Raw genomic sequence first — 114,000 nt, 5'->3', positions numbered from 1 at the left:
AATGAGGGTTTGATGCTACAAAGGATGGGTTTGAACCATAGTAGTGAGAGTTTGGGACCCAAAATTGAGGCTTGGGTTTAAAAAAATAGGCATTTGGATGGTAAAACTGAGGGTTTGTGACCTCAAAATGAGGGTTTGAGCATTAAAAGAGGGGTTAGGCTCAGAAAAATGATGCTTTGAGAACAAAAACTGAGACTTCAAGATTTAAAGGAGGGCTTTGGACAATAAAACAAGGCATTGGGATCTAAAACTGAGGCTTTGACATTAAGAGAGGGGTTTGGACCAGAAAAATGAGGCTTTGCGACCTGCAAATGAACCTTTGATCCTAAAAACGTTGGGTTTGGGACCTAAAATTGAGGCTTTGAGCATTAAAAGAGGGGTTTGGACCTTGAAAGTGAGGGCTTGGCACTAAAAATGAGGCACTGAGCATTAAAAGAGGGGTTTAGACCCTACAAGCGAAGGTTTGGGACCTAAAAATGAGGCTATGAGGCTAAAGGAAAGGTTTGGACCCTAAAAGTGAGGCTTTGAGCATTATGAGGGGTTTGGACCCTGAAAGAGAGGCTTTGGGACCTAAAAATTAGGCACGGAGCGTTAAAAGAGGGGTTTGGACCCTGAAAGTGAGGCTTTGAGCTGTGAAACAGTGGTTTGGACCCTGAAAGTGATGGCTTGGATGATAAAAATGAGGCTTTGAGCTCTAAAATGGGTTTGGACCCTAACAGTGAGGTTTGCGGTCCTAACTATAAGGCTTTGATGATAAAAGAGGGCCTTGGGTGCTTTAAAGTGAGTCTTTGGTGAAAATAAGGGTTTGCCCCCAAAAAGGAGGGAACTGGACTATAAAAGTGAGGATTTGGGTCGTTAAAAATGAGGCTTTGAACACTAAAAGAGGGATTTGTATCTTAAAAGTGGAGCTTTGGGATTTAAAACTGAGACTCTGAGTCTTAGAAGAGGCATTTAGACCCTAAAAGTAAGGGTTTGGAACACAAGAATGTGGCTTTGTGCGATAAAAGAGGGGTTTGGACCCTAAAAGTGAGGGTTTGGGAGCCAAAAATGAGGCTTTGAGCATTAAAAGAGGGGTTTGGACCCTGAAAGTGAGGGTTTGGGACCTAGATATGAGGCTTTGCAAGTGAAAAGAGGGCTTTGGACCTTAAAAATGAGGATTTGGTATCTATGAGTGAGGGTTGGGATGCTAAAAGTGAAACTCTGGAACCTAGAAATGAGGCTTTGAGCCTTAAAAGAGGGGAGTGGATGGTAAAAGTGACACTTTGGGACTTAAAAATGAGGTTTTGCGTGATAAAAGAGGGGTTTGAACCCTAAAAGCGAGGGTTTGGGACCTAAAAACGAGGCTATGAGGCTAAAGGAAAGGTTTGGACCCTAAAAGCCCTCTTTTAAGGCTCAAAGCCTCATTTTCAGCACCCAAAGACTCACTTTAAAACATCCAAACCCCTCTTTTAACATCAAAGACTTATAGTTAGGACCGCAAACCTCACTTTTAGGGTCCAAACCCCTCTTTCAAGGCTCAAAGCCTCACTTTTACTTCCCAAACCCTCACTTTCAGCATCCAAACCCTCACTTTTAGGTACCAAAACCTCAACTTTAATGTCCAAATCCCTGTTTTCACATGCAAAGCCTCACTTTTAGATCCCAAACCCTCACTTTTAGGGTCCAAACCCCTCCTTTTTAGGGACATACCCTCATTTTCAGGTGCCCAAAACTCACTTAAAAGCACTCCAACCCCTCTTTTAACATCAATGCCTTATAGTTAGGACCGCAAACCTCAACTTTCATCATCCCAACCCTGGTTTAAAGCTCAACCCTCAATTTTAACAGCCAAACCCTCACTTTAAGGATCCAAACCCCTCTTTTAATGCTCAAAGCCTTGTAGTTAGGACCGCAAACCACAATGCTAGGGTCCAAACCCCTCTTTTATGCTCAAAGCCTCATTTTTAACAGCCAAAACCTCACTTTCTTTGCCCAAACTCCTCTTTTACTGCTCAATGCCTCATTTATACCTCCCAAAGACGCACTTTAAAGCACCCAAAGCCTCTTTTAACCTCAAAGCCTTTTAGAGTAAGACTGCAAATCTCACTTTTAGGGTCCAAACCGGTTTTAACGCTCAAAGCCTCATTTTTAACAGCAAACCCTCACTTTTAGGACCTAAAGCCCTCTTTTAACTCCAAAAGCCTCGGTTTTAATACCCAAAGCCGCACTTGGATGGTCCAAACCTCTCTTTTAACACTCAGTGCCTCATTTTTAGGCCCCAAACCCTCACTCTTAGCACTGAATCTGGACTTTTAATTGTCAAACTCTCGTTGTAGTACAAATCATGACTTTTAGAGTCCAGCCCCTCGTTTTTAAGCCTCAAAGCCTCATTTTTATCATCCAAACCTTCACTTTCAGGGTCCAAACCCCTCTTTTAATGCTCAGTGCCTCATTTTTAGTTCAGAAACCCCTGATTTTAGCATCCAGGCCTTCACTTTCAGGTACCAAACCGTCATTATTAATGGCCAAAGCCCTCTTTCAAGGCTCAAAGCCTCATTTCTAGATCCCAAACCCTCACTTTTAGGCTCCAAACCTGTCTTTTAGGCTCAAAGCCTCAATTTTGGGTCCCAATTGCTCACTTTTAGGGTCCAAACCCCTCCTTTTTAGGGACATACCCTCATTTTCAGGTCCCCAAAACTCACTTTTACCACCCAAACCACTCTTTTAACATCAAAGCCTTATAGTTAGGACTGCAAACCTCACTTTTTAGGGTCCAAACGTGGGCTTTACGCTCAAAGCCTCATTTTTAGCAGCCAAACCCTCACTTTTAGAACCCAAAGATCTCTTTTAACTCTCTAAGCTTCATTTTCAAGTTACAAACCTTCACTTTCAAGTTCAAACCCCTCCTTTAAGGCGCAAAAGCCTCCTTTTTAAATTCCAAACCCTCACATTTATTGCCAAATCCCTCTTTTCAGGCTCAAAGCCTCATTTTCAGCACCCAAAGACTCACTTTTAGGGTCCAAATCCCTCCTTTTCAGGGACAAAACCTGATTTTTAAACTCCAAACCCTTACCTCTATTGCCCAAACCCCTCTTTTAATGCTCAGTGCCTCATTTTTAGGTCACAAACATTCACTTTTAGCATCGAAACTGGACTTTTTATGGTCAAACCATCATTGTTTTGTTCCAAATAGTGAGTTTTAGAGTCCAAACCCCTCTATTAAGCTTCAAAACCTCATTTTTAAGTTCCAAACCTTCACTTTCAGCGTCCAAACCCTTCTTTTAATGCTCAGTGCCTCATTTTTAGGTCACAAACCCCTGCTTTTAGCATCCAGGCCTTCACTTTCAGGTATCAAACCATCATTATTAATGCCCAAAGCCCTCTTTTAAGGCTCAAAGCCTCATTTTCAGCACCCAAAGACTCACTTTAAAACATCCAAACCCCTCTTTTAACATCAAAGACTTATAGTTAGGACCGCAAACCTCACTTTTAGGGTCCAAACCCCTCTTTCAAGGCTCAAAGCCTCACTTTTACTTCCCAAACCCTCACTTTCAGCATCCAAACCCTCACTTTTAGGTACCAAAACCTCAATTTAAATGTCCAAATCCCTGTTTTCACATGCAAAGCCTCACTTTTAGATCCCAAACTCTCACTTTTAGGGTCCAAACCCCTCCTTTTTAGGGACATACCCTCATTTTCAGGTCCCAGAGACTTACTTTAAAGCACCCAAATCCCTCTTTTAATGCTCAAAGCCTTATAGTTAGGACCACAAACCTCACTGCTAGGGTCCAAACCTCTCTCTTAAAGCTCAAAGCCTCATTTTTAACAGCCAAACCCTCACTTTTAGGACCTAAAGCCCTCTTTTAACACTCAAAGCCTCTGTTTTAACACCCAAAGCCGCACTTTCAGGGTCCAAACCCCTCTTTTAATGCTCAGTGCCTCATTTTTAGTTCAGAAACCCCTGATTTTAGCATTCAGGCCTTCACTTTCAGGTACCAAACCATTATTATTAATGTCAAAGCCCTCTTTCAAGGCTCAAAGCCTCATTTTTAGGTCCCAAACCCTCACTCTCAGGGTCCAAACCCCTCTAATAAGGATTAAAGTGTCGTTTTTAGTTCCCAAACCCTCACTTTTAGCATCCAAAACCCTCCTTTTTAGGGACATACCCTCATTTTCACGTCCCAAAGACTTACTTTAAAGCACCCAATCTCTCACTTTTAACCTCAAACCCTTATAGATAGGAATGCAAACCTCACTTTTAGGGTCCAAAACCCTATTTGAAGCTTCAAAGTCTCATTTTTAAGTTCCAAACCTTCACTTTCAGCGTCCAAACCCCTCTTTTAATGCTCAGTGCTTCATTTTTAGGTCCAAAACCCCTGCTTTTAGCATCCAGGCCTTCACTTTCAGGTACCAAACCATCATTATTAATGCCCAAAGCCCTCTTTTAAGGCTCAAAGCCTCATTGTCAGCACCCAAAGACTCACTTTTAGCATCTAAACCCCTCCTTTTTAGGGACATACCCTCATTTTCACGTCCCAAAGACTTACTTTAAAGCACCCAAACCCCTCTTTTAATGCTCAAAGCCTTATAGTTAGGACCGCAAACCTCACTTTTTAGGGTCCAAACCCCAGTTTTATGTTCAAAGCCTCATTTTTAACAGCCAAAACCTCACTTTTTTTGCCCAAACCCCTCTTTTACTGCTCAATGCCTCATTTATACCTCCCAAAGACGCACTTTAAAGCACCCAAAGCCTCTTTTAACCTCAAAGCCTTTTAGAGTAAGACTGCAAATCTCACTTTTAGGGTCCAAACAGGTTTTAACGCTCAAAGCCTCATTTTTAACAGCAAACCCTCATTTTTAGGACCTAAAGCCCTCTTTTAACTCTCAAAGTCTCATTTTCAAACACCCAAAGCTGCACTTGGATGGTCCAAACCCCTCTTTTAATGCTCAGTGCCTCCTTTTTAGGTCCCAAACCCTCACTTATAGGGTGCAAATCCCTCTATTAAGGATTAAAGTGTCGTTTTTGGAGTCCCAAACCCCCACGTTTATGGCCTATGGCCATCTTCTGATATTCAAAGGATTAGGTTTAAGTCCCAAAGCATCACTTTCAGGGCAGTTACCGCCTCGTCGCTGCGGCCGCTCCCTGGCAGGCAGGCAGGCAGGCATGCGCAGGCACCACGGCGTTCCCTGGGGGCTCCGGAGACACGCGCTGCACGGCGTCGATCGGAGGTGCGGGGTCGATGGCGCTCACGCCGCGGGGGCTGGTGTTGTTCCTCCTCCTCCGCTGCCTCTGCTTCCTCCTCCTGGGACAGGCCTTCCTCCTGCGCGGGTGCGGGGAGGGGCTCCGTGGCGTGCGCGCAGAGGCGGGCAGCCCTCGGCCTCGCTGCTCCGGCTCCTCTCCCTTCCCGGCACGCCGGGCACGCGAGGGCCTGAGAGCCCGGCGCAGTGTGGGCCAGCTGCAGGGGCCCTGCTTTTATAGGTCCCGAGCAACAGCGAGGTGGCTCTTGATAGCAGGAGGCCATTGTGGTGTCGATTGTGCCTGTGGGCGACGCGTGTGGCCAAATATGGGGGGTTTGGGGGCGGGGGGGCTGTGGCCTCAGAGATGGCCAGATGTGGGAGAAGGAGGAGGGCGGTGGGGGCTGAGGGCCCCTTTCCTGGGGCTCGCTCCCACCTGCCGCGTTGCTGGCCCGGGAGAAAGGCTGCCCCTGGGCCGCAGGGACCGCCCTGCACCTCCCGCCATGAGCCCTGGGCTCCAGCCCCCTCCTCGCACTGTGCCTGGGGTGCCCTTGATGAGACGGTGGCACCCACGTTCCAGGCAGGCGAGCCCCACAGGCCTGAGGTGCTGCTGGAAGGCAGCAGGAGCCGGCTGGGACCCCTCACTGAGTGAGGTGTTCGAGTTCTCAGGTGTTGCTTTCTGCTCCCAACTATGATTCTTTCTTAACTACAAATATCTCCTGCGCTGTTCTGTATCATCCAAGAATAATAAACAGAAATATACACGTGTGAGGTAACAATAGCCTCTTCTCTGGCCTAAGCATTATGTACTACCTTGTTAAAATTCTCAGGTGTTAGTTGCCACTTCTAACTGTGATCCTTTCTTAACCACTACTGGTATCCAAAAAAGGCAGGCTCCTTCGCCCAGTGTGCAAAACGCCAAACTACACATAGTGCGGAGGTATTTTATTTAATTATTTTTGCACAAAGGTGGGTGAAGCAAACAAACAAACCCGCTTTTCAGGATAACACTACTAACTGCTGCCCTATTCCATTTCACCCAAGAAGAAGACACACATTTGAGGTAACATTACTATGGTACATTCACGTATGAGAAGAAGAAGAAGAAAAAAAAACCCCAAACCTCTGTCAGAGGGGTCATAAGAACAGTCGCTCTCACAAAGGCTGTTCAAGACCGAGTCAACAAGCTCAGCCAAGACCTGCTGAGCAGATGCCCAAGCTGCCCTCTTCTCAGAGGTCTCCTCCTGTGCCCGCAGTGGTTGTGTCCGCTGGCGCTCGCAAGGTTCCTGCCAAGACAACGCTGCCTGTAAAACCTTCAGGCTTTAGCTGTTGCTCCTCTGATCTGGAAGACTGACTCAGCAAACAACACTACCATCCACGACATCAGTATAGGCAGCGCCTGGTCCCTCCAGCCTCTCTTTCTGCAAAAAACAGTCAGAGGAGAAAGTGCTGGAAAGCAGGCTCACATTCAACCTGTGCAGCAGCAAACCCCCCACATGGGCTAGAGGGGAACTTCCTCAACATACCCGTTTTCTTTTGGCTGAGTCTGAAAAGCAAGTCTCTTGTGACTGGCCAGACTAAGCCTCTCTTGCTGCCTTAGCACACCCCGATCTCCAAACACACGGCTTTATTGGGATTGCAAAGGAAGACGACAATTAGCCTTGGGGCAAGTGGAAGCGGGTCTAGGATTTTCTGCAGTTTCCAGCATTCATATTTTCTACCCTGCTTGTTATAACAAAGAAGATATCCTGTTATATCCCTATAAGGTAAGATTGAAAAAACCAAATGTATAAGGTTGAGTAACAACAAATACTAAAAGCTTGCCTTTTCTGCTTACTGCCGGTTGGGAGCTACGGATATCACCCACTGCCTACTTGGAAATCAAGGCTGCACGTGTGCTACCGCTTAGGTTATAAGGTAGGAGGATGCTTGTTTGTATTTCAGAGCCTTGCAAGTATTGGTCTGGGGCACTATCACCATGAACATGGCTAAGCTAACTGCTTGACTTACAACTCTACAAGGCACAGGCAAAAATTGCTCTCAGGCTTGTCCTCTTGATCAGACATCTAACGAGGCAAAGTCACCGAGCTTGACTGCTTCCAAGAGATCAGTCGCCTTCCTTGGTTTTGCCTCAGAAACTGGCTGCAGCTGTGGGTTGTTTTGCTACAGAGTTTGCGAGCCCAGCTTTGCCTCATCCCCCTCCTTCTTTGGCTTGCCTGGCTGTGGCTCCTCCTCGTTCTGCCAGGCTGGAGAGCAAAGAGGGTGGTAACATCCGAAATGCGGGCACTTGTTCTGACTTGTACCTGTCTCCTACGGGAGAGCTGAGGCACCTTGCTCAGAAAAGAAGGGCTAGGGAGAACACAAGGCAATCTGTGTTAGTCAGGTGGTAAGAGACCAAAATTTCAACAGCAAAACACCTCCTTCTGGGTGAAATGCTATTGCCGGTGGTAAAAAGCCTCAGGGATTTTTTGAAGTAAAACCAAAACGAAAACCAACAGAAAACAACTGGGTGATTTTTCCCCCCAGCTGGGCTTTTTTACCCCAGTCTGGCCACCCTGCTAGGTGATGCTCATCACCAGTATTAGGGTGCAGAATTGGGCCCAGGACAGGGCCTGGGGCACCTGCCCAGAATGACTATTTTTGCTCCCTCCCCAGTTCCCATCACTTTTTTTTTTTACTTTCTCTTTCTTTTTCTGTCTGACTGTCCGCCTCTGTTTTCTAACTCCTCCCTGTCTGTCCTATAGCCTGTTGCTATGGTCTCCTTTCCCTTCTCCTTTCCCTACACCTCTCTCCCACTCCCTGGCCACCTCCTTTCTCTGTCGCCATGTCCTGCCGGCCGTTTCCCCTCTGTGCTGCAGCCTGTGCCCTCTCTCCCGCCTGTATTCCCCACTCAGCTGGCCCTGCTGCTCTCGGGGCCTCCGTCCTGCTCCTGTCTGCTTTTCTTCTTCCTGCGTCTCCACCCTGGAGGCCGCGGCTGCTGTGCCCTTCTGCGCCTCCTTGTCCTGACCCACAGCCCTCTCTGCCTCAGTCTCTCGGGGTCGTTTCCCGCCCTCCCCTCGCCCTGTGTCCCGCTCTGCGCCCCGGCCTCCCCCTTTCTCTCTCCCCGCTGCCTTTTCCCTCCGCCCCTCTCCCCTCTGTCCCCCTGCCCCGCTCCCTCTGCCACGTCTCTGTCCCTGCGCTCTCCTGGTGCCTTTACCGTCTCTCTGACCCCCTGTCCCGCTCCCTCGCCCGGAGCCCCGCTGCCCCCTTGCCCTCCATCTGTTTCTCGCTCCGTCCCTCTGTCCCTCTGCCGGCTCCTTACCAGGATTTTTCCTTCCTCCACTCCCTGCCCAGCTGCGCCCTGTTCTCCTGCTCCCTCTGTGTGTCTGCCTGCTGCTGTCTCCCCCCTGCCCCCTCCCCGCCCAGCGGGTGTCCCGGAGCAGGGCCTGGGCAGCCCCGGGGAGGCGGCCGTGGGGCCTGCGGGGGGGCGGCGGGCTCGGGCTGGGGGGGCGGTGCCCGCGCAGGGTCGGGCGGCGGGAAGGCGCGCCCCGGGGCATGCTGGGAGCTGGAGCCCTGGGGCAGGGGCTGCCGGGCGGCCATGTTGCCCCGGCCCCAGCCCGTGGCCCGAGGCCTGTCCCGCAGCCCCAGGCCGCCCCCGGGCCTGTCCTGGCAGCAGCCAGCTGGGCCTGGGCCCCGCTCCGGCCTCCCTGAGCTGTGCCTCGGGGCGGCCTCCTGGGGTGCGAGCTGTGAGGCACCAATGGGCTCTCGGAGTTATACCTAAGCACGAAGGAAAGTGTGTATCTAATATAACATGCATGTTGTACTGTATCTCTCCCAGGCACTTAATCTGATGCCAAAGAGAAACTACATCTGGCAGGCAAGACAACTATCAGGCCATAACGGGGAAGTTTGGCTGTCAAAGCTTTGCACGTTTTCAAAATTGAGCTCATCTACATTTTAAAGGCAACAGCTTTGGGGACACTTCTAAAAATTTACATATACTCTTTTGAACCAATCATACCACACTTTACTGTATTTACGTATTTTGCTGGCTTCAGGAGTAGATTTCGTGGATAATGCAGCCAAAAAGTAGAAAGAGTTCTCTTTCTAGCTACTATGTTACAGGATCAACACTGAAGAGACCCTGTAGGTACACTTCATTCGAAGTCCTGCTGACAGAGCTCAAAAGAAAAACAAGAATATAAACCTGAAGATCAGAACAGAGTCAAGCTCTGTGACCGCCTTTTAAGAAAGGGAGGCAGACAGAAGCTTATGCAAGTGTGCAGTTTGGTTAAATAGAGCTATTCAAAGCCCCGTCTTCTCTCCCCACGTGCCATTGAGTTGGTGTTTAAATGAAGAACATGCTATTTGTAAAAGCTGCTTCCTCTTCAGGAAATGAATTTATACAGGCTTTTTGCAGACGAGTCTAGCTGGAACACACGACGCTGCGGTATGAAATTGTATGACTTGTTTTCAAAAAGAATGGACAAAGGCCGTGCCCAAGAAGACCCAGCAAAAGAGTCTTTTTGTTTGTTTAAGTCACCTCTGAATTTTCATGGTAAATATCACCCCTGCCAACTTCACCGATACTCGTTCAGAGAAAACGACTGTTTCCATCCTTTCACGTACGTGCACGTCTTACCTCATACATGACTTGTCCTGATGCCAAGTGTCTTCTCTCAGCGAATGCTCACTGCAACAGATGTAAACTCACAGCATCGCCTTCACTGGAAAAGGTATAAATTATGAGATTTGGTTACAAAGCTGCTTGATAGTCCTCGTTATCCCTTCCTTAGATCTAGGCTGAAGTTGCCTTAAGAGCATTGTCTCACTGAAGGGAAGAACATAAAAGGACAAGCTGAATAGAAATCACTCAAAGGTGGAGCCAGAATTAGCCCATCAGAAACAAGAAAGTAAATACAGGACTGTAAGTCTTAAACACCCAGCATTGTTTCCAATTAGATCAAGAAAAAAGAAAACAAGGAATAAAAAAAGCCCTGTACAAAAATGCGTTACTGCCTTGCGTTTACTACATTTTCTACAGTTTTTTAACTGAGTTCACTTCATCTGCAATGGTGCATTCTGTTATTACAGCTTAGCAATTGCCATTCCCTACTCTGAGAACATTAGCTCTAACAAACATAGCAAATCAGTTATGTACAAGAAACTTTATCCTATTTAAGGGCCTTAAGTAAGAGAGACAAATCTCAGCCTCGCCCTCCCACTGCTCACAGCCCGTCAGCACTGGGATACAGCCCGCGCCTTCTTTGCCAAACGGGTATTAGGGCAAATCATGGCTCTACCTCAGACGAGGCAGCGGCCGAGTTGCAGGGGAGACACACACCATTGCCACGGGAAAGGAGTATTTCTAGAAAGCGTGGAAGGGAGATAATAGCTTAGTACAGTTTGCACCAGCCCTCATTTAGAATCAAAATAGCAAGCAGGGAAAGCAAAAAAGTTTTGAATGCACACCAGCGCCTTCATGAATGAGAACACAAATTGACAAAGGCAGCCGGAAACAACAGCAAAAAGCACAGCAGCTTGTTCGGCAAAAAGCTGACTCCTGCCGAGGAGAAGCGCACGCTGCTCTGTAACACGCAAAGCCGCCTGCCAGCAGCTTTGTTACAAGGCCTTGATGAAGACAGACCTTTCAGCACCTGCAGCCCCTCCCAGCACAGCGCTGACTGCCAGAGCAGAGACACGAGCACGCCAAGACTCCTGCACTAAGCTCTGCAAGAACAGGACGCAGGCTGGCCTTTAGCCTCCTTGCAAAATGCAACACGATGACAACAGGGAGCTTTACATCAACAGCGAAGTGTTACACGACAACAAAACAGAGACGTGACCATCACAACGTATCCTTTCCTTTATACGTTGTTTTTTCTTCTCCCAGAGGTGCGGGAAAATAAAAAAAACCCTAAGCCCCAAGGCTTCCTCCTCTCCCAGATCGAGGGCTTGCTGTGACTGCGCTGCCTGGCAAGCTGCTGCAGAATTTACCTTTCCTCTTGGCTACAAGAATTCTAATCTTAGCAGCGCCCACAGTAATCTAGACAACTGTATTTTCTTTCACGTTTCCTGGAAACCAAATTACATTTCCAACCTTCTCTGCTACTCAAAGCACTACCAAAAGCCTTTTGATTATGCGAATTCTTGCTGCTCCAAGTCTCGATGACTCTTAGGAGGAAGGTGATGAGGACCTCCCTCCTTAGGTTACGAGGACTCTTCATAACCTTTACCACACTACAACCAAATTTCCCCACCAAAGGTTCTTCATGTTCTTCACGTTCAAAAGTGAACCACTTCTTTGTGGTGTAGAAAAACTCCCTGAGGCAACGGAGAGTTACAACTACATTCGATTGCAAATCACTTTGGTAGACACAGATTCAAGGTGTGACGTGATCCTTCTGAACCTTTACTTTCCCTGTTCCCAGCTTACTTAGATTTAAGAAATAAGACTTACAAAACGATGTCATTTTTTCACAAACATAAGTAACTCACAGGCTATACGCTTACGTCAGCACACAGCTTGCCTTTCCACCTCAAACTCTGAGATTTATCAGGTTGATCGGCAAACTAACACAGTGGAGCACCAACCCAACTCGTCTCTTTAGGCATCACCACCACACAAACGCTCGCTGCCAGTAATCCCACTGCAGCACTACAGACAAGCAAATCCCCACCTGGATTCTAGCAAGTCAAACCAAATCACGTTCTGGAAAGCTGAGTAATAAGGAAGTATTTATTTGTTGCATATTCTAAGGTGATAAAAATAGAGTGAATCTTGACGTTCCATTAAGTTAAGGTGACTCTTGTCTACGCTCAGATAAGGAGCCGACAGGACAGGACTTCGTTTGAGTTTTGGGTTAGAGACGACAGGCAAAATTAGTGACATTGCACGGTGTATCCCATCTGCACAGGCACCATATTCAATTAGCAGAGATTGAAGGACTTCAGGCTGAAAGTCAATCTGTTAACCACCTCCCAGACCACTCAGTGAAGGCTGTTTTTTCCTACCCAAAGTCCAGAGAAAAGTGTGTTCTGCTCTAAAGTCACCGGCTTGCTAGTCCGAGACCGACGCCAGACTCTGCCTCCTCCCAGCGCTGCTCCACGCCAGCACAGCTCCGTCCTGCCGGCACTGGTGGCGGTTGGCTCCAACGGTCCGACCCCAACGGAAACTGGGCGGGGAGTCTCTCCAGTATGGCTCTGTGAGTCTTGCACTGGGGAGCCCAGAGCTGGACACAGCACAGGGGAAGGGTCACCTCCCTCCATCTCCTGCTGATGCCTTGCCTACTGCAGCCCAGGACTCAGTTAGCCGCCTGTGCCCCAGGAGCACTTTGCCGGCTCCAAACTGGTCAGCTGGGGGTCCACCATGTCCCCAGGAGTCTGCACAGCTGCTTTCCAGCTGGGTGTCCCCCAGCGTGTACTGGTGCAAGGGCTTGTTCCTTCCCAGGTGCGGGACTTTGCCCTTCCCCGGGGTGAGCTGCATGAGGGTCCTGTCAGCCCCTTTCTCCAGCCTCTCAGGGCCCCTCTGGTCGGCAGCACGACCCGCCGGCGCATGGGCCTCTCCTCCCACTTCTGTGCCACCTGCAAGCTGTCCGAGGGTACACTCTGCCCCATCAGCCAGATCACTGCATGTGAGCAGGGCTCACATAGTGCAGCGCAGGGCTTGCAGACGTGCACTTCGATATGGCATAACTTCTCACAGCAGGTTCAGAAATTTATTCAGTCTATTTTTTTGTTCTATATACAGCGCTTCCCCTTTTGCTTCCTGCAGGCTACTAAAAGCTGTTCAAACTGTCTCATTTTTCATTTGAACGTCACATCTCTTCACAGCGCTGGTGTTATGTGTCACACCGGGTCAGGTTGTACTCTCACATAGATGGTTAGACAGGGGGTAGCCTAGATTTAAAACCACCCTCCTGGGCACTGTCTCGCACACACTGGGGACCCCGGCAGGCTCTCCGGGGTGCCGCCTTTCCCGCAGTGCCGACTCTTGTGGCCGCTGCCTGTCCTTCCCTGCAGTGCTGCCTGCACCCACCTGCTGCGGCTGTCCTTGGGAAGGGCGCTGGAGCTGAGAGAGGCCTTGGGAGAGGCGGAGGGGGAAGCTCTTCTCCAGAGACTTGCCAGCAACTCTGCAGAGCGTCCCTTTTCCAGCCCATGAGACGCTCTGTGTGACAAGGGAAGGTGCCCGTTGGTCCAAGGGATGAGGCCCTGCAGGGCTCCCATCAGGCCCCTTTGACGTGCCCATCCTCCAGCCCCCCCTCCAGGGGCTGGGGGCTCTCATCTACGTCCGCAGGCAATGTCTCAGCTGCCCAGGGATATTGAAAACAGGGAAAGACATCGGCTGTTTATGTGAATAGCATGTCCCTTCTCCCCAGGGAAGGCGGTCTGCACCTGGAGATTGTGTGTAAATATTCACGATGCTGTTAATGCTCTTTTAAATATACTCTTTTAATGCTCTTTTGAAACAGCAGTGTTGTGTTGCGCACCAGGTTTTCGAAAGCATGCCAGATTTCCCTATTTACAGTCGATGGGCATTCTCCTCAAGAGCACCAGCTCGGCTTTTGGCAGCCTGACCTCACGGTGCTCTTCAGTTTGCCAGCCAGGAACAAGTCAACCCGCTACTGAACGAGCAACGTTTTCAAGGAGTGCCATATTTCAAAGTCCTACATTCTACCTAGAAAGGCCCAAGGTTTGCACCCATGACTGGGTGAGGAGCTTGACAGCCAGCCACGGATATTGCAGGTACTTGATTTCCACGCTGTTATTGGAGGAATCTATGAACACGCTGCGCTTATGAATCTAGGGAGTGAAGGTGTGTTTATGTTTCACCAGTAAACATCCAGCCCTGCTCATCTGGAAAGGCAGAAAAGGACCGGGCTGTGTTCGTGTTTATCTAAGCAGTGGTTGCGTATACATGGGTGCTGGCAAAGGCATTGCTCCGACTGTGCCCATCTCTTTTGCCGGTCACATTAATTGTGTAAGTCTGCGCGTGTGTTGGTGTGTCTGGCCCTTTGGAAAGCAGCGCAAGTCTCTCGGACACACACACAGCAACAGCAGCGGCCACATCCATCAGGCTGGGATAGGACGAGCCTCCTGGGTGCGATAGTCCACCTGATTGGGCTCTAGCGGACCTGGAAGGAGAAATCCCTTGTGTTCACAAGTCTGCTGCATCTGGCTGCTCCATCACAGAGTGGGGAAGGAAACGCAAAGAAACTCTGCAGCAGAGATCACAGGGGTGGACAGAGGGGCAGCGCTGGCCAGGCTGTGAAAGTCCCCCTCCCGAGGTGACAAGTGGGGTGGGGTGTTCCAGGGGAGCAGTGCTTAGGGGCGGGGTGGCACCCCATGGGCGTGGCTGGGTGGGTGGGGAGGGCGCACTGTGAGGTCACAGACCCCGCTGTGCCGTGCCATGATATATTGTGCTGTGCCGCGGGTACAGCTTGGCCAGTGCCAGCAGCAGCAGCAGTAGCAGCAGCAGCAGCGGTAGCAGCAGCAGCCGCAGCAGCAGCAGCACGGTGCAGGCACGGGGGACCATGGCCCCCACGTGCCTCCTTATTATCCTCCTATTGGTGGCCCTGCAAGCCGGGGACACCCAGGCTGCTCCATGGCAAGCATGGGGATTAGGTAGGTGGGCAGACGAGGGCTGGCATGCAGCCCTGGGCAGCGTGGAGCAGCGCCCAGCGCACATTGGGGTGGTAGCGGGGCCGGGACCATGGTGGGGCAAGGCTGGGAGAGCAGCAGGGCTGGGCTGAGCCAGGGGAGCCATGGCCGGCTCCAGGGGCAAGTGGGAGGCAGTTGTGCTGCGGGGAGGCGCCGGGGGCCGCGGCCACTGCAGGGGGATTTTCCAGGTGAATGGTGGGGCCGGGAGCAGTGCCGTGGGGTGAGAAAGCATCCCTAGAGCTGGCCCTGTGCCACCCAGTCCCGCTGCAGCCTTCCCGCAGCCTGCACGTCGGCGCCAGCGCTGCACAGCAGAGCAAGGCAGTAGCCTTCGGGAGCGCTTCTATGCCGGGCTGGTGACAGCTGTGCCCGGGGCCGTGGCTCTGCCGCTCCCCAGCTGGGTCCAGCTTTCAGCCTCGGGGATGTCTGTCCTGGGGAGACGTCCGCTCAGGAAGACGGGAGCATTCCTGCTCTAGCCCTGCAGTGCTCTCCTTGGCAAACCCAGGTCCCCGACACACAGCCCCAGCCCTCAGCCCGGGGGAACAGATGGGGCAGCGATGGGGCACTCCCACTGCCCAGCAGGCCCTTCTCCACGAGATGTGCAAATGACCATTTTTTCCCTCCAGTGCTTCCATGTGGGCCTTTTTTGTGCACAGTAGAGATCTCCCAGTACGAAATCCCCAAGGGGCCGTATGTCCATCCGGTGCTTGAGGCGTGTGTCACACGGCCTGGAAACAGTATTTTGAGAGCTTCCAGGTGCCAGCCAACAGGCCACTCAGGCCCCTCTGCGGCTTTGGAAATCTCCACCCGTGTCATTACCTGACCCCCCTCCAGTCACTGCAGGTCACTGGGAAAGAAGTCGATCACAACAGCTAATGGAAATGTGCTTGATTACAGCCGTGCCTCCAGGCCATGGTCTCCAGGCGCCTCAGGCAGATGTTCTCTGGGAGCCTCAGGATGATCCCACAGGTATGTCACTTCAAGGAATGTGCATTTAGGGTTGAAGATGCTGTTCATGTGAAATTTTACTCAACAATTTCTTGGCCAATGCTCAGACACGCAGAAGAGCAGAGAGGGCACGGCTCGGGCTCGGTGATGTGCCCTGGGATACTCTGCCCTGCGAAGGTGTCTTTGACAGCCCCTCCGAGCCTCTGCTGCTCCCAGTGGCTGCTGCAAAGCCCGTGGGCTCTCTGGGCTTGAGTTCAGAGCTGGTGTGAGCTACAAGGAATCCTTTCTCCCGAAAGCTCCATGCATGGTGTGCATGAGGATGTGCAGGCACTTTGGGGTCACTGAGACCGGCAGACCCTGCCGGGGCTGCAGGAATGCCTGGCAAGGATGGGAGCCTGCTCCAGCCAGCTCCGTTGTCCTCCTTGATGTCTGAGGTCTCTCGGTGACACCTCACGGTCAGGGGCAGGTGAGAGCTGCACACCCAGCTTGAGGCCCGACAGCTAACTTGAAGGCAGCTAAAATGAGGGGCTGTGACTTCAGCCTTGGGTGGTTTAGCTGTCTGTTTCCAGCTGTGTTTTAGAAAACTTGGCTCTGGTTTTCCTCTTGTTTTGGGGGACTGTGGGCTCTTTGCTGCCACTTGTGAAAGTGCCCAGAACATGGTTGCAAGAGCTTGGGGTTCAGCCCGCCGTCTGTGTCTGTTGCCCTTACCGTGTGATGGAGTTGGCATGATGGGACGTGCTTCTCCAAAGGGCTCTTTCCCCAGCGGAACTGGGTGCAGCATCTTCCTGCCCTCTCTGAACAAAGTCATTTACCATCATCTTGAAGTCTGCCGAAAATGAACTAAGTGCAAACAAGAAGATGCCATGCAATCTCCTAGGCTCTCAGTAGGTCAGCTTTTGCTGTCTACTGGTAAACTGGAAAGTGCCTAGTGCTTAAATTTTTCTCTGCGAATGACACATAGTTCAGACTAGAGACGAGGTGCACCCCCAAATGCCCAGGCTTTGTTTCTAAGTGTTATTAACGTATTTTGCCTCCTGAAAACACCACGCTCCTGATGAGGAACGGCTGCTTCTCATTAAAGTGACCCTCTTTCTAAAGAGATGGACCGTGAGACTGTGGGGAAGGAGGCGCTTCAGGAAAGAGGCAGTCACGCGGTGCCAGTCTCTGGTGAAAAAACAGCAGCAATTCAATCAACAGGCATGCCAAGTACTTGCTGCCCCCCAGTCATCCAGGGTCACATATCAAAAGCGCTGGGCGTCTGCAGGCTCCTCCCCTGGTGCCGCTACTGCACATTGGGTCGGCAGCCAAACCCTTAGTACAGAGCTAGTGTTCTCAAAGAAGCCAGGAGCGGCTCTCTGAGGATGACGGTCGTCTCGGGGCTGCGGTGGTTATTGCCATCAGCGGGCCAGAGAGATGCTGGTAACCCTCTGCGGATGTGGTGGAATGCTCACCTCCCACCGCAGCCCATTCACAGGATTTTCAGACCTCTGCCATTTTGGGAGCAAGGCCACCTGAGCCACGTTCAGTAGATGATGGGAAAGACGACTCTTAATCAAATGTCCCTCCCTGAGTACCCCGAGCTTGCTGTGAGTCCCCAGAGGCCCTGGGCACAACAGAGGGGGATCCCTCCTGTGAACTGGGGTCCAAAGGGATTCGCTGCTGGGGCAGAGGGATCCTGCACCATCCTTCTGCATCCTGTGGGCCTGAGCCATGCTGAGGCTTTACCTTTCTCTCCTTCTTGGCAGTGCTGTCCAACCCCGGGGAAGCCCACCGCACCAGGACGTATGAATTTTTTCAGAAGAGTGCAGGTACTGAGCAGTCTTGCAGGGGCCATAGGTGGGAGACAACTCCTGAGAACTGGAGGCGTGCAAGCGTGCCCACGCTGGAGAAAAGGCAAAGGGGGAGAACAAGGGTCAGGTGTCTCCTGAGAGGGCCTGACTCCATGCCCTCGGGGTGTGGGCACTGGGCTGGGGAGGGAGAGCTGGGGGTGGCGCTCCCCGATGCAGGGATGGGTTTTGTCCGTGCTGCTCAAAGGGGCGGTTGGTCAAAGAGCTGCGCTCCCCCATGTGCTCTCCATTGGCCTCATGAGTTCTGTTCCGTGGGACAGCTTGTCCCAACGGGTCAGAGAGAGTCTCCGTGCAGCGGCACCAGCAAGCCTCGGAGAGCGAGGGTGGGCGAGCGCCAAAGAAATTGTGTGCAAATGGGAAGGGTAGCCAAGAAGGGGGAGCAAACCCATGGCACGGGGAAAACTGGGTTATGGCCATCCCGGAGTGTAGGCAGAGGTGAGAGGAGAAAGAGATGCTCCAGAGTGCATTGATTTGCAAGGGCTTTGGGACTTTCCTTGGTTTCTACTGAAACCAAGGAAACGTTGCAGCCCCAGGATGTTCACTGGTTCAGAGAAGCTAACAAAGTGAGGACAAACATCTCCTGGCAACGTCAGGCCTCCTGTGAGATTACCAGTAGCACGCAGGACACAGTAACGTGCAGAACTGTTCCTCCAGGTGTGGATGGCAAGAGAAGCTCAAGCGACACGGATCCTAAGGATTTCCAGAAGTTCTGCATAGAAGGTGCCGTGGCGGTCTTGGGGTCCATACTGCTTGGGATGTTTTTTTGTTGTCTGATCCACCTGTGGAGGAAGAGAAGACGGTGAGTCGTTGGGAGGTCTTTTGCCAAACTTCTGCATGAGATGGCTGCTATTTGCTGAGACTCATTTAGAGGCAGGGTATTCTGGAGAGCTGAGTTTTAACTGGCCTCTCAATTCGTGGGCATTCTTTTCTGTAACCCCTTCTTACTGAGACAAATGTGGGTTAAAAGGGACCCTGCTTGGACAAGAGCAGAGCCAGTGACCGACATAGGCAGAGGAAGGTCAGGAAGTAACAACAAGGCATGACGTTGCCGTAGAAAGAGAGAATTGCAATAGTGACATCTCCCCGCCAGTGAGCCTAGCGGCAGAAATCACCCTGCTAGGTGATGCTGTAAATCCCAGAGCTTGCCCTTGGCCAAGGTGTCCCAGCAGCTCAGGCTGCGGTGACAAACCTTCCCAGCTCTCAGCTTCTGGGAGCAGAGCCCCACCCGAGGGGTGCGGGGCGCCCCATTTTCTGCACAGAGCTCTCCGTGCCCACAGCTCCCACATGCAGCCGGGTTCCCAGACCCCGTGGGGCGCGCAGCTCTGCCCCACACCCTCCGGGCACCGCAGGCGTGGCAGGGCCTCAGCAGCCTCCTCTCTCCGCAGGCGCCTCGCCGCAGCTTCGAGAGCCCGGCCCGACACCAGCAGCTGCCCCTCACGCCCGGACAGCTGGACTGACCCCCCCAGCCCCTCCGAGAGCTGGACCCGATACCAGCAGCCATCACGTGTGCCTGGGAAAGCGGCCCGCCAGCCATGGGGCACCAGGGGGGAACCAGCCCCCACTGGCCCGGACAGCCGCCCGGCCTGCCTGCCTCCGCCCCCGCCGCCTCCGCCCCTGCCCGCGTGGCTGTCCAACTCGGCCAGCAAGGTGTTGCAGGAACGGCCCAGCACCCTCCAGGCCTCGCAGAAACGGAAACCACCCCGTCGCCCCCCAAGGCCATTGCTCCAGCCCTCCTGCCAGGGCCTGAGGCAGGCCCGCCAGGGTATGGATTTGGGGGGAGAGGATGAATTGGAGCGACAAATGGGCAACGACGACAAATCTGAGTTCCTTCGATGATGAGGTCACGCACCTAGCTGAACAAGGGAAGTCGGCCAATGTGATCTTTTTGGATTTCAGTAAAGCTTTCGCTACTGTCTCTCACAGTCTTCTCCTGGACAAACTGTCCAGCACAGAGCTGGATAAACACGTCATGCAGTGGGTGAGCAATGGGCTGATGGGTCGGGCTCAAAGGGTCATAGTCAATGGCTTACATCGGGCTGGCGGCCAGTCACTAGTGGGGTTGCACAGGGCTCCATCTTGGCTCTGGTACTCTTTAATCTCTTGGTAAATGCCTTGGGTGCAGGGCTTGAAGGAATACTAACTAAACTTGCTGACGACACAAAACTGGGAGGAGCTGTTGGCACTCGAGGGCAGAGAGGCCCTGTAGAGAGACCATAGAATCACAGAATCATTAGGGTTGGAAAAGACCTCTAAGATCACCAAGTCCAACCGTCAACCCGAGACTACCATATCTCCTAACACTACCATGTCTCCTGGACCGGCTGGAGAGCTGGGCAATCACTGACTGTATAAAGTTTAATGAGGGCAAGTGCCTGATTTTGCCCCTGGGGCATGGCAACCTGGGATATACAGACAGCCTGGGGAACGAGGGGCTGGGGAGCAGCTCTGCAGAGGGACCTGGGGGTTCTGGTCGACGGCAAGTTGAACACGAGCCAGCAGCGTGCCCTGGCAGCCCAGAGGCCCAGCCGTGCCCTGGGGGGCATCGAGCCCTGCATGGCAGCCAGTCGAGGGAGGGGATTGTCCCGCTCTGCTCCACGCTGGGGCGGCCTCACCTTAAGTGCTGTGGGCAGTTTTGGGTGCCACAGTACATTACAGATACAAAGCTACTAGAGAATGCCCAGAGGAAGGCCACAAGTTGGTGAAGGGTTTAGAGGAGAAACCACACAAGGAGCAGCTAAAGTCACTTGGTTTCTTCAACCTGGAGAAAAGGAGACGGTCACAATCCACTGTTGGGTTGAATAATTTGGCAGAGGTTAAACCCCCTTGCTTTCCAAGTGACCTCAGCTAATTCTGGGTGGCTGGGGGCGGCTGGGCTTAACTTCTGGTTAACTCAAACGGGTCCATACAGCTCCCAGCATGGCCTGGGGCCCCACACACACCCACAGCCACTAGAAGTGGTGCCCTGGCCTGCTGTGGGGCATGGCACTACAGCTCCCAGCATGGCCTGGGGCCCCACACACCCCCACAGCCACTAGAAGTGGTGCCCTGGCCTGCTGTGGGGCATGGCACTACAGCTCCCAGCATGGCCTGGGGCCCCACACACACCCACAGCCGCTGGGGTGGTGCCCTGGCCTGCTGTGGGGCATGGCACTACAGCTCCCAGCATGGCCTGGGGCCCCACACACACCCACAGCCACTAGAAGTGGTGCCCTGGCCTGCTGTGGGGCACGGCACTACAGCTCCCAGCATGGCCTGGGGCCCCACACACACCCACAGCCACTAGAAGTGGTGCCCTGGCCTGCTGTGGGGCACGGCACTACAGCTCCCAGCATGGCCTGGGGCCCCACACACACCCACAGCCACTAGAAGTGGTGCCCTGGCCTGCTGTGGGGCATGGCACTACAGCTCCCAGCATGGCCTGGGGCCCCACACACCCCCACAGCCACTAGAAGTGGTGCCCTGGCCTGCTGTGGGGCATGGCACTACAGCTCCCAGCATGGCCTGGGGCCCCACACACACCCACAGCCGCTGGGGTGGTGCCCTGGCCTGCTGTGGGGCATGGCACTACAGCTCCCAGCATGGCCTGGGGCCCCACACACACCCACAGCCACTAGAAGTGGTGCCCTGGCCTGCTGTGGGGCATGGCAGTACAGCTCCCAGCATGGCCTGGGGCCCCACACACACCCACAGCCGCTGGGGTGGTGCCCTGGCCTGCTGTGGGGCATGGCACTACAGCTCCCAGCATGGCCTGGGGCCCCACACACACCCACAGCCGCTGGGGTGGTGCCCTGGCCTGCTGTGGGGCATGGCACTACAGCTCCCAGCACGGCCTGGGGCCCCACACACACCCACAGCCACTAGAAGTGGTGCCCTGGCCTGCTGTGGGGCATGGCACTACAGCTCCCAGCATGGCCTGGGGCCCCACACACACCCACAGCCACTAGAAGTGGTGCCCTGGCCTGCTGTGGGGCATGGCACTACAGCTCCCAGCATGGCCTGGGGCCCCACACACACCCACAGCCGCTGGGGTGGTGCCCTGGCCTGCTGTGGGGCATGGCACTACAGCTCCCAGCATGGCCTGGGGCCCCACACACACCCACAGCCACTAGAAGTGGTGCCCTGGCCTGCTGTGGGGCATGGCACTACAGCTCCCAGCATGGCCTGGGGCCCCACACACACCCACAGCCGCTGGGGTGGTGCCTTGGCCTGCTGTGGGGCATGGCACTACAGCTCCCAGCATGGCCTGGGGCCCCACACACACCCACAGCCGCTGGGGTGGTGCCCTGGCCTGCTGTGGGGCATGGCACTACAGCTCCCAGCATGGCCTGGGACCCCACACACACCCACAGCCGCTGGGGTGGTGCCCTGGCCTGCTGTGGGGCATGGCACTACAGCTCCCAGCACGGCCTGGGGCCCCACACACACCCACAGCCACTAGAAGTGGTGCCCTGGCCTGCTGTGGGGCATGGCACTACAGCTCCCAGCATGGCCTGGGGCCCCACACACACCCACAGCCACTGGGGTGGTGCCCTGGCCTGCTGTGGGGCATGGCACTACAGCTCCCAGCATGGCCTGGGGCCCCACACACACCCACAGCCACTAGAAGTGGTGCCCTGGCCTGCTGTGGGGCATGGCACTACAGCTCCCAGCATGGCCTGGGGCCCCACACACACCCACAGCCACTAGAAGTGGTGCCCTGGCCTGCTGTGGGGCATGGCACTACAGCTCCCAGCATGGCCTGGGGCCCCACACACACCCACAGCTGCTGGGGTGGTGCCCTGGCCTGCTGTGGGGCATGGCACTACAGCTCCCAGCATGCCGTGTGGTGCCGCACAAGCGCGCTGCCTTCGTCCGCCGCCATTTTCTCCCTTGTCGGAGCAGACCCCCAGAGGGGTGGTAGTGGCCTCCCCAGAGAACATTGTTAGTGCTTATGTTGTCCCTACATCAGGGTTCTTCCCTGGTGTGCAAAATCCAATCAACACACTGAGTCGAGAGATATTTGTCTCTCTCCCCAGTCTGCAGAGTGGGGTGCCGAGCATTTACCATCAGCCAGCAGACCGTTTAGAAACACGGGGGGGGTCTTTTATACAAAACAATAACAAGAGATGTTCCATTAAAATATCTGCTTGGTTACTTGTACAATAGTTCATCCGCACACATCTTCCTTTTAGCTGGGCTCATTATGTTAAGGTGGGCTCACATTTCCATCTCAGGTCTCCTCCTAGGGGTGTGCTTTTTAGCAGCATAATTGCCTAAGGTAACCGGAGGTCATCCCTTCATCCTGCCAGTTATCACTGAGTTAGGGTGTTACTTCACCTCCTGCCATGGCTTCTGCCTGAGCAATGGTGAGCCCCAGGGCAGCTATTCCCATCTCTCTGCTTTAGGGGCTTTCTGTTCTCTCTAGGCAAGGTTTCAAGGCTGACCATCCTGGTTCTTTCAACCCTTCGATCTCACTTATGATTTTTCGGTGTCTTATTTCCTGAGGTTTGGGGTCTTTGTCTCTCTCTAGACCTCGGAGTGTCGTAGGGTGCAGCCGGGTGTCCGTCACGTCCCTGGCTTCCCTAGGAGAGACGCTTGCAAGTGAGGGTATGGGCAGAGTGATGAGCTGCTACTGCTTCATTAACAGTAAGGCGATGAAAAGGGAAACCGCGGGCCTGCTGCCGAATCGAGCAGATGAAATAGGAAGAGGAGGTGCAGGTAGGTCAGAGCTGCATCCTCAGAAATCTTCCTTTCCTCAGTCTCCACGAGAAGGGTCTCCCAGGCCTGTGTGCATCAAGGCAGGGTGTGAGGAGAAGAAGCAGAAGCAGCAGTGGGCAAGGAGCAATTCAGGGGTGGTTTATTTAACGGAAGCTCTTAGAGTCTGGGGGGCTAGAGGGGCTGCAGCCAAAGGGGCTAAGAGAGCAGGCCAAAGTCATAGTGGGGCTGCTCCGTATCATCTCTGAAAGGTCATGGAGAGGAAGTGAAAAGGCATCTTTGACTTTGACTTCAGCAAGCCTTTCAATAGCATCCCCAACAATAGCCGTGCATCCAGGTGAGCAAGTTCTGGTCACCATGCCTGGGTAACCAGTTGGGTCAAATGCCGGAGGGGCGGTTGGGCTCAGAGGCTTGTGACTAAGTGGTTCATACTCTAACTAGAAAGCAGTACCGACAGGAGCATTTCATGCGTCCATCTGGAGACCTGTCCTGTATAACTTCTTTATCAGTGACCTTGAAGAGGTGATGGAAGGCACGCTTGTCAGGTTTGCAGATGATAGCCTTCTGGGGGAAAGCGGCCAGCCCCGGGGAGCTCAACCGGCGAGAGGCATGGGCTGGCATGAACCTTAGGAATTTCAGCAGGGAGAAAAGCAAAGCCCTGCCCCTGCAGCAGCCTAACAAATCACAGCCACAGAGGCTGGGCACTGCCTGGCTCTGGAGCTGCTCTGTGGAAGCAGCCCTGGGGACCTGGTGGACGGTGAATGGCACATGGGCCACCAGCACGCCCTGGAGTCAAAGGTGGCCAAGGCCATCCTGGGCTGTGTGAACGGAAGCAGAGCCAGGAGACCGAGGGAAAGGCTTAGCCCCTTTGAGGCAATCCTTGCTAGTGCAGTTCTAGAAGACTGCCTCCAGGCTGGGTTTGTAAAGCGTGGGTATTGCACCGCCTAGAGGGACCCCACGGCAGCCTACCCGTTCCTATGGGGGGTTCTTTAGACGATGGTCCCAGGCTCTTTGCTGTTGTGCGTCACACGAGGATGGGAGACAAGAAGGAGAATTTGATACAAAAGAGGCTCAGGTGGGAGATCCAAAGAAACTTTGCCCCTAATTTTGGTGTAGGTAAATGACTCGCTCCCTCTGTATGCAGAACTGTTTGTATTTGATTCGAACAGTGTAAAACCTTTTCTTCTAAAGAGGCAATTACTTTGCCAGAACAAGTCGTTCACGGCCAGGGCTTCCCCAGCTCTGTTACGCCTGGCTGTTGTGGTGGCTGCTCCTTCGGCTCCTATGTGACTGACCAAAACAAACCCCACACTGGAGAAGCTAGGCAAGGATGATGGGCTCACGCAGCTCAGAAAATAATGTTAGGAGGTGACTATGGCTGTTGTAAAGCAAGCAGAACTTGCCTCAACACCAAGGGGACTGGATGGTGCCTTTTGTTGTCGATTCATGGACGTATCAATTGAGTGGGTAAAGTAGTTACGTAATGGTCTTGCCTAAAATAATCATTAGAAAGTATTATTGCCCTGAGCCAGCTAGACCAGCATGGGAGAAGTGTATATGTGGTGGTAGGTGGCCCAAGCCAGCATAGAGTGTAAAAGTCAAAAAGCCGGCAAAATATACTTGGAAGAGAGAAATGGGCTTCAGCTGCCTTAAACCCATGTACTCCTTCCTGGCGACTGGGGACACCCAGCATCCTGACAGTGAGCATATGGAGATAGGTAATGGGAATCCTATTTGCCATCTGATTCCGCTGTAGAGTGCAATTGCTCTCTTCTGCTTCTGTTGGGATTTCACTATCATGTGATTTCGGTATATTCAGTAGAGAGCGCTTCTCTTAGTAAAAATCCCCTACAACATCAAATATCCTCAAATAAGTAAACTTGATATTAAAACCTTAAACCCTCCTCATGTGGAGTCTCCCAACGACCCTAGTCGGGGGTTTAGCACTGTGGCACCCTGTCACCTGCCAACTAGCTGAGAGCGTGCTCTGCCACGGTGTCTTCATCACTTGTGAGGAGTGGACGTTGCATCAGCACCGCTGCCCAAACTTGGCACACCGCTAGTGAGCGATCCTCTCACGGGGTTTTGTGCCACAAATTGCAGCCCTCTGGGCATCCACGGGAACGTTTTCAGTCTCCCTCCACAGCCTCTTATCGGACTCGACCTTTGCCACCTCCTCAGTGAGGGTGTTATGGGAGATGGTGTCACAACACTACCTAAACCCAAAGTGAACAAACCCCTGTGGTCCCCCATGTCCCAAAGGACTGAAGTGAGGCCAACCAGCTTGTGCCACCCTGGATCTTCTTTCTGGCCCTTCCTGAAGACAGGAGCCACATTTGCTTTCTCCCAGTCCTCAGGAACCTTCCCCCGTTGCTGCAACATTTCAAGGGTCACTGAGAGCAGCCTTGTGGTCACATCAGCCAGCTCCCTCAGCACCTGTGGGTGCATCCCCTCAGGCCTTGGCACGGCCCTGGCACGGCCCCCAGCCTCTAGGAAAGAAAGATCACTCTCCATCGGCGTGGTGGTCAAAGGAGGTTTATTGCCATAAGTACCCTCGGCTCGCAGTGGTCACTGTCACAGTCGCAGAAGATCTTGTCTGCCTCTGGCCGCGGGCAATAGGAAGCTGCAGTGACACGGGAGGGGCGATGAGGAGCTGCCCTTGCTGGGTGCTCCTCTCCTGCTCCGAGCCAGGCCTTTTGCTGCCAGGCCTCCAAGCTCCTCCCTGACCAGCAGAGCCAGAGCTCGGCTCTGCTCAAACCTACCTGAGAATAGGAGCCTCACTCCTGCTGCTGGCAAGAGCCGCTAAGGCCTCTTGCTTTTTCCAGGATGTCTCCTAAGGCATGGGACAAAGAGGTGAGTGTCAAGGCACTGCCCCACAGCCCTGGCTTGTGGCCCTCCCCTACACCTGGGACGTGCTTGGGGAGCTGGAGGGGAAGGCTAGAAAGATCAGAACTTTACAGTCGCGACATAGCAGCCGCCAGAGCTGAGCGTCGCCTCGTGCGGGGTCCAGCCTCCCCACCGGCACCCGCTCTGCAGCCCTTCTCCTACGCTCGCACTGAGCCCTCGGCAAACCCCTCTGTGGCAGCCCTCCTAAGGCCGGCCCCAGCCCTGGCCTCCCTGGGCAGATGGGGAAAGCGCAGGCCACCGTGGCCATCTTGGCAGGGAGGAGCACAGCATCGGGCCCCAGCCCTGACTCTCACCTAGGACTGCAATGGTGGCAGAGTGCAGCGCCTGCCCGTTCTCGAGGTGGCGGCTCCTGGCGATGCTGCGGAGCCTCTCCAGCACAGCAGGGGCATCTCTGACCTAGGGGCAAGCAGAGAGGCACAATTTCTTCTCTGGCCAAAAAGACCCCTCTGCTGACCCACGGCCGGTTGGCTGGGTGGGCCACAAGGGGAAAGGGAGAGAAAAGAGGGAGCGAGAGAGAGAGCGCAGGTGTCCAGAAGGGGTGGCCGTGCCTCTGCACCAGCTACCCGGCTCGCACCCTGCCCACCCGTGGCATGTCACCTCATGCTCCCCTCTCGGTTCTGGGGAAGGGCCCTGCGGCCGCAACCTCTCCCCAGGGCACAGCTCACTCACCAGGCAATGGCAAACCTCGTACTGCAGCTCGGCTGCGCTCAGACCGATGGAGGTGATGATGGTCTCCTGCACCCGCTCTGGCCCCAAAAACGGAGCGCAGAGATAGAGAGCGGTCCTGCACACCTGAAAAAGAGAGTCGAGCCACGTCGTTCCTCCCCTGTGGGAGCGGGTGGGGTCCTTGCCAGGAAGCTCGTCCAGCTGAGCTCTGCTCAGCTCACCCCCCCAGCAGAGGGGGCTGCCCCAGACGCAGTCTCCGGGCAGGGAGGGCACTGGCTGCAGCAGTTCGCCAGGCAGCTTTCTATGCCTTTCTACAGCTTGCTACGGCTTTGCAAATGAGATGTGGGGGCTCTTGCATTGGAGACTTCAGGGTCAGGATCCCGGAGGTGCAAGAGAAGGCTGACCCAGGTTTCCGCCACTTCCCTGGCGAAGAATGATCTCTTCCCTGAGGCGGAGGAGGCCAGGGCGGCGTAGAGGCTGAAGGCCGAGGAGCGAAGGACCTCTGGCTCCTGCAACTCACAGACCCCATCTGTCAGCTGGGTAATGAGGGCACCTCCTACCAACGCCACTTCAACAATCGCGCGCTGCCCGTGGAGAAGAGCAGCCCAAGAAACAGCTCTCGTCCACTCATTTCCACCCTCAAGAAACCAGTACGTAAACAACCAGAACAAGAATCAGGGATCGGTAAATCAGTGTGCTTGAATACAGTGCTTTGGAAAACAATGGTTTGGAAAGAAGGTCACCTCATCCAGATTCCTTCCCTGCCACCTAGGTCGTGAGTCCCGGAGTGACTCCCAATACACAGGGAGCCTCCGGGCACCTAAGCAGCCTTTCTGGCAGGGGAGCCATGTAATGCCTGGGAAACCACAGGAGCGCACGAGAAACCCTGCCGTCCTGGGGCAGACACAGGCACTTGACAGCACAGCCCACCCTACCCGCAGAAGAGTGGGGGGAAAGGGTCCAAGCAGATGTTCAGCCAGCAGAGAGCCTCCACGCAGCACGGGGAGGCCCTGGGCACACACCGTCCCGCCTCCCTCCCCGCCCCCACCTCTCAGACAAGCAGAAGAAAGAGTTGGTTCACTCACAGCCTCAAAGAACATCTTGGTGGACCTGGCGACGTCTTTGAAGGCAGACCCCAAGCCCTCTGCCTTCAGCTTCCTCACCACCTCAGCCAGCGCCAGCATGCTCTCAGCAGCCACCTCGGGACAGGTGGTGTCCCTCAGGCCCCTCTGCAGCGCCTCCAGAATGGCCTCCTTGTGCCTTCGCACCTGCAAAGCCAAAGACCCCACAAGCTTCTCACGAGTCCTGGCCCAAACAGCGCCTCTTTACCATTGCTTATGTTTTGCACCAGGAGGCGCTGGCCTGTTCTGATCCCCTCAGGAAAGGGGCTCGAGACTCTCTAAGATCTCTTCTGACATGCTCTTTGTCAGAGCCAGCACTTCAGAGAAAGAGAGGCTAATAAAGGCAGTCCCTTCAGGTGCTGGGAGCCCTGACTCGTGCAGCCCTGCCTGCGCCTCTGATCCCCACGCAGGGTGCTGTGCAGACCCCACCCGTGGGAAGGGTTAGGCCGGTTTGGCCATTTGAGCTCTTACGGGATTGTCCTACAAGGCCTCAAGCCCTGGTACATGGGGGAGCTGCCTGCAGGCTCCTTGGTCGCAGTGAGCCGGCCAAGCTCCTCCTGAGGCCAAGGGAGATGCACAGGGCAGCACAGGCTTGGGCCCCCTCGGGGGAACTGTTAGGGGGCTCTAACTCCTTGACGGGCAAGAGTGTTTGGTCAGGAACCCTTCATCTGCCAGGGGCTGAAGTTGCTAGAAACCGGCTCAGAGGGGATCTCAGCCCAGGAAGCCTTGTTTGGCGCCAGGTCCCCCTTTGCCACCCTGCTGACATCAGAGAAAGGAGCGTGGCCTTAGGAAAGAGCCCCGTTTGCCTTTGCTAGCCTGGCCAAGCTCTCAAAGCCCCGTGCAGCTCTCCACCAGGTTCCTGCCAGTGAGTGGCTGCAGTCAGAGAAGGGAAAAGCTGGTCTCACCTCCTCGGGTGCTCTCCTGACTGCATTGCCCAGGCCTCTCGCTGCCATCTGCCGCACAGCGCTGATTCCGTGCTGTGATCTCTCCACCAAGACGCCTAGGACACTCTCCAGGAACTTCTTCTCCATCATCGGGGGGTCCTTCATCAGCTACAATAAAGCAACATGCCTGTGAGTGCCAGGGTGCCAGCCAAGCCCAGGCACAGCACGCGAATGGGCTTCAAAGAAATGAGGATCCATTGGATCCACTGGACGGTGACTCTCTCCTGGCACCTTCTTCCCTCAGAAAGAGACATCCCAAGCAGCACTTTCCTAAGAGAAGCCCTCTGAAGCCTTCCTCCCCGCCCTGTTGCCTCACCTCAGCAAAGAAAGCCGTTGCCGTGAGCTGCAGGTTTTCCGAGCGGGAGTTCAGCCACTGGGAAAGGGCCCATATCACTCCCCTTGAGACGAGCTGGTTGCGAAGCAGGACGCTGCACATAGAGCACAAGAAGGCGACACACAGTCATGCGGCAAGAGCACAGGCCACGACCCAAAACTTCCCCTGCTCCAACACGGGCGCTGTTCAGCCCTGCAAGGCAGCTCCCTGGGCACACGGGAATGGTCCTGGCAGCCATTTCCCTGGGCACAGCCGCCCACAGGACGGTGAGGCGCAGCCCCGGGGTCTCACCTCGTCAGGAGGCACACACCATCAGCATGAGCCCGCGGGTTTTCGAGAAATGCCCACGCTCCCTGCCTCCGTAGCAGCAGCAGCCACCTCTTCTCCATGCATCTGCTCAGCACCAGCTCTAGAGCCTCACGGTAAGGGTTGGCAAAAAGAAAGCCCAAAGACATCGCAAATCGCAGCACTTCTGGGGAAGATTTGCTGTGGTGGAGCTAAAAAGCTCTGCCGCCGTGGGAGGTGTTGCTCCGCTCATCCCACACGGCCCCGTGCTGGAGGCCAGGTACCCCTGAAATGATGCTTGGTAGCATTCAAGTCCATAAAGCTCTCAGAAAATGGACATTTTCATCCTTTGCCATGCCTCAAGCCACTGGCAGCGCAGGGTCCCTGGGCTCACTCGATGCCAGATGCCCAAGGTGCTCCCTGAGGGCTCGTCTCGCCAGCATTTTATGCAGCAGGACTTGCAGGTCACAGATAGCTCCAATTTCCCCCAGCTCTTGAGGACCAGGAGCGGGGGCAGAGTCCAGTGCTGTGAGGAGGTGGCCCAATGGGTCCGCCCACCGACAGATTTTACAGGCAGGATCTCTGCTGCTGCAGCCAAGCCCGCTGGTCATGCCCTGCCAGGCCGCAGATTAGACGAGCTGAGTCTCTAGGACACCAGACCACAGATGGCCATGGCCGGAGCTGGGCCACCGCCCCCGGGCCAGGAGGGGTCTCCCCGTCTGTGGGCTGGGCCAACCCCACTCAGGGTCTCTGCCCGGTCAGCGGAGGGAGAAGAAGGACACGCTGCCGTCAAGGCTGCACAGGAGGCAGGATGAGAGCAGTTGGTGGTGCCAACCCCACAACCCCTTCCTCTCTGGGAACAGATGGTTCTCCAGGAAAGAAGAGAAGCCAAGACAGCCCTGAACCGGCCGCCACGCCAAGGAAACAGGGCAGGCCAAAGTGCTCCCTCAGCACCCCAGACGAACACGCCTGGGTGGGGAAGTAAAGCTCCCCAACTTCCCTGCCCCTCCTGCTCCTTACCTGCACGGCTTGTCCTCACTTCTCGGTACATTGAGGAAGAGTCCCCTCCGGCATCTCAAAGGGGGGAGCAGCATCTCCTCCCCCAGCACCTTGCTGACCTCACCCAGGAGGCCTGGAAGGAGGCGGGGAAGCAGGCGCCGGACCCTTTCCTCGGTTGGCAGCACGAACACCACCTCGGAGATGGCACGGGGGAGCTACAGGGAAATCCAGCCAAGAACCACCTGTTAAACAAGGGCTTTGCCCACCAGCGCAGTCCCTCTGCCTCCCCTGGGGGCTCTTGCTGCCTGCAGGTCTCATGCCAGGGACAGCAGCGAAGCACCCTGGCCCCTCTACAGCGGCACCGCTGAGACGCCCTGGCACGTCGCCCCTGTGCAGTCCCCCCAGGCACTTGCTAGTTAGACAGCGGATGCAAAGCTGCGGGGATGCCTCTGCCTTTGAACATACCGTGAGGGACTCCAGAGCAGCCTGGCTGTGGTCCGGTTGGTGAGCGGAGGAGTGGGGCCCAGGGTTGTTCTCTCCCGCTGCCTCTAATTTCTGTGTTAAGTACTTCAGGACCTGAACCCCCAGAACGCTTCTCCCCAAGGTCCTCCACAGCTCCATCGCGTCCCTGCAGGGGAAGAGACGTTCACCCCTGAGCTCACATCCCTGGTACCTGTGGTGCCCTCACTAGAGGCCAAACGCTCTCCTCATCAGCAGTGGGGCTTATGATGCCTGGTTCCTTCCCGAGACGGGAGCACACGGCCTTGCAGTGCTCAGACCTTTTGGGAGGCAAGCGACCTTCTTCTCCACTGGATTCCCCCTCACCCAGGACCCAGGCAAGCCACGGGGTCTGTCTTTAACCACAGTGGGGCGAGGTGGGAGTGCACAGACCTGTCCACGGGCAGCCGCTTCTGGAGGAGGCTGTCCACCACGGGCTCATGGTGAAAGCGGGCCAGGAGACGCACCGCCTGGAGCAGGAGGGGCCTGTGGGTGCTCTGTCGCATGGTCTGCATGCAGCTGTGGAGGATGTGCAGGACTTCTGGCACCTGAAAGGAAGAAGGTGGGAAAGAACGCCGCAATGCCCCTGCCGCCACCAACTTGAAATAGGAGGGCAGCAGCATTTACAAAATCTTTACATTCCTGCAGAATTTAAAAACCCTTTAACTGCAAGCCTTTGGGAAGACCCACAAGTCCCTGGTGCTCTGCTGCTGTACATTTGAACTCCCATCGCTCCCAGGGACTGCCCCTTGGAAAATCTGCAGAGCGAAGAGCCGGCGAGGACTGATGGGAACAGCCCCATGGGATGTCCTCTAGGAGATCACAGCTGCTGCAAGGCTGAACTATTGAAATGAAGGGTTGAAATCTTCCCCTTTGGAGGGGAACAGAATGTGCCATCGCTCAAAGGGCTCAATTCTTCTCAGGCTGCTGCCTTCTCCAGCTCGCTGAACTGCTGCAGTCCTCAGGGGGAACTGGGAAGAACCAATACCTGCTGTTTTTCCCCACCAACTCCCCTGACCCTCTTACAGATTCCAGGCCCTGCTCTGTTCCCAGATTAGGATTGGATGCTTACAATAGTGGAGCTCCCAGGTACTCTGTGGCAACCCGAACTAACCTTGAAGGAGACAAGAGCGTAACACCAGGGCTGGCAGACTACTGCGCAGGAAGGGCAAGGCAGCCTGCCATCTGCTCCTTTGCTCCTTCTCCAGGGCCAGGGCCACCCTGAAAAAGTGCTGGGGTTCAACACTCCCGGTGAAAGGGCACTTGGAGCCTTGGAACTGGCCAGCCATGACCACGGGGCTACGGCTCATCATTTCTGTGCCAGAGCCACAGGGCAGATGAATCTGTCCTCCCTGCGAGGCCCCTTGGGGCAGCCGTACCGAGCACGGGTGGCTGGGTACGGCCTTTGCTCTATGGGGAGGTGCTTCCTGGGAGCAGGATCTCTCACAGACACGCTGGGAAAACCTCTTCAGGCCTGGATGCCGGAGAAACATCTCTGTGCTCCTCCAGATCTCACCAAAACCAGGGCTGGAGGAAGGCTGCTTTGGTGGGCCCAGGAAGAGCAGGTCACCAGGCGCCTTTGCCGTCAGGTGGGTCTCAGCGCTGCTCTGCAATCGGTAGGTCTCCACTGGGTGTCCCTGGGGACAAAGATTGAAAGGAGCAATTTGGTTTGTTTTGTCCCCAATCCCGGGGTGCCACGAGAGAGACCCGCCACCCCCAAGTCAGCTGTGTGACATGGACCCCATGTACAAGCTGCAGACATGGGTCAGGACAGCTGTGGGAAGCAGGCAAGGCATTCTGTGGTCAGAAAGCAGAGCTGGAGACAATGGGGAGGGAAGCCCAGGGCAGCCGGCAGCTGGCAGTGGGGCCCAGCAGAGTGCAGCGCCCCCAGAAATGCCCGGCTCCCTGAGCCTCGGCCCTGGGACTGCAGCACAGGGCCGGCACCAGCTGGGGCTTTGCTGGGAAAACCCAGGCAGGGGTGACCCTGACACCCTGCACGTGTTCCTGGCCCCGGGATCTGACAACCTCTCTCCCTGCCCATCACTGCCATGGGATGCAGAAAGCAGCGCTGCTGGCCCCTGGTGTGGTCCTGAGCCACCTCTCGATGGAGGAGTCTTTAACCAGCAGGCCTAAAAAGAGGGGAAACTCTCCAGAATTAAGCTGTGCTTAACATTTTGCAGGCAGTATGGCTGTAGAGCTGCACCATGGTGCTGCTCCTAGGGACTGTGCTAGAAACAGGGCGGCTGCCTGTATCTGCAGGCAGGCAGTGGAGTGTTGCAGCAGGAATGATTGATGGTTTGTGCGGCTGTTGAATGGGGTCAGCCTTTAAACGTGTCTGACCTGGTACGCCTGGTTCCTTTTTCCTTGCAGGTTCTATTTAGAGCTAAAATAGTACTTTTTTTAAAAAAAAATAAAAGCAAAACCAACAAGGAAACAAACAAAAAAACCAGTCCTGGCCACTCTGCAAGGCGATGCTGGTCACCAATATTAGGACGCAGGATTGGGCCCAGGGCAGGGCTTTTACAGGCAGCACATTTCTTGAAGGCTCCCGGTAATGCAGTTCCTGGCCAGTGATCGAGAAATGGGGCAGTTGCCCAGAATTGCTATTTTTGCTCTCTCCCCATCGCTCTCTGTCTGGCTCCCTGACCCCATTTTTCAGTTCCTCCCTCTCTATCTTTAGCCCATCACTGGTTATTTCTTTCTTTTCCTTCCTCCCTTCCTTCTTTCTCTTTCTTTCTCTCTGACTCCCAGCCTGTATTGTCTAACTCCGCCCTGTCTGTCCTGTAGCCTGTTACTCTGTTTTCCTTTCCCTACACCTCTCTCCCGCTCCCTGGCCTTCTCCTTTCTCTGTTGCCGTGTCCTCCCTCCTGGCTGCTGTTTTCCCCTGTGTCCTGCAGCCTGTGCCCTCTCTCCGGCCTGTATTCCCCACTCAGCTGGCCCTGCTGCTCTCGCGGCCTCCGTCCTGCTCCTGTCTGCTTTTCTTCTTCCTGCGTCTCCACCCTGGAGGCCGCGGCTGCTGTGCCCTTCTGCGCCTCCTTGTCCTGACCCACAGCCCTCTCTGCCTCAGTCTCTCGGGGTCGTTTCCCGCCCTCCCCTCGCCCTGTGTCCCGCTCTGCGCCCCGGCCTCCCCCTTTCTCTCTCCCCGCTGCCTTTTCCCTCCGCCCCTCTCCCCTCTGTCCCCCTGCCCCGCTCCCTCTGCCACGTCTCTGTCCCTGCGCTCTCCTGGTGCCTTTACCGTCTCTCTGACCCCCTGTCCCGCTCCCTCGCCCGGAGCCCCGCTGCCCCCTTGCCCTCCATCTGTTTCTCGCTCCGTCCCTCTGTCCCTCTGCCGGCTCCTTACCAGGATTTTTCCTTCCTCCACTCCCTGCCCAGCTGCGCCCTGTTCTCCTGCTCCCTCTGTGTGTCTGCCTGCTGCTGTCTCCCCCCTGCCCCCTCCCCGCCCAGCGGGTGTCCCGGAGCAGGGCCTGGGCAGCCCCGGGGAGGCGGCCGTGGGGCCTGCGGGGGGGCGGCGGGCTCGGGCTGGGGGGGCGGTGCCCGCGCAGGGTCGGGCGGCGGGAAGGCGCGCCCCGGGGCATGCTGGGAGCTGGAGCCCTGGGGCAGGGGCTGCCGGGCGGCCATGTTGCCCCGGCCCCAGCCCGTGGCCCGAGGCCTGTCCCGCAGCCCCAGGCCGCCCCCGGGCCTGTCCTGGCAGCAGCCAGCTGGGCCTGGGCCCCGCTCCGGCCTCCCTGAGCTGTGCCTCGGGGCGGCCTCCTGGGGTGGGAGCTGTGAGGCACCCGTGGGTTCCCTGAGGTGGAAGGCAGTCGGGTGAGCGGGGCTGCAGCAGAGGGAGGGAGGGACAGACCGACAGACAGAGACAGAAGTGCCTGAGCTGTGCCATGTGCCTGGCAGTGCAGAGAGCAGGAACTGCGGTGAGTCCTGGGCCCCTGGGGTCATGTCACCCCTCCCCCGCATCCCAGTCCCTCCCTGACACCCCCTCCCCTTTCCCTCTGTGTATTCTGTGGGGGGATACATAGGCACCTATAGAGATGTATGTATTTATAGGTATGTCTGTTATATTGTACATAGACATATATGTAATACAAATTATATAAAAATATTTTCCTCTTTCTAAATATCAAAATATTTATTTCCAAATTAATCAACCTAGTATTTACCAAGATAAAATAATATTATCTTATAGAACAAAATATGTATGTAAGCCATCCCGATCCCAGCTCAGGCACCCGTGGGGTGGGCAGGGGCTGCATTAACCGCCCTGCCCTCCCTCCTGCTGAGCAAATGATGGCAGGCAGAGAGAGGTGCTGCAAAGGCAACACCCAACTCTTTTAATGAATTCAGCAAGATATGGGGATCTGGGGGAAGGCTGGGGCTGTAGCAGGTGGGTGCAGGTTTCTGCCTCCGGATCTCCTCTGCGCATGGGTGCTATGGGGGCCGGTGCTGGGCCGGTGGGTTATGGGTAGCTGTGCTCGTCGGCCATCTGCATGTCGATCTCCCTCTGCACAAAAACCTGCAGGTGGCCCAGTGACACCTGCAGGGCCGCCCACTCCTGCTGCTCCTGGGCCGGCGTCTTCACGCGCTCCTGCTGGGGCCGCTGCTCGGGTGTGATGGGCACCGGCTGCTCCTGCTCCTCCAGCAGGGTGGGTGCAGCCATGAGCCCCCCAAGGGCCCGAGGGATAGCAGGGAATCGACGGGAGGGTGCATCAGCCTGTCGTGGGGTAGCATGTCACGGGGATCCATGCTCTGTGCCTTCTTGATCAGCAGCAGTCGGAGTGGGCAGGAGGGCAGCGGGTGCAGGGCACTTTGTCCCCCAGCATCCCCAGAGCTGCTGCGTCACTCAAGCACCAAGGTGGGCACATTGGTGTCCTCAGATGCCCTGCGCTTGCTGCTGCCCACTTGTTGCCTGCTGCTGCCTGCCTGCTGCCCGTGTGGCGGGGGGCCGGGTGGAGCAGGGATGTGCAGCACATAGGAGCCCGTGGGAGATGGGCACTCCTGCTGGACTATGCCCTCATCGCAGCGCCATCAGGTGGTGGGGCACCAGCGTCCCTGTCAGCGCCTGCTGTCCGCATCCATAGGCAGGGGGACAGGGAGCAGCCATGGTGGGGAGCTGCACCCCGTGAGGGAGCTGCAACACAGGGGGAAGCAGCACCCCACTGTGGAGCTGCACCAGCTGCGCCTGGCCCGATGGGCCCTGGCACCCCCTCCCAGACGGTGGGCTGTCCCAGACTGGTGGGTGATGGTGTGGAGCTGGGCAGGCTCACTGGACACTGCCAGCGCTGGGCAGCGTCAACCAGATGTACCTCTGTCTGCCTCAATTTCATGCCCTCCAGAGGAACTGCTGCAATAGTTAGGGCATGAGATTTTCCAAGCAGTCCATCCTTTTCAGTTGACTGTCAGGGTCACACAATGCTTTTCATTATTTAAGTCGTAAGTCGAGTTCGTAAGGTACTGCAACACTGTAAAAACACATCTGTCCTTAAAAAGCAACACACGAGAGTGAATCCAACAGCCCAGATCCTTTTAGTTCACAGTCCTCTGCCTAAGCGTGGGAGCCAAGAGGTTAGCCACTCCGATTACATTGCCTTCTTCAATGTAATAAATTTTAAATGAGTCTTTATCTAGTTTCTAGCAGTTTAATTTCTTCTGCTCTTGATATACATAAAAACCCTATAAAACATAAAAATCCAGCAGCTGTTATTCAATAATGTACATACAGTGCACAGTATCCTGTGCTGCTAAAAGTTGGTCTAGGCGTGATTGATCCTGTATTACCACTTGTGATAATAATTTGAATTCCTCTGTAGGTCTGTGGCGTGTGGAGGTTCCCTGCGCTTCACGCTGAGGCCCCTCTCAGTTTGTGGCAGACTCCAGAATTGTGGGCACGGCTACAGGTGTGCTCACTGAGATGGGCCGGAGTTTGCTGGCGGATTGCAGCTCGCTTAGGGAACTGCAGAATGGCAGGGGCTTCAGTCACCTGCAGGAGCTCTGCATATGCAGCTTTGCCCCTGGCACATCCTGAGCACAGAATTCCCGTGGCCACCACAGGAACATCAGGCATGCTGAGCTCACAGCCGTGCCACGCCCTTTGGTCCAAAAGCTTCTGTTTCTTCGCACAGGCGTTAGGCAGGACTGGGGTCCCTCTGGTTGTACGTAATGGCCTCCCTGCTGGCAGCTGGGAGCGTCAGTATGTGTGGCATCTCCTTCAGCGGCCAGTCGTGCCTTCAGCTAGGAGGCTGTGGCTGTGCCACAAACAATTGCCTATGTATATGTATATACACGCATGTAGCTTAGCTCGTGGCAGGAGCTAAGGAGGCAGGACACGCGGGTGGTGCCGAGTGTCCCAGGAGGCACAGCATCTCCTGCTGACTCGCTGTGAATGGCCCCTGCCCCCCTCCTCTGGCATCATCCGGGGAGAGTGGTGGCACCTGGGCACAGCGCCTTGGCACAGCCGAGAATGCGGTCGTGCAGCTGCGGGAGGCTTGCTTGCTGCTCCGCCACGGTCTCTCTGATGGCCTCCCCTCTGCCGTCTGGCAGCTGTGGGGCCGCCTGCGCGTATGCCCCGGCCTCCCTTTCCGCTGGGAAACCCTGGCTGCCGTCAGGGGTGAGGGGCCTGGCTTCACGTGCTGGAGCTCTCACCCAGCCCAGGGAACGTGGCGGCTCAGGAGCTGCTGGCTCTGCCAGAGGCAGGCCGCTGTCCGTCGCAGGCGCTGTGCGGATGGAGGGAAGGGAGAGCTGGCGGGCTCCCGTGTCCGAGGTGGGACACCTCGGGGCTTGAGGAGGGAGTAAGGGAGCAAGAAAGGAGCCAGCCTACTGGGAAGATGGCGACAGGCTGCGTAGCTGCAGGGGAAAGGACCAGTGCTAGCAACGAGCTGTGCGTGCGGAGGCAGCTGGTCCTGGGGAAGGGGGGAAGCAGCTGCAAATTCAGCAACAGGTCGCTGAAGCGCCTCCCTTCGGCACTGTCCTCAGAGAAGTGGGGTGGCGCTGGCTGCCTGGGAGGCAGCGTGTGTCACTGTGGCTCAGCAGGCGATGACATAGGGAGGATGTCACTGTCAGGCGATTGTGACCACCGCTGTGGGTGCAGAGGGTCAGTCGTCCCGCGCAGAGGCTCCAGGCTCAGTGTGCAACTCGCACTGAGCGGCGAGGTCCTCATCCTCCTGAGGTACCCCGTGTGCCACAGGGTGCTGATGATGGCTTCTGCCTGGGAGAGGAAATACCACCACTCAGACCTGGAGAAAGCAGCAGCTTTCCTCCCCGGTCTCCTTGCTGAGGACTCCCTTCAGAGCAACTGTTACTCTCAGCCTATCGACGGAGTGCTGCTCTTTGCGGATATATCGGGTGGGGCGAGCAGGGAGGAGCAACCATGGCCGCGAGCCCTTTTGGGACACAGCAGGCCCTTTGGAGCCCTGCCCCTGCCCCTCATACAGAGGGGCCATCTTGTCACTGCTGCACTCTTCTGCTGAGATGCCCAAAGAGAGCGGGATGCCTTATCTTGGGTGGTCAACCACTGCTGCCAGCAGCACTGAGCTGGGGCATGGGAAGGTGTGACCTACAGGCTCTCAGGCCGGGCAGCGTGGAACTGGCTGGCAGGTCCTTTGGCCCACAAGGGCGTTTCCTGATTTCTGGGTGTTCCTGTTGCAGCTTTCACTACGTTGACAGAGAAATTCATACAGAGGAGCGGCACAGAGAGGGGCACTGATGAGCTGGTGCAAACCCTCAACTGCTACCTGTGTGACATTTTGGAGGGTAAGAGCCATGCTGCAGGACTGCCTGGCATCAGGTCATGAGGCCGCTGCCGGAGGGTGGAGGCAGGCAGGCTGGGCAGCCGGGTCCTGCCTCCTTGGAAGGCTCCGGGCTGTCTGTGGCCCAGAGGATCAGTGAGAGCAGCCAGGGTCTTGTGGAGGGTCAGGACCAGCTCAGGTCCTCTGTGCTCCCCGCTGTGGCCGAGGAGGCACCTGCTTTCTCAGCAGCCCCCTCTGCGCCTGTGGCGTGAACGCCTGGCTCAGTGACGTGTTAGGGCCCAGAGCAGGCTGAGGGCATCCAGCAAGTGCCAGCGTGCGAGCGACTGGAGGATGCTGGCACTGGCGTCCGCGTTTGTGCGCGTGTCTGTGTGCGCGCACGAGCGTGTGGGGGTGTGTGAGAGACCCTCACAAGCCCCTTTCCGCAGGGGACATCTTGACCCTTCTGAGCTGACTGTGAGCACATTGCGGCCACCCCTTTGGCAGCACTTGTAGAGTAAAAGCAAGAGTGTGGTCAAAGATGCTGAAGGCTCTGGAGCATCTCTCCTACAAGGAAGGGCTGAGAGAGCTGGGACTGTTTAGCCTAGAGAAGAGAAGGCTCGGGGGGGATCTTGGGAATGTGTCTAAAACCTGAGGGAGGGTGCAAAGAGGACAGAGCCAGGCTCTTTCCAGTGGTGCCCAGTGTCAGGACCAGAGGGCACGCCACGGGCACGCCCTGAAACACAGGAGGTTTCCCTCTGTACATCAGGAAACACTTTTTGACTGTGAGGGTGAGTGGGCGCTGGCACAGGTTGCCCAGGGAGGCTGTGGAGTCTCCCTGCTCAGAGCTATTCAGAAGCGATCTAGCCGCTGTCCTGGGGAGCTGGCTCTGTGCAGCCCTGCTTGAGCAGCGGGGTTGGACCAGGTGGACCGCAGAGGCTCCTTCTGGCCTCCAGCCTTCCCAGCTTTGGAGGCGTCCCGAGGCCCTGCCTCCCTGCGTGCTGCGCGGGTACCAGGGCTGTGGCCACTGTGAGGCGGGGAGGCAGGCCGGAGTGGTGCTTTCCTGAGCTGTGCCCCACGGGGCGCCCGCGCCCAGGTGCTCCTGTCCCGGCAGAGGGGCTTGCTCTGTGCCTTCTGCAAGAAGGTGGCCACATGACTCCTCCTTTCCTTCCCTCTGTCCACAGAGGTGCTGACTTTTGGTGGAGACATCTTGAAGTTTGCCGGTATGTACTTTGGACAACGATGCCCACGTGTACGGGTCTGCAGCATTTAGCTGTTGTGGCGGCCGTTTGCCGTGCTCTCCTTCGCAAGAGGCTCTGTGCAGCACCTTGAGCCAGCTTTCTGGCCATGCACGCACGCCCCCCGCAGTGCCCTTTCTCCAGGCTCCTCTTTCTTTCCCCCCGGGGCTGCCTTGGCTTTGGCCAAGGGCTGTGGCTCCCCTCACTCGGTCCCCTCTTGCGGGGCCCTGTGCTGCGGGCGGGGGCAAGGAAGCACGCACATATAAAGCACATATATAAAGCTATAAAGCAGAGCCAAAGGTGTGTGTCGGGGTGCTGGTGAGGGGCAGGGAGGCCCTGGTGATGGCAGAGCTTGGGCTGCCGGGCTGCGAGGGGAGGAGGAGTCCCTGACGTGCTGCAGCTGCAGAGGAGCGCTCGGGGCAGGGGGTGCTGCTGCTGCCGTCTGGCTGCTGCTGTGGCTGGCCCGGGAGAGGAGAGGTGTCCCGGTGCCCAGGGTGTGGTCCTCCCGGGCAACGCCCTGCCACGAGCCCATCTTCCTCAGCACGTCGGCCCGCTTATGCCACCGAGTGGAGTGTGGGGAGAGGCAGGTCTCGGCAGAGCCTTCACTTTCCCTCGCTTTCCCCAGGGGATGCTGTGCTGGTGCTGTGGAGAACATCGCACCGGGAGCTGGCTAAGACCATCAGCCTGGTGCTGCAATGTAGCCGGCAGATCCAGAAGAAGTATGGGAGTCGTGACACGCCCGTGGGTCAGAAGGTCCGACTGAAGATAGGTACGGGCGCTGTGCCAGGCGCAGATGCGTGGCACTCTCACGCGCCACAGGGTGCTTCTCCCGGGCAGGGAATGCGGGGATCCCTGCTGGGGCCAGTGCCAAAGGAAAGCATCTCCTGTGAGCATTCAAGGGGCCAGCGGTAGTCGGAGCAGGGACGGGAGACCAGGACTGCTGGTCTTGCATGCGTTTCCAGACGCAGAGGAAGCTTAAGCCTAAGGCAGAGCGGGTGTCAGATCAAGTATTAGGGTCTTTGCATGTCTGCTTTAGCGCGGGTGTCTGCGGGAGGTAGTTACCCTTTCCTTTTTTCAGGCGGGGGCAGCTTTGCATCCTTTCCCCTGCTGGATTCTCCCCTGCCTTTCACAAAGAGCAAAAGGGAACTGCTTTGCTCACGGCTGGGAGAAGGGCTTTTGCAGGCTGTTAGGTTTTCTCCAGCAGACAGCTACAGCCTACCTGCGTGTAAACGCAGCAGGTGGTGATCAAGCCCGCTGGTTTGCTGGGCTTCTGGGGCAGGCAGGCAGCTGGGTAAGATGCCCGGCACTCTCAACGCCTTGCCAATGCCAAATTTGTTTGTCTATTTCTGGACACCTGTTTCATGGAGCCGTGTCAGTATCCCCCGAGGAGGACGGAGGATGTCCTCCCCCTCCATAATGGCCGCCTCCCCGCTGGGCTTCAGATTAGGTTCTGAACAGCTGAGATGCTGGGGAGCGCAGAGCTCAAAATGTTCTCCGTGTCAGTTTGCTTCTCCCGCTCTCTCTCCCCAGGGATCTCTGCAGCGCCCATGAGCCTTGTGGTTTTTGGAGACAGGGATTGGCGGTACTTCTGTATCTGTGGCCAGGCCCTGCATGAAGTTTGTGAGGCCCATGAGCTTGCAAACCCGGGTGATGTTGTCCTCTCGGCCACCTCCTGGGAGCTCTGTGAGCAGCACCGGCTCAGGACCAAGCATCTTGCAGGCAAAAGAGCTGTGAAGGTAGGTGGATGGGACGGCGTCTCGAGCCATTGTGAGGACCTGGGCCTGGACATGAAGGAGGGAGGTGTCAGAAGGCTGAGGCGCCGAGCGTGGGGAGAATTGTAGCAGTGAACATGGGCAGGCAGCTGAAGGTGTTGTCCCTCCATCTCAGGGGTAACTGTGTGCTGGGCTTGCTTGGTTTGAGGGGTCGGGAGGCACTGGCAGGCTTTTGGCCCCACCAGCAATGTCCTGTGTGGGTCACGGAGCTGTTGCTGACAGCTGGGGGATGCTTGGGTGATGCCTGCCCGGCTCCGGTGCTTCTGAGGAAGCACTGCTGTCCCATCCAGCCAGGTGGGCTTGTTCTCCCCTTTTCTGGGCAGTGACGGTGAGGGCAGGCTCTGTCCCCTGGAGTCCTGGGGCGGCCAGTGGCAGTTCTCTGATTCTGTGTGTCTTCAGGTTACGGGCATGGATCAGATGTCTCGGTCAGAACGCCAAGAAGCGTTGCGCAAGCTTGTACGACACCCATTGAGCCACCGCTTGGAAGGGGAAGGTGCGTGCCAACTTCACCTTGTTCTGTGATTGCCTGCAAAGGTGGGGCCTGGCTGCTTCAGGGGCCAGAGGGGAACCACCCCAGCCCTCTTCCCCCTTTCAGTTAGCGCCCCTGCTTTTGTCCCTCCTGTGCATCAGCTGGGGCAGTCACTGCTGCCGCTGCCGCCTCCTCCTTCCAGGGGACAGCTCTGCCCTGAGTGTCAGCAGGTGGCAACATGAGCAAAGGCAGAAGACTCTTTCTCCCCCGTTTCCAGTGCCAGCCCCTGCTTTCCAACACCTCCTAGTGCCATCCTTCGAGCGACCACCTGCGTTTTCTCTCCTCAGGTGCCATGAGGCCTACTCGTGTCTTGTCCAACCGTCCTAAATTGGTGGAGATGTTTCGGAAGTACATACCAGAAGCTGCTCTCAGGAAGGTACGTCCAGGCCACCACTGCTGGGGCTGCATTTTTGGCGGGCAGAAAAGAGGTGCATTGCACAGATGGAGTTCTCAGGAGAAGAGAAAACCAAAGAAAATGCACCCTGAGACAAGAACATGGGCAAACTGAGCCAAGGGGCACCCGGGCTGCACCAGTGCGTGCCTTGTCCTCCTTTGTGTGCCTTGTCCTCCTTTGTCATTTGTGTTATGGTTCGGTACCTGCCTGCCGCAGGCTGGTGAAGCCTGCCCGCCATGTGCACGGAGAGGAGGATTTCCCCCCTTCCTCCAGTAGTACCGGCAGGCTATTGCCGGTACGCCTGCTCTCCCTCGGCATCTGGTGTGGGCAGTAAGCCCGTGGGAGAGCAGGCTGGTGAAGCCCGTGTGCTCTTGTCTTCCAGCTTGACGACAGACTGCCGCTGGACCTCTTCTCTGAGCTACGGCCAGTCACCAGCCTCTTTGTCCACCTGCAGTTGTCTGCAGATATCATCAGCACAGCAGAAGTCTTTGAGTTCCTCCACAGTGCCAGCAGGATGTTGCTAGAAATCCTCTCTCCTCACAAGGGCGAAGTCAACAAAGTCCTCCTGTGCGATAAAGTGAGTGTGTGCGTGAGCAATCGCCTCCCCGCAGCCCGAGAGGGTGGTCGGTGAGCAAGAGGGGGTGATTCCCTCTGAGGCATTGTAGCAAGATGTGCCGCTTCTGTCCTTGGCAGGGCTGCACGTTCCTCTGTGTGTTTGGACTCATTGGAGAAAAGCTGCCCTACAAGAGCCTGCACGCCTTGCAGAGCGCTGTTCAGATCTTCAACTCCTTCTCGACGATGTTTGGGGGAAAAAAGTGAGCATGTGGCAGGGGGCGTGGGTGTGCCGGGTGCCTAGGACAGTGCAAGGGGGCTTACCCGAAAGAGACGTGCCTTCTAGCTTGCCCTCCCTCGTCCCTGGCAGGAAGGAAGCAGTGCCCTGAGAGGTGGCAGGCGAGCCATGGCTGAGGCCCATGGCAGCCAGGCAGAGCCCCTCCAAGCACACCGTGCTAGCCCTCGCACCGGAACGAGCCCTCACGAGGGCGAGAGGCTCTTCAGTGCCAGAGACAGGCCCTTCCGAGCAACTGGCCCATGAACAGGGCTGGGGCCCAACCACCTGATCTCAAGTTTCTGTCACCGCAGGTGGTGACGCTGTGGGCGCCTTCTTCCCTCCCTCTTTGCTCACGAGAGGGCCGTGGCCTTCTGCCGGTCGCATCTCAGGGAAAGAGGCCTCAGGGGAAGTGTCCAAAACTCTGCCCATGTCCCTTGTCCCTTGCAACGCACGTATATTGCGTCCCTGAGCTCTCCAGGCCCCCAAGGCCCGTGCTGGCAGGGCAGGATGGCAGGTGGCCCAGGCTAGGGCCGAGGGGAGGTGCGGGAGGGGATGAAGCTGGGCGGGCAGGACTGTGCGTGGGGCGCTGCTGAAGCTGCGCTGTTTCCCTGTGTGCCAGGGCAGTGTCCGTTGCCGTTACCAGCGGGATGGTGTTCTGCGGCATCACCGGCCACCCTCTGAGGAATGAATACACAGGTAGGAGGCGTGTGCCTGAGGCGCGGAAGGTTGGCCTGGGCCTGCTTAAGCACAGCAGTCTGGAAGAGGAAGGCGGGCTGGGAGAGGGCTTGCCCAGCAGCCACTCAGGAACGGCCCAGGCGGTGCTGGTCCTGGCCCGGGGTGGGAGAACGGGCTCCATGGCCGATTGTTCCCCTGGGTTCTGCTGACCCCGCTGTGGCGTTGGCCTGTGCCAGAGGGGAGGCAGCCCTTGGCGTGGCAGGGCGCCGCGGGGCTGGTGGCACAGGTACATCAACGCGTGCTCTCTCTCTGTCTCTCTCCCTGGCAGTCCTTGGCCAGAAGGTGAATTTGGCATCCCGGATGATGGTGTGCTACCCTGGGCTGGTGTCCTGTGATGCAGCGACTTATGCCGCCTCTCGGCTGCCCCCTTACTACTTCAAGGAGCTGCCAGAGAGAAAAATGAAAGGCATTATCCGTCCTGGCACTATCTATCAATATGTGGGAGTCACCAAGGCGAGGTGAGTGTCCTCTGAGAGGGCTGGATGAAGGGACGGTGGCACCAAGGGTGCAGCCTCGGCGAGAAAGAGGAGTTGTGCAGCGAGAGACCAAGCTGGTCTGCCTTCCCAGTTGCTGAGATGGTCAGAAGCCCTGGCGTGGGAGGCTTTTTGCCCCTCTCCCGTGCTGCCTCCTGCTGCTGAGAGAGCGGGAGTGAAGCCACAGGGATTGGGAAGATTCTTCTGTCTGGGTAGATGCAAGGTGGCCTTGCAGGCTCTGCCCAAATGGCTTTCGACTGTGCTTTCCGTGCTGTGCTTGCTCCACCATGTGCCCTGGTAATGCTGACCCAAGGAGTTTTTTGTCCCAGCTGCTTCCGAGCAGGAAGCTTTGGGCCAGTCTGGTTCCCATGGGGAAAGGTGGACCATTGGGACACTCTTCCTCATGTCTTCCTGCTGAAATCTCAGCTCTTCCTCTGGGCCAGGATTTGCCCTTCTCTTTGGGTGACGGTTTGAATGTTAACATTGCCATCTCTTTGAACTACAGGAAGACTTGAGGCAAAGGTGCCAGGTACTTGGCATCCCAACCCGTTCAGGGACACAAGTCCTCCTTTCCAAGACACTTGTTTTTCTTGGCCAACGTGGTAAAGCTGTCTGCTAGGCAACAGCACACCCTGGCTTCTTTCACGTGTCTCCGAGTTCTCTGGGTTTGGCCCATGGTGATGAACTCTCGATACGTTCTCCCACCCTGCTGCGGTCGTTGGGCTTCTTTATGCTTGAAGCTGTCCTAGCGTGCAGCTTGAACTTTGGCTGGGGGAGCGTGCAGGGGGTGACACGCTGCTCAAAAGAAAAGCCGGTACCCGAGGAACACGTCCTGCCCCTCCACGCCAGGCTGCTTCTCTATGTCCCCTGGCTTCTCCCCACCTCATTGACTTGTGTTTTCTTTTCCCCTGCTTCTAGCATACTTGACATGAGTCTCACCAAGGAGAGGTCAGAGTACGCTCCCTTGCTGGGTAGGTGGAGAACGCCGTGCTCTTCTGAACGCCACTTTCTTCCCCTTGGTAGCGCTTAGTGCCACGCTGGGTAGGGAGAAGCTTTTGCCAGGGATGGTGCTGCCTGCAGCGACCCTAAGGCAGTGCTGCCTGGTTCGTCCCTATTTGTTTGATATCTCTGGGGTGGAAAGCAGGGTGAGGTGCCTGGTGCTCCCCGCCGTGCTCCAGACCTGGTAGGAAGGTTCCTTTCTACTATGGAGCTGCTCAAGCCCGGGGGCTAAGCTGATCCTTGTCTTTGGGTTCAGGAGAGAGGTTTCCTTCTGCCAGACTGACGGAGAGTGTTTGTGGGTTCTCGCCCTTGTACTCCTCAGAGTTCCTTTCCTGGCAGCATCTGGGTGTAGATACGGAAACATCAGGACGCTCGGGATGCCTTTAATCGCTTGGTGCCTTGATGGAAGGAGGCCTGGGTGTAGGCAGGCTGTCATGTTATATGTGGTGGTGGGGAGGGAAACTGCGGTGGAGGGTGGCAGCAAAAGGGACGTCTCTTTGCTTTTCAGCACCCCCAGCAGCTCGTTTCCTTGTGTGTCTTCACAGGTCGGGAGAAGGAGATTGACCTTTTTGTCAGCTGCTTGAAAGCCTATAAGGATTTTGGGCAAAGCCACATCCTGGCATTTGAGGGCACGATGGGCTCCGGAAAGAGCCACTTACTTGCTGAACTGGCCTCTTTAGGCCAGGCTGCTGGCCACAGGTACAGGTTTTTGACCTGTAGCTTTGGGACACTGCCCCTGCCCATCCCCTGACAACCGTGGAACACTCCAGCCCCTCTGCCAGTGCGTTTGGCTCTTGGACTGCAGAGGCCTGAAAAAGCCTCCTGGAGACACTCCTTAGGAGCTCCTGCGTGCCCTGCTCCCACCTCTGCCTCTTTGGGGAGTTGGAGGCGGCTTCTTGAGCCACAGCCTTTCCTCCTTCACCTCTGGGCCAGGCACGGATAGTCGGGAAGAGCCCAGGCTCAGTGCTTTGCATCTGGCTCCAGACGCAACAGACAGCAGGGTGGCCAGCTCAGAAGCTCTGCTTGCCCTCTACCTGTTTCCCAGAAGGAGCACTGGGGCAGAAAAGCCTTCCTGTGCTCTGGGAGGCAGAGTACTAAGGTCTGGAGCCCAAAGGCAAACTCACCACTTGCTCCATCCTTGCCTCTGAGCCCTGTGAGTTCCTGTGCAGGGGGGAAGTAGCGAGACCTGGGCTGGCGCTGCCGAGACACAGGGTCCGGACCTGGCTCTGCCAGTGGCTTGGCACCAGCTGCCCCTGTGTGCCCTTTCTCGTACGAGGAGTGAAAAGCGCGGGCTTCTCTGGGAAGCACTTTGAGATGGGTGGCTGAAGAGCCCCCTGCAAGGGCATCTCCACCCCTTTGGTCTTAGAAGGCTCGGGCTGTTGGGGATCTCAGTCCCTTTTGCTTTTGCACGGCAGGGTAGTTGCGATGGAACTGCTAGAGGTCAACGTGAGGCAGTCCTTCTCTGCCCTCCGTAAGCTGATGGCCAAAGCCCTGGGCCTCCAGGACTGTGAACTGCGCAGTGACAAGGAGCGCGTGTTGCAGGCAAAGCTCGAAGGGATAATCGAAGAGAGCAGCTATTGCCTCCTCAACGGCATTTTCTTTGTCGAGGTGAGAGCGAGAGGCCTGCCAGAGACCCTGGGCAGAGGGCCTCTGCTTTAGGCTCCAGGTGAAGCCCCACTGTGGCTTCTTGGCCCTGTGCTGGGGAGAGGGAGGGTGCTGAGGCCAGCAGAGGTGGTTTGCTCTGCGGTCTTGCTTGGTGGGGAGGTGTGCCTAGCCCCGGAGTGACCTTTCTCCCTGACTCTGCTTTTCCTGGCCAGTTTCCCGTTTCGGACAAGGTTCGCAAGATGTGTGAACCTCAAAGGCTAATGGAATTGCACTCGACGTGGGCAAAAGTGCTAGAGAAGGTGAGCATTTCTCCTTCCGTCCTCCTGGTCAGAGAAGGAAAACAACCCCGCCCTCCCATAAAGCAATGTTCCCTGGAGGAAGAACGACGTCTTCCGCATTCCCTTGCCCAAGCTCCCTCCTTCTGCGGAGCAAGCGACATTAGGCGTGACCTTAAAGTCTCAACGGAATTACGAGCCAGTCAGCATCTGAGCAGGGAACGGGTTGGGGAGAGACTTCCGAGAATCCTCTCAAGAGACAGAGGGTAAATCTCCTCCCCTGGAAGGCACTTGAAAATGCACCGGATTCCCCTCAGAACAACCTGGCTTTTTTTCAGGTCATGGGAGGAGAATTTGGCATATTTGTCATCGACAATGCCCATTTCATCGACCCTGCCTCCTGGAGTATCGTGTCACCCGTGCTCCAAAACGTCTCCAGCTTCATGGTCATGAGCTTAGCCCCGGGCTATGTGAGAACAGAGGCCTTCTGCAAAGCCGCAGGAGACAGCGCAATGTCCCAGAACATCACCTATTGTCATCTGGACAAGCTGAAATCTTCAGCTGTGGTGCAGAAAGTCTGCCAGGACCTCGGAGTGGTCAGCATCTCCAGGGATCTAGCGAGGTAAGTGGGAGGCAGGGGAGCTCTTCCTGAGGGCTTGAACCGATGCAGAGCATGGGAGGGCATCAACGCCCCAGGAAAGGCAGCGCAGGGCGGCTAGAAGCATCACTGGCTCCCGTGAGTACTGGGCCCACGGGGGTTGCATGTTATGCCTCGCCCTGGCAGGTGTGAGCTGAGAGCGGGCAACTCCCCAGACACAGAGCGTGGGAGGTGTCATCCCTTCGCTGTTGCGCAGGGAGGAAGGGAGGAAGAGTGCCGAGGCCAAGCGTGTCTGGGGTGCGAAACGGCCTTGGTCTAGGTGGCCGGGCTGTGGGGGAGATTCCCTGGGGCAGAGGTCCATCCTGCTGCCAGGGAGGATCTAGGCTCCCGAGGAGAGGAAAGGCAGGGCTCGCTGCTCCGTGCTTTGGGCATTGTCCGCCTCTCTTTTGGCGTGGACTTCAGCCAAGGCTGGAGGTTCAGGGGGGCCCAAAAGGCCAAGCCAGCGCCCCTTTCAAAAGTGAGGTGTGGCTGTGACGGAGATGCTGGCTACTCTGTTATGCCCGAGGGAGTCGCGGCCCCCCTGAACGGTGTTCCACCTTACTTTCCTTGTGCTGCTCATTGCTGGGTCTGCCCCTGTCCAGGTTCCTGATCCAAAGAAGCTTGGGGATCCCGTATTACTGCGAGGAGCTGCTGCGCTGCCTTCGTCGCAACGACATGCTCTTGTTCCACACCCGGAGGCGGGGTGAAAAAGCAGAGGGCAGCTGGGAGAGCCTGATCGGTAAGCACCTTTGCTGCCGACTAGCGCGTTGCTGTGGCGCATTCTCTGCGGCACGGTCTTGCCCCGTCATTCCCCCGTGGATCTGGGCAGAGTCACATCTTGCAGCAGTGCAGAACTTGGCCTGGCAGAGGCGTGGGCTCCTGCGTGCCTTACCGTTGTGAGCCAAAGCAGGGGCTAGCGACTTCTGGTGGCTTGGAGGGGCCTAAATTCTTGGGGCAGGAGTTGGGTGCTAAAACGCGGGGGAAATTGTTCCGGAGCACATTTGATCCTGGTGTTTCTTAGGCATTCTAATGGGCCCGTCATTTACCTTGGCCATAGGGCAGCTCCCTTGAGAACAAATCCCAGCTTGAGGTGAGGGACAGGCCCAGGAATCTTGAATCCAAAACCATAAAATCCCCACAAGGGTGCCGGTCACAGAAGAAAAGGATGGTAATAGAAGTTTCCCAATTTCCCTGGCTGTGGAGACTGTTTGGGAAAGCTGGTGTGAAGGCAGAACATCTTTGGGAGGGCTCTACATTCACAGAATCATTATAGAATCAGTAAGGTTGAAAAACACCTCTAAGATCGTCAAGTCCAACTGTCAGCCCAACACCTCCTAAACCATGTCCCGAAAGACGCGCTTGCAGCGGAAACTGTCTTGCAGCAACGTCGAGCTCCAGCGCAGGGAGTGATGGCAGGGTCTGCACCATCAGACCGGACGTGAACCTGGAGAACACCGTGCTGCCCGTCACCTTGAAAGGTGAGGGTCCGAGCGCCGCTCTGGCGGCTCGCAGCTGTGCTGGGGCCCCTTCGCAGGGCATCAGCTAGAGGGAGGCTAGGCATCTGTGTGCTGCAGAGTCACCCTCTCAGCTTGGGAACTGTCGATGAGTGTCCCTCCTCTCTAGCCACCCCCATTTGTATGATCCTGGAAGAAATGTCACGCTAAAGCATTCCTGCTGTAAAGCGGTTTTGTCCAAAAAGAACAGGAAGAAATGGAAAAGAAAGGAGTAGTATCGTCTGGCCACGTTCAGACAATCGTTGTGTGGAGCTCCGAGTCCACCTCTGGGCTGGGGAAAGTTCTCTGTGCGCACTGTAGGGCAAAAACCTACTCCAGACCTGGTAGGGCGCATCATGGGCTGCATGGACCTGCTGGGTCCTGCCCTCCTCACCCTTGGTGGGGGAGCGTGCGTTTGAGCGTCTCGCTTTTCCCCAGGCCTTGTGGCCGGTGGCTGCAGCAGGAGCGGAGCCATTTTGAAGACGCCTGCCCTGGGTTGCGATTGCCCAGCAGGTGCAGTCCCGAGGAGAGGAGGCCAACATCTACCCCGTTTCCTGTGTTGAAACTCTCCAGCCTGAGCATGGGGAAGAGGCGAGAGAGAGATGTGTTGCTTCTTTCTGGCAGAGATTGCGCTGTCTCAGCTGGACCAGCTAAAGCCGCTGAAGCAGACCGTTTTGAAGTATGCGGCTGTCATCGGGCCCGTGTTTACCACCCAGCTGCTCTTGCACGTCCTTCCGGCTGACATGAGGCACAAGGTGAATTGTGTGTTGACCATGCTGGTGAAGGACAACATCCTTAAGTGGCTGAAAAACACAGAGGTGCCAGAAGATGTCCAAGATCCTACCAAGAGGCCAGGCACCTCTGTGCAGGCGGAGAGCGGTAAGTGGTAGCAGTGAGGTGGACAAGGGAGCTCCCAGCTGTGTCCTGATGGGCTCCCCCGGGCATGGTGCGCTCCCCCCCTGCCCCCGCCCCCGGTGATGGCTGGGTGGAGCTCAGGCAGGCATGGCTGTTCAGGAGGGGTTGTGCAAAGATCTTACGAGCCGATCTCAAAGCACACGAGCTTTGTGGTGGAGGGGAGTTCCCACCAGCCGTCCCAAGTGCCTCTGCTCCGCGGCCTCCAGGCGCTGCTTATAGCGCAGGCATAGGAGGGCTTGTGGAACCCCTGACATCCTCTGCGGGCCGCCTGCAGCGTCCAGACCAAAGATGGCCTCCAGAGAGCCCCGGGCCCTTTGACAGGCTTTCACTCAGCTTTGATTCCCCTGTGGAGCAGGGCGGGAAGCTCAGGAGGCTGGGGACTGCCTTGCCAAGAGCAGGGAGAAAGCGCGGGCCAGGGCTCGCTTTGGCTGGCAGCAACATCCCCAGCTGCTGCCTGGAGCGCAGCTGAGCACTGTGTCCCCAGGGCCGTGCTAGCGTCAAGCAAGGCAAGGTGGGCCCTTCCACCCCGTGCTGCAAGGCTCGGTGTGCAGCAGTGCAGGTTTGCTGCCGAGGGTGCGCCCCAAGGCGTGACTTTGGTGTCCCGGCTGGGATGGCCCTGAGCCTTGGCCCCAGCTGGGGCTGATGCAAAGGCCCTTTGCCTTGCAGATGTGGAGACGCCCGCTCTGAGGATGACCGTGGTGCAGCAGTCTGGCGCTCTGGCCTTCCGTGTCGTGCTGCTGCAGGAGGCTGCCTACCAGCTGTGGCCCAAGAGACAGCGGGTCGCCTTGCACCGCACGTGTGCCGCCTTCCTGGAGCGGCACGCGCACAAATGCAAGAGCTGCGGCCAAGGAGAGTTTGTTGCCTTCCACCGCTTCGCCGTCACCAGCACCCAGGATGGAGGGAGGTGCCAGGGCTCTGCTGACCAGGGCGACTCACGCAGCTGGGAGACCTTGGTGCTTGCAGGAGAGCAGCTGAAGAGGGATAGGACCCACGCCACTGAGGGTATGCTGTGCGCCGTGCTCCACAGCCCGGGCCCTCCAGGAGCCCAGGGGTGTGTGCTGGGGATCGGGTGGGAGTAGATCTGCTAGGGACAAGCCCAGGAGGTGAGGATGACCACTGCAGGCTTTCCTCAGTGTGTTGGGACCCTTGCAAGGATCCTTGCAAGCCCCGCTGGGAGAGGGAGAGCAGCTCTTACCCCGGCGTACGCGAGGAGGTGTCTAACCCCCTGTGTTCTCGCCAGATGCTGAAGATGCACTGCGGCGGCAGCAGCAGGCTTTCATGGGGGAGGATTTTGGGTGAGCAGACCAGGTTTTGGTTATTTTTGAAGCCAGTGAGCACAGGGTCTCCACAGGAGGCAAAGGAAACTCGGGAATCTGGCTGCCGGTTGTGACTGTAGCTTAGGGAAGAGGCTGTCTGTGGGGTGGGAGCTGGGAGGAGATGGCCATGGAGATGAGAGAGTGCTTGAGGAAGCCCATGGGCTCAGGGCAATGGTCACACGTCACCGGAGCAGCCCTTGCTTTCCAGTTCCTACCGAGCAGCGCTGGCAAAATCTGCAGGGGAGGAGCACCTGCATGAGTCACGCCTGCCCGTGGCCTCACGCTCTGCTTTGAACAAAGGGCTTTTTCTGTCGTCTGTGTGGGGAGAAAGACCACTCTAAGTGATGCCTGTGTATTCTTTGCTCTCTTCTTCCCCTGGGAACCGTCCTCTGACTAGTGTGGCAGGGCGGCCTGTGGCAAAGAGCGAACAGACAACTGAGGTGCCCAGCAAGGCCGATGGGAAGGACAGCGGCGCATGCTCCTGTGAGTGCAAAGCCATCGTGGAATCGGTGCTGGTGCCTTTGGCTCGCCACTACATGGCAATGGGTGATGCTGCCAGAGCCTTCTACTACCTTCTGGAGTGTGCGGCTGCCTACCTGCATGTCTCCAACAGCGACATGGTGAGTTGCCCTGCTTGCCAGCACCCTCTGTGCACGGAGTCCTCTCAGTCGCCTGGCTCTGGGCAGGACAACTTCCCCGTTGCAACAGGGCATGCCTCTGTGGGGCCTCAGAAGGGAAACGCTGGGCTCAGACCCTGACTTCTTCCCCTGCTTTGCCTCTTCTGCGGCAAGAGGCACAGGGCACTGTGCCCTTAGGACAAGGGGCGTTAGCAGGGAGGCGGTCTGAAGGATCAGTGGTGCCTGCGCTCTGAGCCAGTGTGACTGTGTTTGAGCGGGCATCACCGAGGGGGAGGAACAGGCCCTCTTAAGACAGACGCCAGAGGCAAGGGGGAAGGGCAAGGCTGGCTGTGGGCTCTGCACCCACGCTCACCTGCTGCTCTCTGTGTGCTTGCACAAAGGCCCTCGTGAAGCTGAATGAAGCGGAGGTCCTGAGGAACTCCGTAGACAAGAAAGCGAATGTGATAGCCCGCTTTGAAGAGGCCACCTTCTTCAGCCTCAAAGGGGAGGTAAAGAGACGGAGAGGTCCGGCGGGATCTCCGGGGGGACAGAGCTGGACGCCTTCCCCAGTTGCAGGGGATGTCCCTGGGGCATCTGCAGCCACTGGCAGATTCCTGCAGTCTCTTGGGCCACTGGTCCCCATCGGGACGTTTCCCTTTTCCCTTGCAGGTCTGCTATCGTATGGGACGCATGGAGCTGGCAAAGAAAATGATCCTGGAGGCTTTGAGCCTGCTCAAAAGGAAGTTCCCCCGGACCACTGTTGGAGCCTTGGTCAAGTCTCAGGTGGAAAAGTTGCAGTGTGCCGCTTACGTTGCCAGAAGAGCAGCCTCCCTTCCGCAGGAGGCCCGGTAAGAAGCAGAAGTGAGAAGCCAGGGGAGGAAGAGCCATTTCCCACCTGGTCCCAAGCATCCAGGCCCAGAGCTGCTTGAGCCCAGTCTTGAGGCCACACCTAACCTGAGGCCGTAGTGCCAACACGCCCTCTCAAGCGGTCAGCTTCCCCCGGCGGCACATCTTTGTTTGCTGCCTTCTGCTCCAGCAGCCCTCCTTCCATCAGCCCCCTTTCCTCCGAGGAGGTGTAACCGGCTTGTCCACCGCCCTGCTTGCCCCCCGCCCTGGTCGCTTTAGCACTGTACAGCTAGAGCCTCTGGGCCCATCACTTTCTCTTGTGTGGCAGGAGGAAGAGGCTAGCCTGGCTGCTGCAGCAGAGCTGCTGCCTTTCCTTACTGGAGCAGCTCTTCAGCCTGGAGGGCACTTCCAGCAGGCAGACGTTCTCCCGCCTGGCAGCGCGCATGAAGGCCAACACGGACAGGGCAGCGGACTCCTGTCGGGCAGCAGATGCCCACCGCAGGGGTGGAGATGAACTAATCTAATTAAATACCTCTTTTATCATGACCTTTGCTGTCGGGCCTTTCTTTCCTAGGCACTGGGGAAAAATGTGGGGACATAGCACGCAGGTAGGTCATATGTCCCCTCTGCCGTCCCTTCCAGCTGGCAGCACTCCTTCTAGTGGCAGAATTCCTTTGGCTTGTCCCCTCCGGCTGCCTGCCAATGGCTTTGGCGTGAGAAGGGTTTGCATCTGGAGGTTCCCTGCGCTTCACGCTGAGGCCCCTCTCGGTTTGTGGCAGACTTCAGAATTGTGGGCACGGCTACAGGTGTGCTCACTGAGATGGGCCGGAGTTTGCTGGCGGATTGCAGCTCGCTTAGGGAACTGCAGAATGGCAGGGGCTTCAGTCACCTGCAGGAGCTCTGCATATGCAGCTTTGCCCCTGGCACATCCTGAGCACAGAATTCCCGTGGCCACCACAGGAACGAGGACTCTTCATAACCTTTACCACACAACAACCAAATTTCCCCACCAAAGGTTCTTCATGTTCTTCACGTTCAAAAGTGAACCACTTCTTTGTGGTGTAGAAAAACTCCCTGAGGCAACGGAGAGTTACAACTACATTCGATTGCAAATCACTTTGGTAGACACAGATTCAAGGTGTGACGTGATCCTTCTGAACCTTTACTTTCCCTGTTCCCAGCTTACTTAGATTTAAGAAATAAGACTTACAAAACGATGTCATTTTTTCACAAACATAAGTAACTCACAGGCTATACGCTTACGTCAGCACACAGCTTGCCTTTCCACCTCAAACTCTGAGATTTATCAGGTTGATCGGCAAACTAACACAGTGGAGCACCAACCCAACTCGTCTCTTTAGGCATCACCACCACACAAACGCTCGCTGCCAGTAATCCCACTGCAGCACTACAGACAAGCAAATCCCCACCTGGATTCTAGCAAGTCAAACCAAATCACGTTCTGGAAAGCTGAGTAATAAGGAAGTATTTATTTGTTGCATATTCTAAGGTGATAAAAATAGAGTGAATCTTGACGTTCCATTAAGTTAAGGTGACTCTTGTCTACGCTCAGATAAGGAGCCGAGGGGACAGGACTTCGTTTGAGTTTTGGGTTAGAGACGACAGGAAAAATCAGTGACATTGCACAGTGTATCCCATCTGCACAGGCACCATATTCAATTAGCAGAGATTGAAGGACTTCAGGCTGAAAGTCAATCTGTTAACCACCTCCCAGACCACTCAGTGAAGGCTGTTTTTTCCTACCCAAAGTCCAGAGAAAAATGTGTTCTGCTCTAAAGTCACCTGCTTGCTAGTCCGAGACCGACGCCAGACTCTGCCTCCTCCCAGCGCTGCTCCACGCCAGCACAGCTCCGTCCTGCCGGCACTGGTGGCGGTTGGCTCCAACGGTCCGACCCCAACGGAAACTGGGCGGGGAGTCTCTCCAGTATGGCTCTGTGAGTCTTGCACTGGGGAGCCCAGAGCTGGACACAGCACAGGGGAAGGGTCACCTCCCTCCATCTCCTGCTGATGCCTTGCCTACTGCAGCCCAGGACTCAGTTAGCCGCCTGTGCCCCAGGAGCACTTTGCCGGCTCCAAACTGGTCAGCTGGGGGTCCACCATGTCCCCAGGAGTCTGCACAGCTGCTTTCCAGCTGGGTGTCCCCCAGCGTGTACTGGTGCAAGGGCTTGTTCCTTCCCAGGTGCGGGACTTTGCCCTTCCCCGGGGTGAGCTGCATGAGGGTCCTGTCAGCCCCTTTCTCCAGCCTCTCAGGGCCCCTCTGGTCGGCAGCACGACCCGCCGGCGCATGGGCCTCTCCTCCCACTTCTGTGCCACCTGCAAGCTGTCCGAGGGTACACTCTGCCCCATCAGCCAGATCACTGCATGTGAGCAGGGCTCACATAGTGCAGCGCAGGGCTTGCAGACGTGCACTTCGATATGGCATAACTTCTCACAGCAGGTTCAGAAATTTATTCAGTCTATTTTTTTGTTCTATATACAGCGCTTCCCCTTTTGCTTCCTGCAGGCTACTAAAAGCTGTTCAAACTGTCCCATTTTTCATTTGAACGTCACATCTCTTCACAGCGCTGGTGTTATGTGTCACACCGGGTCAGGTTGTACTCTCACATAGATGGTTAGACAGGGGGTAGCCTAGATTTAAAACCACCCTCCTGGGCACTGTCTCGCACACACTGGGGACCCCGGCAGGCTCTCCGGGGTGCCGCCTTTCCCGCAGTGCCGACTCTTGTGGCCGCTGCCTGTCCTTCCCTGCAGTGCTGCCTGCACCCACCTGCTGCGGCTGTCCTTGGGAAGGGCGCTGGAGCTGAGAGAGGCCTTGGGAGAGGCGGAGGGGGAAGCTCTTCTCCAGAGACTTGCCAGCAACTCTGCAGAGCATCCCTTTTCCAGCCCATGAGATGCTCTGTGTGACAAGGGAAGGTGCCCGTTGGTCCAAGGGATGAGGCCCTGCAGGGCTCCCATCAGGGTCCTTTGACGTGCCCATCCTCCAGCCCCCCCTCCAGGGGCTGGGGGCTCTCATCTACGTCCGCAGGCAATGTCTCAGCTGCCCAGGGATATTGAAAACAGGGAAAGACATCGGCTGTTTATGTGAATAGCATGTCCCTTCTCCCCAGGGAAGGCGGTCTGCACCTGGAGATTGTGTGTAAATATTCACGATGCTGTTAATGCTCTTTTAAATATACTCTTTTAATGCTCTTTTGAAACAGCAGTGTTGTGTTGCGCACCAGGTTTTCGAAAGCATGCCAGATTTCCCTATTTACAGTCGATGGGCATTCTCCTCAAGAGCACCAGCTCGGCTTTTGGCAGCCTGACCTCACGGTGCTCTTCAGTTTGCCAGCCAGGAACAAGTCAACCCACTACTGAACGAGCAACGTTTTCAAGGAGTGCCATATTTCAAAGTCCTACATTCTACCTAGAAAGGCCCAAGGTTTGCACCCATGACTGGGTGAGGAGCTTGACAGCCAGCCACGGATATTGCAGGTACTTGATTTCCAGGCTGTTATTGGAGGAATCTATGAACACGCTGCGCTTATGAATCTAGGGAGTGAAGGTGTGTTTATGTTTCACCAGTAAACATCCAGCCCTGCTCATCTGGAAAGGCAGAAAAGGACCGGGCTGTGTTCGTGTTTATCTAAGCAGTGGTTGCGTATACATGGGTGCTGGCAAAGGCATTGCTCCGACTGTGCCCATCTCTTTTGCTGGTCACATTAATTGTGTAAGTCTGCGCGTGTGTTGGTGTGTCTGGCCCTTTGGAAAGCAGCGCAAGTCTCTCGGACACACACACGGCAACAGCAGCAGCCACATCCATCAGGCTGGGATAGGACGAGCCTCCTGGGTGCGAGAGTCCACCTGATTGGGCTCTAGCGGACCTGGAAGGAGAAATCCCTTGTGTTCACAAGTCTGCTGCATCTGGCTGCTCCATCACAGAGTGGGGAAGGAAACGCAAAGAAACTCTGCAGCAGAGATCACAGGGGTGGACAGAGGGGCAGCGCTGGCCAGGCTGTGAAAGTCCCCCTCCCGAGGTGACAAGTGGGGTGGGGTGTTCCAGGGGAGCAGTGCTTAGGGGCGGGGTGGCACCCCATGGGCGTGGCTGGGTGGGTGGGGAGGGCGCACTGTGAGGTCACAGACCCCGCTGTGCCGTGCCATGATATATTGTGCTGTGCCGCGGGTACAGCTTGGCCAGTGCCGGCAGCAGCAGCGGTAGCAGCAGCAGCCGCAGCAGCAGCAGCAGCCGCAGCAGCAGCAGCACGGTGCAGGCACGGGGGACCATGGCCCCCACGTGCCTCCTTATTATCCTCCTATTGGTGGCCCTGCAAGCCCAGGACATCCAGGCTGCTCCATGGCAAGCATGGGGATTAGGTAGGTGGGCAGGCGAGGGCTGGCATGCAGCCCTGGGCAGCGTGGAGCAGCGCCCAGCGCACATTGGGGTGGTAGCGGGGCCGGGACCATGGTGGGGCAAGGCTGGGAGAGCAGCAGGGCTGGGCTGAGCCAGGGGAGCCATGGCCGGCTCCAGGGGCAAGTGGGAGGCAGTTGTGCTGCGGGGAGGCGCCGGGGGCCGCGGCCACTGCAGGGGGATTTTCCAGGTGAATGGTGGGGCCGGGAGCAGTGCCGTGGGGTGAGAAAGCATCCCTAGAGCTGGCCCTGTGCCACCCAGTCCCGCTGCAGCCTTCCCGCAGCCTGCACGTCGGCGCCAGCGCTGCACAGCAGAGCAAGGCAGTAGCCTTCGGGAGCGCTTCTATGCCGGGCTGGTGACAGCTGTGCCCGGGGCCGTGGCTCTGCCGCTCCCCAGCTGGGTCCAGCTTTCAGCCTCGGGGATGTCTGTCCTGGGGAGACGTCCGCTCAGGAAGACGGGAGCATTCCTGCTCTAGCCCTGCAGTGCTCTCCTTGGCAAACCCAGGTCCCCGGCACACAGCCCCAGCCCTCAGCCCGGGGGAACAGATGGGGCAGCGATGGGGCACTCCCACTGCCCAGCAGGCCCTTCTCCACGAGATGTGTGAATGACCATTTTTTCCCTCCAGTGCTTCCACGTGGGCCTTTTTTGTGCACAGTAGAGATCTCCCAGTAAGAAATCCCCAAGGGGCCGTATGTCCATCCGGTGCTTGAGGCGTGTGGCACACGGCCTGGAAACAGTATTTTGAGAGCTTCCAGGTGCCAGCCAACAGGCCACTCAGGCCCCTCTGCGGCTTTGGAAATCTCCACCCGTGTCATTACCTGACCCCCCTCCAGTCACTGCAGGTCACTGGGAAAGAAGTCGATCACAACAGCTAATGGAAATGTGCTTGATTACAGCCGTGCCTCCAGGCCATGGTCTCCAGGCGCCTCAGGCAGATGTTCTCTGGGAGCCTCAGGATGATCCCACAGGTATGTCACTTCAAGGAATGTGCATTTAGGGTTGAAGATGCTGTTCATGTGAAATTTTACTCAACAATTTCTTGGCCAATGCTCAGACACGCAGAAGAGCAGAGAGGGCACGGCTCGGGCTCGGTGATGTGCCCTGGGATACTCTGCCTTGCGAAGGTGTCTTTGACAGCCCCTCCGAGCCTCTGCTGCTCCCAGTGGCTGCTGCAAAGCCCGCGGGCTCTCTGGGCTTGAGTTCAGAGCTGGTGTGAGCTCCAAGGAATCCTTTCTCCCGAAAGCTCCATGCATGGTGTGCATGAGGATGCGCAGGCGCTTTGGGGTCACTGAGACCGGCAGACCCTGCCGGGGCTGCAGGAATGCCTGGCAAGGATGGGAGCCTGCTCCAGCCGGCTCCGTTGTCCTCCTTGATGTCTGAGGTCTCTCGGTGACACCTCACGGTCAGGGGCAGGTGAGAGCTGCACACCCAGCTTGAGGCCCGACAGCTAACTTGAAGGCAGCTAAAATGAGGGGCTGTGAATTCAGTCTTGGGTGGTTTAGCTGTCTGTTTCCAGCTGTGTTTTAGAAAACTTGGCTCTGGTTTTCCTCTTGCTTTGGGGGACCGTGGGCTCTTTGCTGCCACTTGTGAAAGTGCCCAGAACATGGTTGCAAGAGCTTGGGGTTCAGCCCGCCGTCTGTGTCTGTTGCCCTTACCGTGTGATGGAGTTGGCATGATGGGACGTGCTTCTCCAAAGGGCTCTTTCCCCAGCGGAACTGGGTGCAGCATCTTCCTGTCCTCTCTGAACAAAGTCATTTACCATCATCTTGAAGTCTGCCAAAAATGAACTAAGTGCAAACAAGAAGATGCCATGCAATCTCCTAGGCTCTCAGTAGGTCAGCTTTTGCTGTCTACTGGTAAACTGGAAAGTGCCTAGTGCTTAAATTTTTCTCTGCGAATGACGCATAGTTCGGACTAGAGACGAGGTGCACCCCCAAATGCCCAGGCTTTGTTTCTAAGTGTTATTAACGTATTTTGCCTCCTGAAAACACCACGCTCCTGATGAGGAACGGTTGCTTCTCATTAAAGTGACCCTCTTTCTAAAGAGATGGACCGTGAGACTGTGGGGAAGGAGGCGCTTCAGGAAAGAGGCGGTCACGCGGTGCCAGTCTCTGATGAAAAAACAGCAGCAATTCAATCAACAGGCATGCCAAGTACTTGCTGCCCCCCAGTCATCCAGGGTCACATATCAAAAGCGCTGGGCGTCTGCAGGCTCCTCCCCTGGTGCCGCTACTGCACATTGGGTCGGCAGCCAAACCCTTAGTACAGAGCTAGTGTTCTCAAAGAAGCCAGGAGCGGCTCTCTGAGGATGACGGTCGTCTCGGGGCTGCGGTGGTTATTGCCATCAGCGGGCCAGAGAGATGCTGGTAACCCTCTGCGGATGTGGTGGAATGCTCACCTCCCACCGCAGCCCATTCACAGGATTTTCAGACCTCTGCCATTTTGGGAGCAAGGCCACCTGAGCCACGTTCAGTAGATGATGGGAAAGACGACTCTTAATCAAATGTCCCTCCCTGAGTACCCCGAGCTTGCTGTGAGTCCCCAGAGGCCCTGGGCACAACAGAGGGGGATCCCTCCTGTGAACTGGGGTCCAAAGGGATTCGCTGCTGGGGCAGAGGGATCCTGCACCATCCTTCTGCATCCTGTGGGCCTGAGCCATGCTGAGGCTTTTCCTTTCTCTCCTTCTTGGCAGTGCTGTCCAACCCCGGGGAAGCCCACCGCACCAGGACGTATGAATTTTTTCAGAAGAGTGCAGGTACTGAGCAGTCTTGCAGGGGCCATAGGTGGGAGACAACTCCTGAGAACTGGAGGCGTGCAAGCGTGCCCACGCTGGAGAAAAGGCAAAGGGGGAGAACAAGGGTCAGGTGTCTCCTGAGAGGGCCTGACTCCATGCCCTCGGGGTGTGGGCACTGGGCTGGGGAGGGAGAGCTGGGGGTGGCGCTCCCCGATGCAGGGATGGGTTTTGTCCGTGCTGCTCAAAGGGGCGGTTGGTCAAAGAGCTGCGCTCCCCCATGTGCTCTCCATCTGGCCTCATGAGTTCTGTTCCGTGGGACAGCTTGTCCCAACGGGTCAGAGAGAGTCTCCGTGCAGCGGCACCAGCAAGCCTCGGAGAGCGAGGGTGGGCGAGCGCCAAAGACATTGTGTGCAAATGGGAAGGGTAGCCAAGAAGGGGGAGCAAACCCATGGCACGGGGAAAACTGGGTTATGGCCATCCCGGAGTGTAGGCAGAGGTGAGAGGAGAAAGAGATGCTCCAGAGTGCATTGATTTGCAAGGGCTTTGGGACTTTCCTTGGTTTCTACTGAAACCAAGGAAACGTTGCAGCCCCAGGATGTTCACTGGTTCAGAGAAGCTAACAAAGTGAGGACAAACATCTCCTGGCAACGTCAGGCCTCCTGTGAGATTACCAGTAGCACGCAGGACACAGTAACGTGCAGAACTGTTCCTCCAGGTGTGGATGGCAAGAGAAGCTCAAGCGACACGGATCCTAAGGATTTCCAGAAGTTCTGCATAGAAGGTGCCGTGGCGGTCTTGGGGTCCATACTGCTTGGGATGTTTTTTTGTTGTCTGATCCACCTGTGGAGGAAGAGAAGACGGTGAGTCGTTGGGAGGTCTTTTGCCAAACTTCTGCATGAGATGGCTGCTATTTGCTGAGACTCATTTAGAGGCAGGGTATTCTGGAGAGCTGAGTTTTAACTGGCCTCTCAATTCGTGGGCATTCTTTTCTGTAACCCCTTCTTACTGAGACAAATGTGGGTTAAAAGGGACCCTGCTTGGACAAGAGCAGAGCCAGTGACCGACATAGGCAGAGGAAGGTCAGGAAGTAACAACAAGGCATGACGTTGCCGTAGAAAGAGAGAATTGCAATAGTGACATCTCCCCGCCAGTGAGCCTAGCGGCAGAAATCACCCTGCTAGGTGATGCTGTAAATCCCAGAGCTTGCCCTTGGCCAAGGTGTCCCAGCAGCTCAGGCTGTGGTGACAAACCTTCCCAGCTCTCAGCTTCTGGGAGCAGAGCCCCACCCGAGGGGTGCGGGGCGCCCCATTTTCTGCACAGAGCTCTCCGTGCCCACAGCTCCCACATGCAGCCGGGTTCCCAGACCCCGTGGGGCGTGCAGCTCTGCCCCACACCCTCCGGGCACCGCAGGCGTGGCAGGGCCTCAGCAGCCTCCTCTCTCCGCAGGCGCCTCGCCGCAGCTTCGAGAGCCCGGTCCGACACCAGCAGCTGCCCCTCACGCCCGGACAGCTGGACTGACCCCCCCAGCCCCTCCGAGAGCTGGACCCGATACCAGCAGCCATCACGTGTGCCTGGGAAAGCGGCCCGCCAGCCATGGGGCACCAGGGGGGAACCAGCCCCCACTGGCCCGGACAGCCGCCCGGCCTGCCTGCCTCCGCCCCCGCCGCCTCCGCCCCTGCCCGCGTGGCTGTCCAACTCGGCCAGCAAGGTGTTGCAGGAACGGCCCAGCACCCTCCAGGCCTCGCAGAAACGGAAACCACCCCGTCGCCCCCCAAGGCCATTGCTCCAGCCCTCCTGCCAGGGCCTGAGGCAGGCCCGCCAGGGTATGGATTTGGGGGGAGAGGATGAATTGGAGCGACAAATGGGCAACGACGACAAATCTGAGTTCCTTCGATGACGAGGTCACGCACCTAGCTGAACAAGGGAAGTCGGCCAATGTGATCTTTTTGGATTTCAGTAAAGCTTTCGCTACTGTCTCTCACAGTCTTCTCCTGGACAAACTGTCCAGCACAGAGCTGGATAAACACGTCATGCAGTGGGTGAGCAATGGGCTGATGGGTCGGGCTCAAAGGGTCATAGTCAATGGCTTACATCGGGCTGGCGGCCAGTCACTAGTGGGGTTGCACAGGGATCCATCTTGGCTCTGGTACTCTTTAATCTCTTGGTAAATGCCTTGGGTGCAGGGCTTGAAGGAATACTAACTAAACTTGCTGACGACACAAAACTGGGAGGAGCTGTTGGCACTCAAGGGCAGAGAGGCCCTGTAGAGAGACCATAGAATCACAGAATCATTAGGGTTGGAAAAGACCTCTAAGATCACCAAGACTACCATATCTCCTAACACTACCATGTCTCCTGGACAGGCTGGAGAGCTGGGCAATCACCAACTGCATAAAGTTTAATGAGGGCAAGTGCCTGATTTTGCCCCTGGGGCATGGCAACCTGGGATATACAGACAGCCTGGGGAACGAGGGGCTGGGGAGCAGCTCTGCAGAGGGACCTGGGGGTTCTGGTCGACGGCAAGTTGAACACGAGCCAGCAGCGTGCCCTGGCAGCCCAGAGGCCCAGCCGTGCCCTGGGGGGCATCGAGCCCTGCATGGCAGCCAGTCGAGGGAGGGGATTGTCCCGCTCTGCTCCACGCTGGGGCGGCCTCACCTTAAGTGCTGTGGGCAATTTTGGGTGCCACAGTACATTACAGATACAAAGCTACTAGAGAATGCCCAGAGGAGGGCCACAAGTTGGTGAAGGGTTTAGAGGAGAAACCACACAAGGAGCAGCTAAAGTCACTTGGTTTCTTCAGCCTGGAGAAAAGGAGACGGTCACAATCCACTGTTGGGTTGAATAATTTGGCAGAGGTTAAACCCCCTTGCTTTCCAAGCGACCTCAGCTAATTCTGGGTGGCTGGGGGCGGCTGGGCTTAACTTCCGGTTAACTCAAACGGGTCCATACAGCTCCCAGCATGGCCTGGGGCCCCACACACACCCACAGCCACTAGAAGTGGTGCCCTGGCCTGCTGTGGGGCATGGCACTACAGCTCCCAGCATGGCCTGGGGCCCCACACACACCCACAGCCGCTGGGGTGGTGCCCTGGCCTGCTGTGGGGCATGGCACTACAGCTCCCAGCATGCCGTGTGGTGCCGCACAAGCGCGCTGCCTTCGTCCGCCGCCATTTTCTCCCTTGTCAGAGCAGACCCCCAGAGGGGTGGTAGTGGCCTCCCCAGAGAACATTGTTAGTGCTTATGTTGTCCCTACATCAGGGTTCTTCCCTGGTGTGCAAAATCCAATCAACACACTGAGTCGAGAGATATTTGTCTCTCTCCCCAGTCTGCAGAGTGGGGTGCCGAGCATTTACCATCAGCCAGCAGACCGTTTAGAAACACGGGGGGGGTCTTTTATACAAAACAATAACAAGAGATGTTCCATTAAAATATCTGCTTGGTTACTTGTACAATAGTTCATCCGCACACATCTTCCTTTTAGCTGGGCTCATTATGTTAAGGTGGGCTCACATTTCCATCTCAGGTCTCCTCCTAGGGGTGTGCTTTTTAGCAGCATAATTGCCTAAGGTAACCGGAGGTCATCCCTTCATCCTGCCAGTTATCACTGAGTTAGGGTGTTACTTCACCTCCTGCCATGGCTTCTGCCTGAGCAATGGTGAGCCCCAGGGCAGCTATTCCCATCTCTCTGCTTTAGGGGCTTTCTGTTCTCTCTAGGCAAGGTTTCAAGGCTGACCGTCCTGGTTCTTTCAACCCTTCGATCTCACTTATGATTTTTCGGTGTCTTATTTCCTGAGGTTTGGGGTCTTTGTCTCTCTCTAGACCTCGGAGTGTCGTAGGGTGCAGCCGGGTGTCCGTCACGTCCCTGGCTTCCCTAGGAGAGACGCTTGCAAGTGAGGGTATGGGCAGAGTGATGAGCTGCTACTGCTTCATTAACAGTAAGGCGATGAAAAGGGAAACCGCGGGCCTGCTGCCGAATCGAGCAGATGAAATAGGAAGAGGAGGTGCAGGTAGGTCAGAGCTGCATCCTCAGAAATCTTCCTTTCCTCAGTCTCCACGAGAAGGGTCTCCCAGGCCTGTGTGCATCAAGGCAGGGTGTGAGGAGAAGAAGCAGAAGCAGCAGTGGGCAAGGAGCAATTCAGGGGTGGTTTATTTAACGGAAGCTCTTAGAGTCTGGGGGACTAGAGGGGCTGCAGCCAAAGGGGCTAAGAGAGCAGGCCAAAGTCATAGTGGGGCTGCTCCGTATCATCTCTGAAAGGTCATGGAGAGGAAGTGAAAAGGCATCTTTGACTTTGACTTCAGCAAGCCTTTCAATAGCATCCCCAACAATAGCCGTGCATCCAGGTGAGCAAGTTCTGGTCACCATGCCTGGGTAACCAGTCGGGTCAAATGCCGGAGGGGCGGTTGGGCTCAGAGGCTTGTGACTAAGTGGTTCATACTCTAACTAGAAAGCAGTACCGACAGGAGCATTTCATGCGTCCATCTGGAGACCTGTCCTGTATAACTTCTTTATCAGTGACCTTGAAGAGGTGATGGAAGGCACGCTCGTCAAGTTTGCAGATGATGGCCTTCTGGGGGAAAGCGGCCAGCCCCGGGGAGCTCAACCGGCGAGAGGCATGGGCTGGCATGAACCTTAGGAATTTCAGCAGGGAGAAAAGCAAAGCCCTGCCCCTGCAGCAGCCTAACAAATCACAGCCACAGAGGCTGGGCACTGCCTGGCTCTGGAGCTGCTCTGTGGAAGCAGCCCTGGGGACCTGGTGGACGGTGAATGGCACATGGGCCACCAGCACGCCCTGGAGTCAAAGGTGGCCAAGGCCATCCTGGGCTGTGTGAACGGAAGCAGAGCCAGGAGACCGAGGGAAAGGCTTAGCCCCTTTGAGGCAATCCTTGCTAGTGCAGTTCTAGAAGACTGCCTCCAGGCTGGGTTTGTAAAGCGTGGGTATTGCACCGCCTAGAGGGACCCCACGGCAGCCTACCCGTTCCTATGGGGGGTTCTTTAGACGATGGTCCCAGGCTCTTTGCTGTTGTGCGTCACACGAGGATGGGAGACAAGAAGGAGAATTTGATACAAAAGAGGCTCAGGTGGGAGATCCAAAGAAACTTTGCCCCTAATTTTGGTGTAGGTAAATGACTCGCTCCCTCTGTATGCAGAACTGTTTGTATTTGATTCGAACAGTGTAAAACCTTTTCTTCTAAAGAGGCAATTACTTTGCCAGAACAAGTCGTTCACGGCCAGGGCTTCCCCAGCTCTGTTACGCCTGGCTGTTGTGGTGGCTGCTCCTTCGGCTCCTATGTGACTGACCAAAACAAACCCCACACTGGAGAAGCTCGGCAAGGATGATGGGCTCACGGAGCTCAGAAAATAATGTTAGGAGGTGACTATGGCTGTTGTAAAGCAAGCAGAACTTGCCTCAACACCAAGGGGACTGGATGGCGCCTTTTGTTGTCGATTCATGGACGTATCAATTGAGTGGGTAAAGTAATGGTCTTGCCTAAAATAATCATTAGAAAGTATTATTGCCCTGAGCCAGCTAGACCAGCATGGGAGAAGCGTATATGTGGTGGTAGGTGGCCCAAGCCAGCATAGAGTGTAAAAGTCAAAAAGCCGGCAAAATATACTTGGAAGAGAGAAATGGGCTTCAGCTGCCTTAAACCCATGTACTCCTTCCTGGCGACTGGGGACACCCAGCATCCTGACAGTGAGCATATGGAGATAGGTAATGGGAATCCTATTTGCCATCTGATTCCGCTGTAGAGTGCAATTGCTCTCTTCTGCTTCTGTTGGGATTTCACTATCATGTGATTTCGGTATATTCAGTAGAGAGCGCTTCTCTTAGTAAAAATTCCCTACAACATCAAATATCCTCAAATAAGTAAACTTGATATTAAAACCTTAAACCCTCCTCATGTGGAGTCTCCCAACGACCCTAGTCAGGGGGTTTAGCACTGTGGCACCCTGTCACCTGCCAACTAGCTGAGAGCGTGCTCTGCCACGGTGTCTTCATCACTTGTGAGGAGTGGACGTTGCATCAGCACCGCTGCCCAAACTTGGCACACCGCTAGTGAGCGATCCTCTCACGGGGTTTTGTGCCACAAATTGCAGCCCTCTGGGCATCCACGGGAACGTTTTCAGTCTCCCTCCACAGCCTCTTATCGGACTCGACCTTTGCCACCTCCTCAGTGAGGGTGTTATGGGAGATGGTGTCACAACACTACCTAAACCCAAAGTGAACAAACCCCTGTGGTCCCCCATGTCCCAAAGGACTGAAGTGAGGCCAACCAGCTTGTGCCACCCTGGATCTTCTTTCTGGCCCTTCCTGAAGACAGGAGCCACATTTGCTTTCTCCCAGTCCTCAGGAGCCTTCCCCCGTTGCTGCAACATTTCAAGGGTCACTGAGAGCAGCCTTGTGGTCACATCAGCCAGCTCCCTCAGCACCTGTGGGTGCATCCCCTCAGGCCTTGGCACAGCCCTGGCACGGCCACCCTGCCTCTAGGAAAGAAAGATCACTCTCCATCGGCGTGGCGGTCAAAGGAGGTTTATTGCCATAAGTACCCCCGGCTCGCAGTGGTCACTCACAGTCGCAGAAGATCTTGTCTGCCTCTGGCCGCGGGCAATAGGAAGCTGCAGTGACACGGGAGGGCCGATGAGGAGCTGCCCTTGCTGGGTGCTCCTCTCCTGCTCCGAGCCAGGCCTTTTGCTGCCAGGCCTCCAAGCTCCTCCCTGACCAGCAGAGCCAGAGCTCGGCTCTGCTCAAACCTACCTGAGAATAGGAGCCTCACTCCTGCTGCCGGCAAGAGCCGCTAAGGCCTCTTGCTTTTTCCAGGATGTCTCCTAAGGCATGGGACAAAGAGGTGAGTGTCAAGGCACTGCCCCACAGCCCTGGCTTGTGGCCCTCCCCTACACCTGGGACGTGCTTGGGGAGCTGGAGGGGAAGGCTAGAAAGATCAGAACTTTACAGTCGCGACATAGCAGCCGCCAGAGCTGAGCGTCGCCTCGTGCGGGGTCCAGCCTCCCCACCGGCACCCGCTCTGCAGCCCTTCTCCTACGCTCGCACTGAGCCCTCGGCAAACCCCTCTGTGGCAGCCCTCCTAAGGCCGGCCCCAGCCCTGGCCTCCCTGGGCAGATGGGGAAAGCGCAGGCCACCGTGGCCATCTTGGCAGGGAGGAGCACAGCATCGGGCCCCAGCCCTGACTCTCACCTAGGACTGCAATGGTGGCAGAGTGCAGCGCCTGCCCGTTCTCGAGGTGGCGGCTCCTGGCGATGCTGCGGAGCCTCTCCAGCACAGCAGGGGCATCTCTGACCTAGGGGCAAGCAGAGAGGCACAATTTCTTCTCTGGCCAAAAAGACCCCTCTGCTGACCCACGGCTGGTTGGCTGGGTGGGCCACAAGGGGAAAGGGAGAGAAAAGAGGGAGCGAGAGAGAGAGCGCAGGTGTCCAGAAGGGGTGGCCGTGCCTCTGCACCAGCTACCCGGCTCGCACCCTGCCCACCCGTGGCATGTCACCTCATGCTCCCCTCTCGGTTCTGGGGAAGGGCCCTGCGGCCGCAACCTCTCCCCAGGGCACAGCTCACTCACCAGGCAATGGCAAACCTCGTACTGCAGCTCGGCTGCGCTCAGACCGATGGAGGTGATGATGGTCTCCTGCACCCGCTCTGGCCCCAAAAACGGAGCGCAGAGATAGAGAGCGGTCCTGCACACCTGAAAAAGAGAGTCGAGCCACGTCGTTCCTCCCCTGTGGGAGCGGGTGGGGTCCTTGCCAGGAAGCTCGTCCAGCTGAGCTCTGCTCAGCTCACCCCCCCAGCAGAGGGGGCTGCCCCAGACGCAGTCTCCGGGCAGGGAGGGCACTGGCTGCAGCAGTTCGCCAGGCAGCTTTCTATGCCTTTCTACGGCTTGCTACGGCTTTGCAAATGAGATGTGGGGGCTCTTGCATTGGAGACTTCAGGGTCAGGATCCCGGAGGTGCAAGAGAAGGCTGACCCAGGTTTCCGCCACTTCCCTGGCGAAGAATGATCTCTTCCCTGAGGCGGAGGAGGCCAGGGCGGCGTAGAGGCTGAAGGCCGAGGAGCGAAGGACCTCTGGCTCCTGCAACTCACAGACCCCATCTGTCAGCTGGGTAATGAGGGCACCTCCTACCAACGCCACTTCAACAATCGCGCGCTGCCCGTGGAGAAGAGCAGCCCAAGAAACAGCTCTCGTCCACTCATTTCCACCCTCAAGAAACCAGTACGTAAACAACCAGAACAAGAATCAGGGATCGGTAAATCAGTGTGCTTGAATACAGTGCTTTGGAAAACAATGGTTTGGAAAGAAGGTCACCTCATCCAGATTCCTTCCCTGCCACCTAGGTCGTGAGTCCAGGAGTGACTCCCAATACACAGGGAGCCTCCGGGCACCTAAGCAGCCTTTCTGGCAGGGGAGCCATGTAATGCCTGGGAAACCACAGGAGCGCACGAGAAACCCTGCCGTCCTGGGGCAGACACAGGCACTTGACAGCACAGCCCACCCTACCCGCAGAAGAGTGGGGGGAAAGGGTCCAAGCAGATGTTCAGCCAGCAGAGAGCCTCCACGCAGCACGGGGAGGCCCTGGGCACACACCGTCCCGCCTCCCTCCCCGCCCCCACCTCTCAGACAAGCAGAAGAAAGAGTTGGTTCACTCACAGCCTCAAAGAACATCTTGGTGGACCTGGCGACGTCTTTGAAGGCAGACCCCAAGCCCTCTGCCTTCAGCTTCCTCACCACCTCAGCCAGCGCCAGCATGCTCTCAGCAGCCACCTCGGGACAGGTGGTGTCCCTCAGGCCCCTCTGCAGCGCCTCCAGAATGGCCTCCTTGTGCCTTCGCACCTGCAAAGCCAAAGACCCCACAAGCTTCTCACGAGTCCTGGCCCAAACAGCGCCTCTTTACCATTGCTTATGTTTTGCACCAGGAGGCGCTGGCCTGTTCTGATCCCCTCAGGAAAGGGGCTCGAGACTCTCTAAGATCTCTTCTGACATGCTCTTTGTCAGAGCCAGCACTTCAGAGAAAGAGAGGCTAATAAAGGCAGTCCCTTCAGGTGCTGGGAGCCCTGACTCGTGCAGCCCTGCCTGCGCCTCTGATCCCCACGCAGGGTGCTGTGCAGACCCCACCCGTGGGAAGGGTTAGGCCGGTTTGGCCATTTGAGCTCTTACGGGATTGTCCTACAAGGCCTCAAGCCCTGGTACATGGGGGAGCTGCCTGCAGGCTCCTTGGTCGCAGTGAGCCGGCCAAGCTCCTCCTGAGGCCAAGGGAGATGCACAGGGCAGCACAGGCTTGGGCCCCCTCGGGGGAACTGTTAGGGGGCTCTAACTCCTTGACGGGCAAGAGTGTTTGGTCAGGAACCCTTCATCTGCCAGGGGCTGAAGTTGCTAGAAACCGGCTCAGAGGGGATCTCAGCCCAGGAAGCCTTGTTTGGCGCCAGGTCCCCCTTTGCCACCCTGCGGACATCAGAGAAAGGAGCGTGGCCTTAGGAAAGAGCCCCGTTTGCCTTTGCTAGCCTGGCCAAGCTCTCAAAGCCCCGTGCAGCTCTCCACCAGGTTCCTGCCAGTGAGTGGCTGCAGTCAGAGAAGGGAAAAGCTGGTCTCACCTCCTCGGGTGCTCTCCTGACTGCATTGCCCAGGCCTCTCGCTGCCATCTGCCGCACAGCGCTGATTCCGTGCTGTGATCTCTCCACCAAGACGCCTAGGACACTCTCCAGGAACTTCTTCTCCATCATCGGGGGGTCCTTCATCAGCTACAATAAAGCAACATGCCCGTGAGTGCCAGGGTGCCAGCCAAGCCCAGGCACAGCACGCGAATGGGCTTCAAAGAAATGCGGATCCATTGGATCCACTGGACGGTGACTCTCTCCTGGCACCTTCTTCCCTCAGAAAGAGACATCCCAAGCAGCACTTTCCTAAGAGAAGCCCTCTGAAGCCTTCCTCCCTGCCCTGTTGCCTCACCTCAGCAAAGAAAGCCGTTGCCGTGAGCTGCAGGTTATCCGAGCGGGAGTTCAGCCACTGGGAAAGGGCCCATATCACTCCCCTTGAGACGAGCTGGTTGCGAAGCAGGACGCTGCACATAGAGCACAAGAAGGCGACACACAGTCATGCGGCAAGAGCACAGGCCACGACCCAAAACTTCCCCTGCTCCGACGCGGGCGCTGTTCAGCCCTGCAAGGCAGCTCCCTGGGCACACGGGAATGGTCCTGGCAGCCATTTCCCTGGGCACAGCCGCCCACAGGACGGTGAGGCGCAGCCCCGGGGTCTCACCTCGTCAGGAGGCACACACCATCGGCATGAGCCCGCGGGTTTTCGAGAAACGCCCACGCTCCCTGCCTCTGTAGCAGCAGCAGCCACCTCTTCTCCATGCATCTGCTCAGCACCAGCTCTAGAGCCTCATGGTGAGGGCTGGCAAAAAGAAAGCCCAAAGACATCGCAAATCGCAGCACTTCTGGGGAAGATTTGCTGTGGTGGAGCTAAAAAGCTCTGCCGCTGTGGGAGGTGTTGCTCCGCTCATCCCACACGGCCCCGTGCTGGAGGCCAGGTACCCCTGAAATGACGCTTGGTAGCATTCAAGTCCATAAAGCTCTCAGAAAATGGACATTTTCATCCTTTGCCATGCCTCAAGCCACTGGCAGCGCAGGGTCCCTGGGCTCACTCGATGCCAGATGCCCAAGGTGCTTCCTGAGGGCTCGTCTCGCCAGCATTTTATGCAGCAGGACTTGCAGGTCACAGATAGCTCCAATTTCCCCCAGCTCTTGAGGACCAGGAGCGGGGGCAGAGTCCAGTGCTGTCAGGAGGTGACCCAATGGGTCCGCCCACCGACAGATTTTACAGGCAGGATCTCTGCTGCTGCAGCCAAGCCCTCTGGTCATGCCCTGCCAGGCCGCAGATTAGACGAGCTGAGTCTCTAGGACACCAGACCACAGATGGCCATGGCCGGAGCTGGGCCACCGCCCCCGGGCCAGGAGGGGTCTCCCCGTCTGTGGGCTGGGCCAACCCCACGCAGGGTCTCTGCCCGGTCAGCGGAGGGAGAAGAAGGACACGCTGCCGTCAAGGCTGCACAGGAGGCAGGATGAGAGCAGTTGGTGGTGCCAACCCCACGACCCCTTCCTCTCTGGGAACAGATGGTTCTCCAGGAAAGAAGAGAAGCCAAGACAGCCCTGAACTGGCCGCCACGCCAAGGAAACAGGGCAGGCCAAAGTGCTCCCTCAGCACCCCAGACGAACACGCCTGGGTGGGGAAGTAAAGCTCCCCAACTTCCCTGCCCCTCCTGCTCCTTACCTGCACGGCTTGTCCTCACTTCTCGGTACGTTGAGGAAGAGTCCCCTCCGGCATCTCAAAGGGGGGAGCAGCATCTCCTCCCCCAGCACCTTGCTGACCTCACCCAGGAGGCCTGGAAGGAGGCGGGGAAGCAGGCGCCGGACCCTTTCCTCGGTTGGCAGCACGAACACCACCTCGGAGATGGCACGGAGGAGCTACAGGGAAATCCAGCCAAGAACCACCTGTTAAACAAGGGCTTTGCCCACCAGCGCAGTCCCTCTGCCTCCCCTGGGGGCTCTTGCTGCCTGCAGGTCTCATGCCAGGGACAGCGGCAACGCTGAGACGCCCTGGCACGTCGCCCCTGTGCAGTCCCCCCAGGCATTTGATAGTTAGACAGCGGATGCAAAGCTGCGGGGATGCCTCTGCCTTCGAACATACCGTGAGGGACTCCAGAGCAGCCTGGCTGTGGTCCGGTTGGTGAGCGGAGGAGTGGGGCCCAGGGTTGTTCTCTCCCGCTGCCTCTAATTTCTGTGTTAAGTACTTCAGGACCTGAACCCCCAGGACGCTTCTCCCCAAGGTCCTCCACAGCTCCATCGCGTCCCTGCAGGGGAAGAGACGTTCACCCCTGAGCTCACATCCCTGGTACCTGCGGTGCCCTCACTAGAGGCCAAACGCTCTCCTCATCAGCAGTGGGGCTTATGATGCCTGGTTCCTTCCCGAGACGGGAGCACACGGCCTTGCAGTGCTCAGACCTTTTGGGAGGCAAGCGACCTTCTTCTCCACTGGATTCCCCCTCACCCAGGACCCAGGCAAGCCACGGGGTCTGTCTTTAACCACAGTGGGGCGAGGTGGGAGTGCACAGACCTGTCCACGGGCAGCCGCTTCTGGAGGAGGCTGTCCACCACGGGCTCATGGTGAAAGCGGGCCAGGAGACGCACCGCCTGGAGCAGGAGGGGCCTGTGGGTGCTCTGTCGCATGGTCTGCATGCAGCTGTGGAGGATGTGCAGGACTTCTGGCACCTGAAAGGAAGAAGGTGGGAAAGAACGCCGCAATGCCCCTGCCGCCACCAACTTGAAATAGGAGGGCAGCAGCATTTACAAAATCTTTACATTCCTGCAGAATTTAAAAACCCTTTAACTGCAAGCCTTTGGGAAGACCCACAAGTCCCTGGTGCTCTGCTGCTGTACATTTGAACTCCCATCGCTCCCAGGGACTGCCCCTTGGAAAATCTGCAGAGCGAAGAGCTGGCGAGGACTGATGGGAACAGCCCCATGGGATGTCCTCTAGGAGATCACAGCTGCTGCAAGGCTGAACTATTGAAATGAAGGGTTGAAATCTTCCCCTTTGGAGGGGAACAGAATGTGCCATTGCTCAAAGGGCTCAATTCTTCTCAGGCTGCTGCCTTCTCCAGCTCGCTGAACTGCTGCAGCCCTCAGGGGGAACTGGGAAGAACCAATACCTGCTGTTTTTCCCCACCAACTCCCCTGACCCTCTTACAGATTCCAGGCCCTGCTCTGTTCCCAGATTAGGATTGGATGCTTACAATAGTGGAGCTCCCAGGTACTCTGTGGCAACCCGAACTAACCTTGAAGGAGACAAGAGCGTAACACCAGGGCTGGCAGACTACTGCGCAGGAAGGGCAAGGCAGCCTGCCATCTGCTCCTTTGCTCCTTCTCCAGGGCCAGGGCCACCCTGAAAAAGTGCTGGGGTTCAACACTCCCGGTGAAAGGGCACTTGGAGCCTTGGAACCGGCCAGCCATGACCACGGGGCTATGGCTCATCATTTCTGTGCCAGAGCCACAGGGCAGATGAACCCGTCCTCCCTGCGAGGCCCCTTGGGGCAGCCGTACCGAGCACGGGTGGCTGGGTACGGCCTTTGCTCTATGGGGAGGTGCTTCCTGGGAGCAGGATCTCTCACAGACACACTGGGAAAACCTCTTCAGGCCTGGATGCCGGAGAAACATCTCTGTGCTCCTCCAGATCTCACCAAAACCAGGGCTGGAGGAAGGCTGCTTTGGTGGGCCCAGGAAGAGCAGGTCACCAGGCGCCTTTGCCGTCAGGTGGGTCTCAGCGCTGCTCTGCAATCGGCTGTCACGTCCCTGAAGGACGCTGTCTTGTGCACGGTAGGGCTCCACTGGGTGTCCCTGGGGACAAAGATTGAAAGGAGCAATTTGGTTTGTTTTGTCCCCAATCCTGGAATGCCACCAGAGAGACCCACCACCCCCAAGTCAGCTGTGTGACATGGACCCCATGTACAAGCTGCAGACATGGGTCAGGACGGCTGTGGGAAGCAGGCAAGGCATTCTGTGGTCAGAAAGCAGAGCTGGAGACAATGGGGAGGGAAGCCCAGGGCAGCCGGCAGCTGGCAGTGGGGCCCAGCAGAGTGCAGCGCCCCCAGAAATGCCCGGCTCCCTGAGCCTCGGCCCTGGGACTGCAGCACGGGGCCGGCACCAGCTGGGGCTTTGCTGGGAAAATCCAGGCAGGGTGACCCTGACACCCTGCACGTGTTCCTGGCCCCGGGATCTGACAACCTCTCTCCCTGCCCATCGCTGCCATGGGATGCAGAAAGCCGCGCTGCTGGCCCTGGTGTGGTCCTGAGCCACCTCTCGATGGAGGAGTCTTTAACCAGCAGGCCTAAAAAGAGGGGAAACTCTCCAGAATTAAGCTGTGCTTAACATTTTGCAGGCAGTATGGCTGTAGAGCTGCACAACGGTGCTGCTCCTGGGGACTGTGCTAGAAACAGGGCGGCTGCCTGTATCTGCAGGCGGGCAGTGGAGTGTTGCAGCAGGAATGATTGATGGTTTGTGCGGCTGTTGAATGGGGTCAGCCTTTAAACGTGTCTGACCTGGTACGCCTGGTTCCTTTTTCCTTGCAGGTTCTATTTAGAGCTAAAATAGTACTTTCAAAAAAAAATAAAAGAAAAACCAACAAGGAAACAAACAAAAAAACCAGTCCTGGCCACACTGCAAGGCGATGCTGGTCACCAATATTAGGACGCAGGATTGGGCCCAGGGCAGGGCTTTTACAGGCAGCACATTTCTTGAAGGCTCCCGGTAATGCAGTTCCTGGCCAGTGATCGAGAAATGGGGCAGCTGCCCAGAGTTGCTATTTTTGCTCTCTCCCCATCGCTCTCTGTCTGGCTCCCTGACCCCATTTTTCAGTTCCTCCCTCTCTATCTTTAGCCCATCACTGGTTATTTCTTTCTTTTCCTTCCTTCCTTCCTTCTTTCTTTCTCTTTCTCTTTCTTTCTCTCTGACTCCCAGCCTGTATTGTCTAACTCCGCCCTGTCTGTCCTGTAGCCTGTTACTCTGTTTTCCTTTCCCTACACCTCTCTCTCCCGCTCCCTGGCCTTCTCCTTTCTCTGTTGCCGTGTCCTCCCTCCTGGCTGCTGTTTTCCCCTGTGTCCTGCAGCCTGTGCCCTCTCTCCGGCCTGTATTCCCCACTCAGCTGGCCCTGCTGCTCTCGGGGCCTCCGTCCTGCTCCTGTCTGCTTTTCTTCTTCCTGCGTCTCCACCCTGGAGGCCGCGGCTGCTGTGCCCTTCTGCGCCTCCTTGTCCTGACCCACAGCCCTCTCTGCCTCAGTCTCTCGGGGTCGTTTCCCGCCCTCCCCTCGCCCTGTGTCCCGCTCTGCGCCCCGGCCTCCCCCTTTCTCTCTCCCCGCTGCCTTTTCCCTCTGCCCCTCTCCCCTCTGTCCCCCTGCCCCGCTCCCTCTGCCACGTCTCTGTCCCTGCGCTCTCCTGGTGCCTTTACCGTCTCTCTGACCCCCTGTCCCGCTCCCTCGCCCGGAGCCCCGCTGCCCCCTTGCCCTCCATCTGTTTCTCGCTCCGTCCCTCTGTCCCTCTGCCGGCTCCTTACCAGGATTTTTCCTTCCTCCACTCCCTGCCCAGCTGCGCCCTGTTCTCCTGCTCCCTCTGTGTGTCTGCCTGCTGCTGTCTCCCCCCTGCCCCCTCCCCGCCCAGCGGGTGTCCCGGAGCAGGGCCTGGGCAGCCCCGGGGAGGCGGCCGTGGGGCCTGCGGGGGGGCGGCGGGCTCGGGCTGGGGGGGCGGTGCCCGCGCAGGGTCGGGCGGCGGGAAGGCGCGCCCCGGGGCATGCTGGGAGCTGGAGCCCTGGGGCAGGGGCTGCCGGGCGGCCATGTTGCCCCGGCCCCAGCCCGTGGCCCGAGGCCTGTCCCGCAGCCCCAGGCCGCCCCCGGGCCTGTCCTGGCAGCAGCCAGCTGGGCCTGTGCCCCGCTCCGGCCTCCCTGAGCTGTGCCTCGGGGCGGCCTCCTGGGGTGCGAGCTGTGAGGCACCCGTGGGTTCCCTGAGGTGGAAGGCAGTCGGATGAGCGGGGCTGCAGCAGAGGGAGGGAGGGACAGACCGACAGACAGAGACAGAAGTGCCTGAGCTGTGCCATGTGCCTGGCAGTGCAGAGAGCAGGAACTGCGGTGAGTCCTGGGCCCCTGGGGTCATGTCACCCCTCCCCCGCATCCCAGTCCCTCCCTGACACCCCGTCCCCTTTCCCTCTGTGTATTCTGTGGGGGGATACATAGGCACCTATAGAGATGTATGTATTTATAGGTATGTCTGTTATATTGTACATAGACATATATGTAATACAAATTATATAAAAATATTTTCCTCTTTCTAAATATCAAAATATTTATTTCCAAATTAATCAACCTAGTATTTACCAAGATAAAATAATATTATCTTATAGAACAAAATATGTATGTAAGCCATCCCGATCCCAGCTCAGGCACCCGTGGGGTGGGCAGGGGCTGCATTAACCGCCCTGCCCTCCCTCCTGCTGAGCAAATGATGGCAGGCAGAGAGAGGTGCTGCAAAGGCAACACCCAACTCTTTTAATGAATTCAGCAAGATATGGGGATCTGGGGGAAGGCTGGGGCTGGAGCAGGTGGGTGCAGGTTTCTGCCTCCGGATCTCCTCTGCGCATGGGTGCTATGGGGGCCGGTGCTGGGCCGGTGGGTTATGGGTAGCTGTGCTCGTCGGCCATCTGCATGTCGATCTCCCTCGGCACAAAAACCTGCAGGTGGCCCAGTGACACCTGCAGGGCCGCCCACTCCTGCTGCTCCTGGGCCGGCGTCTTCACGCGCTCCTGCTGGGGCCGCTGCTCGGGTGTGATGGGCACCGGCTGCTCCTGCTCCTCCAGCAGGGTGGGTGCAGCCATGAGCCCCCCAAGGGCCCGAGGGATAGCAGGGAATCGACGGGAGGGTGCATCAGCCTGTCGTGGGGTAGCATGTCACGGGGATCCATGCTCTGTGCCTTCTTGATCAGCAGCAGTCGGAGTGGGCAGGAGGGCAGCGGGTGCAGGGCACTTTGTCCCCCAGCATCCCCAGAGCTGCTGCGTCACTCAAGCACCAAGGTGGGCACATTGGTGTCCTCAGATGCCCTGCGCTTGCTGCTGCCCACTTGTTGCCTGCTGCTGCCTGCCTGCTGCCCGTGTGGCGGGGGGCCGGGTGGAGCAGGGATGTGCAGCACGTAGGAGCCCGTGGGATATGGGCACTCCTGCTGGACTATGCCCTCATCGCAGCCCCATCAGGTGGTGGGGCACCAGCGTCCCTGTCAGCGCCTGCTGTCCGCATCCATAGGCAGGGGGACAGGGAGCAGCCATGGTGGGGAGCTGCACCCCGTGAGGGAGCTGCAACACAGGGGGAAGCAGCACCCCACTGTGGAGCTGCACCAGCTGCGCCTGGCCCGATGGGCCCTGGCACCCCCTCCCAGACGGTGGGCTGTCCCAGCTGGTGGGTGATGGTGTGGAGCTGGGCAGGCTCACTGGACACTGCCAGCGCTGGGCAGCGTCAACCAGATGTACCTCTGTCTGCCTCAATTTCATGCCCTCCAGAGGAACTGGTGCAATAGTTAGGGCATGAGATTTTCCAAGCAGTCCATCCTTTTCAGTTGACTGTCAGGGTCACACAATGCTTTTCATTATTTAAGTCGTAAGTCGAGTTCGTAAGGTACTGCAACACTGTAAAAACACATCTGTCCTTAAAAAGCAACACAAGAGAGTGAATCCAACAGCCCAGATCCTTTTAGTTCACAGTCCTCTGCCTAAGCGTGGGAGCCAAGAGGTTAGCCACTCCGATTACATTGCCTTCTTCAATGTAATAAATTTTAAATGAGTCTTTATCTAGTTTCTAGCAGTTTAATTTCTTCTGCTCTTGATATACATAAAAACCCTATAAAACATAAAAATCCAGCAGCTGTTATTCAATAATGTACATACAGCGCACAGTATCCTGTGCTGCTAAAAGTTGGTCTAGGCGTGATTGATCCTGTATTACCACTTGTGATAATAATTTGAATTCCTCTGTAGGTCTGTGGCGTGTGGAGGTTCCCTGCGCTTCACGCTGAGGCCCCTCTCAGTTTGTGGCAGACTCCAGAATTGTGGGCACGGCTACAGGTGTGCTCACTGAGATGGGCCGGAGTTTGCTGGCGGATTGCAGCTCGCTTAGGGAACTGCAGAATGGCAGGGGCTTCAGTCACCTGCAGGAGCTCTGCATATGCAGCTTTGCCCTGGCACATCCTGAGCACAGAATTCCCGTGGCCACCGCAGGAACATCAGGCATGCTGAGCTCACAGCCGTGCCACGCCCTTTGGTCCAAAAGCTTCTGTTTCTTCGCACAGGCGTTAGGCAGGACTGGGGTCCCTCTGGTTGTACGTAATGGCCTCCCTGCTGGCAGCTGGGAGCGTCAGTATGTGTGGCATCTCCTTCAGCGGCCAGTCGTGCCTTCAGCTAGGAGGCTGTGGCTGTGCCACAAACAATTGCCTATGTATATGTATATACACGCATGTAGCTTAGCTCGTGGCAGGAGCTAAGGAGGCAGGACACGCGGGTGGTGCCGAGTGTCCCAGGAGGCACAGCATCTCCTGCTGACTCGCTGTGAATGGCCCCTGCCCCCCTCCTCTGGCATCATCCGGGGAGAGTGGTGGCACCTGGGCACAGCGCCTCGGCACAGCCGAGAATGCGGTCGTGCAGCTGCGGGAGGCTTGCTTGCTGCTCCGCCACGGTCTCTCTGATGGCCTCCCCTCTGCCGTCTGGCAGCTGTGGGGCCGCCTGCGCGTATGCCCCGGCCTCCCTTTCCGCTGGGAAACCCTGGCTGCCGTCAGGGGTGAGGGGCCTGGCTTCACGTGCCGGAGCTCTCACCCAGCCCAGGGAACGTGGCAGCTCAGGAGCTGCTGGCTCTGCCAGAGGCAGGCTGCTGTCCGTCGCAGGCGCTGTGCGGATGGAGGGAAGGGAGAGCTGGAGGGCTCCCGTGTCCGAGGTGGGACACCTCGGGGCTTGAGGAGGGAGTAAGGGAGCAAGAAAGGAGCCAGCCTACTGGGAAGATGGCGACAGGCTGCGTAGCTGCAGGGGAAAGGACCAGTGCTAGCAACGAGCTGTGCGTGCGGAGGCAGCTGGTCCTGGGGAAGGGGGGAAGCAGCTGCAAATTCAGCAACAGGTCGCTGAAGCGCCTCCCTTCGGCACTGTCCTCAGAGAAGTGGGGTGGCGCTGGCTGCCTGGGAGGCAGCGTGTGTCACTGTGGCTCAGCAGGCGATGACATAGGGAGGATGTCACTGTCAGGCGATTGTGACCACCGCTGTGGGTGCAGAGGGTCAGTCGTCCCGCGCAGAGGCTCCAGGCTCAGTGTGCAACTCGCACTGAGCGGCGAGGTCCTCATCCTCCTGAGGTACCCCGTGTGCCACAGGGTGCTGATGATGGCTTCTGCCTGGGAGAGGAAATACCACCACTCAGACCTGGAGAAAGCAGCAGCTTTCCTCCCCGGTCTCCTTGCTGAGGACTCCCTTCAGAGCAACTGTTACTCTCAGCCTATCGACGGAGTGCTGCTCTTTGCGGATATATCAGGTGGGGCGAGCAGGGAGGAGCAACCACGGCCGCGAGCCCTTTTGGGACACAGCAGGCCCTTTGGAGCCCTGCCCTGCCCCTCATACAGAGGGGCCATCTTGTCACTGCTGCACTCTTCTGCTGAGATGCCCAAAGAGAGCGGGATGCCTTATCTTGGGTGGTCAACCACTGCTGCCAGCAGCACTGAGCTGGGGCATGGGAAGGTGTGACCTACAGGCTCTCAGGCCGGGCAGCGTGGAACTGGCTGGCAGGTCCTTTGGCCCACAAGGGTGTTTCCTGATTTCTGGGTGTTCCTGTTGCAGCTTTCACTACGTTGACAGAGAAATTCATACAGAGGAGCGGCACGGAGAGGGGCACTGATGAGCTGGTGCAAACCCTCAACTGCTACCTGTGTGACATTTTGGAGGGTAAGAGCCATGCTGCAGGACTGCCTGGCATCGGGTCATGAGGCCGCTGCCGGAGGGTGGAGGCAGGCAGGCTGGGCAGCCTGGTCCTGCCTCCTTGGAAGGCGCGGGGCTGTCTGTGGCCCAGAGGATCAGTGAGAGCAGCCAGGGTCTTGTGGAGGGTCAGGACCAGCTCAGGTCCTCTGTGCTCCCCGCTGTGGCCGAGGAGGCACCTGCTTTCTCAGCAGCCCCCTCTGCGCCTGTGGCGTGAACGCCTGGCTCAGTGACGTGTTAGGGCCCAGAGCAGGCTGAGGGCATCCAGCAAGTGCCAGCGTGCGAGCGACTGGAGGATGCTGGCACTGGCGTCCGCGTTTGTGCGCGTGTCCGTGTGCGCGCACGAGTGTGTGGGGGTGTGTGAGAGACCCTCACAAGCCCCTTTCCGCAGGGGACATCTTGACCCTTCTGAGCTGACTGTGAGCACATTGCGGCCACCCCTTTGGCAGCACTTGTAGAGTAAAAGCAAGAGTGTGGTCAAAGATGCTGAAGGCTCTGGAGCATCTCTCCTACAAGGAAGGGCTGAGAGAGCTGGGACAGTTTAGCCTAGAGAAGAGAAGGCTCGGGGGGGATCTTGGGAATGTGTCTAAAACCTGAGGGAGGGTGCAAAGAGGACAGAGCCAGGCTCTTTCCAGTGGTGCCCAGTGTCAGGACCAGAGGGCACGCCACGGGCACGCCCTGAAACACAGGAGGTTTCCCTCTGTACATCAGGAAACACTTTTTGACTGTGAGGATGAGTGGGCGCTGGCACAGGTTGCCCAGGGAGGCTGTGGAGTCTCCCTGCTCAGAGCTATTCAGAAGCGATCTAGCCGCTGTCCTGGGCAGCTGGCTCTGTGCAGCCCTGCTTGAGCAGCGGGGTTGGACCAGGTGGACCGCAGAGGCTCCTTCTGGCCTCCAGCCTTCCCAGCTTTGGAGGCGTCCCGAGGCCCTGCCTCCCTGCGTGCTGCGCGGGTACCAGGGCTGTGGCCACTGTGAGGCGGGGAGGCAGGCCGGAGTGGTGCTTTCCTGAGCTGTGCCCCACGGGGCGCCCGCGCCCAGGTGCTCCTGTCCCGGCAGAGGGGCTTGCTCTGTGCCTTCTGCAAGAAGGTGGCCACATGACTCCTCCTTTCCTTCCCTCTGTCCACAGAGGTGCTGACTTTTGGCGGAGACATCTTGAAGTTTGCCGGTATGTACTTTGGACAACGATGCCCACGTGTACGGGTCTGCAGCATTTAGCTGTTGTGGCGGCCGTTTGCCGTGCTCTCCTTCGCAAGAGGCTCTGTGCAGCACCTTGAGCCAGCTTTCTGGCCATGCACGCACGCCCCCCGCAGTGCCCTTTCTCCAGGCTCCTCTTTCTTTCCCCCCGGGGCTGCCTTGGCTTTGGCCAAGGGCTGTGGCTCCCCTCACTCGGTCCCCTCTTGCGGGGCCCTGTGCTGCGGGCGGGGGCAAGGAAGCACGCACATATAAAGCACATATGTAAAGCTATAAAGCAGAGCCAAAGGTGTGTGTCGGGGTGCTGGTGAGGGGCAGGGAGGCCCTGGTGATGGCAGAGCTTGGGCTGCCGGGCTGCGAGGGGAGGAGGAGTCCCTGACGTGCTGCAGCTGCAGAGGAGCGCTCGGGGCAGGGGGTGCTGCTGCTGCCGTCTGGCTGCTGCTGTGGCTGGCCCGGGAGAGGAGAGGTGTCCCGGTGCCCAGGGTGTGGTCCTCCCGGGCAACGCCCTGCCACGAGCCCATCTTCCTCAGCACGTCGGCCCGCTTATGCCACCGAGTGGAGTGTGGGGAGAGGCAGGTCTCGGCAGAGCCTTCACTTCCCCTCGCTTTCCCCAGGGGATGCTGTGCTGGTGCTGTGGAGAACATTGCACCGGGAGCTGGCTAAGACCATCAGCCTGGTGCTGCAATGTAGCCGGCAGATCCAGAAGAAGTATGGGAGTCGTGACACGCCCGTGGGTCAGAAGGTCCGACTGAAGATAGGTACGGGCGCTGTGCCAGGCGCAGATGCGTGGCACTCTCACGCGCCACAGGGTGCTTCTCCCGGGCAGGGAATGCGGGGATCCCTGCTGGGGCCAGTGCCAAAGGAAAGCATCTCCTGTGAGCATTCAAGGGGCCAGCGGTAGTCGGAGCAGGGACGGGAGACCAGGACTGCTGGTCTTGCATGCGTTTCCAGACGCAGAGGAAGCTTAAGCCTAAGGCAGAGCGGGTGTCAGATCAAGTATTAGGGTCTTTGCATGTCTGCTTTAGCGCGGGTGTCTGCGGGAGGTAGTTACCCTTTCCTTTTTTCAGGCGGGGGCAGCTTTGCATCCTTTCCCCTGCTGGATTCTCCCCTGCCTTTCACAAAGAGCAAAAGGGAACTGCTTTGCTCACGGCTGGGAGAAGGGCTTTTGCAGGCTGTTAGGTTTTCTCCAGCAGACAGCTACAGCCTACCTGCGTGTAAACGCAGCAGGTGGTGATCAAGCCCGCTGGTTTGCTGGGCTTCTGGGGCAGGCAGGCAGCTGGGTAAGATGCCCGGCACTCTCAACGCCTTGCCAATGCCAAATTTGTTTGTCTATTTCTGGACACCTGTTTCATGGAGCCGTGTCAGTATCCCCCGAGGAGGACGGAGGATGTCCTCCCCCTCCATAATGGCCGCCTCCCCGCTGGGCTTCAGATTAGGTTCTGAACAGCTGAGATGCTGGGGAGCGCAGAGCTCAAAATGTTCTCCGTGTCAGTTTGCTTCTCCCGCTCTCTCTCCCCAGGGATCTCTGCAGCGCCCATGAGCCTTGTGGTTTTTGGAGACAGGGATTGGCGGTACTTCTGTATCTGTGGCCAGGCCCTGCATGAAGTTTGTGAGGCCCATGAGCTTGCAGACCCAGGTGATGTTGTCCTCTCGGCCACCTCCTGGGAGCTCTGTGAGCAGCACCGGCTCAGGACCAAGCATCTTGCAGGCAAAAGAGCTGTGAAGGTAGGTGGATGGGACGGCGTCTCGAGCCATTGTGAGGACCTGGGCCTGGACATGAAGGAGGGAGGTGTCAGAAGGCTGAGGCGCCGAGCGTGGGGAGAATTGTAGCAGTGAACATGGGCAGGCAGCTGAAGGTGTTGTCCCTCCATCTCAGGGGTAACTGTGTGCTGGGCTTGCTTGGTTTGAGGGGTCGGGAGGCACTGGCAGGCTTTTGGCCCCACCAGCAATGTCCTGTGTGGGTCACGGAGCTGTTGCTGACAGCTGGGGGATGCTTGCGTGATGCCTGCCCGGCTCCGGTGCTTCTGAGGAAGCACTGCTGTCCCATCCAGCCAGGTGGGCTTGTTCTCCCCTTTTCTGGGCAGTGACGGTGAGGGCAGGCTCTGTCCCCTGGAGTCCTGGGGCGGCCAGTGGCAGTTCTCTGATTCTGTGTGTCTTCAGGTTACGGGCATGGATCAGATGTCTCGGTCAGAACGCCAAGAAGCGTTGCGCAAGCTTGTACGACACCCATTGAGCCACCGCTTGGAAGGGGAAGGTGCGTGCCAACTTCACCTTGTTCTGTGATTGCCTGCAAAGGTGGGGCCTGGCTGCTTCAGGGGCCAGAGGGGAACCACCCCAGCCCTCTTCCCCCTTTCAGTTAGCGCCCCTGCTTTTGTCCCTCCTGTGCATCAGCTGGGGCAGTCACTGCTGCCGCTGCCGCCTCCTCCTTCCAGGGGACAGCTCTGCCCTGAGTGTCAGCAGGTGGCAACATGAGCAAAGGCAGAAGACTCTTTCTCCCCCGTTTCCAGTGCCAGCCCCTGCTTTCCAACACCTCCTAGTGCCATCCTTCGAGCGACCACCTGCGTTTTCTCTCCTCAGGGGCCATGAGGCCTACTCGTGTCTTGTCCAACCGTCCTAAATTGGTGGAGATGTTTCGGAAGTACATACCAGAAGCTGCTCTCAGGAAGGTACGTCCAGGCCACCACTGCTGGGGCTGCATTTTTGGCGGGCAGAAAAGAGGTGCATTGCACAGATGGAGTTCTCAGGAGAAGAGAAAACCAAAGAAAATGCACCCTGAGACAAGAACATGGGCAAACTGAGCCAAGGGGCACCCAGGCTGCACCAGTGCGTGCCTTGTCCTCCTTTGTGTGCCTTGTCCTCCTTTGTCATTTGTGTTATGGTTCGGTACCTGCCTGCCGCAGGCTGGTGAAGCCTGCCCGCCATGTGCACGGAGAGGAGGATTTCCCCCCTTCCTCCAGTAGTACCTGCAGGCTATTGCCGGTACGCCTGCTCTCCCTCGGCATCTGGTGTGGGCAGTAAGCCCGTGGGAGAGCAGGCTGGTGAAGCCCGTGTGCTCTTGTCTTCCAGCTTGACGACAGACTGCCGCTGGACCTCTTCTCTGAGCTACGGCCAGTCACCAGCCTCTTTGTCCACCTGCAGTTGTCTGCAGATATCATCAGCACAGCAGAAGTCTTTGAGTTCCTCCACAGTGCCAGCAGGATGTTGCTAGAAATCCTCTCTCCTCACAAGGGCGAAGTCAACAAAGTCCTCCTGTGCGATAAAGTGAGTGTGTGCGTGAGCAATCGCCTCCCCGCAGCCCGAGAGGGTGGTCGGTGAGCAAGAGGGGGTGATTCCCTCTGAGGCATTGTAGCAAGATGTGCCGCTTCTGTCCTTGGCAGGGCTGCACGTTCCTCTGTGTGTTTGGACTCATTGGAGAAAAGCTGCCCTACAAGAGCCTGCACGCCTTGCAGAGCGCTGTTCAGATCTTCAACTCCTTCTCGACGATGTTTGGGGGAAAAAAGTGAGCATGTGGCAGGGGGCGTGGGTGTGCCGGGTGCCTAGGACAGTGCAAAGGGGCTTACCCGAAAGAGACGTGCCTTCTAGCTTGCCCTCCCTCGTCCCTGGCAGGAAAGAAGCAGTGCCCTGAGAGGTGGCAGGCGAGCCATGGCTGAGGCCCATGGCAGCCAGGCAGAGCCCCTCCAAGCACACCGTGCTAGCCCTCGCACCGGAACGAGCCCTCACGAGGGCGAGAGGCTCTTCAGTGCCAGAGACAGGCCCTTCCGAGCAACTGGCCCATGAACAGGGCTGGGGCCCAACCACCTGATCTCAAGTTTCTGTCACCGCAGGTGGTGACGCTGTGGGCGCCTTCTTCCCTCCCTCTTTGCTCACGAGAGGGCCGTGGCCTTCTGCCGGTCGCATCTCAGGGAAAGAGGCCTCAGGGGAAGTGTCCAAAACTCTGCCCATGTCCCTTGTCCCTTGCAACGCACGTATATTGCGTCCCTGAGCTCTCCAGGCCCCCAAGGCCCGCGCTGGCAGGGCAGGATGGCAGGTGGCCCAGGCTAGGGCCGAGGGGAGGTGCGGGAGGGGATGAAGCTGGGCGGGCAGGACTGTGCGTGGGGCGCTGCTGAAGCTGCGCTGTTTCCCTGTGTGCCAGGGCAGTGTCCGTTGCCGTTACCAGCGGGATGGTGTTCTGCGGCATCACCGGCCACCCTCTGAGGAATGAATACACAGGTAGGAGGCGTGTGCCTGAGGCGCGGAAGGTTGGCCTGGGCCTGCTTAAGCACAGCAGTCTGGAAGAGGAAGGCGGGCTGGGAGAGGGCTTGCCCAGCAGCCACTCAGGAACGGCCCAGGCGGTGCTGGTCCTGGCCCGGGGTGGGAGAACGGGCTCCATGGCCGATTGTTCCCCTGGGTTCTGCTGACCCCGCTGTGGCGTTGGCCTGTGCCAGAGGGGAGGCAGCCCTTGGCGTGGCAGGGCGCCGCGGGGCTGGTGGCACAGGTACATCAACGCGTGCTCTCTCTCTGTCTCTCTCCCTGGCAGTCCTTGGCCAGAAGGTGAATTTGGCAGCCCGGATGATGGTGCGCTACCCTGGGCTGGTGTCCTGTGATGCAGCGACTTATGCCGCCTCTCGGCTGCCCCCTTACTACTTCAAGGAGCTGCCAGAGAGAAAAATGAAAGGCATTATCCGTCCTGGCACTATCTATCAATATGTGGGAGTCACCAAGGCGAGGTGAGTGTCCTCTGAGAGGGCTGGATGAAGGGACGGTGGCACCAAGGGTGCAGCCTTGGCGAGAAAGAGGAGTTGTGCAGCGAGAGACCAAGCTGGTCTGCCTTCCCAGTTGCTGAGATGGTCAGAAGCCCTGGCGTGGGAGGCTTTTTGCCCCTCTCCCGTGCTGCCTCCTGCTGCTGAGAGAGCGGGAGTGAAGCCACGGGGATTGGGAAGATTCTGCTGTCTGGGTAGATGCAAGGTGGCCTTGCAGGCTCTGCCCAAATGGCTTTCGACTGTGCTTTCCATGCTGTGCTTGCTCCACCATGTGCCCTGGTAATGACCCAAGGAGTTTTTTGTCCCAGCTGCTTCCGAGCAGGAAGCTTTGGGCCAGTCTGGTTCCCATGGGGAAAGGTGGACCATTGGGACACTCTTCCTCATGTCTTCCTGCTGAAATCTCAGCTCTTCCTCTGGGCCAGGATTTGCCCTTCTCTTTGGGTGACGGTTTGAATGTTAACATTGCCATCTCTTTGAACTACAGGAAGACTTGAGGCAAAGGTGCCAGGTACTTGGCATCCCAACCCGTTCAGGGACACAAGTCCTCCTTTCCAAGACACTTGTTTTTCTTGGCCAACGTGGTAAAGCTGTCTGCTAGGCAACAGCACACCCTGGCTTCTTTCACGTGTCTCCGAGTTCTCTGGGTTTGGCCCATGGTGATGAACTCTCGATACGTTCTCCCACCCTGCTGCGGTCGTTGGGCTTCTTTATGCTTGAAGCTGTCCTAGCGTGCAGCTTGAACTTTGGCTGGGGGAGCGTGCAGGGGGTGACACGCTGCTCAAAAGAAAAGCCGGTACCCGAGGAACACGTCCTGCCCCTCCACGCCAGGCTGCTTCTCTATGTCCCCTGGCTTCTCCCCACCTCATTGACTTGTGTTTTCTTTTCCCCTGCTTCTAGCATACTTGACATGAGTCTCACCAAGGAGAGGTCAGAGTACGCTCCCTTGCTGGGTAGGTGGAGAACGCCGTGCTCTTCTGAACGCCACTTTCTTCCCCTTGGTAGCGCTTAGTGCCACGCTGGGTAGGGAGAAGCTTTTGCCAGGGATGGTGCTGCCTGCAGCGACCCTAAGGCAGTGCTGCCTGGTTCGTCCCTATTTGTTTGATATCTCTGGGGTGGAAAGCAGGGTGAGGTGCCTGGTGCTCCCCGCCGTGCTCCAGACCTGGTAGGAAGGTTCCTTTCTACTATGGAGCTGCTCAAGCCCGGGGGCTAAGCTGATCCTTGTCTTTGGGTTCAGGAGAGAGGTTTCCTTCTGCCAGACTGACGGAGAGTGTTTGTGGGTTCTCGCCCTTGTACTCCTCAGAGTTCCTTTCCTGGCAGCATCTGGGTGTAGATACGGAAACATCAGGACGCTCGGGATGCCTTTAATCGCTTGGTGCCTTGATGGAAGGAGGCCTGGGTGTAGGCAGGCTGTCATGTTATATGTGGTGGTGGGGAGGGAAACTGCGGTGGAGGGTGGCAGCAAAAGGGACGTCTCTTTGCTTTTCAGCACCCCCAGCAGCTCGTTTCCTTGTGTGTCTTCACAGGTCGGGAGAAGGAGATTGACCTTTTTGTCAGCTGCTTGAAAGCCTATAAGGATTTTGGGCAAAGCCACATCCTGGCATTTGAGGGCACGATGGGCTCCGGAAAGAGCCACTTACTTGCTGAACTGGCCTCTTTAGGCCAGGCTGCTGGCCACAGGTACAGGTTTTTGACCTGTAGCTTTGGGACACTGCCCCTGCCCATCCCCTGACAACCGTGGAACACTCCAGCCCCTCTGCCAGTGCGTTTGGCTCTTGGACTGCAGAGGCCTGAAAAAGCCTCCTGGAGACACTCCCTAGGAGCTCCTGCGTGCCCTGCTCCCACCTCTGCCTCTTTGGGGAGTTGGAGGCGGCTTCTTGAGCCACAGCCTTTCCTCCTTCACCTCTGGGCCAGGCACGGGTAGTCGGGAAGAGCCCAGGCTCAGTGCTTTGCATCTGGCTCCAGACGCAACAGACAGCAGGGTGGCCAGCTCAGAAGCTCTGCTTGCCCTCTACCTGTTTCCCAGAAGGAGCACTGGGGCAGAAAAGCCTTCCTGTGCTCTGGGAGGCAGAGTGCTAAGGTCTGGAGCCCAAAGGCAAACTCACCACTTGCTCCATCCTTGCCTCTGAGCCCTGTGAGTTCCTGTGCAGGGGGGAAGTAGCGAGACCTGGGCTGGCGCTGCCGAGACACAGGGTCCGGACCTGGCTCTGCCAGTGGCTTGGCACCAGCTGCCCCTGTGTGCCCTTTCTCGTACGAGGAGTGAAAAGCGCGGGCTTCTCTGGGAAGCACTTTGAGATGGGTGGCTGAAGAGCCCCCTGCAAGGGCATCTCCACCCCTTTGGTCTTAGAAGGCTCGGGCTGTTGGGGATCTCAGTCCCTTTTGCTTTTGCACGGCAGGGTAGTTGCGATGGAACTGCTAGAGGTCAACGTGAGGCAGTCCTTCTCTGCCCTCCGTAAGCTGATGGCCAAAGCCCTGGGCCTCCAGGACTGTGAACTGCGCAGTGACAAGGAGCGCGTGTTGCAGGCAAAGCTCGAAGGGATAATCGAAGAGAGCAGCTATTGCCTCCTCAACGGCATTTTCTTTGTCGAGGTGAGAGCGAGAGGCCTGCCAGAGACCCTGGGCAGAGGGCCTCTGCTTTAGGCTCCAGGTGAAGTCCCCACTGTGGCTTCTTGGCCCTGTGCTGGGGAGAGGTAGGGTGCTGAGGCCAGCAGAGGTGGTTTGCTCTGCGGTCTTGCTTGGTGGGGAGGTGTGCCTAGCCCCGGAGTGACCTTTCTCCCTGACTCTGCTTTTCCTGGCCAGTTTCCCGTTTCGGACAAGGTTCGCAAGATGTGTGAACCTCAAAGGCTAATGGAATTGCACTCGACGTGGGCAAAAGTGCTAGAGAAGGTGAGCATTTCTCCTTCCGACCTCCTGGTCAGAGAAGGAAAACAACCCCGCCCTCCCATAAAGCAATGTTCCCTGGAGGAAGAACGACGTCTTCCGCATTCCCTTGCCCAAGCTCCCTCCTTCTGCGGAGCAAGCGACATTAGGCGTGACCTTAAAGTCTCAAAGGAATTACGAGCCAGTCAGCATCTGAGCAGGGAACGGGTTGGGGAGAGACTTCCGAGAATCCTCTCAAGAGACAGAGGGTAAATCTCCTCCCCTGGAAGGCACTTGAAAATGCACCGGATTCCCCTCAGAACAACCTGGCTTTTTTTCAGGTCATGGGAGGAGAATTTGGCATATTTGTCATCGACAATGCCCATTTCATCGACCCTGCCTCCTGGAGTATCATGTCACCCGTGCTCCAAAACGTCTCCAGCTTCATGGTCATGAGCTTAGCCCCGGGCTATGTGAGAACAGAGGCCTTCTGCAAAGCCGCAGGAGACAGCGCAATGTCCCAGAACATCACCTATTGTCATCTGGACAAGCTGAAATCTTCAGCTGTGGTGCAGAAAGTCTGCCAGGACCTCGGAGTGGTCAGCATCTCCAGGGATCTAGCGAGGTAAGTGGGAGGCAGGGGAGCTCTTCCTGAGGGCTTGAACCGATGCAGAGCATGGGAGGGCATCAACGCCCCAGGAAAGGCAGCGCAGGGCGGCTAGAAGCATCACTGGCTCCCGTGAGTACTGGGCCCACGGGGGTTGCATGTTATGCCTCGCCCTGGCAGGTGTGAGCTGAGAGCGGGCAACTCCCCAGACACAGAGCGTGGGAGGTGTCATCCCTTCGCTGTTGCGCAGGGAGGAAGGGAGGAAGAGTGCCGAGGCCAAGCGTGTCTGGGGTGCGAAACGGCCTTGGTCTAGGTGGCCGGGCTGTGGGGGAGATTCCCTGGGGCAGAGGTCCGTCCTGCTGCCAGGGAGGATCTAGGCTCCCGAGGAGAGGAAAGGCAGGGCTCGCTGCTCCGTGCTTTGGGCATTGTCCGCCTCTCTTTTGGCGTGGACTTCAGCCAAGGCTGGAGGTTCAGGGGGGCCCAAAAGGCCAAGCCAGCGCCCCTTTCGAAAGTGAGGTGTGGCTGTGACGGAGATGCTGGCTACTCTGTTATGCCCGAGGGAGTCGCGGCCCCCCTGAACGGTGTTCCACCTTACTTTCCTTGTGCTGCTCATTGCTGGGTCTGCCCCTGTCCAGGTTCCTGATCCAAAGAAGCTTGGGGATCCCGTATTACTGCGAGGAGCTGCTGCGCTGCCTTCGTCGCAACGACATGCTCTTGTTCCACACCCGGAGGCGGGGTGAAAAAGCAGAGGGCAGCTGGGAGAGCCTGATCGGTAAGCACCTTTGCTGCCGACTAGCGCGTTGCTGTGGCGCATTCTCTGCGGCACGGTCTTGCCCCGTCATTCCCCCGTGGATCTGGGCAGAGTCACATCTTGCAGCAGTGCAGAACTTGGCCTGGCAGAGGCGTGGGCTCCTGCGTGCCTTACCGTTGTGAGCCAAAGCAGGGGCTAGCGACTTCTGGTGGCTTGGAGGGGCCTAAATTCCTGGGGCAGGAGTTGGGTGCTAAAACGCGGGGGAAATCGTTCCGGAGCACATTTGATCCTGGTGTTTCTTAGGCATTCTAATGGGCCTGTAATTTACCTTGGCCATAGGGCAGCTCCCTTGAGAACAAATCCCAGCTTGAGGTGAGGGACAGGCCCAGGAATCTTGAATCCAAAACCATAAAATCCCCACAAGGGTGCCGGTCACAGAAGAAAAGGATGGTAATAGAAGTTTCCCAATTTCCCTGGCTGTGGAGACTGTTTGGGAAAGCTGGTGTGAAGGCAGAACATCTTTGGGAGGGCTCTACATTCACAGAATCATTATAGAACCAGTAAGGTTGAAAAACACCTCTAAGATCGTCAAGTCCAACTGTCAGCCCAACACCTCCTAAACCATGTCCCGAAAGACGCGCTTGCAGCGGAAACTGTCTTGCAGCAATGTCGAGCTCCAGCGCAGGGAGTGATGGCAGGGTCTGCACCATCAGACCGGACGTGAACCTGGAGAACACCGTGCTGCCCGTCACCTTGAAAGGTGAGGGTCCGAGCGCCGCTCTGGCGGCTCGCAGCTGTGCTGGGGCCCCTTCGCGGGGCATCAGCTAGAGGGAGGCTAGGCATCTGTGTGCTGCAGAGTCACCCTCTCAGCTTGGGAACTGTCGATGAGTGTCCCTCCTCTCTAGCCACCCCCATTTGTATGATCCTGGAAGAAATGTCACGCTAAAGCATTCCTGCTGTAAAGCGGTTTTGTCCAAAAAGAACAGGAAGAAATGGAAAAGAAAGGAGTAGTATCGTCTGGCCACGTTCAGACAATCGTTGTGTGGAGCTCCGAGTCCACCTCTGGGCTGGGGAAAGTTCTCTGTTCTCTGTGCGCACTGTAGGGCAAAAACCTACTCCAGACCTGGTAGGGCGCATCATGGGCTGCATGGACCTGCTGGGTCCTGCCCTCCTCACCCTTGGTGGGGGAGCGTGCGTTTGAGCGTCTCGCTTTTCCCCAGGCCTTGTGGCCGGTGGCTGCAGCAGGAGCGGAGCCATTTTGAAGACGCCTGCCCTGGGTTGCGATTGCCCAGCAGGTGCAGTCCCGAGGAGAGGAGGCCAACATCTACCCCGTTTCCTGTGTTGAAACTCTCCAGCCTGAGCATGGGGAAGAGGCGAGAGAGAGATGTGTTGCTTCTTTCTGGCAGAGATTGCGCTGTCTCAGCTGGACCAGCTAAAGCCGCTGAAGCAGACCGTTTTGAAGTATGCGGCTGTCATCGGGCCCGTGTTTACCACCCAGCTGCTCTTGCACGTCCTTCCGGCTGACATGAGGCACAAGGTGAATTGTGTGTTGACCATGCTGGTGAAGGACAACATCCTTAAGTGGCTGAAAAACACAGAGGTGCCAGAAGATGTCCAAGATCCTACCAAGAGGCCAGGCACCTCTGTGCAGGCGGAGAGCGGTAAGTGGTAGCAGTGAGGTGGACAAGGGAGCTCCCAGCTGTGTCCTGATGGGCTCCCCCGGGCATGGTGCGCTCCCCCCCTGCCCCCGCCCCCGGTGATGGCTGGGTGGAGCTCAGGCAGGCATGGCTGTTCTGGAGGGGTTGTGCAAAGATCTTACGAGCCGATCTCAAAGCACACGAGCTTTGTGGTGGAGGGGAGTTCCCACCAGCCGTCCCAAGTGCCTCTGCTCCGCGGCCTCCAGGCGCTGCTTATAGCGCAGGCATAGGAGGGCTTGTGGAACCCCTGACATCCTCTGCGGGCCGCCTGCAGCGTCCAGACCAAAGATGGCCTCCAGAGAGCCCCGGGCCCTTTGACAGGCTTTCACTCAGCTTTGATTCCCCTGTGGAGCAGGGCGGGAAGCTCAGGAGGCTGGGGACTGCCTTGCCAAGAGCAGGGAGAAAGCGCGGGCCAGGGCTCGCTTTGGCTGGCAGCAACATCCCCAGCTGCTGCCTGGAGCGCAGCTGAGCACTGTGTCCCCAGGGCCGTGCTAGCGTCAAGCAAGGCAAGCTGGGCCCTTCCACCCCGTGCTGCAAGGCTCGGTGTGCAGCAGTGCAGGTTTGCTGCCGAGGGTGCGCCCCAAGGCGTGACTTTGGTGTCCCGGCTGGGATGGCCCTGAGCCTTGGCCCCAGCTGGGGCTGATGCAAAGGCCCTTTGCCTTGCAGATGTGGAGACGCCCGCTCTGAGGATGACCGTGGTGCAGCAGTCTGGCGCTCTGGCCTTCCGTGTCGTGCTGCTGCAGGAGGCTGCCTACCAGCTGTGGCCCAAGAGACAGCGGGTCGCCTTGCACCGCACGTGTGCCGCCTTCCTGGAGCGGCACGCGCACAAATGCAAGAGCTGCGGCCAAGGAGAGTTTGTTGCCTTCCACCGCTTCGCCGTCACCAGCACCCAGGATGGAGGGAGGTGCCAGGGCTCTGCTGACCAGGGCGACTCACGCAGCTGGGAGACCTTGGTGCTTGCAGGAGAGCAGCTGAAGAGGGATAGGACCCACGCCACTGAGGGTATGCTGTGCGCCGTGCTCCACAGCCCGGGCCCTCCAGGAGCCCAGGGGTGTGTGCTGGGGATCGGGTGGGAGTAGATCTGCTAGGGACAAGCCCAGGAGGTGAGGATGACCACTGCAGGCTTTCCTCAGTGTGTTGGGACCCTTGCAAGGATCCTTGCAAGCCCCGCTGGGAGAGGGAGAGCAGCTCCTACCCCGGCGTACGCGAGGAGGTGTCTAACCCCCTGTGTTCTCGCCAGATGCTGAAGATGCACTGCGGCGGCAGCAGCAGGCTTTCATGGGGGAGGATTTTGGGTGAGCAGACCAGGTTTTGGTTATTTTTGAAGCCAGTGAGCACAGGGTCTCCACAGGAGGCAAAGGAAACTCGGGAATCTGGCTGCCGGTTGTGACTGTAGCTTAGGGAAGAGGCTGTCTGTGGGGTGGGAGCTGGGAGGAGATGGCCATGGAGATGAGAGAGTGCTTGAGGAAGCCCATGGGCTCAGGGCAATGGTCACACGTCACCGGAGCAGCCCTTGCTTTCCAGTTCCTACCGAGCAGCGCTGGCAAAATCTGCAGGGGAGGAGCACCTGCATGAGTCACGCCTGCCCGTGGCCTCACGCTCTGCTTTGAACAAAGGGCTTTTTCTGTCGTCTGTGTGGGGAGAAAGACCACTCTAAGTGATGCCTGTGTATTCTTTGCTCTCTTCTTCCCCTGGGAACCGTCCTCTGACTAGTGTGGCAGGGCGGCCTGTGGCAAAGAGCGAACAGACAACTGAGGTGCCCAGCAAGGCCGATGGGAAGGACAGCGGCGCATGCTCCTGTGAGTGCAAAGCCATCGTGGAATCGGTGCTGGTGCCTTTGGCTCGCCACTACATGGCAATGGGCGATGCTGCCAGAGCCTTCTACTACCTTCTGGAGTGTGCGGCTGCCTACCTGCATGTCTCCAACAGCGACATGGTGAGTTGCCCTGCTTGCCAGCACCCTCTGTGCACGGAGTCCTCTCAGTCGCCTGGCTCTGGGCAGGACAACTTCCCCGTTGCAACAGGGCATGCCTCTGTGGGGCCTCAGAAGGGAAACGCTGGGCTCAGACCCTGACTTCTTCCCCTGCTTTGCCTCTTCTGCGGCAAGAGGCACAGGGCACTGTGCCCTTAGGACGAGGGGCATTAGCAGGGAGGCGGTCTGAAGGATCAGTGGTGCCTGCGCTCTGAGCCAGTGTGACTGTGTTTGAGCGGGCATCACCGAGGGGGAGGAACAGGCCCTCTTAAGACAGACGCCAGAGGCAAGGGGGAAGGGCAAGGCTGGCTGTGGGCTCTGCACCCACGCTCACCTGCTGCTCTCTGTGTGCTTGCACAAAGGCCCTCGTGAAGCTGAATGAAGCGGAGGTCCTGAGGAACTCCGTAGACAAGAAAGCGAATGTGATAGCCCGCTTTGAAGAGGCCACCCTCTTCAGCCTCAAAGGGGAGGTAAAGAGACGGAGAGGTCCGGCGGGATCTCCGGGGGGACAGAGCTGGACGCCTTCCCCAGTTGCAGGGGATGTCCCTGGGGCATCTGCAGCCACTGTCAGATTCCTGCAGTCTCTTGGGCCACTGGTCCCCATCGGGACGTTTCCCTTTTCCCTTGCAGGTCTGCTATCGTATGGGACGCATGGAACTGGCAAAGAAAATGATCCTGGAGGCTTTGAGCCTGCTCAAAAGGAAGTTCCCCCGGACCACCGTTGGAGCCTTGGTCAAGTCTCAGGTGGAAAAGTTGCAGTGTGCCGCTTACGTTGCCAGAAGAGCAGCCTCCCTTCCGCAGGAGGCCCGGTAAGAAGCAGAAGTGAGAAGCCAGGGGAGGAAGAGCCATTTCCCACCTGGTCCCAAGCATCCAGGCCCAGAGCTGCTTGAGCCCAGTCTTGAGGCCACACCTAACCTGAGGCCGTAGTGCCAACACGCCCTCTCAAGCGGTCAGCTTCCCCCGGCGGCACATCTTTGTTTGCTGCCTTCTGCTCCAGCAGCCCTCCTTCCATCAGCCCCCTTTCCTCCGAGGAGGTGTAACCGGCTTGTCCACCGCCCTGCTTTCCCCCCGCCCTGGTCGCTTTAGCACTGTACAGCTAGAGCCTCTGGCCCATCACTTTCTCTTGTGTGGCAGGAGGAAGAGGCTAGCCTGGCTGCTGCAGCAGAGCTGCTGCCTTTCCTTACTGGAGCAGCTGTTCAGCCTGGAGGGCACTTCCAGCAGGCAGACGTTCTCCCGCCTGGCAGCGCGCATGAAGGCCAACACGGACAGGGCAGCGGACTCCTGTCGGGCAGCAGATGCCCACCGCAGGGGTGGAGATGAACTAATCTAATTAAATACCTCTTTTATCATGACCTTTGCTGTCGGGCCTTTCTTTCCTAGGCACTGGGGAAAAATGTGGGGACATAGCACGCAGGTAGGTCATATGTCCCCTCCGCCGTCCCTTCCAGCTGGCAGCACTCCTTCTAGTGGCAGAATTCCTTTGGCTTGTCCCCTCCGGCTGCCTGCCAATGGCTTTGGCGTGAGAAGGGTTTGCATCTGGAGGTTCCCTGCGCTTCACGCTGAGGCCCCTCTCGGTTTGTGGCAGACTTCAGAATTGTGGGCACGGCTACAGGTGTGCTCACTGAGATGGGCCGGAGTTTGCTGGCGGATTGCAGCTCGCTTAGGGAACTGCAGAATGGCAGGGGCTTCAGTCACCTGCAGGAGCTCTGCATATGCAGCTTTGCCCTGGCACATCCTGAGCACAGAATTCCCGTGGCCACCACGGGAACGAGGACTCTTCATAACCTTTACCACACAACAACCAAATTTCCCCACCAAAGGTTCTTCATGTTCTTCACGTTCAAAAGTGAACCACTTCTTTGTGGTGTAGAAAAACTCCCTCAGGCAACGGAGAGTTACAACTACATTCGATTGCAAATCACTTTGGTAGACACAGATTCAAGGTGTGACGTGATCCTTCTGAACCTTTACTTTCCCTGTTCCCAGCTTACTTAGATTTAAGAAATAAGACTTACAAAACGATGTCATTTTTTCACAAACATAAGTAACTCACAGGCTATACGCTTACGTCAGCACACAGCTTGCCTTTCCACCTCAAACTCTGAGATTTATCAGGTTGATCGGCAAACTAACACAGTGGAGCACCAACCCAACTCGTCTCTTTAGGCATCACCACCACACAAACGCTCGCTGCCAGTAATCCCACTGCAGCACTACAGACAAGCAAATCCCCACCTGGATTCTAGCAAGTCAAACCAAATCACGTTCTGGAAAGCTGAGTAATAAGGAAGTATTTATTTGTTGCATATTCTAAGGTGATAAAAATAGAGTGAATCTTGACGTTCCATTAAGTTAAGGTGACTCTTGTCTACGCTCAGATAAGGAGCCGAGGGGACAGGACTTTGTTTGAGTTTTGGGTTAGAGACGACAGGAAAAATTAGTGACATTGCACAGTGTATCCCATCTGCACAGGCACCATATTCAATTAGCAGAGATTGAAGGACTTCAGGCTGAAAGTCAATCTGTTAACCACCTCCCAGACCACTCAGTGAAGGCTGTTTTTTCCTACCCAAAGTCCAGAGAAAAGTGTGTTCTGCTCTAAAGTCACCGGCTTGCTAGTCCGAGACCGACGCCAGACTCTGCCTCCTCCCAGCGCTGCTCCACGCCAGCACAGCTCTGTCCTGCCGGCACTGGTGGCGGTTGGCTCCAATGGTCCGACCCCAACGGAAACTGGGCGGGGAGTCTCTCCAGTATGGCTCTGTGAGTCTTGCACTGGGGAGCCCAGAGCTGGACACAGCACAGGGGAAGGGTCACCTCCCTCCATCTCCTGCTGATGCCTTGCCTACTGCAGCCCAGGACTCAGTTAGCCGCCTGTGCCCCAGGAGCACTTTGCCGGCTCCAAACTGGTCAGCTGGGGGTCCACCATGTCCCCAGGAGTCTGCACAGCTGCTTTCCAGCTGGGTGTCCCCCAGCGTGTACTGGTGCAAGGGCTTGTTCCTTCCCAGGTGCGGGACTTTGCCCTTCCCCGGGGTGAGCTGCATGAGGGTCCTGTCAGCCCCTTTCTCCAGCCTCTCAGGGCCCCTCTGGTCGGCAGCACGACCCGCCGGCGCATGGGCCTCTCCTCCCACTTCTGTGCCACCTGCAAGCTGTCCGAGGGTACACTCTGCCCCATCAGCCAGATCACTGCATGTGAGCAGGGCTCACATAGTGCAGCGCAGGGCTTGCAGACGTGCACTTCGATATGGCATAACTTCTCACAGCAGGTTCAGAAATTTATTCAGTCTATTTTTTTGTTCTATATACAGCGCTTCCCCTTTTGCTTCCTGCAGGCTACTAAAAGCTGTTCAAACTGTCCCATTTTTCATTTGAACGTCACATCTCTTCACAGCGCTGGTGTTATGTGTCACACCGGGTCAGGTTGTACTCTCACATAGATGGTTAGACAGGGGGTAGCCTAGATTTAAAACCACCCTCCTGGGCACTGTCTCGCACACACTGGGGACCCCGGCAGGCTCTCTGGGGTGCCGCCTTTCCCGCAGTGCCGACTCTTGTGGCCGCTGCCTGTCCTTCCCTGCAGTGCTGCCTGCACCCACCTGCTGCGGCTGTCCTTGGGAAGGGCGCTGGAGCTGAGAGAGGCCTTGGGAGAGGCGGAGGGGGAAGCTCTTCTCCAGAGACTTGCCAGCAACTCTGCAGAGCATCCCTTTTCCAGCCCATGAGACGCTCTGTGTGACAAGGGAAGGTGCCCGTTGGTCCAAGGGATGAGGCCCTGCAGGGCTCCCATCAGGGTCCTTTGACGTGCCCATCCTCCAGCCCCCCCTCCAGGGGCTGGGGGCTCTCATCTACGTCCGCAGGCAATGTCTCAGCTGCCCAGGGATGTTGAAAACAGGGAAAGACATCGGCTGTTTATGTGAATAGCATGTCCCTTCTCCCCAGGGAAGGCGGTCTGCACCTGGAGATTGTGTGTAAATATTCACGATGCTGTTAATGCTCTTTTAAATATACTCTTTTAATGCTCTTTTGAAACAGCAGTGTTGTGTTGCGCACCAGGTTTTCGAAAGCATGCCAGATTTCCCTATTTACAGTCGATGGGCATTCTCCTCAAGAGCACCAGCTCGGCTTTTGGCAGCCTGACCTCACGGTGCTCTTCAGTTTGCCAGCCAGGAACAAGTCAACCCGCTACTGAACGAGCAACGTTTTCAAGGAGTGCCATATTTCAAAGTCCTACATTCTACCTAGAAAGGCCCAAGGTTTGCACCCATGACTGGGTGAGGAGCTTGACAGCCAGCCACGGATATTGCAGGGACTTGATTTCCACGCTGTTATTGGAGGAATCTATGAACACGCTGCGCTTATGAATCTAGGGAGTGAAGGTGTGTTTATGTTTCACCAGTAAACATCCAGCCCTGCTCATCTGGAAAGGCAGAAAAGGACCGGGCTGTGTTCGTGTTTATCTAAGCAGTGGTTGCGTATACATGGGTGCTGGCAAAGGCATTGCTCCGACTGTGCCCATCTCTTTTGCCGGTCACATTAATTGTGTAAGTCTGCGCGTGTGTTGGTGTGTCTGGCCCTTTGGAAAGCAGCACAAGTCTCTCGGACACACACATGGCAACAGCAGCGGCCACATCCGTCAGGCTGGGATAGGACGAGCCTCCTGGGTGCGAGAGTCCACCTGATTGGGCTCTAGCGGACCTGGAAGGAGAAATCCCTTGTGTTCACAAGTCTGCTGCATCTGGCTGCTCCATCACAGAGTGGGGAAGGAAACGCAAAGAAACTCTGCAGCAGAGATCACAGGGGTGGACAGAGGGGCAGCGCTGGCCAGGCTGTGAAAGTCCCCCTCCCGAGGTGACAAGTGGGGTGGGGTGTTCCAGGGGAGCAGTGCTTAGGGGCGGGGTGGCACCCCATGGGCGTGGCTGGGTGGGTGGGGAGGGCGCACTGTGAGGTCACAGACCCCGCTGTGCCGTGCCATGATATATTGTGCTGTGCCGCGGGTACAGCTTGGCCAGTGCCGGCAGCAGCAGCAGTAGCAGCAGCAGCAGCGGTAGCAGCAGCAGCCGCAGCAGCAGCAGCACGGTGCAGGCACGGGGGACCATGGCCCCCACGTGCCTCCTTATTATTCTCCTATTGGTGGCCCTGCAAGCCCGGGACAGCCAGGCTGCTCCATGGCAAGCATGGGGATTAGGTAGGTGGGCAGGCGAGGGCTGGCATGCAGCCCTGGGCAGCGTGGCGCAGCGCCCAGCGCACATTGGGGTGGTAGCGGGGCCGGGACCATGGTGGGGCAAGGCTGGGAGAGCAGCAGGGCTGGGCTGAGCCAGGGGAGCCATGGCCGGCTCCAGGGGCAAGTGGGAGGCAGTTGTGCTGCGGGGAGGCGCAGGGGGCCGCAGCCACTGCAGGGGGATTTTCCAGGTGCATGGTGGGGCCGGGAGCAGTGCCGTGGGGTGAGAAAGCATCCCTAGAGCTGGCCCTGTGCCACCCAGTCCCGCTGCAGCCTTCCCGCAGCCTGCACGTCGGCGCCAGCGCTGCACAGCAGAGCAAGGCAGTAGCCTTCGGGAGCGCTTCTATGCCGGGCTGGTGACAGCTGTGCCCGGGGCCGTGGCTCTGCCGCTCCCCAGCTGGGTCCAGCTTTCAGCCTCATGGATGTCTGTCCTGGGGAGACGTCCGCTCAGGAAGACGGGAGCATTCCTGCTCTAGCCCTGCAGTGCTCTCCTTGGCAAACCCAGGTCCCCGACACACAGCCCCAGCCCTCAGCCCGGGGGAGCAGATGGGGCAGCGGTGGGGCACTCCCACTGCCCAGCAGGCCCTTCTCCACGAGATGTGCAAATGACCATGTTTTCCCTCCAGTGCTTCCACGTGGGCCTTTTTTGTGCACAGTAGAGATCTCCCAGTAAGAAATCCCCAAGGGGCCGTATGTCCATCCGGTGCTTGAGGCGTGTGGCACACGGCCTGGAAACAGTATTTTGAGAGCTTCCAGGTGCCAGCCAACAGGCCACTCAGGCCCCTCTGCGGCTTTGGAAATCTCCACCCGTGTCATTACCTGACCCCCCTCCAGTCACTGCAGGTCACTGGGAAAGAAGTCGATCACAACAGCTAATGGAAATGTGCTTGATTACAGCCGTGCCTCCAGGCCATGGTCTCCAGGCGCCTCAGGCAGATGTTCTCTGGGAGCCTCAGGATGATCCCACAGGTATGTCACTTCAAGGAATGTGCATTTAGGGTTGAAGATGCTGTTCATGTGAAATTTTACTCAACAATTTCTTGGCCAATGCTCAGACACGCAGAAGAGCAGAGAGGGCACGGCTCGGGCTCGGTGATGTGCCCTGGGATACTCTGCCTTGCGAAGGTGTCTTTGACAGCCCCTCCGAGCCTCTGCTGCTCCCAGTGGCTGCTGCAAAGCCCGCGGGCTCTCTGGGCTTGAGTTCAGAGCTGGTGTGAGCTCCAAGGAATCCTTTCTCCCGAAAGCTCCATGCATGGTGTGCATGAGGATGCGCAGGCACTTTGGGGTCGCTGAGACCGGCAGACCCTGCCGGGGCTGCAGGAATGCCTGGCAAGGATGGGAGCCTGCTCCAGCCGGCTCCGTTGTCCTCCTTGATGTCTGAGGTCTCTCGGTGACACCTCACGGTCAGGGGCAGCTGAGAGCTGCACACCCAGCTTGAGGCCGGACAGCTAACTTGAAGGCAGCTAAAATGAGGGGCTGTGACTTCAGCCTTGGGTGGTTTAGCTGTCTGTTTCCAGCTGTGTTTTAGAAAACTTGGCTCTGGTTTTCCTCTTGTTTTGGGGGACCGTGGGCTCTTTGCTGCCACTTGTGAAAGTGCCCAGAACATGGTTGCAAGAGCTTGGGTTTCAGCCCGCCGTCTGTGTCTGTTGCCCTTACCGTGTGATGGAGTTGGCATGATGGGACGTGCTTCTCCAAAGGGCTCTTTCCCCAGCGGAACTGGGTGCAGCATCTTCCTGTCCTCTCTGAACAAAGTCATTTACCATCATCTTGAAGTCTGCCAAAAATGAACTAAGTGCAAACAAGAAGATGCCATGCAATCTCCTAGGCTCTCAGTAGGTCAGCTTTTGCTGTCTACTGGTAAACTGGAAAGTGCCTAGTGCTTAAATTTTTCTCTGCGAATGACACATAGTTCGGACTAGAGACGAGGTGCACCCCCAAATGCCCAGGCTTTGTTTCTAAGTGTTATTAACGTATTTTGCCTCCTGAAAACACCACGCTCCTGATGAGGAACGGTTGCTTCTCATTAAAGTGACCCTCTTTCTAAAGAGATGGACCGTGAGACTGTGGGGAAGGAGGCGCTTCAGGAAAGAGGCGGTCACGCGGTGCCAGTCTCTGATGAAAAAACAGCAGCAATTCAATCAACAGGCATGCCAAGTACTTGCTGCCCCCCAGTCATCCAGGGTCACATATCAAAAGCGCTGGGCGTCTGCAGGCTCCTCCCCTGGTGCCGCTACTGCACATTGGGTCGGCAGCCAAACCCTTAGTACAGAGCTAGTGTTCTCAAAGAAGCCAGGAGCGGCTCTCTGAGGATGACGGTCGTCTCGGGGCTGCGGTGGTTATTGCCATCAGCGGGCCAGAGAGATGCTGGTAACCCTCTGCGGATGTGGTGGAATGCTCACCTCCCACCGCAGCCCATTCACAGGATTTTCAGACCTCTGCAATTTTGGGAGCAAGGCCACCTGAGCCACGTTCAGTAGATGATGGGAAAGACGACTCTTAATCAAATGTCCCTCCCTGAGTACCCCGAGCTTGCTGTGAGTCCCCAGAGGCCCTGGGCACAACAGAGGGGGATCCCTCCTGTGAACTGGGGTCCAAAGGGATTCGCTGCTGGGGCAGAGGGATCCTGCACCATCCTTCTGCATCCTGTGGGCCTGAGCCATGCTGAGGCTTTACCTTTCTCTCCTTCTTGGCAGTGCTGTCCAACCCCGGGGAAGCCCACCGCGCCAGGACGTATGAATTTTTTCAGAAGAGTGCAGGTACTGAGCAGTCTTGCAGGGGCCATAGGTGGGAGACAACTCCTGAGAACTGGAGGCGTGCAAGCGTGCCCACGCTGGAGAAAAGGCAAAGGGGGAGAACAAGGGTCAGGTGTCTCCTGAGAGGGCCTGACTCCATGCCCTCGGGGTGTGGGCACTGGGCTGGGGAGGGAGAGCTGGGGGTGCCGCTCCCCGATGCAGGGATGGGTTTTGTCCGTGCTGCTCAAAGGGGCGGTTGGTCAAAGAGCTGCGCTCCCCCATGTGCTCTCCATCTGGCCTCATGAGTTCTGTTCCGTGGGACAGCTTGTCCCAATGGGTCAGAGAGAGTCTCCGTGCAGCGGCACCAGCAAGCCTCGGAGAGCGAGGGTGGGCGAGCGCCAAAGACATTGTGTGCAAATGGGAAGGGTAGCCAAGAAGGGGGAGCAAACCCATGGCACGGGGAAAACTGGGTTATGGCCATCCCGGAGTGTAGGCAGAGGTGAGAGGAGAAAGAGATGCTCCAGAGTGCATTGATTTGCAAGGGCTTTGGGACTTTCCTTGGTTTCTACTGAAACCAAGGAAACGTTGCAGCCCCAGGATGTTCACTGGTTCAGAGAAGCTAACAAAGTGAGGACAAACATCTCCTGGCAACGTCAGGCCTCCTGTGAGATTACCAGTAGCACGCAGGACACAGTAACGTGCAGAACTGTTCCTCCAGGTGTGGATGGCAAGAGAAGCTCAAGCGACACGGATCCTAAGGATTTCCAGAAGTTCTGCATAGAAGGTGCCGTGGCGGTCTTGGGGTCCATACTGCTTGGGATGTTTTTTTGTTGTCTGATCCACCTGTGGAGGAAGAGAAGACGGTGAGTCGTTGGGAGGTCTTTTGCCAAACTTCTGCATGAGATGGCTGCTATTTGCTGAGACTCATTTAGAGGCAGGGTATTCTGGAGAGCTGAGTTTTAACTGGCCTCTCAATTCGTGGGCATTCTTTTCTGTAACCCCTTCTTACTGAGACAAATGTGGGTTAAAAGGGACCCTGCTTGGACAAGAGCAGAGCCAGTGACCGACATAGGCAGAGGAAGGTCAGGAAGTAACAACAAGGCATGACGTTGCCGTAGAAAGAGAGAATTGCAATAGTGACATCTCCCCGCCAGTGAGCCTAGCGGCAGAAATCACCCTGCTAGGTGATGCTGTAAATCCCAGAGCTTGCCCTTGGCCAAGGTGTCCCAGCAGCTCAGGCTGTGGTGACAAACCTTCCCAGCTCTCAGCTTCTGGGAGCAGAGCCCCACCCGAGGGGTGCGGGGCGCCCCATTTTCTGCACAGAGCTCTCCGTGCCCACAGCTCCCACATGCAGCCGGGTTCCCAGACCCCGTGGGGCGCGCAGCTCTGCCCCACACCCTCCGGGCACCGCAGGCGTGGCAGGGCCTCAGCAGCCTCCTCTCTCCGCAGGCGCCTCGCCGCAGCTTCGAGAGCCCGGTCTGACACCAGCAGCTGCCCCTCACGCCCGGACAGCTGGACTGACCCCCCCAGCCCCTCCGAGAGCTGGACCCGATACCAGCAGCCATCACGTGTGCCTGGGAAAGCGGCCCGCCAGCCATGGGGCACCAGGGGGGAACCAGCCCCCACTGGCCCGGACAGCCGCCCGGCCTGCCTGCCTCCGCCCCCGCCGCCTCCGCCCCTGCCCGCGTGGCTGTCCAACTCGGCCAGCAAGGTGTTGCAGGAACGGCCCAGCACCCTCCAGGCCTCGCAGAAACGGAAACCACCCCGTCGCCCCCCAAGGCCATTGCTCCAGCCCTCCTGCCAGGGCCTGAGGCAGGCCCGCCAGGGTATGGATTTGGGGGGAGAGGATGAATTGGAGCGACAAATGGGCAACGACGACAAATCTGAGTTCCTTCGATGACGAGGTCACGCACCTAGCTGAACAAGGGAAGTCGGCCAATGTGATCTTTTTGGATTTCAGTAAAGCTTTCGCTACTCTCTCTCACAGTCTTCTCCTGGACAAACTGTCCAGCACAGAGCTGGATAAACACGTCATGCCGTGGGTGAGCAATGGGCTGATGGGTCGGGCTCAAAGGGTCATAGTCAATGGCTTACATCGGGCTGGCGGCCAGTCACTAGTGGGGTTGCACAGGGATCCATCTTGGCTCTGGTACTCTTTAATCTCTTGGTAAATGCCTTGGGTGCAGGGCTTGAAGGAATACTAACTAAACTTGCTGACGACACAAAACTGGGAGGAGCTGTTGGCACTCGAGGGCAGAGAGGCCCTGTAGAGAGACCATAGAATCACAGAATCATTAGGGTTGGAAAAGACCTCTAAGATCACCAAGACTACCATATCTCCTAACACTACCATGTCTCCTGGACAGGCTGGAGAGCTGGGCAATCACCAACTGCATAAAGTTTAATGAGGGCAAGTGCCTGATTTTGCCCCTGGGGCATGGCAACCTGGGATATACAGACAGCCTGGGGAACGAGGGGCTGGGGAGCAGCTCTGCAGAGGGACCTGGGGGTTCTGGTCGACGGCAAGTTGAACACGAGCCAGCAGCGTGCCCTGGCAGCCCAGAGGCCCAGCCGTGCCCTGGGGGGCATCGAGCCCTGCATGGCAGCCAGTCGAGGGAGGGGATTGTCCCGCTCTGCTCCACGCTGGGGCGGCCTCACCTTAAGTGCTGTGGGCAGTTTTGGGTGCCACAGTACATTACAGATACAAAGCTACTAGAGAATGCCCAGAGGAGGGCCACAAGTTGGTGAAGGGTTTAGAGGAGAAACCACACAAGGAGCAGCTAAAGTCACTTGGTTTCTTCAGCCTGGAGAAAAGGAGACGGTCACAATCCACTGTTGGGTTGAATAATTTGGCAGAGGTTAAACCCCCTTGCTTTCCAAGTGACCTCAGCTAATTCTGGGTGGCTGGGGGTGGCTGGGCTTAACTTCTGGTTAACTCAAACGGGTCCATACAGCTCCCAGCATGGCCTGGGGCCCCACACACACCCACAGCCGCTGGGGTGGTGCCCTGGCCTGCTGTGGGGCATGGCACTACAGCTCCCAGCATGGCCTGGGGCCCCACACACACCCACAGCCACTAGAAGTGGTGCCCTGGCCTGGTGTGGGGCATGGCACTACAGCTCCCAGCATGGCCTGGGGCCCCACACACACGCACAGCCACTAGAAGTGGTGCCCTGGCCTGCTGTGGGGCATGGCACTACAGCTCCCAGCATGGCCTGGGGCCCCACACACACCCACAGCCACTAGAAGTGGTGCCCTGGCCTGCTGTGGGGCATGGCACTACAGCTCCCAGCATGGCCTGGGCCCCACACACACCCACAGCCGCTGGGGTGGTGCCCTGGCCTGGTGTGGGGCATGGCACTACAGCTCCCAGCATGGCCTGGGGCCCCACACACACCCACAGCCACTAGAAGTGGTGCCCTGGCCTGCTGTGGGGCATGGCACTACAGCTCCCAGCATGGCCTGGGGCCCCACACACACGCACAGCCACTAGAAGTGGTGCCCTGGCCTGCTGTGGGGCATGGCACTACAGCTCCCAGCATGGCCTGGGGCCCCACACACACCCACAGCCACTAGAAGTGGTGCCCTGGCCTGCTGTGGGGCATGGCACTACAGCTCCCAGCATGGCCTGGGGCCCCACACACACCCACAGCCGCTGGGGTGGTGCCCTGGCCTGCTGTGGGGCATGGCACTACAGCTCCCAGCATGGCCTGGGGCCCCACACACACCCACAGCCACTAGAAGTGGTGCCCTGGCCTGCTGTGGGGCATGGCACTACAGCTCCCAGCATGGCCTGGGGCCCCACACACACCCACAGCCGCTGGGGTGGTGCCCTGGCCTGCTGTGGGGCATGGCACTACAGCTCCCAGCATGGCCTGGGGCCCCACACACACCCACAGCCGCTGGGGTGGTGCCCTGGCCTGGTGTGGGGCATGGCACTACAGCTCCCAGCATGGCCTGGGGCCCCACACACACCCACAGCCACTAGAAGTGGTGCCCTGGCCTGCTGTGGGGCATGGCACTACAGCTCCCAGCATGGCCTGGGGCCCCACACACACGCACAGCCACTAGAAGTGGTGCCCTGGCCTGCTGTGGGGCATGGCACTACAGCTCCCAGCATGGCCTGGGGCCCCACACACACCCACAGCCACTAGAAGTGGTGCCCTGGCCTGCTGTGGGGCATGGCACTACAGCTCCCAGCATGGCCTGGGCCCCACACACACCCACAGCCGCTGGGGTGGTGCCCTGGCCTGGTGTGGGGCATGGCACTACAGCTCCCAGCATGGCCTGGGGCCCCACACACACCCACAGCCACTAGAAGTGGTGCCCTGGCCTGCTGTGGGGCATGGCACTACAGCTCCCAGCATGGCCTGGGGCCCCACACACACGCACAGCCACTAGAAGTGGTGCCCTGGCCTGCTGTGGGGCATGGCACTACAGCTCCCAGCATGGCCTGGGGCCCCACACACACCCACAGCCACTAGAAGTGGTGCCCTGGCCTGCTGTGGGGCATGGCACTACAGCTCCCAGCATGGCCTGGGGCCCCACACACACCCACAGCCGCTGGGGTGGTGCCCTGGCCTGCTGTGGGGCATGGCACTACAGCTCCCAGCATGGCCTGGGGCCCCACACACACCCACAGCCACTAGAAGTGGTGCCCTGGCCTGCTGTGGGGCATGGCACTACAGCTCCCAGCATGGCCTGGGGCCCCACACACACCCACAGCCGCTGGGGTGGTGCCCTGGCCTGCTGTGGGGCATGGCACTACAGCTCCCAGCATGGCCTGGGGCCCCACACACACCCACAGCCGCTGGGGTGGTGCCCTGGCCTGGTGTGGGGCATGGCACTACAGCTCCCAGCATGCCGTGTGGTGCCGCGCAAGCGCGCTGCCTTCGTCCGCCGCCATTTTCTCCCTTGTCAGAGCAGACCCCCAGAGGGGTGGTAGTGGCCTCCCCAGAGAACATTGTTAGTGCTTATGTTGTCCCTACATCAGGGTTCTTCCCTGGTGTGCAAAATCCAATCAACACACTGAGTCGAGAGATATTTGTCTCTCTCCCCAGTCTGCAGAGTGGGGTGCCGAGCATTTACCATCAGCCAGCAGACCGTTTAGAAACACGGGGGGGGTCTTTTATACAAAACAATAACAAGAGATGTTCCATTAAAATATCTGCTTGGTTACTTGTACAATAGTTCATCCGCACACATCTTCCTTTTAGCTGGGCTCATTATGTTAAGGTGGGCTCACATTTCCATCTCAGGTCTCCTCCTAGGGGTGTGCTTTTTAGCAGCATAATTGCCTAAGGTAACCGGAGGTCATCCCTTCATCCTGCCAGTTATCACTGAGTTAGGGTGTTACTTCACCTCCTGCCATGGCTTCTGCCTGAGCAATGGTGAGCCCCAGGGCAGCTATTCCCATCTCTCTGCTTTAGGGGCTTTCTGTTCTCTCTAGGCAAGGTTTCAAGGCTGACCATCCTGGTTCTTTCAACCCTTCGATCTCACTTATGATTTTTCGGTGTCTTATTTCCTGAGGTTTGGGGTCTTTGTCTCTCTCTAGACCTCGGAGTGTCGTAGGGTGCAGCCGGGTGTCCGTCACGTCCCTGGCTTCCCTAGGAGAGACGCTTGCAAGTGAGGGTATGGGCAGAGTGATGAGCTGCTACTGCTTCATTAACAGTAAGGCGATGAAAAGGGAAACCGCGGGCCTGCTGCCGAATCGAGCAGATGAAATAGGAAGAGGAGGTGCAGGTAGGTCAGAGCTGCATCCTCAGAAATCTTCCTTTCCTCAGGCTCCACGAGAAGGGTCTCCCAGGCCTGTGTGCATCAAGGCAGGGTGTGAGGAGAAGAAGCAGAAGCAGCAGTGGGCAAGGAGCAATTCAGGGGTGGTTTATTTAACGGAAGCTCTTAGAGTCTGGGGGACTAGAGGGGCTGCAGCCAAAGGGGCTAAGAGAGCAGGCCAAAGTCATAGTGGGGCTGCTCCGTATCATCTCTGAAAGGTCATGGAGAGGAAGTGAAAAGGCATCTTTGACTTTGACTTCAGCAAGCCTTTCAATAGCATCCCCAACAATAGCCGTGCATCCAGGTGAGCAAGTTCTGGTCACCATGCCTGGGTAACCAGTTGGGTCAAATGCCGGAGGGGCGGTTGGGCTCAGAGGCTTGTGACTAAGTGGTTCATACTCTAACTAGAAAGCAGTACCGACAGGAGCATTTCATGCGTCCATCTGGAGACCTGTCCTGTATAACTTCTTTATCAGTGACCTTGAAGAGGTGATGGAAGGCACGCTCGTCAAGTTTGCAGATGATAGCCTTCTGGGGGAAAGCGGCCAGCCCCGGGGAGCTCAACCGGCGAGAGGCATGGGCTGGCATGAACCTTAGGAATTTCAGCAGGGAGAAAAGCAAAGCCCTGCCCCTGCAGCAGCCTAACAAATCACAGCCACAGAGGCTGGGCACTGCCTGGCTCTGGAGCTGCTCTGTGGAAGCAGCCCTGGGGACCTGGTGGACGGTGAATGGCACATGGGCCACCAGCACGCCCTGGAGTCAAAGGTGGCCAAGGCCATCCTGGGCTGTGTGAACAGCCCAGAGACCGAGAGAAAGGCAGAGCCAGGAGACCGAGGGAAAGGCTTAGCCCCTTTGAGGCAATCCTTGCTAGTGCAGTTCTAGAAGACTGCCTCCAGGCTGGGTTTGTAAAGCGTGGGTATTGCACCGCCTAGAGGGACCCCACGGCAGCCTACCCGTTCCTATGGGGGGTTCTTTAGACGATGGTCCCAGGCTCTTTGCTGTTGTGCGTCACACGAGGATGGGAGACAAGAAGGAGAATTTGATACAAAAGAGGCTCAGGTGGGAGATCCAAAGAAACTTTGCCCCTAATTTTGGTGTAGGTAAATGACTCGCTCCCTCTGTATGCAGAACTGTTTGTATTTGATTCGAGCAGTGTAAAACCTTTTCTTCTAAAGAGGCAATTACTTTGCCAGAACAAGTCGTTCACGGCCAGGGCTTCCCCAGCTCTGTTACGCCTGGCTGTTGTGGTGGCTGCTCCTTCGGCTCCTATGTGACTGACCAAAACAAACCCCACACTGGAGAAGCTCGGCAAGGATGATGGGCTCACGGAGCTCAGAAAATAATGTTAGGAGGTGACTATGGCTGTTGTAAAGCAAGCAGAACTTGCCTCAACACCAAGGGGACTGGATGGCGCCTTTTGTTGTCGATTCATGGACGTATCAATTGAGTGGGTAAAGTAGTTACGTAATGGTCTTGCCTAAAATAATCATTAGAAAGTATTATTGCCCTGAGCCAGCTACACCAGCATGGGAGAAGCGTATATGTGGTGGTAGGTGGCCCAAGCCAGCATAGAGTGTAAAAGTCAAAAAGCCGGCAAAATATACTTGGAAGAGAGAAATGGGCTTCAGCTGCCTTAAACCCATGTACTGCTTCCTGGCGACTGGGGACACCCAGCATCCTGACAGTGAGCATATGGAGATAGGTAATGGGAATCCTATTTGCCATCTGATTCCGCTGTAGAGTGCAATTGCTCTCTTCTGCTTCTGTTGGGATTTCACTATCATGTGATTTCGGTATATTCAGTAGAGAGCGCTTCTCTTAGTAAAAATCCCCTACAACACCAAATATCCTCAAATAAGTAAACTTGATATTAAAACCTTAAACCCTCCTCATGTGGAGTCTCCCAACGACCCTAGTCAGGGGGTTTAGCACTGTGGCACCCTGTCACCTGCCAACTAGCTGAGAGCGTGCTCTGCCACGGTGTCTTCATCACTTGTGAGGAGTGGACGTTGCATCAGCACCGCTGCCCAAACTTGGCACACCGCTAGTGAGCGATCCTCTCACGGGGTTTTGTGCCACAAATTGCAGCCCTCTGGGCATCCACGGGAACGTTTTCAGTCTCCCTCCACAGCCTCTTATCGGACTCGACCTTTGCCACCTCCTCAGTGAGGGTGTTATGGGAGATGGTGTCACAACACTACCTAAACCCAAAGTGAACAAACCCCTGTGGTCCCCCATGTCCCAAAGGACTGAAGTGAGGCCAACCAGCTTGTGCCACCCTGGATCTTGTTTCTGGCCCTTCCTGAAGACAGGAGCCACATTTGCTTTCTCCCAGTCCTCAGGAACCTTCCCCAGTTGCTGCAACATTTCAAGGGTCACTGAGAGCAGCCTTGTGGTCACATCAGCCAGCTCCCTCAGCACCTGTGGGTGCATCCCCTCAGGCCTTGGCACAGCCCTGGCACGGCCACCCTGCCTCTAGGAAAGAAAGATCACTCTCCATCGGAGTGGCGGTCAAAGGAGGTTTATTGCCATAAGTACCCCCGGCTCGCAGTGGTCACTGTCACAGTCGCAGAAAATCTTGTCTGCCTCTGGCCGCGGGCAATAGGAAGCTGCAGTGACACGGGAGGGGCGATGAGGAGCTGCCCTTGCTGGGTGCTCCTCTCCTGCTCCGAGCCAGGCCTTTTGCTGCCAGGCCTCCAAGCTCCTCCCTGACCAGCAGAGCCAGAGCTCGGCTCTGCTCAAACCTACCTGAGAATAGGAGCCTCACTCCTGCTGCCGGCAAGAGCCGCTAAGGCCTCTTGCTTTTTCCAGGATGTCTCCTAAGGCATGGGACAAAGAGGTGAGTGTCAAGGCACTGCCCCACAGCCCTGGCTTGTGGCCCTCCCCTACACCTGGGACGTGCTTGGGGAGCTGGAGGGGAAGGCTAGAAAGATCAGAACTTTACAGTCGCGACATAGCAGCCGCCAGAGCTGAGCGTCGCCTCGTGCGGGGTCCAGCCTCCCCACCGGCACCCGCTCTGCAGCCCTTCTCCTACGCTCGCACTGAGCCCTCGGCAAACCCCTCTGTGGCAGCCCTCCTAAGGCCGGCCCCAGCCCTGGCCTCCCTGGGCAGATGGGGAAAGCGCAGGCCACCGTGGCCATCTTGGCAGGGAGGAGCACAGCATCGGGCCCCAGCCCTGACTCTCACCTAGGACTGCAATGGTGGCAGAGTGCAGCGCCTGCCCGTTCTCGAGGTGGCGGCTCCTGGCGATGCTGCGGAGCCTCTCCAGCACAGCAGGGGCATCTCTGACCTAGGGGCAAGCAGAGAGGCACAATTTCTTCTCTGGCCAAAAAGACCCCTCTGCTGACCCACGGCCGGTTGGCTGGGTGGGCCACAAGGGGAAAGGGAGAGAAAAGAGGGAGCGAGAGAGAGAGCGCAGGTGTCCAGAAGGGGTGGCCGTGCCTCTGCACCAGCTACCCGGCTCGCACCCTGCCCACCCGTGGCATGTCACCTCATGCTCCCCTCTCGGTTCTGGGGAAGGGCCCTGCGGCCGCAACCTCTCCCCAGGGCACAGCTCACTCACCAGGCAATGGCAAACCTCGTACTGCAGCTCGGCTGCGCTCAGACCGATGGAGGTGATGATGGTCTCCTGCACCCGCTCTGGCCCCAAAAACGGAGCGCAGAGATAGAGAGCGGTCCTGCACACCTGAAAAAGAGAGTCGAGCCACGTCGTTCCTCCCCTGTGGGAGCGGGTGGGGTCCTTGCCAGGAAGCTCGTCCAGCTGAGCTCTGCTCAGCTCACCCCCCCAGCAGAGGGGGCTGCCCCAGACGCAGTCTCTGGGCAGGGAGGGCACTGGCTGCAGCAGTTCGCCAGGCAGCTTTCTATGCCTTTCTACGGCTTGCTACGGCTTTGCAAATGAGATGTGGGGGCTCTTGCATTGGAGACTTCAGGGTCAGGATCCCGGAGGTGCAAGAGAAGGCTGACCCAGGTTTCCGCCACTTCCCTGGCGAAGAATGATCTCTTCCCTGAGGCGGAGGAGGCCAGGGCGGCGTAGAGGCTGAAGGCCGAGGAGCGAAGGACCTCTGGCTCCTGCAACTCACAGACCCCATCTGTCAGCTGGGTAATGAGGGCACCTCCTACCAACGCCACTTCAACAATCGCGCGCTGCCCGTGGAGAAGAGCAGCCCAAGAAACAGCTCTCGTCCACTCATTTCCACCCTCAAGAAACCAGTACGTAAACAACCAGAACAAGAATCAGGGATCGGTAAATCAGTGTGCTTGAATACAGTGCTTTGGAAAACAATGGTTTGGAAAGAAGGTCACCTCATCCAGATTCCTTCCCTGCCACCTAGGTCGTGAGTCCAGGAGTGACTCCCAATACACAGGGAGCCTCCGGGCACCTAAGCAGCCTTTCTGGCAGGTGAAAGAACTAAACCCCTGACAGTCCTTGACTTAATCCTTATTGTAAGCATCCTTGTTCTCTTGTGGTTTCCTCCCTTGCAAAGATAGTTTCAGGGTTTTGAAGAATGCAACTTGGTGCCAGACAGGATTAAAAAGATAGTGAATAAGCTCGTAAATTCATTGATAACAGAGACTCAGGACACCAGTGCCGAGATAAGCACTCGAGGAACTAGTTTAAATCAACCCCTTGTGACAGTCCAAGGCTAAAGGACCGAAGAGCTCATTCAATGACTATATATGGGCAAAGGAAACCCAAAGTTCAGCCAGCGGACAGGTGAGGAAGACCATCAGGGACCACTGGAGGACTCCCAAAGACCACTAAAAGGACAACTATGCATGCAGCTTGAGCTTTTACATATGTTAATGAATCCTCCTGAATCTCATTAATATGTATGACTTTATAGTATATAATCTTTAGAAGTTTACTGAATCACTGGAGCACTCATGGTGGATCAATCCCCAGTGCTGCCCAGCGCTGTAATAAAGGATGCCTGCTTAATAGTGACTTTGTTGCTATCGAGTTTTATTTCGGGAACTTTCTGGATACTCCGCTTCCTCTTACGGGGAGGTTCGGACTTTGAAAGATAGTATCCGCGAATTTTTGTATCACAGGGGAGCCATGTAATGCCTGGGAAACCACAGGAGCGCACGAGAAACCCTGCCGTCCTGGGGCAGACACAGGCACTTGACAGCACAACCCACCCTACCCGCAGAAGAGTGGGGGGAAAGGGTCCAAGCAGATGTTCAGCCAGCAGAGAGCCTCCACGCAGCACGGGGAGGCCCTGGGCACACACCGTCCCGCCTCCCTCCCCGCCCCCACCTCTCAGACAAGCAGAAGAAAGAGTTGGTTCACTCACAGCCTCAAAGAACATCTTGGTGGACCTGGCGACGTCTTTGAAGGCAGACCCCAAGCCCTCTGCCTTCAGCTTCCTCACCACCTCAGCCAGCGCCAGCATGCTCTCAGCAGCCACCTCGGGACAGGTGGTGTCCCTCAGGCCCCTCTGCAGCGCCTCCAGAATGGCCTCCTTGTGCCTTCGCACCTGCAAAGCCAAAGACCCCACAAGCTTCTCACGAGTCCTGGCCCAAACAGCGCCTCTTTACCATTGCTTATGTTTTGCACCAGGAGGCGCTGGCCTGTTCTGATCCCCTCAGGAAAGGGGCTCGAGACTCTCTAAGATCTCTTCTGACATGCTCTTTGTCAGAGCCAGCACTTCAGAGAAAGAGAGGCTAATAAAGGCAGTCCCTTCAGGTGCTGGGAGCCCTGACTCGTGCAGCCCTGCCTGCGCCTCTGATCCCCACGCAGGGTGCTGTGCAGACCCCACCCGTGGGAAGGGTTAGGCCGGTTTGGCCATTTGAGCTCTTACGGGATTGTCCTACAAGGCCTCAAGCCCTGGTACATGGGGGAGCTGCCTGCAGGCTCCTTGGTCGCAGTGAGCCGGCCAAGCTCCTCCTGAGGCCAAGGGAGATGCACAGGGCAGCACAGGCTTGGGCCCCCTCGGGGGAACTGTTAGGGGGCTCTAACTCCTTGACGGGCAAGAGTGTTTGGTCAGGAACCCTTCATCTGCCAGGGGCTGAAGTTGCTAGAAACCGGCTCAGAGGGGATCTCAGCCCAGGAAGCCTTGTTTGGCGCCAGGTCCCCCTTTGCCACCCTGCGGACATCAGAGAAAGGAGCGTGGCCTTAGGAAAGAGCCCCGTTTGCCTTTGCTAGCCTGGCCAAGCTCTCAAAGCCCCGTGCAGCTCTCCACCAGGTTCCTGCCAGTGAGTGGCTGCAGTCAGAGAAGGGAAAAGCTGGTCTCACCTCCTCGGGTGCTCTCCTGACTGCATTGCCCAGGCCTCTCGCTGCCATCTGCCGCACAGCGCTGATTCCGTGCTGTGATCT

General features: G+C 57.2%; 4 protein-coding genes and 2 long non-coding RNA genes across 6 annotated transcripts; 2 read left to right on the top strand and 4 right to left on the bottom strand.

Moving 5' to 3' along the window:
• Positions 1 to 25,859: 25,859 nt before the first annotated feature.
• LOC142051074 (protein maestro-like) lies at positions 25,860 to 29,766 on the bottom strand. Its single transcript, XM_075080269.1, has 8 exons — positions 29,603 to 29,766; positions 29,294 to 29,405; positions 28,939 to 29,085; positions 27,998 to 28,180; positions 26,916 to 27,421; positions 26,540 to 26,642; positions 26,102 to 26,172; positions 25,860 to 25,962 (listed from the first exon to the last, which is right to left on the bottom strand). The coding sequence occupies exons 1-5, from the start codon at positions 29,764 to 29,766 to the stop codon at positions 27,224 to 27,226; spliced, it is 804 nt and encodes a 267-aa protein (XP_074936370.1). The 3' UTR covers positions 25,860 to 25,962; positions 26,102 to 26,172; positions 26,540 to 26,642; positions 26,916 to 27,223.
• A 12,869-nt stretch (positions 29,767 to 42,635) lies between these two features.
• LOC142051072 (adenylate cyclase type 10-like) lies at positions 42,636 to 54,015 on the top strand. The gene is made up of 18 exons (XM_075080267.1): positions 42,636 to 42,720; positions 43,121 to 43,315; positions 43,432 to 43,553; positions 44,187 to 44,263; positions 44,571 to 44,760; positions 45,694 to 45,746; positions 46,320 to 46,473; positions 47,190 to 47,382; positions 47,592 to 47,678; positions 47,993 to 48,276; positions 48,894 to 49,030; positions 49,674 to 49,769; positions 50,409 to 50,663; positions 51,366 to 51,701; positions 52,421 to 52,635; positions 53,034 to 53,141; positions 53,302 to 53,480; positions 53,807 to 54,015. Exons 1-18 carry the CDS (start codon positions 42,637 to 42,639, stop codon positions 54,000 to 54,002), a joined length of 2,961 nt encoding a protein of 986 aa, XP_074936368.1. The 5' UTR covers position 42,636; the 3' UTR covers positions 54,003 to 54,015.
• Positions 54,016 to 67,206: 13,191 nt separating this feature from the next.
• Positions 67,207 to 68,352, bottom strand: LOC142051076 (uncharacterized). The gene is made up of 4 exons (XR_012658292.1): positions 68,192 to 68,352; positions 67,816 to 67,918; positions 67,378 to 67,448; positions 67,207 to 67,238 (listed from the first exon to the last, which is right to left on the bottom strand). It is a non-coding gene; the product is annotated as an uncharacterized LOC142051076 (long non-coding RNA).
• A 147-nt stretch (positions 68,353 to 68,499) lies between these two features.
• On the bottom strand, positions 68,500 to 71,042 carry LOC142051073 (protein maestro-like). The gene is made up of 5 exons (XM_075080268.1): positions 70,879 to 71,042; positions 70,570 to 70,681; positions 70,215 to 70,361; positions 69,274 to 69,456; positions 68,500 to 68,697 (listed from the first exon to the last, which is right to left on the bottom strand). Exons 1-5 carry the CDS (start codon positions 71,040 to 71,042, stop codon positions 68,500 to 68,502), a joined length of 804 nt encoding a protein of 267 aa, XP_074936369.1.
• Positions 71,043 to 79,198: 8,156 nt separating this feature from the next.
• On the top strand, positions 79,199 to 95,316 carry LOC142051071 (adenylate cyclase type 10-like). Its single transcript, XM_075080266.1, has 25 exons — positions 79,199 to 79,350; positions 79,558 to 79,715; positions 80,018 to 80,122; positions 81,279 to 81,317; positions 81,958 to 82,101; positions 82,863 to 83,068; positions 83,504 to 83,597; positions 83,921 to 84,009; positions 84,410 to 84,604; positions 84,721 to 84,842; positions 85,476 to 85,552; positions 85,860 to 86,049; positions 86,980 to 87,032; positions 87,606 to 87,759; positions 88,476 to 88,668; positions 88,879 to 88,965; positions 89,280 to 89,563; positions 90,181 to 90,317; positions 90,961 to 91,056; positions 91,703 to 91,957; positions 92,660 to 92,995; positions 93,715 to 93,929; positions 94,328 to 94,435; positions 94,596 to 94,774; positions 95,100 to 95,316. Exons 1-25 carry the CDS (start codon positions 79,199 to 79,201, stop codon positions 95,293 to 95,295), a joined length of 3,864 nt encoding a protein of 1,287 aa, XP_074936367.1. The 3' UTR covers positions 95,296 to 95,316.
• A 14,942-nt stretch (positions 95,317 to 110,258) lies between these two features.
• On the bottom strand, positions 110,259 to 111,360 carry LOC142051075 (uncharacterized). The gene is made up of 4 exons (XR_012658291.1): positions 111,244 to 111,360; positions 110,868 to 110,970; positions 110,430 to 110,500; positions 110,259 to 110,290 (listed from the first exon to the last, which is right to left on the bottom strand). It is a non-coding gene; the product is annotated as an uncharacterized LOC142051075 (long non-coding RNA).
• Positions 111,361 to 114,000: the final 2,640 nt, after the last annotated feature.

The sequence above is a fragment of the Phalacrocorax aristotelis genome, unplaced genomic scaffold (genome assembly GCF_949628215.1).
Source record: "Phalacrocorax aristotelis unplaced genomic scaffold, bGulAri2.1 scaffold_168, whole genome shotgun sequence".
Taxonomy (NCBI): Eukaryota; Metazoa; Chordata; class Aves; order Suliformes; family Phalacrocoracidae; genus Phalacrocorax; species Phalacrocorax aristotelis.
This window is presented reverse-complemented; position numbering and strand designations above follow the sequence as displayed.

Coding starts and splice junctions, on each gene's coding strand:
- LOC142051074 (XM_075080269.1), bottom strand. CDS start 29,766: ATGTCTTTGGGCTTTCTTTTTGCCAACCCTTACCGTGAGGCTCTAGAG. Junction 29,406..29,602: donor GGTGTGTGCCTCCTGACGAG/GTGAGACCCCGG, acceptor CTCTATGTGCAG/CGTCCTGCTTCGCAACCAGC. Junction 29,086..29,293: donor CAACGGCTTTCTTTGCTGAG/GTGAGGCAACAG, acceptor GCTTTATTGTAG/CTGATGAAGGACCCCCCGAT.
- LOC142051072 (XM_075080267.1), top strand. CDS start 42,637: ATGAGGCCTACTCGTGTCTTGTCCAACCGTCCTAAATTGGTGGAGATG. Junction 47,383..47,591: donor ACGGCATTTTCTTTGTCGAG/GTGAGAGCGAGA, acceptor TTTCCTGGCCAG/TTTCCCGTTTCGGACAAGGT. Junction 53,481..53,806: donor TCCCTTCCGCAGGAGGCCCG/GTAAGAAGCAGA, acceptor CTTGTGTGGCAG/GAGGAAGAGGCTAGCCTGGC.
- LOC142051073 (XM_075080268.1), bottom strand. CDS start 71,042: ATGTCTTTGGGCTTTCTTTTTGCCAGCCCTCACCATGAGGCTCTAGAG. Junction 70,682..70,878: donor GGTGTGTGCCTCCTGACGAG/GTGAGACCCCGG, acceptor CTCTATGTGCAG/CGTCCTGCTTCGCAACCAGC. Junction 70,362..70,569: donor CAACGGCTTTCTTTGCTGAG/GTGAGGCAACAG, acceptor GCTTTATTGTAG/CTGATGAAGGACCCCCCGAT.
- LOC142051071 (XM_075080266.1), top strand. CDS start 79,199: ATGGCGACAGGCTGCGTAGCTGCAGGGGAAAGGACCAGTGCTAGCAAC. Junction 79,716..80,017: donor GCTCTTTGCGGATATATCAG/GTGGGGCGAGCA, acceptor TTCCTGTTGCAG/CTTTCACTACGTTGACAGAG. Junction 86,050..86,979: donor GTGGGAGTCACCAAGGCGAG/GTGAGTGTCCTC, acceptor CCCTGCTTCTAG/CATACTTGACATGAGTCTCA.